The sequence below is a fragment of the Hyla sarda genome, chromosome 6 (assembly GCF_029499605.1).
Source record: "Hyla sarda isolate aHylSar1 chromosome 6, aHylSar1.hap1, whole genome shotgun sequence".
In the NCBI taxonomy this organism is placed as follows: domain Eukaryota; kingdom Metazoa; phylum Chordata; class Amphibia; order Anura; family Hylidae; genus Hyla; species Hyla sarda.
The window spans coordinates 54,502,059-54,646,237 of NC_079194.1; the positions used below are offsets into that span (position 1 = coordinate 54,502,059).

General features: G+C 42.8%; 2 protein-coding genes across 4 annotated transcripts; one reads left to right on the top strand and one right to left on the bottom strand.

Annotated features, from left to right (window-relative positions):
* Positions 1-1,495: 1,495 nt before the first annotated feature.
* IFT56 (intraflagellar transport 56) lies at positions 1,496-59,159 on the bottom strand. Of its 3 annotated transcripts, none has more exons than XM_056523782.1 (18): positions 59,023-59,159; positions 54,735-54,872; positions 52,038-52,130; positions 48,885-48,999; positions 47,455-47,504; positions 46,219-46,364; positions 44,102-44,273; positions 42,549-42,623; positions 42,361-42,463; positions 40,263-40,318; positions 28,784-28,837; positions 21,348-21,411; positions 20,723-20,811; positions 19,366-19,449; positions 19,193-19,262; positions 13,398-13,504; positions 10,175-10,308; positions 1,496-3,275 (listed from the first exon to the last, which is right to left on the bottom strand). In XM_056523782.1, the coding sequence occupies exons 1-18, from the start codon at positions 59,023-59,025 to the stop codon at positions 3,164-3,166; spliced, it is 1,665 nt and encodes a 554-aa protein (XP_056379757.1). In that variant the 5' UTR covers positions 59,026-59,159; the 3' UTR covers positions 1,496-3,163. The 3 variants fall into 3 exon arrangements, with proteins under 3 accessions (XP_056379757.1, XP_056379756.1, XP_056379758.1); XM_056523781.1 differs by lacking the exon at positions 59,023-59,159 and adding an exon at positions 55,436-55,543; XM_056523783.1 differs by lacking the exons at positions 47,455-47,504; positions 52,038-52,130; positions 54,735-54,872; positions 59,023-59,159 and having other exon boundaries at positions 48,885-49,001.
* Positions 59,160-59,421: 262 nt separating this feature from the next.
* SHLD2 (shieldin complex subunit 2) lies at positions 59,422-63,680 on the top strand. The gene has a single exon (XM_056523780.1). The coding sequence runs from the start codon at positions 59,422-59,424 to the stop codon at positions 62,041-62,043; it is 2,622 nt and encodes an 873-aa protein (XP_056379755.1). The 3' UTR covers positions 62,044-63,680.
* The last annotated feature ends 80,499 nt before the right edge of the window (positions 63,681-144,179 follow it).

A 144,179-nucleotide genomic window follows, 5' to 3' on the forward strand; every position in this document is an offset into this window, starting at 1 on the left:
ATAAATACGGTATTTAAATTCAAATGTGAAATCTATCATTTTACAAATATACACACTTATCTGCATCTTACTATCCAAAACATTACATTCACGATTCAGTTTAAAGCTATACATTTTATACCTCCTCAAGTGTAAGCTTTTTCTTGGAAAACCTTAAATTGTCAATTCACACTTTAGTCCACTTAGTCTTTTAGGTCAAGCAGCAATACATTAAAATAGTTTCATTTCCTTTAATCGAAAACTACCCAAAAAAGCACTTCCTTGTATGGGATCACCACGAGACAATCAGGATGAATGGAGGAAGATAATGTGCTCACCTGAATAGTTTGTGCAGAATACAGGCACAACGCTTACAATGGTTTATCATAGAAGAATCAGCTGCTGCAGCTTCCCAGGCCAGGAACATCAGCGTATTGTATATGAATGAGAGGAGGGTGGAAAGGAAGCTAGAACTGTGCTGCTGACAGCACCGCGGTTCTAGCTTCCTTTCCACCCTCCTCTCATTCATATTTAATGGAAAACTGACAGCAGGTTCACCCGCACTAATCCCAATACACAGGGTTAAAAGTACAGGTGAACCAGTTTACAATGAGATATCACTTACCATGGTCTGCTTCTGGATATACCCGTTGTATTAGATGGCATTGCTAAGCTGGAAGTATCCGGCTTCGTGCAATAGAGGTGGGACCAAGCATAACCAGCTTCCCTGTCTCCATCCCCATTGCAGCGATATGTCTGCCCACCTCGTGCTCGCATGGGTAAAATGGTCTCATAAATATTATTGAGGTGGGTATATCAGTGCAGAGGGGGCGGCGGCAGGGAAGCTGGGTATCCCACCTCCATTGCGCAAAGCCGGCCACTTCCAGATTAGCAATGCCGTTTAGTACAACGTAAAAACAGAAGACAGGGCAGCACTCCAATGCCCTCCAATGTAGCTTTATTCAAGCATCTCAGAGGTGACAGGCAGATGCGACAGTGGAGGTACGGGACAGGACCGCAACAGACTGTTTCATGCTTTGCAGCGCTTCCTCAAGCTGGTGGCACACCGGCTTGAGGAAGCGCTGTAAAGCGTGAAACAGTCTGTCGCGGTCCTGTCCCCTGCCTCCACTGTCACCTCTGAGATGCTTGAATAAAGCTAAGTTTGAGGGTGAGTGCTGTCCTGTCTTCTGTTTTTCCATACTACACCGATACTTAGTGGGCACTGCACCTACTATACCAAATCTACATTGGGCGATCCTGTTACGTCCCTCCGCTACATGAGGAGTTACTGCCCTAGTCCTGCTAGTGCCGGGCCACTTTTTCCATTTCTCTGTCTAGTACAACAGTTGGCACAGTTTGCAAGTTTTTTGCCTGCCTTGCTTGCAGAGCTGAAGCACATGCTTTATATATGATTATATATTTAAGCTATGACTGATATGCCATATTTTCAATATTCACATTGTAATATTTATACAAAGTTTTATGTTATCAAAAGAAATAAAATAACATTTTATCATTTATCAAATACATTTTATTATTGTAATTTATGACCTATAATACAAAAATAAAGTTTTACTACTGTACAAACCCCAAACAGTACCCAAAGTGTACAATTGGAAATATAATTACAATTTTAATGTAAAGCATATATCTGCAGCTGAGCATTATTATATAGGTTACATATAAAACACTAAAGGGATTTATACCAGGATTAATGGTTACTCCTTATTCAATAGACTGGAGATGGCTGGCTGATCGATGGAGGTCTGACCGCAGGGAGCCCCACCGATCACATGAATAAAGGCCCCTTGTCCACCAAGTAAATGGATCAGCAGTATGCATGCTTGGCCTTTTTTTTTAAACTTTTTATGGGACTTTAAGACACAGCAGAGTTCAGTGCTCACTCAGGGAACAAGGAGCTTTCATTCTCATGATTGATGGGAGGTTTTCAGTGGTCGGACCCCCACTGGTCAGCTAGTTATCTTTCCCATGGATAGGGGCTAACTTTTAATCTTGCTAGCATTATTAAAGGGGTACTCCGCCCCTAGACATCTTATCCCCTATCCAAAGGATAGGGGATGAGATGTCTGATCGTTGGGGTCCCGCCGCTGGGGACCCCTGCATTTCGGCTGCGGCACCCCAGACATCCAGTGCACGGATGACTGGCAATGCAGGGCAAAGACTTGTGACGTGACGGCCATGCCCGCTCCTGATGTCATGGCCATGCCCCCTCAATGCAAGTCTATGGGAGGACGCCCCCCCTCCCATAGACTTGCATTGAGGGGGCGTAGTTGAGACATCACGAGCGGGGTGTGGCCGTGATGTCAGGAGCCTCTGGTGCTGCACCCAATGCTCTAAACAAACACCAGGTGCAGCAGGGCGATCGCATATCTTTTGGATAGGGGATAAGATGTCTAGGGGCGAAGTACCCCTTTAAGGCAACTTTGAAAATACATTATTTCACATTACTTGCTGTTTTAATGCATGCACATTGTTAGATTTTGTGATTTAAAACTTTTTAAGAAGTGGATCTTTTATAGAAGGTGCATAACAGGTGCTCGATCTGTAAATGACATGTACCGGAGGATGGCTGAGCCTTTCACACAGGGCAATAATCTCTGCGCTCATTGTCTTATGGCTGGAATCACACGTGCAGTTACTGATATAGGTCTTTGAAATGGAGTCAAGAGTGGATCAAAAAGAAAGAAGACTTGTACTTTTTTTGTCTGTTGGATCCACTTCTGGCTTTGGCTCAGAAAAATGCACCAAAATAGCAGGCGCGATTCCAGGAACATGACTAAACTAAGAATTCATGGTGTGGCCTCCATATGTCGGTCTGATCGAGCATCTGTGGTATGTGCTGGAAAAACAAGTCTGATCCATGAAGGCCGCACCACACAACAGAATTTTAAGAATCTGCTGACAGCATTTTGGTGCCAGGTACCACACACCAACTTTAGAGTTTTCTTGTATAGTCCATGCCTCAATGTGTCAGAGCTGTTTGGAAGTACAAATGGGGCCTTCACAAGATTTGGTAAGGTTTTAATGTGAATGGCTAATGGGTATAACACAGTTTTATTCCCTAGTGGGTACTTTGTGTATAAGAGAAATGGTGCCTTCATTATTTAACCTGAGATAACATTTTACCAAAGTCAAGTTTTTGGTATGTGTAAATGGTTCTTGGTCAAACTGGTACACGATTGTCCTTGCCCCATTTCTTCATAATCCGAATGATGTATTCAACTTGTGTATTGCCAGTACTTCTCAGCAAATGAAGCACTTCTCTCAGAGTTTCTCTATATTGGAAAAAAAAATCAACAGGTGTCAACAACACTATGCCAGGAATTTATATTAGTACCTTCATTGATGGTACTGCCCTTCTTACAATATATAAACTCACACACATTCACATCTACTAAAATACTTGCACTGCACAGCTAAAAGGGGATTTTTTACACTTACCGTAAAATCTTTTTCTCAGAGGCTCCATTGGAGGACACAGGAACCATGGGTATATCTTGCTGCCACTAGGAGGCTGACACTTGGCATACAAAAAAGAAGTCGGCCCCTCCCAGCAGGGTATACTCCACCTACTGCCTTAGAGACACTCAGTTTTAGTCCCAAAGCAATAGAAGGAACCGAAACAATACAGAGTCCTGAGGGAGCCCAGTCAAAATAACGAACCAACAGACTGACAGGCGACCACTCTCGGAACACAACTAACAATACAGGGTGGGAGCTGTGTCCCTCAATGGAGCCTCTGAGAAAAAGATTTTACTGTAAGTGTAAAAAATCTCCTTTTCTCATTCAGCTCCATTGGGGGACACAGGAACCGTGGGACATACCAAAGCAGTCCCCGGGGTGGGAACCATGTAACCCAGAATCAAGTGGACAGCAGAGCCACCGCTGCCTGAAAAACCTTACGCCCCAAAGAGGCGTCGGCGGATGCAGAAGTGTGCACGTGGTAAAACTTGATGAGCGTGTGCACCGAAGACCAAGTAGCCGCCTTACACACCTGTAGGGCCGAAGCCCTGTTAAAGACCTCCCAAGAGGCCCCCACAGAGCGAGTGGAGTGAGCCGTAACCCGAAAGGGAGGATCCTTCCCCTTGGAACGATATGCTTCAGAAATGGCGGACCGGATCCACCTGGAGATGAAGGCCTTAGAAGCGGGCAAACCTTTGCGTCGGCCCTCCGGAAGGACAAACAGCGACTCCGACCGCCGGAAAGAAGAGGTGGCCTTGAGGTAAACTCGTGATGCTCGGACCACATCCAGATTGTGGAGAGAACGCTCCTTAGGATGAGACGGAGCAGGGCAGAAGGAAGGAAGAACGATATCTTCATTCAGATGAAAGGACGAAACCACCTTCGGTTGAAAAGAAGGAACCGGCCGAAGTAGCGCCTTGTCTTGATGAAGAATCAGGAAGGGAGGTTGACAAGAAAGAGCTGCCAATTCCGATACCCGACGGATAGAGGTCACCGACCTTCCAAGAAAGGAAACGAAGATAAATATCGCAGCTCGAACGGAACGGATTGCAAGGCACTCATGACCAAATTCAAGTCCCAAGGGGGAGTAGGAGACCTGTAGGGAGGAATCTCGGGAGCTACTCCTTGGAGGAAAGTGTGAACCGATGAGTCGGAAGCTAGAGGCCGCTGAAAAAGAATAGACAGCGTCAACACTTGACCCTTGAGAGAACTAAGAGCCAGGCGCGATTCAAGACCCAACTGCAGAAACGCCAGAAGGTTTGGCAGAGAAAAACGAACCGGACAAAGAGAGCGGGCCTCACACCACCGAACATAAGCCCGCCAAGACCTATGGTAGATCCTCACCGAGGATGGCTTACGCGCCCTGAGCATAGTGCGAATAACCCCAGGTGAGAAACCGCTTTGAGAAAAGCCTTCAATACCGCAGTTTCAACCGCCATGCCGTCAAACGCAGCGGCTGTGAATTGGGGTGGCAAAGAGGACCCTGAGAAAGAAGATCAAGGCGATCTGGCAGCCGAAAGGGAACGTCCGCCACGAGCTGAACCACGTCGGCGTGCCAAGATCGGCGGGGCAAGTCCGGAGCCACTAGGTTGGCCGATACGCCTTCCGCCTTGAGTTTCCTGAGCACTCGGGGAATTGGCGGAAACAGGTACGGAAGAGTGAACCGAGACCAGGGAATGACGAGGGCGTCCGCGGCCAGTGCCAGAGGAACTCTGGACTTTGCCACGAAGCTTGGAACCTGCCTGTTTAAGCGGGACGCAAAGAGGTCCACGTCCGGAACCCCCCAATGACGGCAAATGGACTCGAATACCTCTGGGTGAAGGGACCACTCCCCGGGATCGGGAGAGGAGCGACTGAGAAAGTCCGCTTCCCAGTTTTCCACCCCCGGGATGTGGATCGCTGATATGGAGGGAACCATGCGTTCCGCCCAGGTTAAGATTTTTGACACCTCGGTCATGGCGGCACTGCTGCGAGTGCCCCCTTGGCGGTTGATATACGCCACGGCCGTGGCGTTGTCCGACTGAATGCGAACCGGGCGATCCCGAAGAAGAGACTCCCAGTGCCGGAGACAAAGGAATATCGCCCGGATCTCCAGGATATTGATAGGAAGCCTGGCTTCCCGAGGTGACCATCGGCCCTGGACCGTCCTGTCCAGGAGAACACCCCCCCCAACCGAGGAGGCTCGCATCCGTCGTAAGAACCAGCCAGTGCAACGGTAGAAACGAGCGGCCGCTCTGAAGGAGGGGAGAGTGGAGCCACCAAAGAAGAGACTGGCGAGCCTAGGTGGGCAGACGGATGCGGTGATCCAAGGACAGGGGGGATTCGTCCCACAGGGACAGAACAGTCCACTGAAGCGGACGGAACTGTGCAAACGGAACCGCCGTTATGGTCGCCACCATTATGCCCAGCACTGCCATGCATGTACGAATGGACACTGGATGCGGGCGTCTCAAGTGCCGAACGCCGGACAGCAGGGCACTCCGCTTGTCCGGAGGGAGGAAGATTCGGGCGCTCCCGGTATCGAACCGGAGGCCCAGAAAGACTAGAGACCGGGAGGGAGAAAGGTTGGATTTCTCCTCGTTGATCAGCCACCCGAAGCTGGTCAGTCAGCAGGGTGATGTGGAGACTCTCCTCGTTCTGGATCCGGGACAGGGCCTTGATAAGCAGGTCATCCAGGTAAGGAAGGACAGACACCCCCGGGACCTGAGAATGGCCATGACAGCCGCCAGGACCTTGGTAAAAACCCGGGGGGCTGTGGCCAGACCGAAGGGCAGAGCCACAAATTGAAAGTGACCCTGCGGAACGGCAAAGCGAAGGAAACATTGATAAGGAGGAAAAATCGGAATGTGTAGCTACGCATCCCGAATGTCCACTGTAGACAGGAATTCGCCCTGATCCATGGATGCCACGATCGACCGTAGCGACTCCATATGGAAGTGGCGAAGCCGAAGATGTTGGTTGAGGAGTTTCAGGTCCAAAATCGGACAGACTGAACCCTCCTTCTTAGGCACAACGAAGAGGTTTGAATAGAAACCCCTGAAACGGTCTTGATGTGGAACGGGCACAATGACACCCTGTTGCAGCAGAGTGCGAATGGCAGAATGAAAACCTGCGGCCATAGTAGGTGAACGAGGAGGCCGGGACCGAAAAAAACGATCCCGGGGAAAAGAAGCGAACTCGATACGGTAACCGTCGGAGATGACGTCCCGAACCCAAGAGTCCTGGACTTGTGCCAACCAGACGTTCCGAAAAAATAAGTAAGCGACCGCCCACCCGAGACGGAGTCCCAGGTGGGGGCGCCCCTTCAGGTCGAGGAAGGTTTGCGGGAAATCGGTTGGAACGATTATCCTACTTCCAGGAGGAGCGGAGTTTGAAGGACGGGCCCTGTCTACCCTGCGAGGGGCTCGATTTCTCCTGGTGCACTTGACCCAGGGAACGAAAGGACTGAAAGGAGGTTGACTTACGAAACCCCCCACGAGCTGCAGTGCGGGGAACTTTGTTCTGGGGAAGCAAAGAACTTTTACCGCCCGTAGCCTCTGAAAGGATGTCATCTATCTAGCCATTTCCCAAAAAGGCGCCCGCCAGTAAAGGCCATTGCCGTCAGAGGTTTCTTGGAAGCCGAATCGGCGTTCCAAGCTTTTAGCCGCATGGAACGACGAATGGCGACTAGATTGACAGACGCGACAGATGCACAGCGAGCAGACTCCAACGAAACCTGGCATAAATTTTCCTGACGAGGAATCTCAGCCAGATCATCCGGGGAGGCCCCGGACAACAGCCCTTAACGAAGCTGAGAAGCCCACACCGCTAAAGCCTTCGCGACCCAGGTTGAAGAGAAGGCTGGGAGCAGGGAGGATCTGGCCAAATTCTCGACCCGCTTGTCTGCGGGATCCTTAAAGGAAGCGGCATCTGCCAATGGTAGAGTGGTGGATTTGGATAAACGGGAGACTGGGGGGTCCACAGATGGTGGAACAGTCCATTTAGAGATAAGGTCCTGGGGGAATGGACACAAAGTCTTTAACCGTTTAGTGCCTTGGAAGCGCTTTTCCAGAAATACATCAAACTCCTTATGAGGATGGAAAAACTTTGGAGAACGGGGAATACGGGCAAAGGAAACTTCAGGAGCAGGGTCCGAAGGTCCAGGGTCCTGTAGATGGAAAGTGTCCCTGACTGCAGACACCAAGCCGTCCACCAAGTCAGACATGGAGGACAGCTCTTCAGAATCCGAATGAGGGTCAGAGTCCGCCAATTCACCCGGAGATCGGGAACGATTAGTGGAGGCTCCCGATCTAGGTGACCGGGATCTAGAGTGGCGGTTTGGGGAACAGCCCCTAGGAGAGCGGTCGCGTGAGGAACGCTGCCTAGGAGTGGGGGATCTGGAGCGCGAGCGGCGCCTGTTTTCAGGAGATGAGTCAGGATAAAAAACCCATGGACGTCTGTGGGAGCGTCGACGGTCCGAAGAAGCCAAACTTGCTTTCCGAGAGGGACGTAAGGAAGACTGCCTTAAGGCCGTAGCCACCTCCTTGGAAACCTGTGTCAAGTCTGAGATAGTCTGGGAGAGGGAAGACACCCAAACCGGGGCCGGATTAGGGACCACAGACACCAAAGGAGCATCTTGGGCAGGGGTAGTAGGGCGAGGAAGAGCAGGCAGAACAAGTGGGTACAGCCGAACCCCCCCGAAAATTTAACCCTACACCCTGTACAAGCATATTAAGTGACCAAAGCAGGGGCCGCCTATCTGAGGGAAGGTTCAATGCTGGGGGTAGACATTGCCAAGTACAGCCAACTAGAGACAGAAGAACTGGAACTAGCTCACCCAGGTTCCTGACTGACGTCCCTGCAGCTTCGGAATACAGGACGGTTGGCTGGATCAGCAGAGATGTAGACGATGCAGGCTGAGAAGGAGACCCACAGGAGCAGAGTGCAGCAGCGTCTATGAAGAAGAAGTGCTGGACCCGGAGTGGGGTCACGTGATCTTGAGGGGAGGAGTTACCGCGATCGCTAGCACCGGAGAGGCTGAGACAGCCTGGTGTGCCCGCGCTGCCGCCTGTCAGAGCTGCAGAGATTGGGCGCTCTGAGAGCGCGAAGAAGGGGGGTGGAGCTACACTCGGCCGGGACCAGGCCGAAGCCACGGGCTAAATTAGCGGCCTGGCTCCCGGCCAAACACGTCGTCCCGACAGTGGAGCCGGCAGTCATCACCCTCAGAGGGAACGGCCGCCAGAGAATAATAATAGCAGAGGCCGGCCGCGGGGTGGAGCTACACTCGGCCGGGACCAGGCCAAGCCGCGGGCTAAAGTAGCGGCCTGGCTCCTGGCCGAATATGCCGCCCCGAGGCTGAGGGGGCCGACAGCCATCTCCACTGTGGGAACGGCTGCCGGGGATATATAACCGGACAGCCTAAATGCCGACCGAGGAGGGGCAGCTGCCCCACCATGTGTGGGGATACTGCAGCCCACAGATGTCGCGGTTGCGGTCAGAGCCCCCAAATAGTGACAGGTCCCAGAATGCCCCCACCCCATAACAATAAAGGGCCCCCCAAGTGAATAAAGCATTCCCCCTTAACCCTTGAGGAGCCGTAGGCAGATGTAGAGGGGTGTAGATACTCACCTGCTATGGAGGTATACTTATACACAGTACTTGTATGGGGAGATTCCAATTAAATGGATAATTTTTTTTCACAGATATATTGTCATTTCTAAAGTGCACAAAACCACTAAATAAGATGTGGAGATGGTGACATCAAGAAATAAACATTACTGGATATTTGATTAGATGTCTGTTTGGATTCCTTTGGTTAACCGCTAAGTAAGAGCAGATGTTATATTGTCCCTCACTTACCAAGTATATACATCCACATAAACACATTTTAGCCGCTGGGACCCCCCGTGTTCTCCAGGCCGGCACTGCAGCATTACAGACACAGAAGCCTGGGGCTTCCATGAAGCCACGCCCCCTCCATTCATGTCTATGGGAGGGGGCGTGATGGCTGTGTAAAAGCAGTCATGCCCCCTTCCATAGACTTAAATGGAGGGGGCATGGCATGACGTCACGATCACGGAAGCCCGGAGAGTCCCAGCGGCTGGACCCCCCTTGCGATCAGACGTGCTATCTACTATCCTTTGGAAAAGGGGATACAATGTCTAGGGGTGTAGTACCCCTTTAAAGGGGTACTCCGGTGGAAAACTTTTTTTTTTTTTTATCTACTGGTGCCAGAAAGTTAAAAAGATTTGTAAATTGCTTCTATTAAAAATGTTTAATCCTTCCAGTATTTATTAGCTGCTGAATACTACAGAGGAAATTATTTTCTTTTTGGAACACAGTGCTCTCTGCTGACATCACGACCACAGTGCTCTCTACTGACATCTCTGTCCATTTTAGGAACTGATCAGACCGGCATATGTTTGCTATGGGGATTTTCTCCTACTCTGGACAGTTCTTAAAATGGACAGAGATGTCAGCAGAGAGAACTGTGCTCATGATTCAGCAGAGAGCTCTGTGTTCCAAAAAGAAAGGAATTTCCTCTGTAGTATTAAGCAGCTAATAAGTATTGGAAGGATTAAGATTTTTTAATAGAAGTAATTTACAAATTTGTTTAACTTTTTGGCCCCAGTTGATTTAAAAAAAAAATATATATAATAAAAAAAATTTTAAAAGTTTTCCACCGGAGTACCCCTTTAAGCCATTCATGGAGTTCACCTTATGAGACACTTACTTGGGTTCCCGTCCTGCCAAAATCATCTGAAAAATACCAACACAAGCTCCACGCTTTCCTTCCCAGTATTCAGGATTTGGATCAAGTCTTTCCAAAACATCAAATGCCTTAGCAGCATAATAAAACTGACCCATCTATATAAAAAGAAGATCATGTGTAAAATATAATGGAGTAAACAGTTTAGCCAATGTATACTATACATGAAGACCAAAGTGACAGCTGTTATTAGTTTTGGGATAATGTAGAGTAAGTCAAAGGACATGATATTAAGACATAATAACACACTAGCTTCCATCTTGTATTAAAGGGGTACTTTGGTGGAAAACTTTTTTTTTTATTTTATTTTTTTTAAATCAACTGGTTTAAGAAAGTTTAACAGATTTGTAAATTACTTCTATAAAAAAAAAATCTTAATCCTTCCAGTACTTATTAGCTAAGAAAATTATTTTCTTTTTGGAACGCAGTGCTCTCTGCTGACATCTCTGTCCATTTTAGGAACTGTCCAGAGCAGCATATGTTTGCTATGGGGATTTCCTTTTACCCTGGACAGTTCTTAAAATGGACAGAGATGTCAGCAGAGAGCACTGCGCTCGTGATGTCAGCAGAGAGCTCTGTGTTCCAAGGAGAAAAGCTTTTCCTTTGTAGTATTCAGCAGCTAATAAGTACTGACTGGATGGATTAAGATTTTTTAATAGAAGTCATTTACAAATCTGTAACTTTCTGGCACCAGTTGATTAAAAAAAATTTAAAAATAAAGTTTTCCACCGGAGTACCCATTTAAAAAGACTCAGTTTTAATAGTAAATGTGAAATGATTAAGGGTAAGACATTGCGCATACACAGCATATTTTAGGTTGCAAGAAATCACCTGGGCCACCTCCAAACCTTACTGCACACGCAGGGAACAGGACACAGTGGTGAAGAAGCCATGTGTGTCTGCTCATAGCAAAATGCGCAGCTTATTTCCCTCTGCCTTGCGGCATTTCTAGCAGGATAAAATACGCTGCATATGCGCTATGTGTGATCCTACCCTTAAATGTGATTTTTTTTTTTTTAAAGAAAATGTATATTCTTTCATTTAAGTAAAGGCCAGGAACCAATTGTAAATTATATTTTAAACAATGAATATGTTTAAAATACATGAATATTTATTTTCATATTAAAGGGGTACTCCCCTGGAAAACATTTTTTTAAATCAACTGGTGCCAGAAAGTTAAACAGATTTGTAAAATACTTTCATTTAAAAATCTTAACCCTTCCAGTATTTATTAGCTGCTGTATGCTCCACAGAAAGTTATTTTCTTTTTGCATTTCCTTTGTGTCTGACCGAAGTGCTCTCTGCTGCTCTTCATGTCAGGAAATATCCAGAGTAGGAGCAAATCCCCATAGCAAACCTCTCTTGCTCTGGACAGTTCCTGAGACAGACAGAGGTGTCAGCAGAGAGCTTAAGATTTTTAAATAGAAGTAAATTAAAAATCTGTTTAACTTTCTGCTGGCACCAGTTGATTTAAAAAAGAATATTTTCCAGTGGAGTACCCCTTTAAATTAGTCTCAATCCAATCAATCTAATATTAAAAGTTATAATATATTATATATATATGTATATATATATATATATATATATATATATATATATACACATATATATACACACACACACACATGTATACACACACATGCACACAATGGGGGAGATTTATGAAGCTCAGTCTTTGGTATGGAATTTTGATGTTTTTTTTTTTTTTATTGCTCTCCTTTTTGCATTACATGCAAAAAAATTATCAAAAGGTCACAAGGTGTTAATAAATTTGTCGCCCATATGGCAAAGTTAGGAAAATCCCCTCTGAAGTTCATTTTCAAAGACAGCTCTGAACTGGTGTAGGTTGACAGTGTGTTTTTGCAGTTGTGCATGTGCTACATTTTGTACAACAAAAGTATGGGAAAAAGTGCGAGGATAAATCTCTGTCATTGAGTTTTAGATATATAAATTAGATGTTTGCCCATTTGGTATCATTTAGTGTTGGATTCTCTTTGAGTAATATCCAAGTATGATATCTCATCTAACTTCTGTCATTGGATGTGGTATTGTTAGGCTAGGTTCAGACTACGGAATCTCCGGGCAGAAAATTTCCGCCCGGAGATTCTGAGTACGGCCAGCTCTGACTGAATCAGTTGGCACTAGGACCGCGTGGACACTGCAGTCTCCAATAGACTACAATGTGTTCCGCGCGGATTTCCGCCTGAAGAAAGAGCAACCCCTTTCTTCAGGCGGAAATTTACAAGCGGATTTTCCGTTCACAAATTCCGCTTCACAAATTCCGAAGTGTGAATTTGTGAACGGAAACCCATTCACTATACAGTACATTTTAGCAAGCGGAAATTCTGTAGTCTGAACCTAGCCTTCACATGGCAGAATTTCTGCTTGTGGAATTTTGCCTCAAATTAAAGCCCATAGACTTCTATGGGATTTCGCACTCGCATTCACACTTCTGGATTTCCACTTGTGGAATTCCGCAAGCGGAAGTTCAGAAGTGTAAATGGGAGTGCAAAATCCCATAGAAGTCTATGGGCTTTAATAAGTACCTGTTGCCTTTTCTAAACTAACTCAGGCTATGTTACCTAACTACTCCTAACACCGCTCCCACCCTTAAAAATATTTCAGAGTTTTAAAAAGCTGTGTATCTTACCTTTCTTCTTGCTAACATAGTGCAATCTTCCAGCAGGAGAAAGTGGGTGTTTCCCAGCAGGCCTGACTTTACAGAAGCCTGCTGGGGGACCACTTCTGCCATCACATGGTTGCAGTTCTGAGATGAATAGAAGACCTCATGGTCTGTGCAGCTTTTAGTGGGGCTCTGTGCAGCTTTCAGTGAGGCTCTTTGCAGCTTTTAGTGAGGCTCTGTGCAGCTTTCAGTGAGGCTCTGTTCAGCTGTCAATCAAGCTCAGTGCAGAGAAACACTTCCTGAGTTTGGTCTCCTGCCAGGCCGGGAGGAGACCAAACTCACTGTATTAATTGTGGCAGGGAACAGAACCTAGTGACTGTTTTTTCTATCATATTTTAAACATATTTATGTTGATAATTCTAAAAGCAAGTGAATGGGTAAGTGTCTGCTAATTACACAAGGAACACTATATTAAAAGTTTTATTTGGTAAAAGGTACTCTTTAATATCAACAACTCTCAGACAACTGCTTTAATACAAAAAATACTAAAGAGAGAATACTTACTTTGTAACAATCATTGGCAATAAGCTGCAGGAGGCTAAATGATTCACCAGATGTTTCCATTTTTAAATACAGTTCCCATGCCAGTCTTGGTTTCTTGTTCATAATATCTTAAAAGGAAATAAAAAGACACAAATGTGTTCTAAAAATATTGTTCACCATCCATTCTACACTATTATATTATTAGGCACCAAAGCAGTCAATGGGAATGTCTATGGCTGTCGATTTTCACACGTCTACAACTTAGATGTTATATGTTGCCATGGCCTAAGCTGCTATAGTTTCAGCAGCTTTTTACCTCCACCATGATAAGAATGAAAACAGAATGCAATGCTGAATAAAACTTTACATAGACAGTTACTTAAAGGGGAACTCCGCTGCTCAGAGTTTGGAACAAACTGTTCCGAACGCTAGAGCCGTGAGCTTGTGACGTCATAGCCCCGCCCCTCATGACACCACACCCCACACCCTCAATGAAAGTCTATGGGAGGGGGCGTGACAGCCATCACGCCCCCTCCCATAGACTTGCATTGAGGGGGCGGGGTGTGACGTCATGAGGGGCGGGCTATGACGTCACGAGCTCACGGCTCTAGCGTTCGGAACAGTTTGTTTCAAATGCTGAGCAGCGGAGTAACCCTTTAAATGGAAGGCTATACAGCAAACTGAACATGGATATTTTTATATTGCTGTCTCAGGGGAAAAAGAGATGCAGGACTTCTGAAAACTTGTCACTGGCCTGAACTTGGAGGTATACTCAACACATTTCTGACAATAGAAACCAAAAAAGGAGATTTTTGTACTTACCGTAAAATCTCTTTCTCGAAGGATCCATTGTGGGACACAGGCCATGGGTATATGCTGCTGCCACTAGGAGGCTTGACACTATGGCAACAAGAAAAGTCAGCCCCTCCCAGCAGGGTATACCCGCCTACAGGCAACTGAGCTAACCAGTTTTAGTCCCAGAGCAGTAGGAGAGGACCAACAGGTCAGAAAAAACCCATGAACCGTCCGAGGAAACCACAGAATAAACATTAACTGAACACACCCTCGGACAGGTAACCGAACCAGGAACACCAGAGAAAATAAGGGCAGGTGCTGTGTTCCCCAATGGATCCATCAAGATAGAGATACAGTAAGTACAAAAATCTCCTTTTCTCTATCGGTTCATTGGGGGACACAGACCATGGGACGTAACAAAGCAGTCCCTATGGTGGGCAAAGTAAAAACAGTCAGGCGGAAGGCTGGACCACAGCCACCTGCAACACTTTGCGTCCCAGACTAGCATCAGCAGATGCAAAGGTATGAACCTGGTAGAACTTTGTGAAGGTGTGCAAAGACGACCAAGTGGCCACTCTACAAACCTATGAGGCCGAAGCCTTGTTGCGGAGAGCCCAGGATGCTCCGACAGAACGAGTGGAATGAGCAGAAACCCTAAAGGGTGGGGTCTTCCCCTTGCAGCGGTAGGCTTCTGAAATAGCAGATCGGATCCACCAAGAAATGGTAGCCTTAGAAGCAGGTTGTCCTTAACGGCGACCTTCCGTAAGAACAAAAAAGGAGTCACTCAGCCGAAAAGAAGAAGTGACTGAGAGATAGGTCCGAACAGCCCTCACCACATCCAGTTTGTGGAGCAAACGTTCCTTGGGATGAGATGGAGCCGGACAAAAGGATGATGAAAAGCATGAACAACCAGACGAAAGACAACTTTGTCCTCGTGTATGATCAGGAAGGGAGAATGTCAGGAGAGAGCAGCCAGCTCTGAAACTCTCCTAATAGAGGTAACAGAGATAAGGAACACCACCTTCCAGGAAAGGAGGCGAAGAGGAATGTCCCTGAGGAGTTCGAAGGGAGTACCCTGCAGGGCACAGAGAACTAAGTTCAAGTCCCAAGGTGATGTAGGGACCTGTAAGGAGGGACCACGCGAGTCACTCCCTGAAGAGAAGTCTGGATATGGGGATCGGACGCTAGAGGACACTGAAAAAGAATGGAAAGGGCCGAAACCTGACCCTTAAGGGAACTGAGAGCTAACTGTTGTTCCAGCCCTGACTGCAAAAAGGAAAGGAGTCGAGGGAGAGAGAAAGTAACAGGAGAAAAGGAGTGAGATTCACACCAACGAAAATAAGACCACCAAGTACGGTAGTAAATCTTCGCAGAGGAGGGCTTGCGCGCCCTGAGCATTGTGCGAATCACCTGGGGAGAGAAACCCCGAGCCCTCAAAACCGCGGTCTCAACCGCCACGCTGTCAAATGCAGCGACAGTAAATTGAGATGACAAAGGGGACCTTGAGAGAGAAGGTCCGGATGAAAAGGAAGGTGCAGCGGAACTTCGTCCAGAAGTCGGACCACGTCGGTGTAGCACGCCCTCCTGAGTGAGACCAGAGCCACGAGAATGGCAGGAACGCCCTCTGCTTTGAGTTTCCTCAGGACCATGGGAAGGAGTGGAAGAGGAGGGAAAAGATAAGGTGGGGCAAAGTCCGACCAAGGAATCACCAGGGCATCCACGGCCAGAGCCAAGGGATCCCGGGACTTCGCCACGAAGTGAGGGACCTTCTGGTTGTGGCCTGACGCGAATAGGTCCACGTCTGGAATGCCCCAGAGGTTGCAGATCTCTGCAAACACCTCCGGATGAAGAGACCACTTGCCTGGGTCGGCGGAGGATAGGCAGAGAAAGACGTCTTCAGTCAGCTTTAGTCACCTGCATCATGCCGGGCTGTAACAGTGAGACGAGCAGGGAGGTAGGAGGACACGGACCCATGAGGTACAACCCCAGGCGCTGACCGTTGGCAAGAGGGGGTTGACAGTACATCCACGAGGTCTCTGCCCCCTCAATCGCAAATGGGGAAACAGTGGACGCTATGTTCCTGAGTCCCCACCTGAAAACAGGAAAAGAAAAGGGAAATAAAAATCTAAATGTCCCTAATCTGGAAAATAAAAAATGTTTGACCTGGTCTGCCTCCTATAGACACCAAGCTAAAACTGATTAGCTCAGGTGCCTGTAGGAGGGTATACCCTGCTGGGAGGAGCTAACTTTTCTTGTTGCCATAGTGTCAAGTCTCCTAGTGACAGCAGCATATACCCATGGTCTGTGTCCCCCAATGGAGCCGATAGAGAAACAGATAAATTCAGAGAGCACAGTCAAACAAGTCCATGTGTGTTGACAATAAAGGAGTTCATTAATTCGAACAGGACAGCAGCGGGGTATCCCAATAATTATATTACTGACGGGGTGCAAAGCTTATAGATAGCAAGATGATTCAGAAAATGCAGATATAGAAAATAAAGCTTGCACTCACCGTTCCTGTAGAGAGGTATTATACGGTCATTCCGTTCCGGCAGGGAGACTTCAGTGATGCGAGGTGCTCAGAGCACCTCGCATCACTGAAGTCTCCCTGCCAGAACGAAATCACTGTATAATACCTCTCTACAGAAAAGGTGAGTGCAATCTTTATTTTCTATATCTGGACATTTCTGACAATGGTCTGAGCTCGGTTTTCTCTACATACTTGTACGTGGCCTATATGCCCTATGATTCTCTAAAGCAGACATCTCTCTGTCAACAGCCTTTCCTCCTTGGTTCTTTCCCCCTGTCTACTATCTGAGCTCCTCTGTAACCTCCTCCTGTTGTTATCTATAACACTGAGATCACAGAAACTCTAACATGATAAAATGATCTGATCTTGTCTTATTTGCAGCTCAATGGTAAGAATTTTCTAATGAAGACTATTTTAAAAAGTTCTTTATTTTGTGTTTATTAAATTAACAGTTAAAAGGTGTCCATAGCCTTTATGGTAGACGGTTTTAGGAATAAGCTGTCCAAGTATTGCAAAGAGTGAGAAGCATGGGTGTTCAGAAAAATCTCAGTAACTCAGCATTAGACTTCATTTAACGCTATTAAAGGGGTACTCCACTGCCCCAGTGTTCAGAAAATTTAGTTACGAATTCTGGGTGCGGGGGTCGTGATGTCACGCCGCGCCCCCTCAATGCAAGTCTATGGGGCTTGCACTGAGGGGGCGTGGCATGAGGGCACGAGGGGTGGGGGTCCGTGACGTCACAACCCCCATGCCTGCCCCCAGAGAGAACTAAATGTTTTATAATGGAAGCCCATAGACCAGCCTCTCACACCTCTTTGGCTTTTGTATACTTCCTGGAGTAAAACTGGCAATCCATGAAATACACACAGATGGCTAATAGTAGACCCTGTTGGCTGACCTTATTCTGATTTACAAGAAATATGAAGAAAGGACTCTCTGCTCCCTGCTGGGTACAATTTTGGGTTTGTGTTAAAAGCTGTGTCATAAACTGCAGTGGCAAAAATATCTAATGATTTTCTGTGTGGATTTGTAGCTTACAATCTGCAGTGAAATACAGTAGAAAAAAAAATGTACCTGCTGCCAATTTCTGCTGCGGAAAGTTTGTAGCGAATTTTCCCCACTGAACTTAATGGGCAAGTGAGAGCTCACAATCAAATCTTATTATTGCAGATTTTGCTGCTGAGTCACTGCTGCTGGGCCATAGTCACGCCCCCTCCCATAGACTTGCATTGAGGGAGCAGGGTGTGACATCATGGAGGGGGCAGAGCTATGATGTCACAAGCTCTCGGCGCCGGCTCCAGGGTTCGGAACAGTTTATTCCAAACGCTGAGCAGCAGAGTACTCCTTTAACGGCTTAAAATATTAAAACAACTTACCGTATATACTCGAGTATAAGCCGACCCGAATATAATCCGAGGCCCCTAATTTCACCCCAAAAACCCAGGAAAAGTAATTGACTCGACTATAAGCCTAGGGTGGGAAATACATCATCCCCCCCATGTAATCATCCCCCCTCTGTCATCATCCAGACCCCCGTCATTAACACTCCCGTCATCATCACCCTGTCATTTTCAACCCCGTCATCATCCCCTTCGTCACCCCCACCCCCCTTCATCATCACCGCCTGTCAATACCTTTCAGTGGCCTTCAACCTGCGGACCTCCAGATGTTGCAAAGCTACAACTCCCAGCATGCCCGGACAGCCATCGGCTGTCCGAGCATGCTGGGAGTTGTAGTTTTGAAACATCTGGAGGTCCGCAGGTTGAAGACAACTGCGGCTTTCGTCATCATCCAGACCCCCCCCCCCCTTTTAGTTTTCTACTCACCTCCCCTTGGTGAGAAGGAAGGGTGAGCTGGTCCGGGCCATCTATGCTGCAGGGACGTCAGTGTGCAGCAGACGTACCTGCGCATGAACGTCCCTGTGCGTCATCGTCAAGGCAACGTCACTAGTCCGGGGCCGGGACCGGAGCGGAGAAGAGGGCCTCCCTGCTAAAATGGACAGGCCGGAACGACTAACCCTCCACACCGGACGGTCCCTGCAGCATAGATGGCCCGGACCAGCTCACCCTTCCTTCCCACCGAGGGGAGGTGAGTAGAAAACTAAAGGGGGGTCTGGATGATGATGACGAAGGCCGCAGTGGTCTTCAACCTGCGGACCTCCAGTTGGCTGTCCAGGCATGCTGGGAGTTGTAGTTTTGCAACATCTGGAGGTCCGCAGGTTGAAGACCACTGAGAAGGGATTGACAGGTGGAGAGTTCACTCGAGTATAAGCCGAGTGGGGCGTTTTCAGCACGAAGAATCGTGCTGAAAAACTCTGCTTATACTCGAGTATATACGGTACTATACTCTAGCAATGGCAATGATGTTTTTGTCAACAAGAGACCACTACCAAAATGTGCAAGGTTTGGTGCAGATGTGTATTGCACATTTCCTGCAGAAAATCTGCTTTGTGTAAACTATGGCTTCATGTATAACTGTATAAAGTACTTACAACATCGGGCAAGCCAGCTCTGGTAAACATAATCATTTTTAATCTTTTCACTCTGGATTAGTAAGAATACCTAAAAGGGAAAGAGACAAAAATAATGTGAACAATATACATTTGATTTAACTATGCACTTTAAGCCACTAAATATATATATTTTTTAAATAACAGGAACTCACCTCCTCAGCCTCTTTGTAATTTCCAGCTGAAGCCTTGGCTTGAGCGTAGTTAAAGTTAAAGGTGTCATCATTGTAGAAGTAACTCTAAATTTTGAGATAAAACATAGAAACTTTTTGTTACCATCCAGAAATACAATTTAACCCCTTAAGGACACAGCCCATTTTGGCCTTAAAGGGGTACTCAGCCCCTAGACATCTTATCCCCTATCCAAAGGATAGGGAATAAGATTTCTAATGGCGGGGGTCCCGCTGCTGGGGACCCCCATGATCTCCCTGCTGCACCCGGCATTCGTTTAGAGTGTCAGGTAAAGCGCCGGAGGCTAGTGACATCATGTCCACGGCCGCTCATGACGTCACGTCCATGCCCCTCAATTCAAGTCTATGGGAGGGGGCGTGACACCTTTTAATTTACCATAAAATGTACTGGCGAACCAAATAAATATTACTGACAAGAAAACCACAATTTTGCAACATTTGGAGGGTTTTATTTTTACTTAGTGCACTTTATGGTAAAGTGACATGTTAATACAATAAAATTAAACCCATGTTTACATGCTTTAGTATTATTGTATGACTTAAAAAAAAAATCTAACTGTTTAAACAAAATTAGTTTTAAATCGCTTTTTTCTGACCCATCCAACTCTCAAATTTTTCCATACACAAAACTCATCTTTTGTGCTGTGATCTGTAGTTTTTATCCTTACGACTTTTGTGTAAATGTGACTTTTTGATCACTTTATTTTTTATTTTTCTGGGATGTGATGTGGCCAAAAAGCAGCAATTTAAGACTTTTTTTTTTTTTACGTTCACGCTGTTCACCATAGGGGATCGTTGACATTATATTTTGATAGTTTGGACATTTATGCACATGCAGATACCAAATATGTTTATTAATTATTTATTTTACACTTTTTTTGTGTAAAATGGGGAAAAGGGGCAATAAACATTTTTATTGGGGGAGGGGCCTTCATAGGGGACTATCTATAGCAATCTTTAGATTGCTAATACTGTTCAGTGCTATGCCTAGACATAGCACTGATCAGTATTATTGGCAATCTATTTTTCTGGTCTGCCGGAATGAATTTTAGACATAAATCTGGAAAAATATATCCATTAAATGTATAGGCTGTCAGGTATAATTTCATTTATCTGGTGTGCGGCCAGTTAAATCATTCTTATCATCCGCAAATTACTATGCGTAAACAGGGTGCGGGGTCAATAATAATGAATTTAAATGGCTGCACGATTAATCATGCCATCTGAAGGCTCTGTAAATGAGAGGTGATCACCGAGATGGTCACTTATTACGTGGGCCTGCCGGCCTGTGTAATAGAACCCTAAATGCAACTAAACTGACCTTAATAGAGTTCAGGTAAATCAGAACATCATCAAACTGGCGAAGTAGAAAGAAGCAGGAGGCCATGCACTGTCTTCCTGGTATCGTATCTATTAACGAAATAACAAAATCGTAATAAACATACATTTCAAAGACAGGTTATCAGTTTGTGAATGATTTAAAAAAGATAATTTACATAGTTTACTGTACGGAATCAATACCATTATATTTAAATATTTCATACACTTACGCACATGGCGGTACCAAATATATTAGTTTTTTAACTTTTTTTGGAAAAATGGGGCGATTTACATTTTTATGGGGGAGTGGCTTAGTCACAATTTAAAAAAAAAACTTTTTTTTTTTTTTTACTATTTATTTTACAACAAATCCTAGCATCAACATTGATCAAGTGATTGGCTGCAAAAGTCTAATGGATGTAAGGCACATAACCTGTCAGTAAAGCACTAACAGCTAATAATACATGGCAATATAGAAGAGTATTATTTCTACTATTATGTGATAGGAGGCTAAATTCAAGTGTGGGGAACATATAAATTTCCCACTAGAAAAATGTTTTGTGCATTGCAATTTTACACTTCTATCTTTCTAATCTTGCAAAAACATTAGAGCGTGCAAAACTTACCGCATTCACTAGCTGATCCACCGACAAGCTGGAAGAACTGCTCAGCACTTTTGAGATGTTCTCTCTACAAGAAAAAGAGAAGAGAAAAAAAAAAAGAAGAGATTCTGAGCTTTTGTTGCCACTGAAAATGCTTATGATCCAATAATAACCAGAATATTTAATATGTAGGTCTGAAAAGACAGTGGCCACAAATTTTTATATAAAAATAAAACATTAAAGGGGTACTCCGGAGGAAAACTTTTTTTTATTTTTTATTTATTTTTTTAAATCAACTGGTGCCAAAAATTTAAAGAGATTTGTAAATGACTTCTATTAAAAAATCTTAATCCTTCCAGTACTTAATAGCTGCTAAATACTACAGAGGAAATTATTTTCTTTTTGGAATACAGAGCTCTCTGCTGAATCACGAGCACAGTGCTCTCTGCTGACATCTCTGTCCATTTTAAGAACTGTCCAGAGTAGGAGAAAATCCCCATAGCAAACATATGCTGCTCTGGACAGTTCCTAAAATGGACAAAGATGTCAGCAGAGAGCACTGTGCTTGTGATGTCAGCAGAGAGCTCTGTGTTCCAAAAAGAAAATAATTTCCTCTGTAGTATTCAGCAGCTAATAAGTACTGGAAGGATTAAGATTTTTTTTAATAGAAGTAATTTACAAATCTGTTTAACTTTCTGGTACCAGTTGATTTAAAAAAAAAAAAAAAAGAAAAAGTTTTCCACCGGAGTACCCCTTTAACCAGTGACATAAAGACCCATATACTGTATAGGATCTCGCTTAATAAAATATCCTATTTAGGTTACTGGTGTTACTGTAATACATAAATATGTTCAACTACAAAGTCATTTAGAAAAGCTTTAGATTTCAAGGAGGCAAAAAAGGAGATTTTTTAACACTTACCGTAAAATCTCTTTCTCGAAGGATCCATTGGGGGACACAGACCGTGGGTGTATGCTGCTGTCTCTAAGAGGTGTGACACTATGGTAATAAAAAAAGTCGTCTCCTCCCAGCAGGATATACCCGCCTTCAGGCTCTGAGCTAATCAGTTTAAATTCTAGAGCAATAGGAGGAGGAGACCATCAGGTCAAAGAAAGACCCAAAACTGTCCGAGGACCAGAAGAACAAACATAACTGAACACACCCTCAGACAGAGAACCAAAGGAAAAATCCCAAAAAGGGCGGGAGCTGTGTCCCCCAATGGATCCTTCAAGAAAGAGATTTTACGGTAAGTTTAAAAAAATCTCCTTTTCTCTATCGGCTCCATTGGGGGACACAGACCGTGGGACGTACCAAAGCCGCCCCTTAGGTGGGCAGACAATCAGTCAGGCAGACAGTTGTTCCACTGCCGCCTGCAACACTTTACTACCCAGACTAGCATCAGCCGATGCGAAAGTATGAACTCGGTAAAACCTCGAGAAAGTGTGCAAAGACGACCAGGTAGCCGCCTTGCAAATCTGCGAGGCCGAGGCTCTATTCTGGAGAGCCCTGGATGCCCCAACTGAACGGGTAGAGTGAGCCACAACCCTGAAAGGAGGGATCTTCCTCTTACAGCGATAGGCTTCCGAAATGGCGGACCGAATCCAACGAGAAATGGTGGCCTTGGAAGCAGGTTGTCCCTTGCGACGACAAAAAAGTAAGCACACTGACGAAACAAAGAGGTGATGGAGAGATAAGACCGAATAGCCCGAACTACGTCCAACTTGAGTAGTAAGGGCTCCTTAGGATGAGAAGGAGTAGGGCAAAAGGACGGGAGGACAATGTCCTCATTGAGATGAAAAGGCCGAGACCACCTTAGGCAAAAAGGAAGGGTCTGGCCTGAAAACTACCTTGTCCTGGTGGATCACCAGGAACGGGGAACGGCAGAAAAGAGCTGCCAATTCAGACACCCTCCGGATGGAGGTGATAACAACAAGAAACGCCACTTTCCAAGAAAGTAGACGGAGACACCTCTCTAAGGGGCTCAAAGGGTGCACCCTGGAGGGCACTCAGAACCAAATTCAAGTCCCAAGGGGGAGAGGGTGACCGATAAGGAGGGACAGCGTGCGCCACTCCTTGAAGGAAGGTCCGGATATGAGAATTAGAAACCAGGGGCTGCTGGAAAAGAACAGTAAGGGCCGAAACCCGACCTTAAAGTGAACTGAGACAACCCCAGTTCCAACCCTGACTGCAAAAAGGAGAGAAGACGGGGAACCGAGAAGGTTACCGGGGAGAAGTCCTGAGCTTCACAACAACGAAAATAAGACCGCCAAGTACGGTGGTAAATTCTTGCGGAAAGGGGCTTACGAGCCTTGAGCATGGTGTGAATGACTTGGGAAGAGAACCCGCGGGCCCTCAAAACCGCAGTCTCAACCACCACGCCGTCAAATGCAGCGACTGTAAATTGGGGTGGCAAAGAGGACCCTGAGAGAACAGGTCCGGGCGGAGCCGAAGGCGCAGTGGAGCGTCGTCCAGGAGCCTGACTACGTTGGCATACCAGGACCTTAGAGGCCAATCTGGAGCTACCAGAATGGCAGGGACGTCCTCTGCCTTGAGCATCCTCAGCACCCTGGGAAGGAGCGGAAGATGAGGGAACAGATAGGGAAGGGCAAACCCCGCCCAGGGAATCACTAGGGCGTCCACGGCCAGAGCCTATGGGTCCCGGAACTTGGACACAAACGGAAGGATCTTCCGAATGTGGCGGAACGCGAAGAGATCCACGTCTGGAATGCCCCAGAGGTCGCAGAGCTGCGCGAAGACCTCCGGATGTAGAGACCGCTCACCGGGATCATGAGGACCGACTGAGGAAGTGCGCTTCCCAGTTGAGCACTCCTGGAATGTGAATTGCCGAAATGGCCGGAACCTTGTTCTCCGCCCAGGTGAGAATCTTGGTTACCTCGCCCATGGCTGCCGACCTGCGAGTGCCGCCCTGTCGAACTCTTACCTCTTGTTGCCTCAGAGATAATCTCATCAAGGCGATTGCCAAAAAGATGGCCCCCGTATAGGGAAGCTCCGTGAGAGACCTTTTGGAAGCGGCATCCGCATTCCAAGTTTTAACCCGATAACGACCACGGACGAGTATAGACGTCCAGGTTGGCGAGCGTTCCCGCACCTGGACGTCTATACTCGTCCATTCTTCTCGTGGGTGCTGCCCAGTGCACCCACGAGATTGCGGCAGGGACTCAGCTGTATCACACAGCCGGGACCCTGCTGCACTGCCAGGACCGAAGTAAACTTCGGTCCCGGCAGTTTTAACCCTTACAGCCGCGGTCAGAAGTGACCGCGGGCTGTAAGTGTTATGACAGAGGGAGGGAGCTCCCTCTGTCTCCTCTGCAGCACCCCGCATCGCGATCACGGGGTGCTGCGTGTAATACGCGGCTGGCCGGGGCCTGTCGCACTGCCGGGAGTGAAGTTCACTTCACTCCCGGCAGTTTGACCCTTACAGCCGCGGTCAGAAGTGACCGCGCGCTGTAAGGAGTTCTGACAGAGGGAGGGGGCTCCCTCTGTCTCTCCTGCAGCACCCAGGAGCATCGCGGGGTGCTGCTGCATACCTGGGCAGCCGGGGGTCCTACAAAGATCCCCAGGTCTGCCCTGGGTATTGCCTGCTAATGAAATATGCTGCCTGCTAGTGAAAACTGGCAGGCAGCATATAACTGCAATGCTTTGGAATACTAAGTATTCCAAAGCATTAAAAAGTGTAAAAATAAATAAATAAATAAAATAAAAGTGTAAAAATAAATAAAAATGTAATAAAAGTGTAAAAAAAATATATATATATATTAAAAATACATTTATTAAATGAATCTAATAAAAAAAAAAGCATAATGTGTAGGATCGCATTGGCGGACATCCGCAGCATGTAATATGCTGCGGATGTCCGCCACGTGATCCTACACATTATGCAGCAGTCATGGTGATGAGCTCGCTGCTGCGGCTGGGTAGCTTTGTGAGTCCACTCATAGCGGCGGATTTTCCGCCAGCAGTCATGAGCGGACACACTGAGCTACCCAGCCGCAGCAGTAATGGATATATTCGCCATGAGCGGGTGCTTATTCCCACAACATGGCGGATATATCCATCAGGAGCCTTAACTGTCACAGACAGACGCGTTATACTGCCAGCCAACCAGCCAATAACTTGTAGGGGTGCGGTATATAAATGGGGTCACTTGTGGGGATGGGGGTACTGTTCTGCCCTGAAAGCCAAATGGCGCTCCTCTCCTTCTGAGTCCTACCACGCGGCCAAGGAACGATATATGGCCAAAGCGGGGGTATTTCCGAACATGGGACAAGCAGCTAAATAAAATATAGGGTGCATTTCTTTCAATATCAGAAGTGATGTACATAAAATATGCCCCCTAAATGATGCATTTGTGAAAAATTGCAATTTTCGAATTTTTAACACTGACTTTGTAATAATTCCTGCCAAAAAACTATGGTGTTAAAATACTCACTGTACCCCCTAGCGAATATCTTGAGGGGTCTAGTTTTTAAAAAGGGGTCATTTGGGGGGGGGGGGGGTGTTCCTATGTTCTACTACCTTTTAATTATTGCAAACCTTGCATAGCACATGAAAAAAAAGATGTACTTTTCAAATTTTCTAAATTTCCTAAATTTCAAGTTAAATTGTTAGGGTTCTAACTAATTTAAAATGTTAATTAAAAACTAAAAAATGACGTCAAAATAAAGTAGACATCAGAAAGTATAAGTTTCATAAACTATTTGGTCAGTAAGTATAAATATATGCAACAAATTAGTGTTAAAATACCAAAAAAATCGTAATTTTTTGTAAAAATTTCATGATTTTTTGCATTGTAAAAAAAAAACTACAAATGATATCGGCTTACTTTTACTATGTACATGAAGGACAACTTGTGACAAAAAAACAATGTCAGAATTATCGTGATTGGCAAAACGTTACCAGAGTTATTCTCTAATAAAGACAGACATCCCCGATTTGAAAAAACAGGCCTGGTCTTTCAGGGGCGTACAGGTTTATTTGCATTGGTCCTCAAGGGGTTAAGCCACATAGAGCGGCGGAGAGCCGCTAGGTGACCCACTGCAAAAGCAGAACAACGGGCTGACTGCATGGAAGCTGCGCACAGGAAGTCCCCAGCTTTAGAGCATTGGAAAGCCAGAGCAGATAAATCCTCAGGAGAGGATCCCGCTAAGATATCCTGATGGAGCTTTTGGCACCACTCCGACAAGGCCTTGGACACCCATGTCGAGGCGAAGATGGGAAGAAGAGAAGAGCCAGCTGCTTCAGAAGCTAACTTCGCTAAGGATTCTACCTTCTTGTCCGTGGGATCCTTGAAGGCAGCAGCATCTGCCAGAGGCAGTGTAGTCGCCTTAGAGATCCGAGAGATTGGTGGATCCACTGAGGGAGGGAAAACCACCTTAGCGACAAAGACTTTGTCAAGTGGATAACGTTCTTGAATTGTCTTGATTCCCGGGATCCTCTTGTCTGGATGTTTCCATGCAGATTCTAGAATGTCGATAAAGTCAGCGTGAGAGCTGAACCTTTGAGGTGCTGGCTTAGCACGATGAAAGGATACTTCTGGATTGACATCCGAAGATCCTGGGTCCTCTAAGTGAAAGGTGTCTCTTATGGCTGTCACCAATGAGTTCACCATTGCAATTGAGTCCGAGCGGTCCTCTGAGTCAGATGCCGACTCGGAAGCCTTGTCCACCAGGGGAATGGGAATGATTAGAGGCAGTCCTGGAGGGGGGCGACCCTGACCGGGTACGCGGCTCTGGCGTGGTAGAGCGGAGACTCCGAGAACGTCCTCTGGAGGAACGACGTTTATGCCCAGATGACAGGTGGGGGGGGGCGGTACCCACGAGGGGAACGGTCACGTCTATCTGAAGACTCAATAGAAGAGTCAGACGAGGCACCCCTAGTACGCTTGACGAGCGGGCCCTCTCAGAGGTCCTGCGCAGGGAAGACCCCTTCAAGGCAGACACCACTTCCCGGGAGGCCTCAGCCACCGAAACGGGAGACTTGGGTCAAGTCAGCCATATACTGGGTAAGGGAAGAAACCCAGGCTGGTGGAGCGGCTGAAGCCACCGGAACCGAAAAGGCATCAGGGGGTACCAGGGGGTCTGGGGGAGCAGTGGAGCAGGCAGGGCAAGTGGGCTCAGTAGAGCCAGGCATCTTGGTATTACAGTGCTTACAGAGAAAATAAGTCACTGAAGTCCCAGGCTTCTGTTTAGAGGGAGGAACAGCCCTGGGTACAGACATAATGTGAAAAAAAGACTGTGTCCCCTGTCAGCTGCAGAGAGGAGAGCTCGCTCCGTGCAGCTATAGTGAAGGAACAGGCCAGCCAATAGGAAGAGAGGGGAGTGCCCGAAGCCAGGCACTAACTAACTGATTGGAGGCTGCTTTGCGCCTCTGAGAACTCCCAGCCCTGTGGGCGGAGCTATAGACCGGCCGAGAAGAACTGTCATGGCGCCCGCTCCTTGTCCCGAGCGCACCTGTCGTCGCATATGCGCTCGGGGGAATAGAGCGGACGGGCCTAATGCCGGCAGAGGCTGCCGGAGAAAGTGAAACCAAGCCGGCGCTGAGAGCGCCCGGCCCTCAGAGCGCCCGGCCCGTACCAGCGCCGCGGCTGTCAGCCGCGTATAAGGCACTGTGTGCATAGTGAAAGTAAAGCCGGCGCTGAGAGCGCCCGGCCCGTAACAGCGCCGCGGCTGACAGACGCATATAAGGCGCTGAGGAACCACACACACATGTAAAGTGAAGTGCCCCCCACACACATATAAAGTGAAGTGCCCCATATTTACTGCCCCCTTAGGTGCCACTGCTCCCCCAGAATAAAAATGCAGCCCCTGTATGAGCCAGCTCCATAAGAAAGGTGGGCCAAAAACAGGGGGTCTCCAGAGGTTGCAAGTCAGTACCTATGGAGAAAAGTACTTACCTCAGTCAGAAGAACTTACCTAATGGAGTCTTCAGTGAAGTCTTCAGTCAGCTTTAGTTACCTGCATCACGCCTGGCTGCTATGCGCGTGCGAGGCAAGCAGGAAAATATGGGGACCTGGACCCATGAGGTACCACCCAGGCGCTGACTGTTGGCGAGGGGGGGTGAACAGCGCATATACGCAATGTCTTTGCCCCCTTACTCGCAATGAGGAAACAGGGAACCGGAGTCCCTGAGTCCCCACCTGAAAATAGAAAAGAAAAGGAATAAAAAACTAACACGTCCCTATACTAGGAAAAGAAAAAAACGTAAGACCTGGTCTGGAGCAAAACCAGACCATGTCCACCTCCTTCAGACACTAAGCTTAAACTGGTAAGCTCAGAGCCTGAAGGCGGGTATATCCTGCTGGGAGGAGCCGACTTTTTTTTTATTACCATAGTGTCAAACCTCCTAGAGACAGTAGCATACACCCACGGTCTGTGTCCCCCAATGGAGCAGATAGAGAAAGTGCAATTGGCACAAAAGCAATATTGAAGTACTGAACTCACCGAGCCCAATTCTTGACCTAGTGCTGCATTTACGACACCTCTGAGGATGTATTCCTGAATAATACAAATACATATGGATTATGTAGGATTTGTTTAAATAGTTAATTTCTATATTAGACATTATTGTTAGAATGAAAGCTAAAAATATCAGTAGCCTGTTTTGACACAAGGTCTCCCATAGTTAAAGAACACAAGCAAAATTAAACACTTTCTGAAACAGACAACCATTTACTAACCTTAAAGGGGTACTCCACTGCTCAGCGTTTGGAACAAATTGTTCCGAACGCTGTAGCCGGTGTCGGGAGCTTTTAACGTCACAGCCCAGTCCCTCATGACGTCACGCCCTGCCCCCTCAATGCAAGTCTATGGGAGGGGGCGTGACGCATGTCACGCCCCCGCCCATAGACTTGCATTGAGGGGGAGGGGTGTGATGTCATGAGGGGGCAGGGCTATGATGTCACGAGCTCCCGGCGCCAGCGTTCGGAACAGTTTGTTCCAAACGCTGAGCAGCGGAGTACCCCTTTAAGGTGTTGATGCTGCAAATGCGCTGCCGGCAGTCAAAAAGCCATTGCAGAGCGAGCTCATTGCTGCTGTCGAAGCTCTGTGTATCCGCTTGTGAAGGATTTCCAGCCCGCAGTCAGCTGACACACAGAGCTATGTCAGCAGCAGCGAGCTTGCTCTGTCGTAGCTCAGTTACTGCCGCAGCATCTTGAGAATGGGAAGCAGACTCTCCCTGCTAAATGGAGTGGGGAGGTCGCCATGTGCTTCATGCATTGCTATGAAGATACCAGAGTATAATGCTCAGGCATCTACGGCACCCCCACAGACAATCTATGTAAACTGAAAGACTGCTCCATTCAGCAGCTGGAGGTGCTCCCCATTCTCGAGATCAAAAGGAGATTTCAGGGGTCGTGCTCTCCCCCATCCCCGATCAGTCACTTATGCCCTATCCACAGGACAAGGGATGGAATTCCCCTTTGAGGCTACTTTTCCATAGATATTTCTTTCCTTTTTTTTTTTTTAAACCTGAAAAATCAACGGAAAACTGCCATAGTTTTATTTATTTATTTTTTAAGTGTTTTGTAGTTTTTCTGGTGGTTTTCCATATGTGTGGATACACCATTTTTTACCCTACGGCGGTTTTTCACTGCCTTCAGATGTGGGGAGCCCGGCCCACGGAGTGTAAGGAGGTGAGTAAGTGTTTCCCAACCTGGGTGACTCCAGCTGTTGCAAAACTACAGCTCCCAGCATGCCCGGCAGCCAAAAACACTGAGGTAAGTAGTGATGCATAGCATCCCCTGCTCATTGGGCCGTCCCTTGGGTGCCAAAGTGTGAGTCTCCCTTTTCACTCGATGTATTTGGCTTATTCTGCTTGCTCTGTTCCGCTTAACTGCTTGCTTACCTATTTTCTCTGATTAGTTTTCTTCTTTTTCTTCATTTCTTTATATGAGAGGTTGGAGGGGATGGTTGAGATACTAATTTCTTTACCTATGCTTACTTTTTCTTCCTGCTTGACACAGGCGAATCTACGTTTTCTTTCTGTGCTGCACCTTATTTGAAAATGTATGTGTATTTTATGTTGTTTTCACTTCTGGTACACTGATGATACCATGCTTGTGGGCTTTTTTTTTCTATTGCTTTTTATTATGGAAAAACTTTTTTAATAAACATATATTAAAAATTAAAAAAAATCCCCACAAGGCAATGGACTAATGTGGCACTGCGTTGACTGTTGCAATTAACCCCATTCACGACCACGGACGTAAATGTACGTCCTGGCTTGGCGGGAATTCCCGCACCAGGACGTACATTTACGTCCTGTGTATGACCGTGAGCATCGGAATGGTGCTCGCGTTATACACGGCAGGTTCCGGCTGCTAGCAGCAGCCGGGGATCCACCCGTAATGGCCGACATCCGCGATCGCGCGGATGTCCGCCATTAACCCCTCTGATGCTGTGATCAATACAGATAACAGCATCTGCGGCATTGTGGTACTTGGATTGGATGATCTGATCGCCCGCAGCGCTGCCGCGGGGATCCAATCATCCAGCATGACAGCCCGAGGTCCCCTCACCTGGCTCCGGCCGTCTCCCGGGGTCTTCTGCTCTGGTCTGCGATCGAGCAGACCAGAGCAGAAGATCACCGATAATACTGAGCAGTGCTGTGTCCTATACATAGCACTGCACAGTATTAGCAATCAAAAGATTGCTATAGATAGTCCGCTATGGGGACAAAAAAAGTGTAAAAAAGAAAAGTTGAAAAATTTAAAAGTAAGAAGTTTAAAAAAAGTGAAAAATCCCCTCCCCCAATAAAAATTGTCAGTTTTTCCCATTTTACCCCCAAAAAGCGTAAAATATATTTTTTAATAAACATATTTGGTATCGCCACCTGCGTAAATGTCCGAACTATCAAAATATAATGTTAATGATCCCGTATGGTGAATGGAGTAAACGTAAAAAATAAAAAAAGTCCAAAAACGCTGCTTTTTTTGTCACATTTAAAAAAAAAATATATATATATATATGATCTAAAAGTTTTATATATACAAATGTGGTATCTAAAAAAAGTACAGATGAAGTCGCAAAAAATGAGCCCTCATACCGCCCTATATACGGAAAAAAGAAAAAGTTATAGGTGGTCAAAATAGGGCGATTTTAGATTACTGATTTTGTACAAAAAGTTTTAGATTTTTTTTTTAAGCGGTACAAAAATATAAAAGTATCTAGCCATGGGTATCATTTTAATCGTATTGACCCACAGAATAAAGAACACATGTAATTTTTACCGTAAATTGTACAGTGTGAAAACAAACCACTCCAAAATGTGCAAAATTTTGGTTCGCATTTAAATTTCCTTTCTAAAAAAATTTTTTCTTGGAGTTCGCCGTACCTTTTATGGTAAAAAGGAGATTTTTTAACACTTACCGTAAAATCTCTTTCTCGAAGGATCCATTGGGGGACACAGACTGTGGGTGTATGCTGCTGTCTGTAGGAGGTATGTGACACTATGGCAACAAAAACAGTTGGCTCCTCCCAGCAGGATATACCCGCCTTCAGGCTCTGAGCTAATCAGTTTAAGTTCCAGAGCAATAGGAGGAGATTAACAGGTCAAGAAAAACCCCAAAAGGGTGGGAGCTGTGTCCCCCAATGGATCCTTCGAGAAAGAGATTTTACGGTAAGTGTTAAAAAATCTCCTTTTCTCTATCGGCTCCATTGGGTGACACAGACCGTGGGACGTACCAAAGCCGTCCCTTGGGTGGGCAGATAAGCAGTCAGGCAGACGGCCGTTCCACTGCCGCCTGCAACACTTTACGGCCCAGACTAGCATCAGCCGATGCAAAGGTATGAACTCGGTAGAACCTCGAGAAAGTGTGCAAAGACGACCAGGTAGCCGCCTTGCAAATCTGCGAGGCCGAGGCTCTATTCTGGAGAGCCCAGGATGCCCCAACAGAACGGGTAATGAGCCACAACCCTGAAAGGAGGAATATTCCCCTTACAGCGATAGGCCTCCGAAATGGCAGACCGAATCCACCGAGAAATGGTGGTCTTGGAAGCAGGTTGTCCCTTGCGACAACCTTCCGTAAGGACGAAAAAGGAATCACACTGACGAAACGAAGTAGTGATGGAGAGATAAGACCGAACAGCCCGAACTACATCCAGCTTATGTAGTTAGCGCTCCTTAGGATGAGAAGGAGCAGGACAAAAAGACCGACTGAGGAAGTCCGCTTCCCAGTTGAGCACCCCCAGAATGTGAATCGCCGAAATGGCCGGAACCTTGCTCTCCGCCCAGGTGAGAATCTTGGTCACCTCGGCCATGACTGTCGAGCTGCGAGTGCTGCCCTGTCGATTTATGTACACCACGGCCGTGGCGTTGTCCGACTGAACGCGGGACGGGACTGAAGACGGGACTCCCAATGAAGAAGACAAAGAAGAATCGCCCGTAATTCTAATATGTTTATCGGAAGAAGCGTCTCCTGGGGAGACCAGAGTCCCTGAACCGTCCAATCCCTGAACACGCCGCCCCAGCCCGACAGGCTGGCATCCGTTGTAACAACCTGCCAGTGAAGGGGAAGAAACGACTGCCCTTGGAGAAGAAGGGGGGAGCGGAGCCACCAGAGCAGAGACTGACTTACCGTGCGAGGGAGAACAAACTGACGATCGAGGGACAGAGGAGACCTGTTCCATCGGGAAAGAATCGCCAGTTGAAGGGGGCGGTAATGAAACTGGGCAAAGGGTACGGCCTCCATAGTTGCCACTATCCGACCCAGGACTTCCATACAAGTGCGGATGGAGACTGATACCCGGGACCGAAGGGAGCGGACCCACGACCGGAGCGCCAGACGTTTGTCCGGCGGAAGAAAAATCCGGGCAGAGGCCGTGTCGAATTGAAGTCCCAGGAAGGTTAGAGACTGGGTAGGGCGGAGGACTGACTTGTCCCGGTTGACCAACCACCCGAAGCGAGTCAGAGTGTGGAGAGTGACGTCCAGATTCCGGGGCTCTGGTTGGAGCCTTGATGAGAAGGTCGTCCAGATAGGGTATCACCGAGATTCCCCTCGACCGTAACAGGCCCATCACTGGCGCAAGGATCTTTGTAAAGACCCGAGGAGCCGTGGCTAGACTGAAGGGGAGTGCTACAAATTGAAAGTGCCCCTCCGGAACCGCAAAGCGAAGGTACCGATGATGGCCTGGGAATATTGGCACATGAAGGTAGGCATCCTTGATGTCCACTGATGAAAGGAACTCCCCTTGTTCCAGAGACGCCACCACCAAACGGAGAGATTCCATTCGGAAGTGGCGGATGAGAAGGTGATGGTTGAGACACTTGAGGTCCAAAATTGGACACACAGAACAGTCTTTCTTGGGAACCACAAAAAGATTTGAATACAAACTCCGAAACCGTTCCCCTGTAGGAACGGAACAATAACCCCCTGAAGAAGCAGAGACTGGAGAGCCGCTCGAAATTGCTTCGCCAGGGGAGGAGATCGGGGGCCCGGGAGCAAAAAAAGCGATCCCTCGGAAGGGAGGCGAATTCGATCCGGTAACCGTTGGACACCACATCCCTGATCCAAGAGTCCTGAATGTGAGAGGTCCAAATGTCTCGAAAAAACAAGCGACGACCTCCCACCTGAGAAGAAACCATGGGTGGGGGCCTCACTTCATGCAGAAGTGGGCTTGCGGTTGCCTGATTTGGGCGCAAAGCGGCCGGACCGGTTGGAGTCCGACTTCCAAGATGGGCGTGGCCAGAACGAGGGAGCCTTCCTGTCCCGCGAGGGCGCCTGCCCGGACCCTTTGCTGGAGCTAGAGGTCCGAAAGGAAAAGTGCTTCCTTTGGGAAGTAGGGCGAGCCTTATTTTGAGGTAACAAGGAACTCTTACCTCCCGTTACCTCAGAGATAATTTCATCAAGGCGTTTGCCAAAAAGACGGCCGCCCGTAAAGGGAAGCTCAGTGAGAGACCTTTTGGAAGCGGCATCCGCATTCCAAGCTTTAAGCCACATAGAGCGGTGGAGAGCCGCTAGGTGACCCACAGCAAAAGCAGAACAACGGGCTGCCTGCATGGAAGCTGTGCACAGGAAGTCCCCAGCTTTAGAGCATTGGAGAGCCAGAGCAGATAGATCCTCCGGGGGAGATCCCGCTAAGATATCCTGATGGAGCTTTTGGCACCACTCCGCCAGGCCCTTGGACACCCATGTCGAGGCGAAGATGGGAAGAAGAGAAGAGCCAGCTGCTTCAGTGGCAAAGTTCGCTAAGGATTCTACCTTCTTATCCGTGGGATCCTTGAAGACTGCGGCATCTGCCAGAGGCAGTGTAGTCGACTTAGAGATCCGGGAAATTGGGGGATCCACTGAGGGAGGGGAAATAACCTTAGTGACAAGGTCCTTGTCAAATGGATAACGTTCTTGAATTGTCTTGATTCCCGGAAACCTCTTGTCTGGATGTTTCCATGCGGTTCCCAGAATGTCATCAAAGTCAGCGTGAGAGCTGAACCTTTGAAGTGCCGGCTTAGCATGATGAAAGGATACTCCTGGATTGACATCCGAAGATCCTGGGTCCTCTAAGTGAAAGGTGTCTCTTAGGGCTGTCACCAAAGAGTTCACCTTTGCAATTGAGTCCGGGCGGTCCTCTGAGTCAGATGCCGGCTCGGAAGCCTCGTCCATAAGTTCACCAGGGGAATGAGTAGAGGCAGTCCTGGAGGGGGGGCGACCCTGACCGAGTACGCGGCTCTGGCGTGGCAGAGCGGCGACTCCGAGAACGTCCTCTAGAGGAACGACGTTTGTGCCCAGATGACCGGGGGGAGGGGGGGGGGCGGGACCCACGAGGGGAACGCTCATGTCTATCTGAAGACTCAATGGAAGAGTCAGACGAGGCACCCCTAGGACGCTTGTGAGAGCGTGAAGCATGAGGAGACGAGGAGCGGGCCCTTCCAGAGGTCCTGCGAAGGGAAGACCCCTTCAAGGCGGACACCACTTCCCGGGAGGCCTCAGCCACCGAACGGGAGACTTTGTCAAGTCAGCCATATACTGGGACAGGGAAGAAACCCAGGCTGGTGGAGCGGCTGAACCCACCGGGACCGAAGGGACATCAGGGGGTACCAGGGGGTCTAGGGGAGCAGTGGAGCAGGCAGGGCCAGTGGGCTCAGCAGAGCCAGACATCTTGGTATTACAGTGCTTACAGAGATAGTAAGTCACGGAAGTTCCAGGTTTCTGTTTAGAGGAAGGAACAGCTCTGGATACGGACATAATGTAGAAAGAAAAAAGGAGATAGGAACTTTCTCACCCCAGTCTGTGCCCCTGTCAACTGCAGTGAGGAGAACTCACTCTGAGCAGCTAGAAAGAGAGTGAACAGGCCAGCCAATAGGAAGAGAGGGGCGTGCCTGAAGCAAGGCACTCACTAACTGACCCCTTCTAACTGAAAATCGCAACCATGGTGCTGATTGGAGGCTGCTTCGCGCCTCTGAGAGCTCCTAGCAATGTGGGCGGAGCTAGAGACGGCCTTAAAGAACTGTCATGGCACCCGCTCCTTGACCCGAGCGCACCTGGCGGAAGTTTATGCGCCAGAGGGAAGAGAGCGGGAGGACAAAGCGCAGGCAGAGACTGCGGGTGAAAGAGAAAGTAAGCCAGCGCTGAAGCGCCCGGCTCACGGCAGCACTGCGGCTATCAGCCGCATAAAAGGCGCTGCCGACAAAACGAAAGTAGAACGGCGCTGAGAGCGTCCGGCCCGATACAGCGCCGCGGCTGACAGCCGCATATAAGGCGCTGACATGGTAGCACAAGCACACACGCACACACATATAAGTGAAGTGCACCAAGCACACACACATAAGTGTAGTGCCCCATAAAAAATGCCCCCTCAGGTGCCACTGCTCCCCCAGAATAAAGTACAGCCCTTGCATAGGCTAGCCCATAAAGTGTAGGTGGGCCAAAACAGGGGGTCTCCAGAGGTTGCGAGTTCATACCTATGGAGAAAAAAAGGGGGGGAAAGTACTTACCTCAGTCAGAAGAACTTACCTAAAGGAGTCTTCAGTGAAGACTTCAGTCAGCTTTAGTTACCTGCATCACGCTTGGCTGCTATGCGCGAGCGAGGCGAGCAGGTAACAAGGGGGACCCGGACCCATGAGGTACCACCCAAGCGCTGACCGTTGGGGGTTAAGAGCGCATATACGCAATGTCTGTGCCCCCTCACTCGCAATGGGGAAACGGGGAACCGCAGTCCCTGAGTCCCCACCTGAAAACAGAAAAGAAAAGGAATAAAAAACCAACACGTCCCTAACTAGGAAAACAAAAAAACAGAAGACCTGGTCTCGAGCAAACCAGACCATGTCAACCTCCTGCAAGACACGAAGCTTAAACTGATTAGCTCAGAGCCTGAAGGCGGGTATATCTTGCTGGGAGGAGCCAACTGTTTTTGTTGCCATAGTGTCCCACACCTCCTAGAGACAGCAGCATGCACCCACGGTCTGTGTCCCCCAATGGAGCCGATAGAGAAATGAGAGGTTTCATTACAAAGTACAATTGGTCACGCAAAAAACAAGCCCTTATATGGGTCTGTAGATGGAAATATAAAAGAGTTATGGATTTTAGAAGGAGAGGAGGAAAAAACAAAAACGCAAAAATAAAATTGGCCTGGTCCTTAAAGGGGTAGTCCAGTGGTGAAAAACTTATCCCCTATCCTAAGGATAGGGGATAAGTTTGAGATCGCGGGGGGTCCGATCGCTGGGGCCCCCTGCAATGTCTCTGTACGGGGGCCAGGCTCTCCGGCCAGATAGCGGGTGTCGACCACCGCACGAAGCGGCGGCCGACACGCCCCCTCAATACCTCTGTATGGTAGAGCCGGAGATTGCCAAAGGCAGCGCTTCGGCTCTGCCATAGAGTTGTATTGAGGGGGCGTGTCGGCCGCTGCTTCGTGCGGAGGTCGACACGCCCCCTTCCCGCGGGCTGTCGGGGCTCCGTACAGGAGATCACAGGGGGCCCCAGCGGTCGGACCCCCCGCGATCTCAAACTTATCCCCTATCCTTAGGATAGGGGATAAGTTGTTCACCACTGGACTACTCCTTTAAGGTGAAAATGGGCTTGGCCATTAAGGGGTTAAAGGGGTTGTCCGGAGAGTTTTTATTTTATTTTTTTATATGTGGCCTGGACTGCATTAACCCCTTAAGGACGCAGGACGTAAATGTACGTCCTGGTGCGGTGGTACTTAACGCACCAGGACGTACATTTACGTCCTAAGCATAACCGCGGGCATCGGAGCGATGCCCGTGTCATGCGCGGCTGATCCCGGCTGCTGATCGCAGCCAGGGACCCGCCGGCAATGGCTGACGCCCGCGATCTCTGATTAACCCCTCAGGTGCCGGGATCAATACAGATCCCGGCATCTGCGGCAGTTCGCGATTTAAATGAACGATCGGATCGCCCGCAGCGCTGCTGCGGGGATCCGATCATTCATAACGCCGCACGGAGGTCCCCTCTCCTTCCTCCGTGCGGCTCCCGGCATCTCCTGCTCTGGTCTGTGATCGAGCAGACCAGAGCAGGAGATGACCGATAATACTGATCTGTTCTATGTCCTATACATAGAACAGATCAGTATTAGCAATCATGGTATTGCTATGAATAGTCCCCTATGGGGACTATTCAAGTGTAAAAAAAAATGTAAAAAAATGTAAAAGTAAAAAAAAGTGAAAAATCCCCTCCCCCAATAAAAAAGTAAAACGTCCGTTTTTTCCTATTTTACCCCCAAAAAGCGTAAACATTTTTTTTATAGACATATTTGGTATCGCCGCGTGCGTAAAGTTCCGAACTATTAAAATAAAATGTTAATGATCCCGTACGGTTAACGGCGTGAACGAAAGAAAATAAAAAAAGTCCAAAATTCCTACTTTTTTAATACATTTTATTAAAAAATAAATTATAAAAAATGTATTAAAAGTTTTTTATATGCAAATGTGGTATCAAAAAAAAGTACAGATCATGACGCAAAAAATGAGCCCCCATACCGCCGCTTATACGGAAAAATAAAAAATTTATAGGTCATCAAAATAAAGGGATTATAAACGTACTAATTTGGTTAAAAAGTTTGTGATTTTTTTTAAGCGCAACAATAATATAAAAGTATATAATAATGGGTATCATTTTAATCGTATTGACCCTCAGAATAAAGAACACATGTAATTGTTACCATAAATTGTACGGCGTGAAAACGAAACCTTCCAAAATTAGCAAAATTGCGTTTTTCGTTTTAATTTCCCCACAAAAATAGTGTTTTTTGGTTGCGCCATACATTTTATGATATAATGAGTGATGTCATTACAAAGGACAACTGGTCGCGCAAAAAACAAGTCCTCATACTAGTCTGTGGATGAAAATATAAAAGAGTTATGATTTTTAGAAGGCGAGGAGGAAAAAATGAAAACGTAAAAATTAAATTGTCTGAGTCCTTAAGGCCAAAATGGGCTGAGTCCTTAAGGGGTTAAAAAATAACAAAGTGGTATGCTTTACTGGCCTACTCCCCACTGCTGCTAGTTGACCCCTCAGTTAGCTAGAATTTATGTAAATATAAATGTAAAGATGTATATTTAATATTCCTACCTTGTTTGCGTCGCAGGACCTGCGGTTCATGTGACCGGATTACAGAACTCTATGGTTTTGCTAAAGGACCTTTGGTGATTCTAGTCAGGTGATAACCCACAATCCATTGTAACGGTGAGTGACAGCTGATATGTGAGTGCCTGGTCTAAACTTATGTCCGCTTCACTACTTGTTTCAGTGATGCTCCATGGGGACAGGATATGTCTCTGCAGCGCTGATCCCTATGCTATTAATTCACAGCTACTAAGCATGCATTTCCTCTCCACACAACACTTTACCAGAACTAATAAAGAAGAGGACTGTGCGGAGACCGGGTGTGGAAACCAGCAGCGGTGTGGGAGCGGTCCGAGTAAGAATACTGCTTTGTTATTTTTTATGCAGCCTGGGCCACATATTAAAAAAAAAAACACCTGCCCGTAAACCTGTAAAACCCTTTTAACAATTTAAAGGGATACTCTGGTGGAAAACTTTTTTTTTTTTTTTAAATCAACTGGTGCCAGAAAGTTAAACAGATTTGTAAATTACTTCTATTAAAAAATCTTAATCCTTCCAGTACTTATTAGCTGCTGAATACTAAAGAGGAAATTATTTTCTTTTTGGAACACAGAGCTGTCTGCTGACATCATGACCACAGTGCTCTCTGCTGACATCTCTGTCCATTTTAGGAACTGTCCAGAGCAGCATATGTTTGCTATGGGGATTTTCTCCTACTCTGAACAGTTCCTAAAATGGACAGAGATCTCAGCAGAGAGCTCTGTGTTTCAAAAAGAAAATAATTTCCTCTGTAGTATTCAGCAGCTAATAAGTACTGGAAGGATTAAGATTTATTTGTGGAGAACAAAAAGGACACAGAGCACTCCCTGTGTGGAATCAATGCGGGTTGTGCGGTGAGGGAGTACAGGTGATAGAAACTCGCTCACCTGGTTAGGTTGTGCTGGAGAGGAACAACACTCACAGAGGTACAAGCACAATGAGACTGCAGCGGCTTCCCACGCCGGCTGGCAGACGTGATAATATGCAGAGAGAGAGGAGAAAGGGAAGATGGAAGCTGAGGTCTCGCTGTCATACCCAGGATATAGAGGTAAGTCCCTTTATTTGAAATACATTGCATGTATTTCAAATAAAGTAACTTACCTCTCCGTCCTACTTGATGACAGCGCGACCTCAGCTTCCATCTTCCCTTTCTCCTCTCTCTGCATAAGATTTTTTTATGGAAGTAATTTACAAATCTGTTTAACTTTCTGACACCAGTTTCCACCGGAGTACCCCTTTCACATCCCAACACTGCAAGGAATGTCTTCTCAAGTATGAAATAATGTTTTAGGTATCAGCAGAAACGGGTGCTCAGTCAAGAGACCATTTCAGTCTCTCCAGAACAAGTCCAGCTGATTTATTTATACCTGCGGGGTACTTGGGTCCAGGTCTTTGATTAAGTTGAAAGCTTCTTGAACATCATCTAAAAATTAAGAAAATTACGTCACTAAAGTAATCTACCTGGCTGTATAGATATTGGTGAGAATCTAAGCTGTTAACAAGGGTTTCGGCTGAACTCACATGAGACAGATTTTGATACAGTAATTTTTTCCCCCTCAAATATGTTTATATTAAACAGTTTAACAGAAAGTACAGTGTGTTTAGGCACATGGACCCCAGTGTATAGTGAAATTGCTGCAGTAATTTCTAAGAATGTCTAATTCACCTGAATAGAACGGGTAGAAATTAATCTTCCACCGAATGAAGTGGATGCGCAGTTGCATAAATTTCCACAACTAAATCTGCTGCATGTGAATCCACCCTAGACATCTACCATATTACTGAGATCATGAACCACTGCATTAAAGGGGTAGTCCAGTGGTGAAAAACTTATCCCCTATCCTAAGGATAGGGGATAAGTTTGAGATCGCGGGGGGTCCGACCGCTGGGGCCCCCTGCGATCTCTCTGTACGGGGCCCCGGCTCTCCGCCGAGATAGCGGGTGTCGACCCCCGCACGAGGCGGCGGCCGACACGCCCCCTCAATACATCTCTATGGCAGAGCCGGAGATTGCCGAAGGCAGCGCTTCGGCTCTGCCATAGAGTTGTATTGAGGGGGCGTGTCGGCCGCCGCCTCGTGCGGAGGTCGACACGCCCCCTTCCAGCGGGCTGTCGGGGCTCCGTACAGGAGATCGCAGGGGGCCCCAGCGGTCGGACCCCCCGCGATCTGCAACTTATCCCCTATCCTTATGATAGGGGATAAGTTGCTCACCACTGAATCACCACTGGACTACTCCTTTAAACACCTCATTTGCTAAGAAAAAGGACCACATTTTCTGAAGTTTGTAGCAAGCCATAGTAATTTTTATTACAAATAATCATGCAATTCCACCCAGATCTAATGTCCTTGTGTGCTAACCAGACAGCAAATCCATCTATAAGATGGCTGCCTATAGAGAAGCATGTGAAGATACACATCACTCTGGCCCCTTCACTGTGCCTGCGCGTGTTTGTGTGCAGTGAACTGCTATGAAAGAGTGACATAATGGTAACAAGCTCCTCTATAAACAGCCATATTATGGACAAAGACACAAATATGGGAAGTCAGAAGGAGGAGAGCGGGCTGGAGGTTGGGTGGGGCTGCATGGTTCTACAGAATGGGGCCGCAGTAAAGCCTCAGTTCACCATTAAGGGTACGGTTGCATGGACGTATTTCTTTTCAAACTCGCAGTGGATTTCCCGCAGCAAGTTTGAAAACAGGGAGGGTCTCCCCATGCTACCTGCAGAAAATTTTCATCAGCGGAATCTCTGCTGTTAAAAATCCGCCGCAGACCCTATTGCGAGTTTAAAAAAAGAAATACTTCCCTGTGAACGTACCCTTAGGCTGGATTTCAACTTTTCGGAAAGCTGCCACTGTTTTTTTGAGCCAAAGCCAAAAGTGTATTTAAAATAAATGAGAAATATAAATATTTCTCCTTCCTGATGGATCCATGTCTGACTGTGGCTCAAAAACTGCAGTGCGAGATATCTAAATTAAACTGCCAAGTGGAAACCCTAGCCTTAAATGGGTGCTCAGCTGCCCCAGCGTTCAGAACATTTTGATCTGAACACCTGGAGCGGGCGGCGGGGGTCTTGACATCACGGCCACGCCCCTCGTGATGTCATACCACACCCCCTCCAATAGACTTCCAGTGAGGGGGCGTGACGTCACGAGGGGGCACGGCCACGACAACCTCCGCCGCCCACACCAAGCATTCTAAACGAACACTGTGTGCTGCACAGAGATTGCAAGGGTCCCAGCTGCAGGCACCTCGCGATCAGACACCTTATCCCCTATCCTTTGGATAGGGGATAAGATGTCTAGGGGTGGAGTACCTCTTTAATGAGTCATTACAATCATTACTATGGTTCTCTGCAAACCTCATAAAATGTGGCAAAACCACTTTAGACCTCTTGTATATCTGTGTCAGAAATGGAAAAACATCATAAAATATAAACCATAATATAATGAACTGACACATTGTTACCTTGCCGAAGATAGTAAATGACCAAGTTCAATCGTGCTTCAGGAATAACATCTACCAAAGGTGGAAGTACCTGCAAGGCACCTTCTCCGGCACGGAACACCACCTGAAAAAATACAGTTTGTTGTTTTTTTGGGTTTAAATATAACAACATGACACTTCATTACCATTACAACTAACACACGACCCACCAGGTTGTGTTTGATCAGCTCTTTAGCAAATTCAAAGGAGGATAAAGTACTGTCCATTAGACTTTTTAATTCCGCCTGTAAGAAAAAAATGGAAAGTGAGAATCACCTGTGTAGAAACAACATGGAGTAATATATGACTATTTACAGCTCTTCTACAGATTGGGGGGAATTATCAACAGTGTACGCCAGTTTACTGGAGTATAAAAGTTGCATCCTTTTTGTGAGAGCTCGGTTTTATGCAAAATGTGTGTGACTTTTTACCCTTCTACACTGAGCTTGCCACTTTTTAGAAAGGGAACAGGCTCAGCATGAAGAGAACACAGCCTTCTGTGCCCCAGAAAATTTACTATAATTTACGGCAAAAACTAACAAAAATGTTAGCCAAAATGTATGCCAGCTAAAAGTTGGGACAGCCACAGATACAACAAATGTATAAATACATTTCTCCCATTGTGTTTTTTTAACCAAAATGAGAAACCTCTTACAAAGACTAATTTGTATTAATTAAATACAACAAGCTTTTGCATTTGCTTCTGTGCTTAGCTGCTGTTTTTAGAAAATATACATTGATGGTCTTATGCTGTGATAGGCAATCTATGTGTTATCACAAGTAGTCAACCCCTATTACCCCCCCCCCCCCCCCAATCAGTTAACTGGTGGTACAGTCCTTGGTACTGTAAATTAAACTCTACTGTAAACTGTCATGGTTCAAACCCCCAGAGATCACACACTAGACTGATCAGGCTAGGAATATGTTAGGGATTGACAGTACAGTACTATAGATGGAAATTGGGGAGGAGAAGAAGGATGCTGATGCATTGGCGTGACAAGGTGCTATATGGGCAGAAAGGAAAACAGCAACAGCATCACAGCAAAGAAAAGGCGTGCGTGACAAAAGAAGCCTTGGTCTAAGCAGTGAACTGCTGATGATAATGATGATGACAACAAGCACAATCAAGTGGGGATTAAGTTCAGGAGGCAGCATTGTGTTCATAGTAAAAACACAAGTATTAACACAAGGAACAGCTGCCTAAACCTAAAAGGGGAATATTGAAGCGAGGTGGCCTGACAGGTCCAGTACTCAGGCCAAGGCCCGAGGATGCAGGCTGGAGGGGGGCCCGCTGCCACCAGCCTGCTCTGTCACACACACACGCTGTAGACCACCAAACACTGGAGCTGTTTCTCCTGAATCTGGTCCTCTGCCCCTCATGAATTGCACTAGGGGTATACATGTTCAGTGAGGACACAGCTGTATCCTCCTCTCAGACTGTAGTAGTACACAGTACTGGCATAGCATCTGCCAGTTCTGCCTCTGTTTTATATTGTATAGCAGCTTATAATACCATCATGCAGGAGGCAGGAGAAGCAGAAAGAAAATGGAGAAGCAAGCAAGAAGCTGGTGCAGAGAATGTACTTTAAATTAAGGTACAGCCTATATTACTGCACCCCTCTAGGCAGTTGCCTTTCTGCTCCTACTGCCCCTCCCCCTTTCTAGTAATATGTAGAGTGAAGTTGTATGAAATGAAAGTGACCATATCATTTTGTATCCTTACTTCAGCTGCTTTCCCATTGTAGAGACGGAAATGATTGCACGCTTTCAGATTCAGAGCGATAGTACTGTCAGGAACCTGTTGTAAATATACTGCAAGGACCTCCTGTGATACATCGTAATAATCAAGTTTATAGTAGCAAAGAGCTACATAAACATTCAATGCAAGGAAATCCCTGTAGATGAAACAATTACATATTTAATACACAAAAGCCAAGAAGAATTAATTTCATGTTACAAGGACTATTTACCATGTTCATGCCAAGTTGAAAAGGCTCCGACATAAAATGAAATAGTGGTGACAGCAATAGATACTAAGGAATCTTAGCTACAGATCTATTGGTGTAAAGGGGCATTTCAACATCAGGTAAAAGAAATTAAAAATGCTGCAGTAGCATATACCATTCCTGATTTGTCTGCCCTAGTTCCTAAAGCACCAAAACTCCATTTTGTTTTGGCGGTCTTCCTTCTGTACTTCCTGGTTCTGCTTCCTTGTTGAGCAGTTGCTCAACACTACAATTCCCAGAATGGATTGCTTTGCCTCTTTATTATAATCCTCCCACCCTGCCTACCACCATAGCACTCAAGCCAGTTTCCTGGCCAGAGCTGTTGCAGAACACTTCATTTCACAGCAGATTATTGCACCATCAGTGAGCTTGCAGTACCTTTTTATTTATTCCCTGTCTGCTCTTCTGCCAGTGACATTGCTTACCACAAGGCAACCTGCTGTAAATACATCTCATTCTCCCTAAATGTCTCATAATATATATATAAAAATGGTGCACGCAGAAACCAGACCTGAGTCAGGGGTCCATGTATAAACAGAAGAAGGAATATCCGCAGCACAAAAATGTCTGTGAAAAAATAAAGTGGTTTATTCCATCACCACAGAGGGTCCAAGAACAACGTTTCAGCCAGTTCACCTGCTTGAAGGAGCTTAAAAGATCAGGTGAGCTGGTTGAAATGTTGTTCTTGTACCCTCTGTTGTGATGGAATAAACCACTTTATTTTTTCACAGATATTTTTGTGCTGCGGATATTCCTTCTTCCACATATATATATATATATATATATATATATATATTGTTACGCCGAGCGCTCCGGGTCCCTGCTCCTCCCTGGCGTTCCTCTCTCTGCAGCGCCCCGGTCAGACCCGCTGACCGGGAGCGCTGCACTGACACTGCCGGCGGGGATGCGATTCGCATAGCGGGACGCGCCCGCTCGCGAATCGCATCCCAAGTCACTCACCTGTCCCGGCCCCCATGTCCTGGCGCGCGCGGCTCCGCTCCTTAATCAGCTTAATTAGCTTCCACCTGCTCCCTGGCTATATTACCTCACTTCCCCTGCACTTCCCTGCCGGATCTTGTTGCCTTATGCCAGTGAAAGCGTTTAGTGTTGTCCAAAGCCTGTGTTCCAGATCTTCTGCTATCCACATTGACTACGAACCTTGCCGCCTGCCCCGACCTTCTGCTACGTCTGACCTTGCCTCTGCCTAGTCCTTCTGTCCCACGCCTTCTCAGCAGTCAGCGAGGTTGAGCCGTTGCCGGTGGATACGACCTGGTTGCTACCGCCGCAGCAAGACCATCCTGCTTTCCAGCGGGCTCTGGTGAAAACCAGTAGCAACTTAGAACCGGTCCACCGACACGGTCCACGCCAATCCCTCGCTGACAGCCTGCCGAATCGTGACATACATATATATATATATATATATATATATATATATATATATTGTAATGTAGGCTGTATGGGCTGGTCAGATGTGATGTCATCACTTAGAGAGCAGAACTAGAGCTCAGAGACAAGATCCAGACACCTCCTGAGCCATCAGAGGATGATGCATTGTCTTGGGAAAGAGGGAGGAGCAGGGGAGCTGCCAAGACAATGGAAGGACTACACGACTTCCTATCAGAGGTAAATCATGCAAAAGCATTCTGAAGCCAGTACTATTAGTAATAACACATAATAAAGTTAGTTGTCTTGGAATGATAGTCTTATTTAAAAAAACAAAAAAACTAAACACATTTTGAAATACCCCTTTTACTTTAGAACCAGAAACTATTTGAAAATAATGCATTCCTATGGTTACTGATCGTACGTGTGTGACATATTGCGATCCCGTTACCTGTTTTCTAATAATATTCTCTTGTAGATATCTATTGCTTCCTGATAATGAGATCGCATGTAGTGTATGGAGGCCAGGCTCAGCTGATCCTCTATAATATCCTGCAAGTTTTGGTGAAAGACCATCAGCTTCTTCTCATCGTTGAACTATTGCAAGAGATAAAATCTTTTGTTACAAAATAGAAATGACTGGTTTGTCACTTCTGAAATAGAAATGAAAGGATGTAAACCTTTGTGCTCCCAGAACATAAGGCCGGAGATACACACACAATATAGTATTCTGTGTAAAAAGCTGAATATAAGCAACAATGGGCCTCATTCCAAAACGGTCAATCACAAAATAAACAGGCTTTGATGTCCACAGCTGCCGATCACAAGAATGGGGCTGCTGTGGGCAACAAAACCAGAACTTTTATTTTATTTTCAACATAGATATCAGGGCTTGTTTTTTACAGGCCTTTTTAAATGGGATACATACAATGCTTGGCTTAGATGTACAAAGGGTGTAGCTAAGAAAAAGGAAACTAGACGCCATACACCAATAACCATACTATAGTTCTATAACCTCTTCAGGAACCCTCAAGAACGGTGATCAGGCTTTGTTTGCCTGTTAAAGGGGCTCAATTCGCAAAAACAAAAAGCGTAAAAGAAGGACATATATATTTCAAAAAGTATACTTTATTGACATAAATGCAAAAAAATGACAAACATTTAAAATCATTTAAAAGACACACATATTGTATATGTCTAGTATCCAAAATTGCTGAGAGATTATCGGGGGCTCCACATATATACCAGTGCTGAGGTTAAAAAAAACAATTTATATAATATATAACAGCTACCCACCACTGACAAGAAAAACACAATCTACTGCCAGCATATTACATAAGAGTATTATAGCAGTGAGATCAAGCAGGACTGGAAATATATAACATAATACTTTACCAAGTGGGAGATGAAAATGTAACGTGACAGCCACCCGCCACCTGTTAAAGGGGTACTTCGCTGTTCAGCAATTGGAACAAAATGTTCTGAACGCTAAGAGCCGGGCTGGGAGCTTGTGTCGTCATAGCCCCGCCCCCTCATGACGTCACGCCCCACCCCCACGATGCAAGTCTATGGGAGGGAGCGTGACAGCCGTCACATCCCCTCCCATAGACTTGCATTGAGGGGGCATGGTTCCAAACGCTGAGCAGCGGAGTACCCCGTTAAGACAATTTTTTTTTTAATTGGATACCTTATGAGCCAAGTGGAAAAGCAAGCGATTCTGCAGGTGGCTCTTTGGAGCTGAAAAACAGTAACAATTAAAAAATGAACGAATTACATAAAAGAACAATCATAAGCGTTTGTATTTGTAAACTTCATAAACTGTGAAACAAATTGCAAATGATGTGATGCCCTACACCAAAAGATTTCATGCTACCAAAAAATACACATGCAATTAACTGACACTCACTGGCAACTGATGTATCTGACTTTTGTCATATCTCGGAACTTTAATCCTATAGATGACGCTATCAATAGCGAGTGCAGCATCTATACTAGTGTTTTCCACCCATGGGGGGAGATTTATCAAAACCTGTCCGGAGGAAAAGTTGCTGAGTTGCCCATAGCAACCAATCAGATCGCTTCTTTCACTTTTCATAGACCTTTTTCAGAAATGAAAGCAGTGATCTGATTGGTTGCTATGGGCAACTCAGCAACTTTTCCTCTGGACAGGTTTTGATAAATCTCCCCCATTGATCTAAACCAGGGGTCTCAAACTGGTGGTCCACCAGATGTTACAAAACTTCAACTCCCAGCATTCCCGACAGCCATTAACTGCTGCAAATGGCTGTCTGGGCATGTCCAGGCATGCTGGGACTTGAAGTTTTGCAACATCTGGAGGGCCACCAGTTTGAGACCCCTGATCTAAACTGTAAGGGTACGTTCACATGCGCAGATTTACAGCGTATTTTACGCTGCAAATCCACTGGTGAAGGCCCGCTCTATGCTGGCTTTACATTTGCCTGCTGGTAGCGGCAATACACCACTACCAGCAGGCACACTGCAATGTGTGAGTCGCAGTATACTCTCACATCGCGGGAGCTCTCTGCCTAGCTCAGAGCAGGGAGAGCGGCCACGATATGCGAGTAAGCCGCGTACATCGCTGCACTGTGTCTGCTCGTAGCGGCGTATTGCCGCTACCAGCAGGCACATATAAAGCCAGCATACAGCGGGGCCTTCACCAGTGGATCCGCTGCGAAAATCCCCCCGTGAGAACTTACCCTTAGGCTGTATTCGCACTAAGTTTGCAGCCTGCGGCTGCCAGTTCCTCCTGGGTAATTTCAGAACCCAGGAGCCGAAACCCATTCACTTTACTGAGCCGGACAGTGATTCCGGTCGGCTGATTTTTGCTCCGTATCCGGTTTTGTGACCAGACCTAAAACCGTGGTATGCTACAGTGCGGCACCTGTCAGAGAAGGCTGCATTCGCACTACGTTTGCAGGGAAATTTCAAGACTGGGCGCTCCCGTATCCCAGCCGGACCCGCACAGCTTCTCATTAACTTTAATGAACCGACCGGAGTCAGATAGTGTTGGCTCATTTTTAAAATACAAGGATTCAAAGTAGTTTTTCATTAAAACAAAAAAATGATAATCTTCTGCCTACATCTGGATGGTCGTACCTTTATTGGCAGCCTCCTCAGCTTCTTTATACATTCCCAAAAAAAAGTATGTACAAGCCAGGTTCACCCATACATCAGGATTACATCCTTCCTGTTGACTTACATGCTTGAAAACCTAAAAAAATACAACAGCACATCATCATTATAAGTATTCTGCTCCACAGTCACAAGTAGGTTTAATGGATTTATAGAGGCCGTTTCCAGATTTTTGCAAGTATTGGCAGAACTTAAGCACCTCCCCCAACACTCATTAATAGAGATGAGCGAACAGTAAATTTGATTTGTCACGAACTTCTCAGCTCGCCGGTTGATGACTTTTCCTGCATAAATTAGTTCAGCTTTCAGGTGCTCCCGTGGGCTGGAAAAGGTGGATACAGTCCTAGGAGACTCTTTCCTAGGACTGTATCCACCTTTTCCAGCCCAACGGAGCACCTGAAAGCTGAACTAATTTATGCAGGAAAAGTCAGCAACCGCCGAGCTGAGAAGTTTGTGACGAATCGAATTTACTGTACGTTCGCTCATCTCTACTCATTAACATTAAAATGATAAAAACTTTTTTTTTCAATATAAATATAGAATTTATGTTTAACCTGTTAACATCCACATTACCAATATGTAATGTGCCACTCCGCCCTGCCGGAATATCACAGCCCTAAGCATCTCCCTGATGAGCTGAGCGAAACGCTGCGTTGGAGACCAGGTTTTTGATTCATTTTAATAAACATTTGGAACATTAAGGCATTCCTTATTCGCTTTTTGCACTTATTGCACATTTAATATTGCACTTTAACCCTATGTCTCCTGTACACACTATATTGATTAGATTGCAATAGTGTAGGGACAGGGTCCTGAGGCATTGGGGTCGTCCTCATTAGGACGAATGCCCCAGTTACGTGCAAGACAGTGAGGGGAAGGTGTGAATAGGGACTTATTTTTCACTACACTATAGGGACGAGTAGGGAGCGTAGGGTAAGCATACATCAGTCTTCCCACAGATTGCTGCTCCCTTCTAGGGTCCCGTGCAATAGGTCCCATTTCTGGTACATTATCTAATAATTGTAAATAATCATACGGATTGGCTACAGATGGTTATAAAATTATTATTGTGCAATAGTCAGTATTGGGAAACTACCATAGTGACAACCATTTAAGTGCAATAAAATATTTTGGTGGTGGATATTTACACTATATGTAATTGATTCTCTGTGAATTATAATTTGTTGCCTTGCGGTCACAAGAGAATACATGTGTTTTGTCTTAGGGGTTATAAATTTAATTTTAATATTATACCCAATAAATTGCTATTTTAACTTGTAAGTCATACCCCAGTTTAATATAATTTTTTTTATATAATTTTTTTGCTGTGGGTTCATACTTCACATTGCCACTCCTCCAATCACTGTGAAGACTGGAAGCAGCAATACCAGAAGCTTCCGGGGACTTAGGGAGGAAAGTAAAACATTTTTTGCTAAACAATCCCTTTCAAGTGGAGTTGAGCAGTGCCTGTTAATCTTAGCAACTGGTGGGATCTCAACAACTGGCATCCCTTGCGATCACAAATTGCTATGACATGTCAGACATTATTGTCAAGTCCTTTAGGTACCCTTTAAGTTGACTATAATCATCTACACAGTTTGCTTAAAGGGAACCTGTCAGTAAAAAATGATATCTAATCTATCAGCATCATGTAATAGAGCAGAAGGAGCTGAGCAGATTGATCTATACCTTTGTGCTAAAAGATTCAGTACAGCTTTTAATTTATTCTTAAAAGTCCAAAGAACAGATGGGGTTCTGATGTCATTTACTCAAGTGCAAGAATCTTGTGGTGTTAACAGGAACTCTTCTATAAATACCTACAGCTTCTCCATGCTCTCCAGGAGCAGTTCCCTGTGGGGAGCCCTCAGATCTCCAGCTACCTCTTGATAGGGGTCTTGAAATCTCAGGGTCCTAGTGGGTTGATTTCTGTTTTGTACACGCACCTCATCCAGGACAAAATTGCTCAATAGCCCTTACCAGCTGAACAGCGCTAGCGAGACCATATCCCTGGGATGTCTGATGAACAGTGGGAGGAGGTACAAGCATCGCATACTATGGTTTCTCCAGCGCCCAACAATAAACTGATCCAACTTTATATTATCCACTATAGCTACATTACCCCAGTTAGATTGTTAGCTATGGGTCGTTCTGACTCAGCAGCATGCCATCACTGTCATGCGCCCAGAGCGGACTTCTGGCACCTTATGTGGGACTCCCCTTGATCCCCTTATTTGCCTCTTTTGGTGTCCTGGATGAGGAGGTACGGCCCCACCCTATTCGTGTCCTACTTAGGCAATCTCTTTTTCTGGCTCGCAAGACTGTGGCTCCTCGTCGGATGGATCCCAGACCCCCAACATGCTCTAAATGGAAGAAGCCGGTCAACTCAACTCTCGCGTTTATGCAAATTGTTTATAAGAATAGGAAATGTCTGGATAAATGTTATCGTGTGTGGGGTGATTGGTGCTCTTCTCCTCTTACTCAATGTACACCTACTGAGTTAGGGAGTTTGCACTCCTTAAGTGCCCATATACATGGTATATTTATGCTCTTCTCACTTATTATGTTTAGGTACCTTTTTTGTACTCCCAAGGCAGCTTGGAGACATGATTCATGTCTCGTCATTTTGTTCTATGCTACTGGCGGGTCAGGGCAGACGGAGGTATTGGTTCTCTGTATCTATGTATGTTATGTTTTATTTATTGCTATTGTTGCCCGTCTAATCTGTGTAGCCCTTGCACCCCTGCTGTTAGACTGATCATGGATACACACTGATTTGTACTGCCTCTTAGTATTATCCTGCCTTCATCTCTTCTGTATTGACTGTCTGACCATATAACCGGTGGTTTTTTATTGTTTCAATAAAACAATTACAAATAAAAAAAAAGTCCAATGAACAATGTCACTCCATGATAGGGCCACCCACTGGACTCATAAGTATGGAAAGATTAGAGATTTCTGCCAATAAAGTTATTGTGAAGTTCTTCTGAATTTTTTGATTATATCAATCTGCTCAGCTCCTCCCGCTCTATAACATGATGCTGAGATATTACATAACATTCTCATTGTGACAGGTTCCCTTTAATTAAATGGTGCATTAATGGACAGGACATACATCACCTCTAGAGATTTCTTGTAGTCCCCCAGGTGAAATGAACAGTACCCGATCCACAGATCTGTGTCATCTTCGCTCTCTCCAACATGGCGTTTAAACTAAAAAAAAGTGTACAGAGTCATGTTTAAGAAATGTTTCCAACTCAACAGTGCAGCATCACAAAGTGACCTGTAATATATTACCGTAGTAATCGTTGCTCTTATATACAGAGAATTATAATAAATCAATATTGGCCGATCGCTCATCTCAGAAGCAGGAAGGAAACAGAAGATCAGGGGACTGGACTGAGCCGATTGGGAGCTACAGGGGACCGGGGGCTAGTTAAATATATATATATATATATATATATATATATATATATATATATATATATTTTTTTTTTTTTTTTTTTTTTTTTTTTTTCTTGCTATTTCCCCCCCCCCCCCAAGCAGGTTATTAGGTTTTGCTAAACACTGGATAACCTGTTTAAGTGCAGGGAAGAAATGTCAAAATGTCACAACTAATCTCCTTAAACAAGCTGTAGGCAGCATATTAGGGCTGAAACAATTAATCGATTAATCGGCAACTACGGTAATAGATTATGAAAGTAGTTGTCAACTTTTTTCAAAATCAATTAATCAGTTGATCAGGCAATTTCTACAGTTCACATACATATAGTGAATATCACTATGTATATATGCAACTGTGCTCCTCGGCAGCCTGTTTAGTGAAGAGGGGGCCCAGCACACACCATCTTCTGCTTCCTGCAGCTATCGTGAGTCCCTGGTTGTCAGGCTCTATGCTAAAGGCCAGACTCGCAATAATTGCAGAGAGAAGATGCAGGAAGTGGAAGATTATGTGTGCTGGCCTCCTCTTATTGACAGGCATTTATCAAGCGATTTACATTTTTTTTACTAAAAATGTCGCACAAATGTTGCACCTGCGACTACACAATTTTTCATGCGACATTTTGACTGGAAAGCGAGAAAAGCAAGTTTTCCAAAACTTAACTATGTAGTAATAATTTTAAAATGGACTACGGGTAGTCTGGTATTTATTAACTGCGACAGTCGCAACTGCGCAAAAAAGAGTCGCAACAAGGTTAAAAATTGACTAAATTTACTCCAGCTCAAACATGGAGCAGAAAAAGCTACTACCAAAGTAAAAAAGAAAAAATTGCTTACGTGAAAGAAAATTATCAACAGGATGAAACCAGTTGATAAATAAGTCACACATAAGCAAAAAAACAAGTAAGGAAAAAATTACAAAAAAAAAAAGAATACATAAGCAAACATTGATAAATGTCCCTCATTGTGTGTGCTGCCCCCTCTTCAATAAATAGGCTGCTGGGGGCACGTAGGATGGACAACCAGGGAATGTGCTACCCCTCCTATCTGGCCACAGGTAAGAAACATGGAGAGTGGTAAAGCAAGAAAATTATATTTAAAATAATTATTATACGTATTTAAATATAATAAAAAGCTCCTCCTCTCAGCCTCTACAAAGCTCAGCATCTAGCCGACCCCACAAACTCTTCATACACAATTCTTCCCCTACCTAAAACACACAGAAGACCTCCAGTCCGATCCCCTCCCCTCAGTAACTCCCTCCCTAATCTAACTCACAAATATCTTCTCTGCTATGTTTATTTTTATATGATTAGTCGATTAATTGAAACAATAATCGACCAACTAATTGATTATGAAAATAATCGTTAGTCACAGCCCTACAGCATATACATTAATAGCACTATACACAAGAACTGTATGCTGTGGATAACGCCCTCTGCTGTAGTAAACCTGAAAGTCACCAGCATCAGATAGACAAGACTATTAAAGGGGTATTCCAGGAATCAAAAAACAGGCCTTTTTGCTTTCAAAGACCTCTCTCTGTTTGTCTCCAGGTTGGATGTGGTTCTGCAGCTCAGTTCCATTGAAGTGAATGGAGCAAAGTTGTAATACCACACAAAACCTGGAGACAAGGATGGCGCTGTCTTTGAAAAAAAAAAAAAAAGCCTGTTTTTATATTCCTGGAATACCCCTTTAAAGGGGTACTCTTCTGACCAGCGTTTTAACGCTGCAGGGGTCAGTCACACCCCCTGTGATGTCAAGGCCACGCCCCCTTAATGCAAGTCTATGGGAGGGGGCGTGACGCCCCCTCCCATAGACTTGCAGTGAGGGGGCGTGACCATGATGCCAAGAGGGGTGTGGCTGACCTCCGCAGCATGAAAACAGCGTTAAGAACATTTAGTTTCTAACGTTGGCCAGTTTATTACCCCTTTAAGATGAGCCCAAAAAAATCAGCTAGAGCAAAGTATATAATAAACACTGCAGGAAACATACATCCTCACGGAAGGATCCCTAGGATATAGATAGTAAAGGTATAATGTGTAGGATCCTCCCTACCGCTCCCCCGTCCCGCGCTCGTGGAGAGCCATAGTGAACTGGTTCTTTATGTCCTGTGCTGTTTTGTGATGGTGAAATAAAGTTTTCCTTATTCATCAACCGGAGGGTGAGTGCTGTGTTACCATTTCTCTCTACTGTATAATGTGTAGGATCCTCCCTACTGCTCCCCCATCCCGCGCTCGTGGAGAGCCATAGTGAACTTGTTCATTATGTCCTGTGCTGTTTTGTGATTCGGAAATAAAGTCTTCCTTATTCATCAACCGGAGGTTGAGTGCTGCGTTACCATTTCTCTCTACTGTATAATGTGTAGGATCCTACCTCCAAGAGTGTTATTGCTCCAGTGAAGTCCCGTTGGGCCAGTAACTCGTCCAGTTTAGGAACTTTCTTTCCCTTTTTCTTGCTTTTGTCAGCCGGCTGGAGATCACTGCCTACAGCAGGTTTGGCTCTTGATAGCATCTGAAAACAAAAAATTACTTTAATTGGTACGTCTGCTCAATAATAGAGAAAACATCATAGTAATACAAACTTAGGCCATCCATGTCTACAGAGAGCCAATGAGGATGAAGTTATGTTTACTCCAATCTGTGACATGTATCAGTGACTTATCAAAAACTGTGATCACTGGGGGTCCGGCTGCTGAGACTCCCACAGAAGTGCTCAGCTGAGAACTGTGTCCCTTTATTTCTACTTTGCTTTCCTTGGAAAGCCGAGTGCACAGAGAGCGGGTCCTATGACAAACTATCATGGCACCTGTGCTCTGGAAAACTGAACAGAAACTAAAGGACAAAGCGCTCATCAAAGCACTTGGGTCCCTTTCTTCTAGTGATCAGTGGGGGTCTTAGCAGCAAGTCCATCCAAAGAGCCGATCTAAGCAACTAACATGGTTCGATCATATCGATCTTAAAGGGGTACTCAGGCTCTAAGACATCTCATCCCCTATCCAAAGGATAGGGGATAAGATATCTGGCCCCGAGGGTCCCACCGCTGGGGACCCCCACAATCTCTCATGCAGCACCCACCTGTCTCAGCTGCACAGAGAAACAATAGCTCCGTGTCTGAAAACTCACGACCACAGGGCCGGTGTATCGTGACATAGCAACTCCGCCCCCTTGTGGTGTCACGCTCCCTCAATGCAAGCCTATGGGAGGGGGCGTGACCGCAGTCAAGTCCCTTCCCATAGACTTGCATTGAGGGGGGCGTTGACATCACAAGGGGGCGGAGTCATGACATCACAATACTCCGGCCCCCTGGTCGTGAGTCTTCAGACATGGAGTAATCGTCGCTCTGTGCAGCTGAGACAGGTGGGTGCTGCATGAGAGATTGCGGGGGCTCCCAGTGGCAGGACCCCCACGATCAGACATCTTATCCCCTATCCTTTGGATAAGGGATAAGATGTCTTAGAGCCGGAGTACCCCTTTAATCATACTCATAAGACTGCGATTAAGATCAATATGCTTGAAACATGTCAGTCGTTTAGATCAACTCTATGGATTGAAAAGACGAGATGGCCCAGCGCTTTTCGGTCAGTAAATAACGAGGAGTTTATTTAGCAAGTAACATACAGGTACAGACCAGATGACGCGTTTCGGCTGCTAGTACACATACTAAGGCTGTGTACTAGCAGCCGAAACGCGTTACCTGGTCTGTACCTGTATGTTGCTTGCTAAATAAACTCCTCATTATTTTCCGACCGAAAAGCGCTGGACCATCTCGTCTTTTTTATATAATTTCCATCTGGTCTGCTCTGGTCCGAGACGCTGAGGGCTACAAGGGAGAGCTGGATACTACAGGTTGGAAAGAATAACATTTTGTTGGACCTTTCTCCGTGAGCTGGTAACATCGTTCTTTTCTATTAGAAGAAATATGAGTGGCAGTTTGCAGTGTGAGTTACAGTGCATATTACTATTGAGGAAAAGAAGCGCATTGCACATGTTTTTTTTTTACATGTTAAAATAGGGTCTAAAAACGCTGTGTGAATTGAGACCAAACAAGACCAACTAGAAAAGCCTCATAATGTTACAGCAGAAGACTGGGGAGATTTATAAATCCACACGGCAGATCAAATTCCACATGAAAAATTTACACACTATACACACTATTTACAGATTTATGAAATCCTGTCCAAGCTGATGAGTTGCCCAGAGCAACCAATCAGATCGCTTCTTTCATTTCTCAGAGGCTTTTTCAAAAATGAAAGAAGCGATCTGATTGGTTGCTATGGGCAAATCAGCATCTTTTCCTCTAGACGGGTTTTGATAAATCTCCCCCGTGGGTTTGAGATCTGTATAGCAAATCTGAACAAAATCAGCCAATCTCTGCACATTAACTCTAAGGCCCTGTTTACAGTACGAAATCTCATGGGGAGATTCTAAAGGCCGCCAGCACCGAATGAACAGACAGAAATGTACTCTGTGCGGTAATCAGCCGAAAAAATAAATATTTTCATCTTTTGGCGGAGGAATTTTGTAGTAAGCACTGTGCGGCGGAAACCCCTTCGACAGAAAACAAGATTCTGCTGCACTGGAATTTCTGTGCAGAATTTCACATGGAAATCCCATAGTGTGAACACAGCCTTATGGACCATGCATACTCCCTCTGATCTCAATGGGAACTTGCTGCTCAGTGCAGAATTTCCGAAGCAGATTTGGATTCCACTAAAAAAAATAAACATGTTCATTATTTTGGCAGAATTCCACCAAGAAATGCCCCATGTCAATGGGACTCTGAACTGCAGAGGTAATTTTCTGTTACAAATTCCACATGAAATAAACCCCGATTCTGGGCATCGCAGACTCCAGCTGACGGAATTCAGCAACAAAATTCATCTCTGAATTTCTGTGGTGTGTATGGGCTCTTGGGGTAGGTTCACACAGGGAGTATATGCTTTAGATCAGTGTTTGCCAACCAGGGTGCCTCCAGCTATTGCAAAACTACAACTCCCAGCATGCCCGGACAACCAAAGGCTGTCCGGGCATGCTGGGAGTTGTAGTTTTGAAACAGCTGGAGGCACACCGGATGGGAAACACTGCTTTAGATCTTCAGCAAAAAATTCTCTGCGCTTCCGCACCAAAATCTGCAACTGTGGATTTTAAAGTGTGTTTGTTGCTCTAAAAACCTTTTGACATGTTCATGAGACATGTCAAAAATTTTGATTGGTGGGGGTCTTAGCGTTCACACCCTAACGGATCACTAGAACGGGCTGGGAAAGAAGCGTGCGGCTGATAAGGTCCTATAGACTTACATTCTAAGTCTGTCTCAGTGGCATAGAGCGTCTCAGTCATGTAGATCAGTGTTTTCCAAACAAGGTGCCTCCAGTTGTTGTAAAACTACAACTCCCAGCATGCCTGGACAGCCAAAGGCTGTCCGGGCATGCTGGGAGTTGTAGTTTTGAAACAGCTGGAGGCACACCGGATGGGAAACACTGCTTTAGATCTTCAGCAAAAAATTATCTGCGCTTCCGCACCAAAATCTGCAACTGTGGATTTTAAAGTGTGTTTGTTGCTCTAAAAACCTTTTGACATGTTCATGAGACTTGTCAAAAATTTTGATTGGTGGGGGTCTTAGCGTTCACACCCTAACGGATCACTAGAATGGGCTGGGAAAGAAGTGTGTGGCTGATAAGGTCCTATAGACTTACATTCTAAGTCCGCCTCAGTGGCATAGAGCGTCTCAGTCATGTAGATCAGTGTTTTCCAGACAAGGTGCCTCCAGCTGTTGCAAAACTACAACTCCTCGCATGCCTGGACAGCAAAATTTCACTGTGGATCGGCACTGTTCAAAATAATCTGGTATCGGAGCTTATGTCCGCATCAATTTGCCACATTGACAAATAAGCCATTCCAGCTGTTGCAAAACTACAACTCCCATCGTGCCCAGACAGCCATCTGTTGCTAAACTACAACTCCCATCGTGCCAAGACAGCCATCTGTTGCTAAACTACAACTCCCATCGTGCCAAGACAGCCATCTGTTGCAAAACTACAACTCCCATCATGCCCAGACAGCCATCTGTTGCTAAACTACAACCCCCATCGTGCCAAGACAGCCATCTGTTGCTAAACTACAACTCCCATCATGCCCAGACAGCCATCTGTTGCTAAACTACAACTCCCATTGTGCCAAGACAGCCATCTGTTACTAAACTACAACTCCCATTGTGCCAAGACAGCCATCTGTTGCAAAGCTACAACTCCCATCGTTCCCAGACAGCCAGCTGTTACAAAACTACAACTCCCATCATGCCCAGACAGCCATCTTTTGCAAAACTACAACTCCCATCGTGTAAAGACAGCCATCTGTTGCAAAAGTACAACTCCCATCGTGCCCAGACATCCAAAGGCTGTCTAGGCATGATGGCAGTTGTAGTTTAGCAACAGCTGGCTGCTTGGTCATGAAGGGAGTTGTAGTTTTGGAACAACCAGAAAGCCTCAGGTTGAATACCAATGCTTTATAGTATCCCTATCATAATAGCTGTATTATATGTTATAATACAATACTAACTCAGTTATTATTTTGGACATGGACAATCCCTGACCTTTTAGATCCAGACTACAATAACAATTTGCAACATAATAAGATGCCATACACCAGTTACAGGCATCGCTCACCATTTTCGCAGAAACCGCAAGAAAAACGCAGCGAACAGCCGGGCCGATGATGATCCTCTTAATAGCAGAAACGACTCTGTTACCCTGGCAACAGTCACCGATGCAACGCGCATGCGCCACACACGTTCATTACGCACCATGGACGCACAGGAGGACAGCTGGATTTTCAGTATATTAGCTTCAGATTATAATTTTCCGTCAACTTTTTTAATTCCGGTATCCGAACTAAACAGTGGGAATCTATTTTCCGCATAGTAAAGTCGGCAACGGGCCACTTCCGGTTCTCGTAACTAGTTCCGGTTTGAAAACGAGGCTTGGTACTCAGAAGCCGGAAGTTGTGGAAACAAGCGGAGTCGCGGAGGCGCAGCTTGTGGGAAAGTTATAATTCCTGCTGGAAAGATGTGTGGTAGAGGTGTAATTCACGTTTTCATAGGAGCACCTGCTATAACTACATCTCTGACACGTGAAAAGGACAATACTGGTGCAGAATCCCCTAAAATGTGGAAAGTCACCCCTTTTGCTTATAACATGCAGGATACCCGTATACAAAGCGGTGGAAACCACCAAATATCTGCCGATCATGGGCCAGATGGAGGTTTAGGAGAGAATACAATGCATGGAGGATTAGGATGTGACTGTTATGGTGTTCAGGAAGGGCCTAATGGTGGAACCTACGTGCAGAAAGGTGATTTGGGGGAGAAAATGCACAACATGGACACATGTGACATAGGGATCATCTCAGATTTGGTTTCTAGCACAGAGCTTTGCCATATTACACACAATCTACAGAAACCCTTAGGAGCGGAAAGTGAGGATCACCATGAATATATGGGAAATGCACCACATCTTTATTACGTCAAAAGCGATGCCTGCTGTATAACTGCCGAAACAGAGTTCCTTACCGTTTTGACATCAAGCCAGCTTGCTGTACGAAGTCCAGAAAATTACAGAACAGAAGCTGCCAATGATATTTTAGCTAGTATATCAGAATCTGTAAAACAGGGTGTTTTGGTGGAAAACATTGCTACAAGAACTTCATCTCAGGAAGGTTTTACCTGCTCTTCAGATCTTTTTACGGACACATCCGATGAAGAACTTGATCAAAAGTCATTACGATCCCATCAAAGTGGGAAAGAGCTTGAACAAAAGTCCATTAAATCCCAGAAAAGATGTGAAATGCCCAACCAAAATTTTTGTAATGAGATTGCACAAAAATCCATACAGTCCCCTGAAAGTGGGGAAGGGCTTGACCAGAAGTCTTTACAGTTCCATACTAGATGTGAAGAAATTGAACAAAAGACCATACAGTCCCATAAAAGTAGGGAGGAGCTTGACCAAAAGTCATTACAATCCCATAGAACTGGTGAAGAGATTCATCAGAATTCATCACAATCTCACAAAAGTGAAAAGTTCTTGTTCCATATCCAAGGGGATTCAGCTGAAGAACTAAATAATAATGTGGATTATCTTGGCAGTGCAAGCAGCAAAAGAAAGAAAGCAATAAGTAGCTCCTCACCATCGCCTAGACATGAGCAGCAGTCTAAAAAATCTAGGACTTCTATATCACCAGTAAAGTTCACTATAAAAAGGCATGTCAAACATCCAGAGCCACCACCTGCAAAGTCATTGACTCTTCTGAAGCATTGCTCGGACAAAAAGAAAAAGTACGATATCATGGCAGTTGTTTTGCAACCCTGTCACGTAAAGGAAATTAAGGTCAAAAGTGGGCTGAATAGTGGTTCCACTGTTCCATTAGCAACTATTGTTGTTATAGACCAATCAGAGGTTAAACGTGAGGTGTTAATGTGGAGAGACACTGCTTTTTGGAGTTTAGCCTTACTCCCTGGTGAAATAATTGTGCTGACCAATGTGTCTGTCAGTGAAGATCGGTGGAAGGAAGACATTGTGCTTCAGTCTAGCTTCAGGAGTAAACTGACTAATCTTGGAAGCTGTTCTTCACTCCTCTCGGGAGAAGATTCTAATTTTGCTGATTTTTTGTCTTTAAAGGAGTTATTAGACTATGTACATGAAAAGCATCATTATTTGAGTGAACTTTCTCCACGACAGCCCCAAAGGCTAGACCATATACAGTTCATAAGCCTTGCTGAACTTCAACCAGAATTATTGCTGCACTCATTGTTAAAGGTCAACAGCATTTCTGTTCTTAATGAATCCACATACAATTTTAAGGGACAGCAGCAAAATAAAATCATTTTGATTGTTGAACAAATCAAAGGACATACAAGTACATTAGTACTGTGGGGAACATGTGTCACATGGTGTGATCAGATCTGCCGTAAAAGAGATCACATCTGGATCTTTAAATACCTATTCTGTAAGAAGAACATCATGTCAGGAGATCTGGAATTGCACACCACTCCGTGGTCATCTTGTGAATGCTTGTTTGATGATGACCAACGGGCTATAGATTTTTGTATGAAGTATAATATACCATTAGCAAAGCCAATGAGCCTTCGGATGATGATTGATGATAGACATTCAGGTGAAATCCAAGTTAAAGGAAGTATATTGCAGATAGAAGTTCATATTCCAGGCAAGCGAAAAATATTAATAAACCACAAAACTTTAATTTCAGACATTCTGAAGTCCCTGCTTGATATTGTGTATACAGGTTGCGAAAAATGCAAAAGAGAGCTAACTATGGATGTCAACAAAGTGTATGAGCAATGTTATATGTGCCTACCCTTCAACCAAATAAGAGCTTTCTATAGGCCAGCACAGATGACTATAATGAGTGAAGACTGTAGTGTACGTGTCCAAGTACCACCAGATATTCTCGAGAGTGTCTTTTTGAATATTGCACCTAGTTTATTGCCCAAACCTTTTCCTAGTTCTACAGATGTAACATATGGGACAATTGTGGCAGATCTCTGCTGTTCCCTGGTAGCACAGACTGGAGAATCTTTTGTGTTCACCATAAGAAGCCAGTTTTTGCTTGATGAAAATAGCATACCATTGGAAGAGGACTTTCACCTTTTAGATTTTCATCTTGACCTTTGAGGTGTAAACTGTTCAGATTGCATTACAGTTTTATGTATAAATATGAGTGTTAAATTTCTAAAATCGGAATATTTTTATAAATACAGGTAATATATGCTTTTGGAGTAACAGAGTTCCAGTCTATAATATATAATATATATATACTAGTCAATTCCATTTCTGAATTACACCAAATGTATGGGGAGAGAATGTATTATTTGTGACTTTTTTCACACCATATTTTTCAAGCTTGCACATTCACCTTTAGACTGGAAACACAAATGGCATTTTATAAACAAAAAAAAAATAATTGCCCCCCCCCCCCCCCCCCAAACTAAATACTTACTACATAGTGTTTTTGGTCAAGAAAACACTAATACAAAAATACTAGTATAACACACTATTTTTGGAAAAAATCCACTTAAACTGAATCTTGAAAGTGAAAAATGAGGGGACAGTTTTTTGGTTGCCTTTAACTCGTCCTTGTGCCGTTAATGTGGTATGGGGGCCAGCCTTAATAGCTGACATGCGGCGATCTCCGTGGCCATCTATTAACCCTTTAGATCGCCGCTGTCAAAGCTGACAGCGGCGTCTAAAGAACCCTGTAAACGTTCCCTGGTGGTCCATTGGGGTGGATCGCCCCCCCACATTGTGATCACGGGGGGCAATCCACTTCTGAGGTAGCCGGAGGGCTTACCTCTCCTATGTCGACTGCTGCGCTGTGAAAGATAAAGCTTGTCAGGACCAGGCTTCATCAGTCGAGCGCAGAGCACACAGATCCATGTGGTTCTATGGAACCACATTGATCTGTATGAGGAATCAAATGATTCCTCCTAAAAGTCCCCTAAGGGGACTAAAAGTGTAAAAGAAAAAAAAAAAAGTAAAAAAACACACTAACCCCTTCCTTACTAATTACTAAATCACTTATTTCCCAAATTCCATATAAAAAATATCTAAACATAATAAAAATAAACGTGGTATCGCCGCGTGCGTAAATGTCCAAACTATAAAAAGATAATGTTAATTAAACTGCACAGTCAATGGCGTACATGTAAAAAAATTCCAAAGTCCAAAATTTGTATACCCTAAAAAAAATGTACAAAAAGTCAGATGAAAACAATCATGGTACCAATAAAAACTTCAGATCACGGCGCAAAAAATGAGCCCTCGTTCCACCCCGTGTACAGAAAAATTTAAAAGTTATAGGGGTCAGAAGAGGACAATTTTAAACATACTAATTTTGGTGCGTGTAGTTATAATTTTTTTAAAGTAGTAAAATAAAGAAAACCTATATAAATTGGGTATCATTGTAACCGTATGACCTACAGAATAAATATATGATGTCATTTTTACCGAACAATGCACTGCGAAGAATCGGAAGTCCCCAAAATTGAAAAATGGCCTTTTTTTTTTCAATTTTGCCCCACAAATATTTTTCTGGGTTCGCCATAAATGTTGTGGTGAAATAATTGATGTCATTACAAAGTACAATTGGTGGCGCAAAAAAAATAAGCCTTCATATGAGTCTGTTGGTGCAAAATTGAAAGCGTTAGGATTTTTAGAAGGCGATGAGGAAAAAATCAAAGTGGAAAAAGTTGTACCTGTTCGTAGCTTTATGCCAGTTTCAGTTGTGAAAAATATATCAAACTGTTCCACTATGTATGATGAAATTGTGCATTTTTTTTCTTTTTCTGTTGTGTGGTTTGTATGCCACCTGTGTAGTGGAATTGCGCGAATACCTAAACATCAACTTTGTCAGTTTTATAGTGAAGCCATGCCTGTTGCTGGACGACAAGGTGCACAAGTGTCTATAACACAAAAAAAATGTGTAAATATTTGCACAAAATGAGGCTTCTACAAAAAATTGCAAATTTTTGTCATAATAGCTTTGATAAATCCCCAATGATGTTTCTTAATAACTGACAAGGTAATCATTTTTATTGACTCCCTAATTATTCTGCCCACTGCTCATCTTACTGTCCAGTCCATAAGTAATGCTGTCTCTTAATATTCCATATACCATATTCACAATATAGATGCCTTTTGGAACCCAAAGAGCTAAACTATGTTCCTTTGGAGTATACAGGGATCAGCCAGAAAGTCAAAAGCAAAAGGTGGAATATATAAAGCACTAAGTGACCATCAGGTTCCTAAAGTTGATGTTGATGATTTAAAAGTAGTAAAAATTAGCACCTATCTGTGGTTCAGATACCTTGTGTGACCACACCTGTTCAGCTGCCTATTTAAGCCTTCACTGGCTAGTGCACCTTGCCTGTGAAAGAAATCTGTTTCTGTAGCATCTCTATGAGGGAGATTTATCAAAACCTGTGCAGAGGAAAAGTTGCCCATAGCAACCAATCAGATTGCTTCTTTCATTTTACAGAGGCCTTGTTAAAAATGAAAGAAGCAAGCTGATTGGTTGCTATGGGCAACTGGGCAACTTTTCCTCTGGACAGGTTTTGATAAATCTCCCCCTATGTCTCTCATAGTTTAGGTATACCTGTGATGAAAATTACAGGCCTCTTTCATCTTTTTAAGTGGGAGAACTTGCACAATTGGTGGCTGACTAAATACTTTTGCTCCACTGTATGTAATTCAGTCCTACTCTCAGTTGCTCTGCCAACTGTTCAGATAGTGGGGCCAAAGTTTTATCTTTTTCGGACCCCATAAACAAAAAGTCTTGTTCCAGTACAGTTTCCAGTTACCGCTCTTCCTGGGCCTCTTGTCATATGTACAGTTGTCTGGCAAGGTACAGAGTCAGGTTACGCTCCCTTGGGCAGCGACCCCTACACTAGCCCACATCTCTGACCAAAGCGAAGGAAACAGTCCTGAGAACTGAAGGTTCTGGTGGAGATTTTTTCTTCCTATGTTGCATAGGATCTTGGCTATAACTTCCCTCTTTCTGCTATCGGCATACAGACTTCTGTGGGGGTGCACAGTGCTCCCTGCCAACTCCAAGTGCACAACCCTCTCCACAGGCCACACTTACTGCAGGCTCCTGCGTACACTCCCTTAATCCGGTCCCAGGGCAGACCTCCAGCCTTTCCTAAACAGACCATGTCTATGAGTGCCACTAGCTAGCATGTGCTGATAGCTATGTGCTGCTCCTCTGATCCACTCCTTTGTTTCGCCGCCCTGGGAGCAGTGATAGTAGCCGGCTTAACAATGCAAATGCTGGGGAGAGAAGGTACAATGAGGGCCTGGAACTCCAAGCCCTCCAACAGTCAGCAGTGGTTGCCTCAGCAATGCTACCTCGGAGGAAGTTGAACCAAGCACCTGGGGAGGGAAGGTGCAGAGGAGAAAAGTTAGAAAAGGAGCAGGAAAATCCAAGCCCTCCAGTAGTCAGCAGCGATGCTACAGATGGGCTAAGCACGCAAGGCGTGCAGATGCTGTGGGCAGGCTGTGGGAAAGCTGAGGCAGGAGTGGGCCGGGATGCCAGCATCATGCTGTGCTTCTAGTCCCTTCTTATGGCAGAGATCCAGTCCTTCCTTATGGCAGAGATCTAGCAGCAGGTAAGCTACCTCACGCCGACATCGTTCGACCACAATCAGCTGCTCATCTGGAGTGCAAATCATATGTGCATATCATCTCTAGATCTGAGGTACAAGACTAAATGCTGTCCTGACCCAGAGTCACAGAGAAAGCAGGATCTCTGATCCTGTAGTATGACCAATGCACAGTAGCAAAAAAAAAGGCTTTTTTAAAGGTGCTGAAGTTCCCAAATATATCCAATAAATGATCAGATGTATATAACATTTTTTACTTTATTCCAAAGGCAGAGGAATGACAATTATGTGTTTCAGGGTTCACCTACTCCTTCTTTAGATTGGTATACAGACTCAGACGTATTGCTAAGTATATACGAAGACAGAAATGGCCATATAGAAAAACTGGCATGGTAATCAAGTCATTTATGATCAAATTAAAACATTAGGAAACAATTTATAACATTTAAAAGAAATCGCCACATGGGATATAGAAAATAAACTACTTAAAAACAGAAGTTTTGCAAAAACTAACAGTGAAAAAACAAGGCATGTTCCTGGACCAGAATGAGGCTTAGTGTTGGTAAGTTAATATTCACACAAGCTGCCATGTGCTTGAACATGTAGATGAACGAAGTGGTGCAGTGATGTAGAGTTGTCAATGCTGTGACCACAAGGAGAGGAAAACGTGTCACCAAAGAGACAATCAGGTGACTGTTGTCCATTAACAGGAGAGGGATGTGGTAGTAGTTAAAGACCTGTTGCTTTGGAACTAGTAAACACCTGATTGGAACCATAAAGAATTAAGATGTAGTACTGGCGGTAGGAGGGTAAGACCCAATTTAGAGGATAAACAAAACAGTAGTAGAGTTGCGCTATGCACCAAATTTTATAGCGATACAAGGCTGGATCTACATAAATGCAGAAGTTGATATGCACATTTGTACTGGGAATGGAGTGTACATCAAAACCAGAACAATCATAATGGTGAGATAGAGATAGCATATTAATTAAACATAGATATATAAGATAAGAGAGAAATAAAAAAGCTGAAAAAAATTATCATATAAACACCATGTATGCAAGTAAGTAGTTTTAGGGATAAATGTTGATAAAATAAGTAAAAAAAAAAAGTAAATATGTATCATATATGCAAAATAATAATAGGAATAAAAAGTTAGACATCTGTAATATGTAAACTAAATAATGACCATCAGCAAATAGATAGTGCTATGGATATATATGGAAAATAGATAAACAATTAATTGGGTAAATAATTTAAATAAATATATATGTATAAATATTGTGATGACTCGCTCTTGCAGACAGGTGTGGTTGCAGTATAGAGGCACGGAAACAGGACTTTTCAAATCAAAGTTCAGTGTTTTATTCATACTTGGCACACACAACAAACAGTCTTTAATGCAGAACAAAAGAAAAAGTAACAAAAAGTCCACCTGCGTTCCTTAGGTGTTTGTTCACACCTGAGCCCATGCCATGCGGCATCAAGCAAGTCTATTCCAGGCCTCCAAGCAATCTGCTGACTAGCTTCCGAACTCTCAGGAAAGAACTCCACACTCAGCTCTCTCTGGCAATGTGAGCTGCAACTAGCAAATCTCCCTCAGCTGGTGAGGCAGCCTAGCTTTAAGGCCAACAAAAGACTGCCTGGACTGTGGGGAATGGCCCCTACCCTACACTTGACCATTCCCAGTAAGAGCCGTCCCAGATTGGCCTTTCAGCCATACTACAGCAACAGTGTCAGTATGCAGCACAGACAATGGATAATTATCGGCTCCTACTTCAAGGCCAGGAGCCTTGGTAACACATACCGCCCATCAACCACAAAGCCCTTCACATTCTCACATAATCCCCCCCCCCCCCCCCAATTGTTCAACCCTAAGGGGGTGAATACCTGTGCAACAGTGGACTCGTGATAGGGCATCAGCGTTACCTAGCAACCGACCCGCCTTGTGTTCAACCCTAAACTTAAAATTCTGTAAGGACAAAAACCACCTGGTGACCCTGGCATTTTTGTCCTTAGCCTGGCACATCCACTTAAGGGGGGAATGATCTGTCATGAGAAGAAAATTCCTCCCCAACAGATAATAGCGGAGAGACTCGAGTGCCCACTTAATGACCAGGCACTCTCTCTCCACTATACTATACCTGTTCTCGGCCGGGGTCAGTTTGCGGCTGAGAAAGACATCGGGATGCTCTTCCCCGTCGACTTCCTGGGAGAGTACAGCATCAAGACCTACCTCAGAGGCATCAGTCTGTACCACAAATTCCCTTTTGAAGTCTGGTGTCATCAACACCGGAGACCCACATAGGGCCGACTTCAAAGCAGAAAACACCTGCTCTGCCTGTTCGTTCCAACGTACGATTACAGACTTGCGTCCCTTCAGGAGGTCTGTTAAGGGCGCAGCCACCATAGCAAAATGGGGGATGAACCTCATAGTAACCTACCATTCCTAGAAACCACTTCACCTGTCGGGTAGTGACAGGTCGGGGCCAATTCCGGATGACCTCTATTTTGTCAACCTGGGGTTTGACAACTCCACGCCCAATGACATAGCCCAGCTATTTGGTCTCTTCCAACCTTATGGCACATTTTTGGGGGTTAGCAGTTAACCCAGCCTTTCTAAGGGAGTCTACCACTACTTGTACTTTTGGAAGGTGACTTTCCCAGTCTGTACTGTGAATGATGATATCGTCCAGATAAGCTGAGGCATACCGACGATGTTGCCGTAGTACAATATTCATTAGCCTTTGAAACGTAGCGGGAGCGCCATGTAAACCAAAGGGTAACACCTTGTACTGGAATAAACCTTCTGGTGTGACCAAGGCTGTTTTCTCTTTGGCAGCCTCCGTCAAGGGTACCTGCCAGTACCCTTTTGTGAGGTCCCAAAAAGAAAAATATCGAGCCTGTCCTAGCCTCTCAATAAGCTCTTCAACTCGGGGCATGGGATATGCATCAAACTTGGAAACCTCATTAAGTTTGTGGAAATCGTTACAGAACCGCAATGTACCGTCTGGCTTTGGTATTACGAATATCGGACTGGCCCACTCACTTTTTGACTTCTTGATGACATCCAATTTTAACATCTGTACTTCTTCCGAGATGGCTTGTCGCTGGGATTGAGGTACCCGGTATGGTTTCAACCGTATTTTTACCTGGGGTTCAGTGACAATGTCATGGCGGATGACAGAAGTAAGTTCATGAAGGTCTGAAAACACATCAGTGTTCCTACTGACAAACTCCCTGGCCTCCTGAGTCTGTGCCGAAGAAAGGCTGTCAGCAATTTTCACTGTGGCAACTGCTTCCTTCGTACCAGACTGAGGGACGGGAAACTTCACCCCCAACAAACCTGGCCAGGGTCTGTCGTCCACACTAGTCTCCCTATCTTTCCAAGGTTTCAACAAGTTTACATGGTACACTTGCTCTGGCTTCCTCCTCCCGGGCTGGTGTACCCTGTATGTCACATCCCCTACCTTTTTAATCACTTTGCCACCTAGACAGAAACTTACTGTCGACCGTTGGCACCAGAACCAAAACCCGATCCCCCGGGTTAAAATTCCGAACCCGAGCCTGGCGGTTATAGATGCTGCTCTGGGCTCCCTGAGCTGCCTCCATATGTTCCCTATCCAAAGGCAACACTGTTTCCATCCGTTTCTGCAACTGAGTGACATACTCAACTACACTTTTGTACGGCGGGGACTGTTGTTCCCACGCCTCGTTGGCCATGTCTAACAGACCACGTGGATTTCTGCCGTACAGCAGTTCAAAGGGCGAGAATCCAGTAGAGGCCTGGGGCACTTCTCGCACTGCGAACATGAGATAGGGCAGCAAAAGATCCCAATTCTTTCCATCTCTAGCCACCACCCGCTTCAACATATTTTTTAATGTTTGGTTAACCCTTTTCTTCCAGGCCGTCTGTCTGCGGGTGATACACAGAGGTCTGTAGCTGTTTTACCTGCAGTAACATACTGAGCTCTTTCATAACTTTTTACATAAACGGGGTGTCCTGGTCAGTCAATACCTCTATATACACACGGCCAGTAAAAGCACTGCAAAATTCGGTCCTGCATCTTCTGCTGGCCCAGGGGCCCCCCTAGAACATGTTAATGAGATAACTCTAACACCAGTCTCCGATATGCTTTAGGCACCACCAATTGTTCCACATTCTCACCAAACCTGATTTACCCGGTACAGCATCCACTGGTGGACCACAAAGCGGGGGTACACAGTCTCAGTCCTCGGTTGTGGTGGTTAACCTTCTATAATTAAGACATTTTTCCAGGCCCGAGATAATGTTGGGTCCTGGTGCTGTGCTGTACTGAAATTTTCTCCAGAGACATTGAGGTCTGCCAACTCGGGTCCTGACAGCAGCTCCTCCACATCTACCATTATATTAGTGGACATGACTCCTTCTCTTCCACCATAGTGGTGGTCACCCCAACTGCTGTTGCTTCTAACTCAGGTTCCCAGGGTTCCGGGCTCAACCCCTGTAGGGCCAGTCTATTGGGGACACCCCTGCCCCGCAGGTCTGGGGAGCTCTTATCTGGAGCCACAAAGACACAAACCCTGGAAAGTCTCTCCCAATTATCAGTTCATGTGGTAACTTTATGGCAACTGCAGATTCAGATTGTGGTTGACACAGTCACCGGAGCGGTGGGATACTCTTTTAAGTCACCGTGAATACACAACACTCCAGCCTGTCGTCCAGTGTAGTCTGTGGATGGCACCAGGTTGGACCTCACTAAGGTCACCATACTCCCTGAATCCAAAAAAAGCCTCCACGACACTACCTCCCACCTTCACCTGGCAGAGCGGATCCGAGTCTCCTGCCCTGGGGATACCGGTGGCACACAGTCTCTGGGCATACAGGGATGTCCGGAGTGCATAATTAGTGTCCATTGGTTCCTGCTGCTGGGGACAATTAGCCCTAACATGTCCCGGTTCGTGACAGTCCCAACATAGCAACAGGGTGGGGCTTTTAGGGCTTTCCAGCCGCCTGGGCAAGTGTGGTGACCTGGGTTTAACCGCCCCCTCTGGCAGTTTTATGGTGGCCTCAAACCTTTCTATGAGGTCTACCATTCCCAGTGTATTGCTAGGGGATGCCTGGCCAATCCAGCTCTGGAGAGATTAAGGCAGAGTCCTCCAGAACATATCGGCCAGGAGACGGTCCAGCATGGCAGTGGGACTCGACACCCCCGACTGCAGCCACTTCTGCAGGCTTTGCAATAGGTCATAATATTGCGGCCGGCAGGCTCAGCCGGCTTATATTTCCAATGCCTTACCCGCTGGGCCCGGACCCGCACATTTACTGCCAGTCTTGCCAGGATCTCACCCTTGACGGTGTCATAGTCAGCAGCCTTGTCAAGTCAAAGTACCCCTGCTGGGACCCCGACTTCAGGAACGGAGCGATGACCTCAGCTCACTGGTCCCAGGGTAACTTCTCCCTCACGGCCACTTTTTCAAAGACCGTCAGGTAGGTCTTGGCATCATCCGAGGGGGTCATCTGAGGTATCAGGGCGTCAGGGGTGGTCCGGGTCATCACTGCGGCTTGTAACGCCATTATATGCTGCAACAGTAGCTGGTTAGTCTCCTGCTGATGCTTGTTGGACTCCTGTTGTTGCTTGGTGGACTTCTGCTGGAGCCTGTTGGTCTCCCGCTGTTGCAAGTTGGCCTCCATGAGCGCTTTTAAAACAGCCTCCATTTTGGCAACACTGCGGTCACTGGAACACTGCTTTGCCTTGACTCACTGGAGAAAACACTCCCGCCGTACTTACAGTCACTTGTCAGCAGGATCATTGCCCCTAGCAACAACTCCGAGGGGTTATATTCAGGCTTGGTTCTTTCTAACAGCGTGCTGCAACTCAATCGTTAACCTCACTGTGTTACCCGCATCCTCCAAATGTGATGACTCGCTCTTGCAGACAGGTGCGGTTGCAGTATAGAGGCACGGAAACATGACTTTTTAAATCAAAGTTCAGTGTTTTATTCACACTTGGCACACAGTAAACAGTCTTAAATGCAGGACAAAGGAAAAAGTAACACAAAGTCCACTGGCGTTTCTTAGGTGTTTGGGTCAAAATTGAGACCAATATATGGAGGGAATTGATATGAATTAATCACTTATAGATCACTCACAAGGAGTGACCGACTGAAACCCTTAATTTCCCATATATCCCAAAACTTTATTAAACTCAATTTTAACACCACAAACAACAAAAAGGGTTCAAAATTAAATGCTGACTTCTCCATACACATAATTGTTTAGTACACTATCGATCTACAGACCTCATAATAGTGTTAATAAAGCACCCCCGTGTGTATCTGCAGTATACCACGGTCAGGCAGTTAGGAGAAAGCACTATATGAAAACCTCTAAATCTCAGCCCCCCTTGACATGTTTCGCTACTTGCATACCTTTGTCAAGAGGACACAGGGCTAATGAGATAGAAAACGCCAAGCAAGGGGTTTTAAAACCTCCTTTTGCTGACATCACATAATAGGCATGTACAATGTTCCTATTGGTCCGCATGACATCAGGCTAATCCTCACGATGTCACGGTATACTGACGGGGGATATAACCAATCCCACTCCTTTCTATTCTTCCGGACAAGGAGGGTAAATTGCGAAGAAGTCTCTCATTGGTTAAAATGCGCGGCTTTCATTGGGCAATGCGCATCATATTTTGATGGTATCATGCGCACCTGTGACGTGCTGCGCAATCACCTCTGTGCCGGGGTTTAGATTCTAAAATAGTGCTCAGTTCCAAACATAGGATGGAATTGTGCTGCGCAGTGACCTCTGAGCGAATACTTAACGTTCATTCCGGCATTCCCCTCAGCTGTCATACAGGGCTCCATGGTAAGCTGCGCAGTATCCGTTTCGCACGAACTTAGAATTTTTTCTCCTGTCTCTTCCATTTCTTCTAACCACCGATATACACTCATTCATTTTAATAATTCTATATCCTAATTAATTAGATATCAATTGTAATGTTATGTTCTCGACTCCTAATTTTAGAGGTATCAGATATAATGATGTTGTGGTTCCTCACATAAATGTATAATGCCAGCAAATGAATGGATTGGTATGATAATAAAAGAAAGAAAGGGAAAGGGATTAGAGAGAAGGAAATAGAGAGGACTTCTATAAAGGAGCTTATACTATTAGTAATGGCAGTAATTTGGCTTTTTTGTGGTTGAATTACAAAACGTTAATGGTATTTAGGCAGTATCTCCCATTTAAATAAAAGCTGAAAATGTAAAACCCTCATTTAGACCATGAGGTGCTAAAGTATGAAGTCTATGAATCCATTTGGCTTCCTCCGGAAGCAATTTCCTATCTAAATTTCCTCGCCTAGGTGCTAATTTGAGTTGCGTGATCCCCCAAAATTTGAGGTGTGACCATTTGCCCCCATGTTGTTCCAAAATATGTCTGGCCAAGGGATTATCGGCCCCAGTGCGTATGGTACTTATGTGCTTAGATATTCTCCTTCTTAATTGTTGGATGGTCTTCCCAACGTACAATTTAGCACACCCGCACTGGGCTGCATAAATTACTCCAGTGGATTTGCAATTAATAAATTCCCTTATCGTATATTTACGATTGTCAAAGGGATTGATGAATTCCTTTACCTTAGGCATTAGGCGACAGAATGCACAGTTGCTACATGGAAAGGACCCGACCGTAGTTGATTTAAGCCACATGCTTTCCCATTTCCCGGTGAATAAACTGTGTACAAAATGCTCTTTTATGTTCTTTCCTCGTCTGTAAGTTATGGAAGGATGTGAAGTTATAACCTCCTTAAGGTCTGTATACGCTAAGGATCTCTCTCACTTGTCTATGATTTTGGTCATAAGTTCCAATGCAGCGGACCACCCGTGTTTGTTGTTCCTCAGGTCTTTTAGTTAACAATTGTTGTCTAGGTGTATCTCTAGCCCTTGCAAAGGCTCTATGTAGTACCTTTTTGGGGTAACCTCTATCAATGAACCTTTGATAGAATATTCTGCTCTCTTGTAGGAAGGCCTCATTACTCGAGCAATTCCTCTTTGCCCCCAAATACTGTACTATAGAAATTCCTCTCCTCGGTGAGACAGGATGAAAGCTCCCCCACTGCAAAAAACTGTTTGTAGAGGTAGATTTCCTATGAATTTTAGTCTGGACACAGCCATCCCATCCCAATGAAATCTCTAAATCAAGAAAATTAAGTGCAGTTTGGTGTATCTCAGAAGTGAATAACATACCAATGGTGTTGGTGTGAAGTGTAGTGACGAATTCATGAAATAAAGTGCTGTTGCCATCCCAAAATACCAAAATGTCGATATAACGACCCCAAAATAAAATGTGCTCAGTTAATCTAGATAGGGTGTCAGTGAATACTACAGTGTCTTCCCACGACCCTAAAAATAAATTTGGTGCACACGCTGTGCCCATAGCAGTGCCTTTTTGTTGAAGAAAGAAGTGACCGTCGAATATAAAATAATTGTGCATGAATAAGAATTGTAAGAGTGATAAAACAAATTTATTGTGGTCAGTGAAATGAATACCTCTAGTGCTCAAAAAGTGTTCCACCACTCTTAAACCTAGATCATGTTGTATATTTGTGTAGAGCGCCTCCACATCGAGGCTAGCAATGAAGTTTGAGGGCGTGAAAGAAATTTCTTGAAGTCGGGACACTACATCACTTGTGTCCCTTATAAACGAAGGTAGGGCTGATACAAATGGTGCCAGTATTTGGTCAACATATAAGCTAATCCCTTCCGTCAGGTTTTCATTCCCAGATATAATTGGGCGCCCTGGTATGGGATACTTCATCTTATGTAATTTGGGTAGGTTGGATTGAACATGACCTTAAATTCATCCTCAGTAATAAGGTTCTGTGTTTTAGCTGTCAATAAGATCTCTTTGAGCTCACAGACAAATTGATCAGTGGGATTTCTCCCTAGAGGTACATAAGTACTCCTATCCTTAAGGAGTCTTTGAACCATGCTGACTCTTTATTCATCAATACAATGTTGCCCCCCCCTTATCGTAGGGCTTCACTATAATTCCAGCGTTCTGTTCCAATTCTCGAAGGGCACGACTCTATTGAGTTGATAAGTTGGTAATCCCTCTATTAGGTTGTAATTTGGCTAATTCAGTGGTCACCATCTGAACAAAGGTATGAATATGCTGGAATTGACTGAAATTTGGGGTTGTACGAGACCTTGGTTTGGGGTTGGAAAAGGTTGGTACAGGTCTATCCCTCCCAATCTAATTTTCTATTAGGAGATCATTGAGATCCCTCAGAGCTTGTTCATCTCGTCTCTGTTCAGGACCAATATTGGTTTCATTTTGCTTGTGAATTTTATGTAACGCGAGTTTCCTCGCAAAAAGATTAATATCTTTTATCCAATTGAAAGGATAATATCTTGGGGTAGGTGTATATGACAAGCTCTTCCTCAGTACTGACTCTTGTTCATGAGTCAGGACATGAGACGACAAATATTTGCATCTCATCATCTCTACCTGTCAATGTCTGGGCTGCATCGGATATCCCCACTTCTCTCTGTCGCGTAGTTGTATACCCTCCTTAGGTGTTTGTTTACACCTGAGTCCATGCCATGCGGCATCAAGCAAGTCTTTTCCAGGCCTCCAAGCAGTCTGCTGACCAGCTTCCAAACTATCAGGAAAGAACTCAGCTCTCTCTGGCAGTGTGAGCTGCAACTAGCAAATCCCCCTCAGCTGGTGAGGCAGCCTAGCTTTAAGGCCAACAAAAGACGGCCTGGACTGTGGGGAATGGGCCCCACCCTACACTTGACCATTCCCAGTAAGATCCGTCCCGGATTGGCTTTCCAGCCATACTACGGCAACAGTGTCAGTCTGCATCGCAGCACAGACACTGGATAATTATCGGCTCTTACTTCACCAAGGCCAGAAGCCTTGGTGACACATACCGCCCATCAACCACAAAGCCCTTCACCTTCTCACAATATATATAAATAATAATATAATAAATAATAGCATACCCCAAAGAACTATAAAACTGGGGAGCGTACAAATATGAATATGACAAAGTATGGACTCGCTTAGGAGAGAATAAAGACACAATAGGAACGGAAAAATATTTCCCTTGCATATATGGAGCATGCATGACTTCACCATAAAATTTTCATAACATTTTCTATATACAGTATAGAGATGATGGCTGATAATGGCCTCACTAAACAAACTAACAGGAATATAAGTAGTAAGTAGGGAACAATTTAAGTATGGTTACAATGATTGCTCAATTGATTCATCAGACCTGTTGGTTTGTATTGGGGTCAGTTTCTACTGATAGATTCAATTGGAGTAATGGTGAGATCAATAAGATTACTGCTATAAAAGGCAAAATCGGAAAGCAAACGAAAAAAGGAAACAGAAGATGGGCACTATCTAAGTTCTGTAATTACATTCAACAGATTTTGTTGGGAAGGAGGGATATAAGTCCACTCACCTATGGATATTGTGCAATAATGGCGTTTGAGTATTTAAATTACTCCTGTTTATCCTCCTGGCTGTCGGGCATCTGTAATCGGTCATCAATGATGGCGATATTAGTATATTAAAGAATAACGAGGGTCCTTCAGGATGATGCCTGTGGATGTCATTGCGATGTGAAATTCTTCCTTCAATAATGGATATTCATGCAGTTGAAAAGTTTTCTTTTAAGTGGTAAAAACTGGTTTGACAACTTGTTTCGCGAGACAGCCTTCGTTTCATCTTTACATTACTAATATTGCTGCAACATTTGCATTTTTAATGATTACATGTAAAACTTTCTGCTGTAGTCAGAAAATAAAGACTACTTGGAGCCAGTATATTTCATAGAGATCTTGCCTTATGAAATGTAAGCTTAGTTTTTCAGGGAGGTGGGGGATGGACATAGGGTTGTAATAAAATATAAGTGCCATTTATCATCTATCTCTGTGTGTGATGTTGAGGCAATTCTGTTGGGTTAATTTATTAGCTCTTGCTAGCAAACATTTGATAAGGCTGGGCATCTTTTAGCCTTAAGTCTATCATTTAGAATGTTACTTTGTTTCTAAAAATCTGCTTATTTGATACGATTTTGTCAGACTCACTTTAATTTCCCAAAAGAACATAAGGCAGCAAGTGTTTACTAAAGTGCAGATAACTATTGCTGTTGATCTTTTTGAAATATATTTTAGTTTTCAGTTGGCTATTTTCATGAAAAATGCCATCCAAACATTCTGCATTATTACTAAATGTGGATTGAGTGAACTGGAGGCCCTAGTCATTGAAGTGATCAAAAAGTTGCGAAAGTTCTTTCAGATAAATAACACATCATCTATATATCGTTTGAACTGTACACATTTGGCAAAAGAGATGGTGGGTATATAGATTTTTCTTTAAATAAACAAACAAATAAGTTTGCAAAGTTTTTTCGCATCTGTGATATAGTACAGCAATTATATTTTTGCAGCTTTTTACTGATGGGGGAATAATGCAATGCAATTTTATATATCTATGCTATATAATTTTTGATACCTTATATGGTTTTTGTACATTTATTTTATATGTGTGCACATTAAAAGTTAAGTTTTAAAAGGTTCCCTTTAGTCACTTATTTTGCAAAGCATGTCACCATGGCCATCCCTGAATGTCGCATGTAAATTTGATTCAGAAATTCAAAAGGATTATGTTTAAAGATGAAATTCTGAAATAAATGCTTTTTGTTCTAACAGTGTCTTTTTGTTTTAAATCACTGGTCATGGTCTGTGACCGTGTACAGAGATGCTGTAGCCATTGTGACAAATAAAAAATAGTTCTTCCCATTCGGTATCTAAAATAATTTTAATAAAATCTGTTGTGTTTTTGCAGCACCAAGTCAACATAATGTAATAATTCTGAAAGCAATACATATTTTTCCAAAAATAATTTCAATTTATGTATAGAGTTCAGCAAGTCAAGAGGAGCCAAGTTACTTGCAAATGTGGCATCATAAACCTTGTGTAGATGCTGAAGTTTGCCTACTAGAGAGCTTGAGAGCTCTTCAGAGTATTAAGTGAACAGGTTTTCTGTGGCACCCACCAACTCTGTGTCTAAAAGAGTTGTCAGTTTCAAAATGGGAGCAAACAGGCAACAAACCTTTTTCATTGATTGAAATGTAGAATCATGAGCCACAAAGAAAACATTGATTTTGAATTCTAATTCAGCTTCAAGTTTAATGCATACATCTGGCTGCTGCTTTCTTTGCCTATATAGCCGCCTTGGTGCTTCGGTATCCCCATTTGTTCTGCCACAAGTTTAGCTACAGAATGTAGGTCTGTGCACCTTCCATTAAAATAGATCTGGCTTGGAAAATATTGTTTTTCTCTTCAAACTCTACAAGACTTTTATCCAGAATGTTGCTATTATGATAGCCTTAAAAGATAATGTTTCAGACACATTGCTTTAAAATGAGCCTCACAAGTGTTTGGGATAAAATTACTCTTGCTATGGCTTTAGTGATGCCTGGAAGTCTTAAAGCAACTGGGCGAACAGCTTCAACTCTAGCACTCCATCTGGTGTCACTCAAGGCATGTAGTGAACTTCCAATTTTATCTTTTAATAGTTTCCACCTCTGTGGACTTTCACTAAACTATACATATAATACTGACACATCAAAAAAAACGTCATGGCGGCAGGTACACAAACAAGGTTAAAAGAATGGAAAGCCCAGAGACAAAGTACAACTTTTGGAAACGTTTTTGGTATGTAGGCTCTTAAGCTTTGTTACTTGTACCATTGTCAAATCCTTGACCTCTGCAATCATTAAGATTTATTCTAGGGTCAGCCACTCTCAATAATAGCTTTCCTGCTATATCTTCACCTGTCTTATGCGTGGCACAAAAATCAATAAGTCTTTCTTGAATAACCCAAAACCTCATGAAACCTTTCTTGAATATCCCAAATTTCAATCTCTGCATCTCTATGCACATAATATAGAACAATAACATTTTCTTCTGTATGTGAAATACCTGCTGTGGCATCATATATCAGGGAGAAATAAATTGCATTGTCCCTTCCAGACAGATTGGTATCCAGAGCATGTTTCTCACATATATTCTACATGATATGGGAAAAATGTGCAATTGCGATTATAGACCAAAATATTGTGATTTCGATATGTCATTGCGATATATTAAGGAAATGGTGTTAGAAGTCTCTTTGCTTGGATTTTCAAGGCAAAAGCACACACAGATTACTGATAATGCTGAAATGTGGTTATGCTCAACTCAAGAACTAGAAATGTATAGTGTTTTTCAAATTAAAATAATTTTACTAAATTAAATAACATATTTGCATTAATGCAAAAGTACAAATACAAAACTTTCCGTTGTCTCAGTAGCACAGAACAGATAAAATAAATAGAATAAATAAGAACGTGTTCATTAAAATAAGATTTTCTGAACACCGAACAAACAGGGACATTTTAAAGAACACCATAATCAGCAGTACAAAATTATCTTAAAATGGTTTTCTAAAAGTTATGTGTCCAGGCTGGTAATAAAAGCCTATATACACAGTACCTCCATCACTCCCTGCTCGGCTTTAATATAAAAAGTCCTGTCTGCGGCCACTAGAACTTTGGCTTTTTGATTGCAGATCGTAGCGTCAACAGCTGATGCAGGTCACAGTGTCAATCCGCCAATCTCTGGCCACAGCAGTGTCCCATCCCACCGCAGTCAGTGATTGGCAGAGTGGCATTGGGAGCTAGGTCAGCTGCAGATGCTACAATCTGCAACCAAAAGGAGCCAAGTGCTAGTGGCAACAGATAGGAAATGCTAATATTGGAGCCTGTGGGAGCGATGGAGGTATGTATAAGCTTTTTTGTTTTACTACAAGCCTGGGGACATAACAGAGAGAGAGAGAGAAATACTTTAATGAAGCAGTTTTAGGGTGCATGACCTGAAGCAATTGTACTCTGGGCCTGCAGACTAACTAAATCCACACAAACTGTTATAAATGTCTAATACTTCCCAAATCCTCTTTATAAAAACTTGCAATCACTACTAAGAGGTTCTTTGACAAAACTACCAGCATATCCACCTTGTCTGGTTTCAGACAGGAACGATGATTAGATACAATAATACCACTTCTGCTCTGATGCAGAGCTCGTTGCTTGGATAGACAGATATTTTTTTGCTAATTTGCATAGCCTAGGGAAGTTGATTTTGGGAAACTTCCACCATTTTAAAGATCTTCTCCATGATCTATGTAAATGTTGAGTTCTGCAGCCACTGCTTCTCTAAACTTTCCTATGGGATCACATGTGGTGTTTTCTGACAGTGGTGCTGCGCATGTGGATTCCGTTCTTGGTTTTAGCAGCAGGGGGGTTTTCCACATGACTATTCCCCCGCAATCGCTGCAGTGCTTTGGGGGTACAGTCTGCTGCTGATGAAGTTCCTGAAACAAATTAAAAATGCATGTGTTGGAAATATGTTACATGAAATCCTAACCAGTTAAGCAGAATGGTTTCACTCACCAGCAACTCAGAGATGACTCTCTTTCACAATCTGGGTCTCATTGGCTGACATGTACTGCGTTCTGAACCGGGGTTCCAGAAAAGTTGACATGTTTAACATCTTGGGTGACCTCATATTTCTTATTAAGATAATGTAGAATTTTTGATATTAGTGATTTAAGTCAGTTTCCTCTTTTTCTTCAGTCAACACTGAGTTGTTCAGGAGATGGGGTGCAGGCTTCAGACAGGAAATGCTTACATAACTTTCACATTATAGGGCATCCATGAAGTCTTGGAGTGGACTGAGGGACTTGTTAGCAGATTCCAAGTCCTCCAGGTCCTGCCATGAAGGCAGTAGGTGTCTCACTTTGTGGTCTGTGGAGAGAATCTCGGACAGAGCATTTTGCTGCTTTAGGACTCGTGCTATCATTTTGTTGATTGTGTTGAGCAGTCGGTCACCATAGTACGTTCTGGAGGATTGAGTTCTCTTTGTGTCTCCCTCAAGGCCACTCTCTTCTTCCAGCTATGGGAGAAGTGGCCCACCAACTTCCTGCATATGCCAGTAGCCCTGTTTACATTGGGTATGTGCACTATTCTTCATGGCATTTCCTGTGAATAAGAGCTCGACACCATTTAAAAGTTATGCTCAATTTTATTAAGAAGGACAGGACAGCAGTTAACCACAGAGTTTGGGTGTAGTTGTACCATACATTTAAGAATCGTACAACAGTATTATATATTTTATATATGGAAACAAATTAGATTAAAAATTAACTTACCAATGGCCAGATGAAGTCTTGTCCACTGATTCAGCTCCACCGCTTTGACAATATTCCTTCCGTTGTCTGTTGTGATAGTGACCTGATGCTCTTCACAGAGGTTCCATTCAGCCTATGCCTCCCTCAAGCCCAGGGCTATGTTCTCTCCTGTGGTTGTCAGGAAAATGGGATGTTTGCAGTTAATGGCTTTCCAGTTGAAACTCCTCATTGACAAAGTGCACAGTTAGACTAATATATGGTTCAGTTGTTCCACTTGACCACAAGTCCGTAGTGGTGTAAAAGAACGTTACCCCAACCATTTCCAGCTGAAGTTTCTGAAATCCCACTTTGCTAACTGTATATGGGCATTATGTCTCTTACCAAGCATTGTGTTATGGCATCAGCGATTTCTTTGTCGCTGTAAAGACTTGGCGTATGGAGTGATACTCACAAACACATCTGTAATTGTGCTCTGATTTGTTCGGCGTACTTGCTCTCTGTTTGAGCAGCAGCAGCCGCTTCTTCACTACTATGGGCTTTCACAATCATGATTTGTTGTTATAGCCTGATGTCTGAACTCCCCCTCAGATCCATCTACCGCCTCCCTGCATAGACGGATGCGTCTTTGGATCACTATCTACCTGCAAGTGGAATGGTGAGCGCTCCGTTTTTCTTGTGTGGCCATAGATTGTATGCTGTGTTTCGTTGGGCATGTAGTGCCACCTTCCATTGCCTTTGCTTATACACCTGGATCCGTGATTTGAGGCTTATCTCAGGATACATGGATTGACTACACGGTAGTGCCGACTACTTTCTTCTTTGAGATAAGGTATAAATTTGTTGTGTTGCCACGTGACATAAAAACTTTGACTTTGCAAGTTTTGCGGAGTACCTCTTTTTGTTCAGTATCCATTATCGTAAAGCCAAAATATTGCCATATAACAGAGGTATCATTTATTTTTAGCCACTAGTTCAATTACATTGTCTGTCTCTCTAGCAACTCATATAGCCATTCAAAATTCCTTCAAATATTACACATAATTTAGACATTACATCTCTGATAGACCTGATGAGAGGGAAAGAGCAATTTAAGAATTGGCATTGGTACCTGTTTTCTTGCCAAATGTAGGTGATCAATGTTGACAAATCTGCAGTTGTACTAAGTGCATCTTTTGGCTCATCCTGGTTTATTCTTCTCCTTGTTTTGCCACCTAGAAGAAAAAGTTAAAGCTAGCAAGACTAGAGCTAAGCAACACAATGTAAGAAGAACCTAGCCATTAATAAGTATTGTCATTGAACCTTTTTTCTAGCCCAATGTAAGGGAAGCGCGTTGACAAATCTGCGGTTGTAACGTCTTTTGGCCCATCCATTTTATTCTTCTTGTTTTGCCACTAGAAAAAGTAAAAGCTGTCTAGATCTAAGGATGAGAAGAATCTAGGAGTCCCCAACCCCCCATTAAGCCAGCCAGACCTCCCCCTCCATGATGCCAGCCAGAGTTCCCCCCTCATAATGCCAGGCCAGCCAGTTACCCCCCTCATAATGCCAGGCTAGCCAATTTCCCCCCTCAATATGCCAGGCCAGCCAACTTCCCCCCTCAATATGCCAGACAGTTCCCCCCTCAATGCCAGCCAGTTCCCCCCTCAATGCCAGCCAGTTCTCCCACCATTTCATTTCCAGTCCCCTCCATTTCATGTTCAGTAACTAAACATGAAATGGAGGGGACTGGATATCAAATAAGGAGAAATAAACTACATCACTCCCTCATTTTATGTACCGTGCTGCCCTAGCTTGGTTGTCCTCACAGACTCCGTCACTGTGCAGTCCTTTTTTCTCCCTCCGATGCAGCTGCTTTTTATTAGCTGGGAGGGAGGGGCTTTTTATACTATTTCTTCCCAGTGCTAGGCACTGCTGAGAGGAATCACGTCAGCTGACGTACGCCGCCTTTGCCAATCACATTAGGGGAGCGCAGTCTGGTGGACTGCTGCGCCAATCCTCACCGCTACCGTCAGAGGAGCCCCTGCCGCCATCACCGGAGCCACTGCCTATGTTGCTGTGGGGGAGCAGGTAATATTGCATCATTTTAGCAACGGCCAAATCGACATATCGCAATCGGCAATAATCGTGATTGCTTTGCCGTTGTGATATATCATGCAGGCCTAATATATTTGTAATATCATTTGGGGTTGACCAAGAGCATGAAGTTTTCTTCCACTCTTTCGACTTTTATTCACTTTTTCCAAATGTTCTTGTAGCAGTGGATCAATTCCAATACACCAAAGAAATTCCCATTATGCAAATCTCCAGTTTTTTGAGAGCTGAAATGCCAAATTTCTTGATGACAGAAATAAAGTAACATCCTGAAGTCTTTTTAATAAGGCAGCAATTTTTTTTATTTAACTGTCCAAACTCTTTTACAATCCGGAGTCCAAACTATGGCCAGCAATGGATATTTGAAGCTTCCTCTGACTCCAATAGTGTTTCCTGTAATTAATGGAATTCTCATGTTCTGGCAATTGACAGAACATTACAGAGAACGTTGCTGGTTTTCTGAAAGATTAAATTCCACTTTGCGGTCAGAAGAGAATGCTAAGCAAGTCTCACAGTAAAAAACCTACTTGCTGATGCTCTACCTAAGCCAGGTCCGCACTATTTTCTTATGTCCATTTCACAATTTTGCATAAAGTAATAATTCACTGATCGGTCTTTACAAACCTTGTCCATGCCTTTTATCATTTCCTGTAATAATTGTTCCTGTAATCCTTTCTCTGTCTTTGTTGTTCAACACATTTGACAAAACTGATGGATCTTTCCAATCAGGTTCTTCTTCATTTTCTACTAGGCCAGAAATGTGCTTAGTTTAGGGCTGCAGCTAACGATTATTTCAATAATAGATAAGTTGTTGTTAATTCCATCGATTAATTGGAAAAAACACCAAAATGACAAGAAAATGCTGTCTTGCCAGTTGCAGAGCAGAGGCTTCTGATGGTGTGGATCTACTTGATATTCAATTTAGGATACCTGTCTTCGTTAGACTTCCACCAGCTCAAAGGGTTCCCATCCATGTGGAGAGGCTTCTCCGCAAAATAGGACTGGACTTCATTTATGATGACTGTGTTAAAGGGGTACTCTGCTGCTCAGTGTTCTGAACGCTGAAGCCGGCACCGGGAGCCCATGACATCATAGCCCTGCCCCCTCAATGCAAGTCTATGGGAGGGGGCGTGACAGCCGTCACGCCCCCTCCCATAGACTTGCAATGAGGGGGTGGGGCTATGGCGTCACAAGCTCCCGGCAGCGGCTCTAGCATTCGGAACAGTTTGTTCCAAACGCTGAGCAGTGGAGTACCCCTTTAATATCCTCATACATGTGTTGTCCCTCTGTGTCCTCCTCACTTCTGCCACCAGACTCAAGGAGAGTCCCAAGTATGGAGGATGTTTTTGATGTTGAAGGTCGTGGCTCAGCATCAGCTGTAGAAGTACTGTAGACGCTGAAGTGGTGGTTTGCTGTTGCATCTCCATGATCTCGGTTCTTCTTAGAGCAAGCAGCTCTGTCTGCACTTTTGCCTGCACATTTATCATTTGTTCAGATGTCAGAAACCTCAACATCCTAAATCTTGGGTCCAGCACTGCAGAAATAATGATAGGATTTAGGACCTGTTCTGATAGGATATCACTCCATCTGCTGTGAAGCTGTTTGGTTGTAGGGGTTTTAAAGCTCCTTATGGCCGCAGTTTCAAAGGAAGCACTCAGTGGACCTCAACAACCCCTTGACAAGTGCAGGTATAAAAGATAGAGATACTATTGCCCACTCATGAACACAGTGGCAAACTCAAAAGGCTTAAGCGCATTAGAAAGCTCCTGAAGAAAACTCCACTGATCTGGCTTTAGGTCCCGATAATGTTTGCCCCTTTGGGTAACTGATGGGTGTGATAGGGTTGAAGTAACTGGCCACCTTTGTTCAAGGAGTCTGTCAACCATGTAGTAAGTGCTGTTCCATCTGGTGCTGACATCTTGCACAAGATTATGTTCCGCTGTGCCCATCTGCTTCTGGGGTATGTGCATTGTGCAGAGCATTGCACCCTAGTGTCTGTACTACAGACACTAGGGGGAAATGCTCTGCACATACCCCTATGTGTATAGCAGTGTTTACTAAAAACACACTGTGCTGCTATACACATGGGGGGTATGTGCAGACTGCAGAGCATTGCACCTCTAGTGTCTTTTACATTATAGTAGTGTGCAAAGCCCTGGGTCACTGGCAGCATGAGCAGGGCACATTACACAGCGGGTCAAATAACCTATCGGCCGCAGGTGATTTTACAATGGCGGTCTCCGTGAGGTCCTCCAGGGCAGGCTGAGGCTCCACAAAATGGCAGAGACACGTAGAGGTACGGCAACAGGCAGCGGCGGCGGGGGAAGGAGAAGTCTTCAGCACCCCTGATCGGTGAGCTCAGAGGGTGGGACTGGGGGTCAGGTTCTGGTCAGAGGCTGCAGCGGTGGGGGATTTGCAGGACCCGCAGGCATAGCGCTTGACCAGCTGCTTCCGCCCGCAGCAGTCTCATGACTGGCGGCGCCCGCACAACAAATCAGATGATTATTTGTTAACAGGATATCGAATATCGATTATTATCAAATAAACGTTGCATCCCTAGATAATGCATACAGTGATGTCACAATACAGGGATAATACACAGTCACAGTTCAGGGATACAGGGATAATACACAGTGATGTCACAATACAGGGATAATACACAGTGATGTCACAGTGCAAGGATAAATACGCAGTGATGTCACACTACATGGATAATACAATGATGTCACAGTACAGGGATAATATACAGTGATGTCACAGTACAGGGATAATATACAGTGATGTCACAGTACAGGGATAAGATATAGTGATGTAACAGTACAGAGATAATATACACAGTGATGTAACAGTACAGGGATAACACACAGTGATGTCACAGTACAGGGATAATACACACAGTATATAACCTACAAATAATCCATACCCAATAATCAAATGAAGTATGTCATAAATGTATCCACATAAGTGGTATGAAATATTTAGAAAATTACAACATTTCTTAATTCATATTAACAACAAGAGAACCCCCCATAAGAACATATGATACTCAGACATGATTAAAAAATATATCAGTGGGGGAACACTGAATGAATAGAATTTGATAAATATAAATAGGCTCAATGTCCATGCAAAAAGTAGTACACAAGTAATAGCAGCTGGTCATGAACAGTGGCTAAAAATCAGACGCAGTAGAGACACCTTCTTTCAAGTATTGCGGTTAATATGTATAAATATAATAAATGCAGAAGGTGCACAATAGTATTACAGAGATGATCCCTCCATGACCAGCATACCTCCGTTCACATGATATCCATAATGCAATTATATAGACTGAGAGCGCTGCACATGGGCAGCATAAGAATACAATACACAATGTATACAAACTTACTCCAGTGTTCCCCCACCTCACACTCCAACGTGTTTCGCCCCGCTTCATCTGGGAGTGATGAGGAGGGGGCATCTGGAGCTATTTATGGGGGGGGCAGCAAAATCCTTACCAACGAGATGAGGAAGCGGTGGCGCCAAATGGTATGGCGCTTGAGATGCCATCCCCGAGATCCGTAAGCTTGCCGGAACTCCGTCATCCTCCCGCGAGATCAGCCGCGCTATGCGACGTCACCCGAGGGAGGAGGACTGAGCGCAGGGAAGCTACGGGCCCGGGCATGCGCACTCAAGCGCACGGCGCACCACGCTCCATTACAGAGAAGGGAAAACATGCCCATAGATGCCGGTCAGTTAAAGATATAGTGACATAGCACTATTATGCTCACATAACCAAGTGAGATGTTGCTAAATGCCAAAATACCATAAAGGAACCCTAGAAATTTATAAAATAAAAGTTGCTGGGACACAAAGATATGTGAATAAAGTGCAAAGTGACTCGGTGTGAAACGTGCAAACAATGAAAAAGTGTAAAGTGCAAAAAAAATAAAATCATATCTAAGTGAATGAAGGTACAATGCAAATTCCAAAAAAGGAAAAACAAATATGTAATAAATTGAGGAGGTATAAATGTGATCTAATTGTATTGTAAATATAGTGTGTGATGAATATTAAAGATATGTACAAAAAAATTATAAATTATGAATATACATGCTGCAGTATCAATTATGAATGCTGCAGCACGTAAAATAAATATAAAAATACACCAATTCATTCTATGTGTTAAAAAATATATAACCCAATTCATATACCGTATTTATCGGGGTATACCACGCACCGGCCTTTAACATGCACCCTCATTTTACCAAGGATATTTGGGTAAAAAAAGTTTTTTACCCAAATATCCTTGGTAAAATGAGAGTGAGTGTGTGTGCATATGTATACCCCGATACACTGTTTCTGACCCCGCAGAAGCCCCCAGGAAAGGCAGGGGGAGAGAGTCCATCGCTGCCCGCTTCTCTCCCCCTGCCTTTCCTGGGGTCTAGAGCCCTGCTGCCGCCGCTTCTCTCCCCCTGGCTATCCCCATTGACGGCGCTACTGCCCCATTGCCTCCCCCATCCCCGGTTGTATAATTACCTGTTGCCGGGTCCGCGCTGCTTCTGGCCTCCGGTGCGGCGTCCCCTGCGTCGTTGCTATGCGCTGCGAGACGCAATGACGAGTGGCGTCTTCAACGTGAAAAATGAAATAACGTGTAATAGCAATAAAAACTGGAAACGTGTAGCAGATCTCCTATAGCAAAATCCAAAAATCCCTTCTTCATTCCCAAACACGATCTCCGACTCCCTAGATATAGAAGAGAAAGGGACAATACAATACATACTTATATTCCTTTCTTGCCAGGAGCTTTTGTGTAGTGTAGCAACTTCCAATCTCCATTATGCGCCACTCTGAAATATCGAGGAACAGGTTTTAGTTTGTATATGCCATTCATATCCATCAGATCTACTTTCATGGCAGCTTTGATATGCCTCAGATGTTCTTGGATCCTTACCCTTAGCTGTCTAGTGGTCATCCCCGCATAGTATATCACAGCCGATTTTTACAATTGATATGAAGTACAATCTTAAACTGTTTTTCTCCATTTGAATCTGCGAATGTGTCTGTTCTTATTATGTGATTGCAAATTTAGCAGTCCCCACATGGTACCGATCCCCACTTGAGGCATGCTGATGAAAAGATGTAAGTCGATTGTGGAGATAAATAATGGCTCTTCACCAACATATCTTTCAATGATTTAATGCGTCTTGCCATAACCTGTGGTTTTGAGGGTATGGTTTTACGAAGATCAGGATCTTGCAATAAAATTGGCCAGAACTTTTTCAATGAGCCCATCATGTCCTGCCATCTGCAATGATAATCTGTTATCATTCTGATAACCTGTTGATTCTCTTGTCTGTCCTAGAGTGTAATAGTTGTGACCGTTGTTGTCTCTTTGCTCGCATGTATCCACCAGACACCACTCTTGGTGTATAACCCCTTTGTAAAAAGTGCTGCTGCAAATCTAACGCCTTTTTTTCCACATCGTTTTCTTCATCACAAAGTCTTCTAGCCCTCAGAAATTGGCCATAAGGTATGGCTTTAATTGGGTGATGTGGATGTGAAGATGTTGCATGGAGTAATGAGTTGACACTTGTTTCTTTTCTGTAAATGGTTGTGTGTAGCCTGCCACTGCTGTCTGTAACAATTCTCAGATCTAGAAAATCCATCTGATTTTGACTAATGTTGTGTGTCTGCTTTATGTTCAAAGTGTTCTGATTTAACTTCGATATGAACTCAAGAAGTGAATCTTGCATACCTTGCCAGATGAATAAGATATCGTCTATATAACGCATCTAGGAAGTTAGTTGTCCATGTGCTGTCGTCTCATATGTAAGGATATTTTCTTGTTCCCAGTGACCCAAAAATAAATTGGCGTATGCTGGTGCACATTTGGCCCCCATGGTCACGCCCCTTGTTTGCAGGAAAAAGCGATACTTGAAGAGAAAAAAGTTTTTATGAAGTATAAACTCCAGTAAGGTCAGTAACAAATCCAGCAATTGGGGTTCCAAACCCTCATTTGCAAAAAGTACTTGCTGGCTGCCAGCCCCTGTCTATGGTCAATACAAGTATACAAAGATTCTATGTCGCATGAGACTAGAAATATGTCCTCCTTCCAATCTTTTTAACACCTCACCAGAATCTTTAATATATGATGGCAGGTCACACACACTAGGCTGTAAGTAAAAGTCTAGGAAGCGACAAACTGGTTCAAATAGACTCCCCTGGCCTGACACAATTGGTCTGCCAGGGGGATCCTCCATAATTTTTATGCACTTTGGGTAGTAAGTATAATGTAGCTACCACAGGGCATTCAACTTTAAGACCATCACAGATTTTTTAGGCTGAAACTGAGTCAGTGGATTATGACTTAGTTTCTTGTAACATAGAGGGTCATTAAGCTGTCTGAAAGCTTCCGCTTCATACTTGGCAATTAGCCATATGACAATGTTACCCCCTTTATCAGCAGGCTTAAATACAACCCCTTTAATTTTTTTTCAATTCAGTCAAAGCTTTCCTCTGTGTGCCCGTGAGATTATCATATTGCCTATCTCCAGGTAATTGGTTAATCTCTTCAATCATAGATTTAATTAATACCTCTACTAGTGGGCTTAATGACAGAGGGGGGAAGACAGTAGATTTTTTTGCCGATGTCAGCTGGAAACTTAGCCCCACTGTCAGTTTCTTGCTGTTCCAAAAATAGAGATTCTAATGCTCTGAGCGCTTCTAATTCTTGTTCTTCTGTAAAGAAATGGGATAAAGAAGTGTTAGAGAAGTGTTTTTTCAATAGTAACTTCCTAGCGAAAAGAAACAAATCCTTAATCAAAACAAACTTTTCTGGGTGTGACACTGGGCAAAAAGTTAAACCCTTAGGTAGCACATCTACCTGAGCAGTGGTTAAAGTGAAATCGGATAACTTTATTTCCTTCAGTGTAATGTCCTGAGTCTGATCCGTTTCGGGCTGCTCTTTGCGCTTGAAAGTTCTTCTAGTAGTGCGTCTATTATCCCATCTTTTCCAATGTCCACTTGCAGTGCTGGAGCTGGATACTTGAGATATCCTAGAGGCATCACTGTTAATTGAAGATATTGATTCTGATCTAGTAATCATCTTACTGGTGTTCCAACGGTATACACAATGATTGGTATAGTCAGACATATCTCTCTGAAATGTTGCAACTTTTTTCTGTTGTATATCCTTTTTTTCTGTATTTTGTGTATAACTCTTTGGGTTAATTTTAAATTTTATTTAGGGATACATCTGGAACATATAATATGGGGGATGTTAGCTGTTTATATGCATTATCGGGGGGGATTCCAAGGTTTCAGATTCTAAATCATCAATGTCAATACAGATCCTAGAATCTGTTAGGTCTGGAGGAGCCAGTTCGGTGTCTGGAAAAATTCATAGTCCTGTTGTAAGCTTTGGAGAAGGCTGGGTCAGCCTCTGCTTGAAGATTACTTGAAGGGTTTGGGAAGTTGCAGTTTATCTGAGTCATCCTGTAGCAGCATTTGAGATTTACTTGGGGGGCCAATGTTAGGTAAGTTGGTTGATTGAGCCAGGCGTATTGCCCAAGGGGAGATTGCTGTGCTGGTCGAAATTCTCCAGATTGTAAAAATGCCATTGTATTAGCTGGTTTCAGTTTTCTATGGGTTCGTCGCTCCTTCCTTTTGCCCCTGGCATTTTTCACACGATTGCCTGTGGCTTTTTCGGATTTTGACAGCTGACAACACATGCTTTTTTTTGTTCCTAGTGTGAATATGTGTTTTAACTTTTTTATTGATGGACACAATATTACAGAAAGTGTTTGTGGCATAACTGCGCAGCAACATTGGGATGGTTTGTGTTTCTACATTTGCCATCTGCAGTGGCTTGTGGAAAAAGGGCAGGGCCACAGAGCCTGGAGAGGTCATGCCGGATGAGAAAATGCATTCCATCTCAGTGGTGTTTCCTTGATTGGTCTGCCATGCGCACATGTCCACAACTTGTGGGTAGGACAAAATGGGATTCCAAATCAGTAATGTTGAAGGGGCATTAGGCAAAGGCATAAGAAAAATGTATTTGCATTCCACTAAATTGGTGGGGCTCCTTGGTGGCTCAACTGCTGGAGACCTTAGATTGGTCAGTACCGCAGAAGTGGTATTGAGTAATGGAGAGGCAAATGAGGTACTGTATTTCATCACAGTGGTGATTGAGAAATTACCTTGTAACTCATGTGTTTCTGGCCGACCCTGCCAATTGTATGGAATGGGCGGGGGGCATCCAGCTTGGATAAAGTTCTTGAAGGATTAGCAGTAGACTAAAAAATGGAGGGCATGGCATCCTTTCGCAATGTTTGTCGATCTTCATAAGTGTAGGAGTCATCCGTAAAGTGAAGTGAACAGATTTGTTAATTGTCATTCACTGTTACGTTCAGAACTTTAGTCACTATTTCAACAGAGTTGTTTTTATACTGTCTTGTTTGTTGAAGCCACTGTTATATGCGGTGTGGATCCCTGGGGAAGTTATGTAAAGCAACCTTTGGATCTCTGCATCTCCATGACGTGCTGTAACCTTTCACAATGCAAGACAACATTCTGCAAACATGTTAATAATGACACCAAGTTTGAGGTTGTAACGTTGTGAAGCTAAGGACGAATAATAAACCAACACCATTGAGTGTGCTTACTTATTGTGTGTAGCCCTCCGCTCAAAATGTATGAAGTGAGCATGTATAAGTAAAATGGATCTGCAGGTATGGGGCCATGCCTGATAATGTTCTTCACCAGTATTCTGCCCTAGTTGTTAAATCTTCCTCAGCCTAAAAGTCTATGGTGAAGATAATTGCACAACTTGTGTAGAGGAAGAGTGGTGCAGGTGTCCATGGAATCCAATGAGATTGCTTCTTTCATTATTCACAGGTCTATTCCAAAATGAAAGAAGCAATCTGATTGGTTGTAACAAAAAGTTCATAAAGAAAAAATAGACCAGCTCACCGCCCTGTAGAAGTAGCCACTGGAAGGGTAGTTGGTGGAGGAGCACGGATGCAGGTCAAGCCGTGTAGCCTGTTGCAATAGAATCCAGGAAGGAAAAGGAAATCCAGCTCCTCCGAAAAATATAGAGATATAAATATAAAGACGGTATAAAAACACAAAAAATATATTTCATCCTTTAAAAATCAATGAGATGGTGAGAATTAAAAGCATAGATGAAACGCCGACGCGTTTCGAACCATATGGTTCTTAGTCATGGCACATCAGAAAGCCACATCTAAGCTCCTTATATACTGTGTAAGATAGGAGAGATTCACATGCCTGGAGGTTGGGAACGCCCACTGACAGCAGGTGTTCAGTAATTAGAAAAGAGGAGGACTGAACTGACGTCTATGTGTTAACCCTATACAGATAGGTAAATACTGTTAATTTGAAAGAGACCATCATATACATGTAAAACAAACAATGGATGTATAGCAATAACATAATGTTATATAGACCAAACGTTCACAGATATGATAAAAAGTGTGAATAATAAACAATGGCAAACAGTAAATGTTCATGTATGCCATCAGACCTATATTATAATATAATATGCAGCAGTGGGTATACGACTGGAATACATGTGCGTCATTACATTGATCTAAATGCACTGTGTGCATGGTGTTTAATAACATTGAGTACCCGATATAAGCTAACATCCCCTGCATATCATGTATGAATCATAATGAACAAAGACCCGTAACTAATTTATACAGTGTAGTAGTAACAGATTATCCACCTGTAATGGTTTATGTAATACAATGTATTCAAAAGAACACCTGTATGTCATGTCACATGTTAGATAGTAGAAAAATTCCCAGTATACAAAACATGAGAAAAAAGACAAAAAACTTTGTAGTCTCGATCAGTAGATGTAATTGAGGTCATGACGATAGTTCAGACCTAGCGGAAAGCGTGATTTCAGTCTCAAAATCCAAAAGGCTTCACGCATATGAACCTTGCATTGCCAGTCTCCTCCTCTTAAAGGTTTAAAAACCCTCTCAATGCCCATGACAGATATGCATGAGCTGTCACTTTGGTGCATCTCTGCAATATGTTTGGATAATCCTGACATATTTTTAGTATTTGACATAGATGCATGTACATGTTCATAAATACGGCGTTTTAGCTTCCTAGTGGTGCTGCCTATATATTGCAGATGACATAGTCCTTGAATTTCTTCTAAAACATAATTTTTTTCACTTTAATGAGGACTTCTATCTACAAACAACAGGTTGTCAGATGGGGGCGAGCTTCTCCCCCACATTGGCCAATCTTTATATGGCCTTCTGGGAGGAGACCTGCCTTTTCTCGACCACCAGCTCACTGCTTGACGCGGTGAGCTGGTATGGCCGATACATAGATGATATATTGATTGTGTGGAAACAGACTACGGAGGAAGCCCAAAATTTTTTGAATTCTATTAACTGTAATGATCTAGGGTTGAAATTTACTTTAGAATGGGGAGGATGCTCCATTAATTTCTTGGACATCAGTTTGACAGGTGATCCCACAAGTAATGCCATCCACACCCAACTGTACAGCAAACCTACTTCAGGTAACAACATATTACATTATAAAAGCTGTCACCCAAAACATGTTGTTAATAATCTTCCAGTGGGGGAACTCATTAAAGCGAGGCGCACATCAACCACAGAGGATGCATTCAACAAGACATGTCATGACATCAAACAAAGGTTATCTAAAAGGGGATATCCACATCAAATATTACACCAAATATTACATCAATTGCTAGATCAAAATCCCAGCATGATTACTTGCAAGTAAATAATGCCAATGATATAACATCTAAAAAATCATCTCCTCTAGTTTTCTCAACAGCTTTTAGCACTGAATTTGTGGATCTTAAGAATATCATATTGAAACACCTACCTGTACTATATGAAAATGAAATTTTAGCGAACACCTTGAAGGATGGCATTAATTGTGTGGCAAAAAGGTGCACACTATCTAATAGATTGTGCCCTAGTGATTTTTCCGCTTTAACCCCCCCCAAAAAGCCCTACCTGGTTACAATCAAGGGGCAATTACAAATGTTCTGTGAACCGCTGCAGTCTATGTCCATTGATGAACAAATCTGATGCTTTTATATCATCCAACACACAGCAAAAGTATCGGATAAATTCATTCATAAATTGTAACACCACACACCTGGTATACTCTGCTGTATGTAAACTATGTCATCTGCAATATATAGGCAGCACCACTAGGAAGCTAAAACGCCGTATTTATGAACATGTACATGCATCTATGCCAAATACTAAAAATATGTCAGGATTATCCAAACATATTGCAGAGATGCACCAAGGTGACAGCTCATGCATATCTGTCATGGGCATTGAGAGGGTTTTTAAACCTTTAAGAGGAGCAGACTGGCAATGCAAGGTTCATATGCGTGAAGCCTTTTGGATTTTGAGACTGAAATCACGCTTTCCGCTAGGTCTGAACTATCGTCATGACCTCAATTACATCTACTGATCGAGACTACAAAGTTAGTGTCTTTTTTCTCATGTTTTGTATACTGGGATTTTTTCTATTATCTAACATGTGGCATGACATACAGGTGTTCTTTTGAATACATTGTATTACATAAACCATTACAGGTGGATAATCTGTTACTACTACACTGTAAAAATTAGTTACGGGTCTTTGTTCATTATGATTTTTTAAATACAATTTTATATCAGACAGGAGGCTCGTATCAAAATGCATAATCCTTCTTTATTACGCCCAATAGCAGAAAGAACATGCCCATAACTTCAACAGTGAAAGAAAAAATAATAATAGGATGCAGGTTACCTAGCAACTAACCGCACCCTCTATCCATTCCCACCAATCCCATCCAACTAACTCCATATAAAACCAGCTGTAACTCCATCCTCCTCCTCTTTCTTTCTGCTCAATAGCTGGAGCATTACAGATAAGTACTTCAGTATTTTCTCTTGTGCTTGTGTGGGACAAAGACTAATCTGCGTACGGTTTTTTACCCGATTTTTCCTTCACACCCGAAGTTATGTGTGGTTCGATGTCTGAAGGCGTATGATCTTAGGACGTCGGATATCAGATCCAGATCATTTTCACAGTTGCTTATATCTTTTTGTGCACCCCACCTACCAGTTTCTTCCCCAACATTATCGCGTTGGGTTAGACACTCTATGACATTGGCGGGGGTGGATGTGTCCGTTTTTAATGCACATTCTACCAGAGGAGCCATGGCTACCAAGGTAGTTCAGGCTGGAGGCTCTCCGACATTTTGAAGGCGGCGGATTGGTCTTCGGAGGAGACTTTTCGGACTTTTTACTTCCGACCAGAACATCATGTTTCTCACTCTGTGTTTTAATATGTTGTTGATTGTTGCTTTAAACTTGCATTTTGATACGAGCCTCCTGTCTGATATAAAATTCGAGATTTTCCTAGTATGATGACGGAAAATATAGATTTTATGAAGACAGGAGGCGAGTATCATCCCTCCCTTTATTACCCAACCCTGTTATGGTGTATGTTTTTTCTGTTTTCCAGGTTATTGAAGTCTGCATTTGGAGACATTGGAGTGTTTGATCGGTTCATCGTACGAGAGTTTGTTTCTCCCGTTGGAGCCAGACGGTTGTTCAGAGTCGGTTGGACATGGACGCTTCAAGTTCAGTTGAGATGACTGCGTGGTCAAGAAATAGTTGGCTTTATAGTCGGTTACTCTGGACTGTTCGCATTAAGAAAGAGGAGGAGGATGGAGTTACAGCTGGTTTTATATGGAGTTAGTTGGATGGGATTGGTGGGAATGGATAGAGGGTGCGGTTAGTTGCTAGGTAACCTGCATCCTATTATTATTTTTTCTTTCACTGTTGAAGTTATGGGCATGTTCTTTCTGCTATTGGGCGTTATAAAGAAGGATTATGCATTTTGATACTCGCCTCCTGTCTTCATAAAATCTATATTTTCCATCATCATACTAGGAAAATCTCGAATTATTATAACTTATAATGCAATATGTTATGAAGTCCCACATTGTCATAATTCTTAGACTTACTTTTCTGCTCTTTGAATAGATTGTAATATATACTTCATTCTTCAGCCACAGTTAAAACTTTTTGGCATCATTTCAAAAAGTTTTTGGTCATTGTTCACACAGCAAAAGTGCATTAATATGGCAGCCTGTTTGACTTTCCATTACTCAGTGGGAAACTTTTGCCATTCATTTAATTGCAGCTGCACTGATACAAAGGCATGTGGGTGTGTCTGCCTGCACACAAAGTATCCACCAGTGTTGGGTAGTGTTCACACTAAAATTTGTATAAACATAGATACCTGCCATGTGACTGGGATCCATTGCTGTTCACACTGTCATTACATATATACAATTGCTCAGACATATGGATACATCTTCTCCATAGAAGTTTTACGATAGATATATCTAGTATGTGCTACATGATATGCAAAATTCTTTAATATATAACATTATATTATTATATCATTACTATGTATTTGTTTATTATTTATTCAATGTAGCATTTTCTTTCACTACGTGCAGTTGAATTCAATCTATACAATATGGAGATATTTATGCATATGCTCAGCTCCTCTGCATGATATGCAGGGGATTTTAGTTTATATCGGATACTCAATGTTATTAAACACCATTCACACAGTGCATTTAGATCAATGTAATGACGCACATGTATTCCAGTCATATACCCACTGCTGCATATTATATTATAATATAGGTCTGATGGCATACATGAACATTTACTGTTTGCCATTGTTTATTATTCACACGATGCGATTTTATTATTGCGGTTATATTACCAATGGTTACAGTATAAGATAATACAAAATCCTTCCTTTTTTGCCAGTGGTTCTATTTACATGTTTTTTTATAATATCTGTGAACGTTTGGTCTATATAACATTATGTGATTGCTATACATCCATTGTTTGTTTTACATGTATATGATGGTCTCTTTCAAATTAACAGTATTTACCTATCTGTATAGGGTTAACACATAGACGTCAGTTCAGTCCTCCTCTTTTCTAATTACTGAACACCTGCTGTCAGTGGGCGTTCCCAACCTCCAGGCATGTGAATATCTCATTTCTTACACAGTATATAAGGAGCTTAGATGGGGCTTTCTGATGTGCCATGACTAAGAACCATATGGTTCGAAACGCGTCGGCGTTTCATCTATGCTTTTAATTCTCACCATCTCATTGATTTTTAAAGGATGAAATACATTTTTTGTGTTTTTATACCGTCATTCTATATTTTTCGGGGGAGCTGGATTTCCTTTTCCTTCCTGGATTCAATCTGATTGGTTACCACGGGCACCTGCACCAATGTTCCTCTGCAAAAATCTCCCCCTATGTGCAAGACTTCAGCTAGCCAATGGTTTTGAAAAGTAGCCCAGTTACCCATAGCAGCCAAGCCAATAGCTTCAGTAATTTCCCAGAGGGCTTTTGAGTATTTGAAGTAGTGATTTTATAGTTTTCTAGGGGCAACGGAAACCTGCAGGCCGCAAACTCAAAGGAATGTTTGGTGGGCTACAGTCTTGCGGCCAGTGACAAGGCTTCTGTCCAAAAGTTGGCATCAACATCTGAGAGACATATTGTAGCCAAGACGTTATGGGACATAATGTGTCCCAACATCAGCCAACAAAGCACCACCCACCTACCAGGCACAGCAGGCATGCTTAAAGGGGAATTCCAGTGGAAAACATTTTTTTTAAATCAACTGGTGCCAGAAAGTTAAACAGATTTGTAAATTACTTCTATTAAAATAAATCTTTACCCTTCCAGTACTTATTAGCAGCTGTATGCTACAGAAGAAATTCTTTTCTTTTTGAATTTCTTTTTTGTCTTGTCCACAGTGTTCTCTGTTGACACATGATGCCTGTATCAGGAACTGTCCAGAGCAGGAGAAAATCCCCATAGCAAACCTATGCTGCTCTAGACAGTTCCTGACACTGACAGGTGTCAGCAGAGAGCACTGTGGACAAGAAAAAAAAAGAAATTCAAGAAGAAAAGAATTTCCTCTGTAGCATACAGCTGCTAATAAGTACTGAAAGGATTGAGATTTTTAAATAGAAGTAATTTACAAATCTGTTTAACTTTTTGGCACCAGTTCATCTAAAAAAAAAAAAAGTTTTCCACCTGAGTACCCCTTTAATCCTTTCACTTTGCAAAGTTCCTAACATAGGGCTCCAAACAAACACCACAAGCCAACAAAATTCTCTACTGGATTTCCAACTATACTGTTGGAAACTTTTTTTTGCTAGGGAAAATTATATAGTGCCCCTGCTCAAAATTGTAAAGAAGGCAACACAATTTAGATGTAATTCATCTGAAGGCATTGCAGCTGTCCAAATGCCATGTCTACAAATAGAAAAACCATATGGATGCAAATATATTAGATGTGAGGAAAGCAAAGCAAGATTTAGTCATGCAACATGTTGGGCTGATAATTTAATGCGCAGACAGACGCAAAAATGAAAACCAAGGTGGAGATTTGATCAAACCTGGGCAGAGGGACAGTGGTGTAGTTTCCCATAGCAACCAATCAGATTGTTGTTTTCAATTTTCACAGGACTCTTTAAAAATCCAAATAAACACCATGATTGGTTGATATGGGCAACTGCACAACTGATCCTCTGCACAGGTTTCGACCACCAGCCAAAGCAAAAATATAGAATACAACATCAGAGGAATCAGGGAAATTGCACCAAGACAGGCCACAATTATAAAAGGGAAAAAGAAGGCCAAGACAGGACCCCCCCCCCCCCCCCCCCCCAAAAAAAAAAAAATATACATAAAATACCTTGGAACCCAGCAAAGCCCATGGCAACAGAATAACTAGTCCATGCAAAGAAAGAGACCACACTACATACTGCACTGTAGAATTAGTCATTTTTATTTCAACAACACTCTGAACACACAGGTGAAGAGGTTTACAATTAATTCAGACATAAGACATGCAGGGACTAACATCCCCCCTTTAAAAAGTAAAAAGGTAGTTCACAGGAAAAAATTGTCTTCTCTTTTTCCTAAGGACTCCACAGCAGCGTACAGCAGCGTAACAAACAAGAACATAGGAAACTACAGGGAAACATAAGCTGAAGGGAGGGTGACTTGCAGTGCAATATTTGCAAAAACACTAGCAAAGTGCCGAAATAAATGCTTATGCACATGCTGTATCCAAAGAAATATGCCACCCATCTCACAATACGCTGTTTACGCAAGGCCAAAGCAAAATGCGTAGACAAGCTTCAATTGCGCATGCGCACGAACATACATTCAGCCTCCCAGTCAACGTTACCACACAAGGCACAGATACACTCACGCAGCGCAACAGGGAAGAAAAAAAGACACTGACTGTGCTATGTGCCCTCCTACCATCGCCAAGGACACTAGTGGCAAGTCTGAGTTCACACCTGTCAGACTGCTCATATATCACAATCCTCACTCATGGCACATAGGGTATGCATGTGTCAAAGAAGGTGCGGAGAAGTGTTGCAGCCATGTAGCAAGGCGCATTCTAGCCACACCTTTTTGATACTCTATGCCCTCCTAAAAAAATATATTTTTGTTTAGCGAAATAATGGAACAAACAACATCATGAAAATATGCAAAATATTCATACACCAACTTCTTTTTGGGCTATGCTAGCAATTTCATATGCATAAAACGTATGACAGATGCACTTTAAATAATTTTAATTACCAATAAAGTGTCATAACAGAAACCTATTTAAAAGATTTATTTTTTGTAAACAATAGAAAACTGGTTAATTAAATAAAACCTTAATAACTAAAAAATTTACAACAACCATTTTTTAGAAATATAACAAACTATCATTTGTGTGTAATAATGTGAAACGACATTTCAGCAAGACAATGAGGGGTATTTATCGAAATATTGTACACCTTTTTTTTTGCTGTTTTGTCGGTATTTTTTTATTGTTGTTTTTTGCGACCATCATTTGCGACAAATTGGTTAAAACATTTTTTCTAAAGTGGCGGTGTTAGTCATGGTTTCAGTTGAAATCATGCAGTGATAAGGAATTTATTATTTGCAACATATCATTTTGGCGCAACTTTGGGCCCAAACACCAGCACAAAGGCCAAATTCAAACCAAAATGAAAATGACACAGAAACTAGCTACAATAATACACTGCTCAAAAAAATAAAGGGAACACTAAGATAATACATCCTAGATCTGAATGAATGAACTAATCGTATGAAATACTTTCGTCTTTACATAGTTAAATGTGCTGACAACAAAATCACACAAAAATTATCAATGGAAATCAAATTTATCAACCCATGGAGGACTCAAAATCAAAGTGGAAGACCACAATACAGGCTGATCCGACTTGGATGTAATGTCCAAGTCAAAATGAGGTTCAGTAGTGTGTGTGGCCTCCACATGCCTGTATGACCTGCCTACAATGCCTGGGCATGCTCCTGATGAGGTGGTGGATGGTCTCCTGAGGGAAGTCCTCCCAGACCTGGACTTAAGCATCCGACAACTCCTGGACAGTCTGTGGTGCAACGTGGCGTTGGTTGATGGAGCGAGAAATGATGTCCGAGATGTTCTCAACTGGATTGTCAGATTCATTCCAGTGGCGAATCTTCCAATCTTGGTGTTCTCTGGCAAATGCAAAACGTCCTGCATGGTCTTGGGCTGTAAGCACAACCCCCACCTGTGGATATCGAGTCTGTTTCTGACCATTTGAGTGGACACATGCACATTTGGGGCCTGCTGGAGGTCATTTTTCAGGGCTCTGGCAGTGCTCCTCCTGCTCCTCCTTGCACAAATGCGGAGGTAGCAGTCCTGCTGCTGGGTTGTTGCCCCCCTTATGGCCTCCTCCATGTCTCCTGATCTATTGGCCTGTCTCTCGGTAGCGCCTCTTGCTCTGGACTCTACGCTGACAGACACTGCAAACCTTCTTGCCACAGCTCGCATTGATTTGCTATCCTGGATGAGCTGCGCTACCTGAGCCACTTGTGTGGGTTGTAGACTGCCAGTATTTAATAGTGACCAAAACATCTCTTAGAGCATTTTCATGTGCGTAATGTAGCAGTTAGCCAAAGACATCTAAGTAATAATTTTTTTTTCCTGGTGTTGAAAGCCTTTACTGTCAGATAGCTCCACAATATACAACTTACCCAATAAATTGACAACAATATATATTTCAATTAATGCCCTATTTTATTTTTTTTGCAATTAATTTTGGCCTATAGCCCTCACACATTCCATAATTTATTTTATAAATCTTTATTTTCCATTGTTCATACACATAAAGAAAAAATGAAATCCACATAATATTCTTATAAATTACCATATTCATCCCACTTTACCAAACCACCCTCCCTCCCCTTAGAAACATCCGACACCCGCGGGGATCCGATCATCCAGAGTGGCGCACAGAGGTCCCCTCATCTGCCTCCGTCTGTCTCCCGGCGACTCCTGCTCTGGTCTGAAATCTAGCAGACAGACCAGAGCAGAAGATCGCCAGTAATACTGATCAGTGCTATACCCTATGCATAGCACTGAACAGTATTAGCAATCAAAGGATTACTATAAATAGTCCCCTATGGGGACTATTAAAATGTAAAAATAAAAGTTAAAAAAAATGTGAAAAATTCCCTCCCCAATAAAAATTTTAAATTTATTTTTTCCCATTTTAGCCCTATAAAGTGTAAAAAAAAAATTATAAACATATTTAGCATCGCCACGTGCATAAATGTCTGAACTATTAAAATATAATGTTATTGATCCCATACAATGAACGGTGCAAAAAAGTGCAAAATTGCTGCTTTTGTTGTCACACTTTATTTAAAAAAAAATTAATAAAAGTTTTATATACACAAATGTGGTATCAATAAAAAGTACAGATCACGGTGCAAAAAATGAGCCCTCATACCGCCGCTTATACAGAAAAATGAAAACGTTATAGGTCGTCAAAATTTTAAACATACTAATTTGGTTAAAAAGTTTGCAATTTTTTTTAAGCGCAACAGTAATAGAAAAATATGTAATCATGGGTATGATTGTAATTGTATTGACCTACAGAATAAAGAACACGTGTCATTTTTACCGTAAATTGTACGGCGTGAAGACGAAACCTTCAAAAATTTGCTAAATTGCGGTTTTCGTTTTAATTTCCCCACACAAATAGTATTTTTTTGGTTGCGCCGTACATTTTATGGTAAAATGAGTGATCATTATGAAGGACAACTGGTTGTGCAAAAAACAAGCCTTCATACTAGTCTGTGGATGAAAATATAAAAGTTACGATTTTTAGAAGATGAGGAGGAAAAAACGAAAATGCAAAAATAAAATTGGCCTGGTCCTTAAGTTCAAAATAGGCTTGGTCCTTAAGGGCTTAAAGCATGTATAAAGTTTCCAAAAACGAAGAAAATGAGTAAATACCATGGACCAAAAAATGTCGGAACAGTCAAAAACATAACCTACATTCCACTCTTAGTAAATCAGGACCATTGGGTCATCTCCAAACATATTGCACAAACAAATATATTGGCGGGCATGACCCATTTGTAAAAACCCAAACTTGGCTCACAACATATTTCCAGTCACGATTTTTATTGAAAGAAACATTCTGGATGATTGTAATAAAGGCCACTCAAAACTTCAAGGGAACATAGTCCCAGTGGGTAGGGAAAATCACATTGCTGTAGCCAAAAATGGATGACATAGTCAATAGCAGCAGCCAACAGTTGTTTGAGCATGTCCAGCAATGCTGGGATTTGTAGTTTGTCAACAGGGCTGCAGTTTAGACACGACAGTACTAGGCATAGAATGAGCAAGGAGATTTACTTCTGATGTACGGGCTCCTTAGTAATTTACTTAGTACATAACATTATAACAGTTCTCTTTGCTTAGTGCCGCATTACCTGTTTTTTTTTTTTGGGGGGGGGTATAGTAGTATGAAATTTGATCTGGAAAATGTTTTAAATAAAAATTATTAGACGTGTATTGCTGGACAATCAAGCAGGGACACCTCAGAGTGTTGTTGATTGACATAGTGAGCACCCAAACTCCATTACAGTATTTTGCCAAACAATGTCATATGTCTAATCCTTGAGTCCACCAAATAGCATTTCCGATTCCATACCCTTTTGAACCCTAAGCAAAATTTTGGTTATTAGTGTTGAATTTAGAGAACTCTTTATGTTGTGTCTTCTAACGTATTTATGCTTCCCTTTTAGACATCTGGATAGCATACAGATCATTTACTGCAATGATTTATGGTCATCTGGGTAAGGCCAAGAGGATCCCAATTCCTTCATATGTTGGAAATCGTATACGAGCAAAGGTTCCTGAGCCCATATTGGAATGTATACAGGTTTTAGATGGATGTCATCATACAATACCTTTCGTACCCCGCGTGCTCAACATTTCTAGTTACAAGAAGTGTCACCAAATTCCCGCTTGCAATTATTGGGGAATTGTTGTAGTACCCTGATGGTGCACGACAGCCTTTACACATTAGTCACCTTGTTTGGTCATTTGTTGGCCAGGTTGTTTTTGGGTTCATAAGCTCCTACTTGTTTGACATGTGTCCAGAGCAGCCAGTCAAATGTGCCTAAAGCAGATTGAAATGGCCTTTGCATATTTCTTCATGGATTATGATAGATTGTCTATGTGCAGAATTCAGCTATGCCAAGACACTGTGGGGGAGATTTTTCTAAACCTGTCCGGAGTATCATTTTGCCAGTTGCCCATAGTAACCTATCTGCTCATTTATTTCATTTTGAAGAAGCACATGAAAGAGGCAATCTGATAGGTTGCTATGGGCAACATGGCCAAATATCCTCCGGACAGGTTTTGATAAATCTCCCACCTTGATCCACAAATGTGCAAAATGCACTAAAATGTTTTGGTGTTCAAGGTAATAATTTTTAGTGGCCATTATGACATAGCAATGTATGTTTTGTTTAGGTAGACTAGGTAGGGTTGTCAAATTTGGATTTTCAGCTTCCCACCATTACCCTTTGACAGGGCATAGTGTTTTGTGTTTTACCTGACTGATTTTCACATGTTATTTTTTTTTGCAACATGATCCAAGTTTTCAGACAATTAGTCAATGTCATTTGTTGGTTCCATAGCTCTAGCTTTGCTACAGACTTGTAAACAGATGTTATGTGCATTGCCCTTTTTTTTTTAGCAAAATGATCTCTCTAGTTGTGCATGTGTTTGCAAGTCTTGCAAATAATTTTTCCCTCTGTGAAAATTAACTTGACAAACAAATCTACCAGTGTCCTTCATTATTTCAACAAAAATAGATATGAAATACACACTTAAAGTATTTGTACATGCTTGTACATGCAATTCCTGTGTTTGTTTGGCCACAAGGTAAGACAAAAATTTGCTTGACAAACAAAAATGAAACAAAAAAAAAATGTTTTCAGCACAATAATGTAAACCTAGAGGTATAAGCTTCAGTTAGCTCCTCCTTTGCCATTTTGGTTTTGACGTAATGTTAGGAGGGACATTAGAACGTTTAGACTCCTGCTCTGTGAGCATGGGACTTGCTTGCTTACAACTCCACTCCATTACATCATGCAAGGAGGTTTGTGAGGTAGACTCATACAGTGGCTTCACAACCCAAGATGCTCATCCCTTAGAATATACCACACGATGATGTAAAGTCCCAATTGGTTCCCCTTTATTGGATGCTGTTTTGACAGCTGCTTGTTGCCGAACCACATTTCTGTTATGGTCAAGGGCAGCCAACTCCATCCTGGCTACCATTCAATCTATATAGAAGTGAATACGCTTTGGCCTATATTTTAGACAAAGACTGTGGAATATCTCTAATTCTCCAGTATGGCAAAATGCAGTTAAATGTCTTATATCTTTCAGAAAGAATGGTATTAAAACAATGTTTTTTCGTAGGGTGGTTAATTGGGAATTAGCCATTTGGTTTCGGAAAGTTGGTCATCAGTCAGTGGAGGATGCTGGCATTGCTTGGGCACACCATCTTCAAGCCACTCGTGTACATTCACAATATAATATATGACAGTCCTCCAACTTTCCACTAGCTGGTCTGGATCTTGGTTGCAACTCCGGGCGCACTACCAAAGATGATTTTTGATGGGTTGGACGCAAGATGATTGTATTGCTTTCTCTTTGGCTTTGGATGCAGACAAGATTTTTGACCTCAGTGATTTTGCCACGTGCCACACATCAAATTGGTGATTAATGGCAGAATAATTTTCCCTTAGCAAGTTACGTACAGACATATGGTGATCTGTTGCTATAATGTTTGCACATACATCTTGTTGAAGTAGAAAATCCAGGGTTTTCTGAAACGCTAATTTCTCCAGAGCTGCTGATGAAACGGTGGCAAGTACTTGTTTGATGGTGATGGGACACTACATCTAGGAGTGAGTATGAGCAATATTTCGCACAGAATCCGGGCAAGTTGCATCACCACTCAATATTGCTTGTGCCTGACGTAGACTTTGGAGGACAGACACCTGCTCTATATCACATTCTTTTTGGATTCCAGGAAAAATAAAAAAAATTTGGTAACGAAAGAAAGTGGACTTATGCAGTGTCTTGAGATTCATGATGTCCATAAATGCAATCATTTTCTTGATGCTGTTCCGACTCAACACTGTAGCTGCTGAGATGAGGACATTTCCAGCAGGACAGCTTGAGAGAAATGGTTGGCTTTCCCACAATTTCCATTTGAACTAAATTTGTATTGGTTTTTTGTTTAATTAGTTAATAGACTTTGATATAGCCACAAAGTGAAGCAAGAAAGCGGGGAGAGCACTCAGGAAGCAATATCACCTTCTACGACTTGCAGCAAGTTCCTCGGCAACCTATCTCAATGTCTCCTGCGGGGTGCACATACACAAGCATGAAGCATCAATATGAAAAAAGCAAAGAACACGTAGGTGCACTCAGATAAGCAGAGACGGTCAAGTATGGGAGTCCGGTAAAGGGATGCCAGGTCACGGCATAGGTGTTGGTGTGTGGTGCTCGGAGGCTACGCCGGCAGTTTTGCACGTGAGGGCGTGCTTCTTCCGGCCTTTAGTTTACGTCATCGCACTCGGATGCTTATCACAGGAGAGAACATAGTGTTGCCATAGCAATAGTAAACCATACGGAAGACCAGGTGAGTCAAAAAACCAACCGAATCCAAGTGACAAAGCAAAAGTAGAAAAGAACCGTCACCACCTGTGATCAATAAGAACCTAGAAAAGAGGGAGTGAAATAAAGTAAAATGCTAATAGACAATAAAGGGAAGAAATAAAATATAAGCAAAAATAAAATTCATGCAAGCAAAAAAATAGAACGAGGAAGAGCAGGTATTATAGAAAGCGTACTATGGAGACCGATATAGAGCTAAATCAAGAATGGAGACATGTCCACCCGATCATCGAAGCCCGCAGGACCAGAGATTTAGTCCTCATGATCATGCGGCCTTCTTGCTGTAATAGCAGATAATGTAGATTGCATCCTGTGTCAGGCATGACAACTTTAAGGAGGCCACCAAATTTAAGATTTTGATATAGTTTGTTATGTAAAATTATTATGATAGTTTCATACTAATGAACAAAGTCAATACAAATTAACAGTAATTGTAATGTAGCTCATAACATAAATTAGCGTTCATTAATGTTATAGCGTAACAATATACAATAAAAGTGAAAATAGCAATCTAAATTATATAACTGAAGGCTTTATAGAGCTTCTTAGAGTTTCAGCTAGGATGTTGTTGAGTAATATGTGTCGTTTAAGACTTACCGGATTGTTTCATGTAATTGAAGGATTATGAAGAATTTGTTCGCCTTGGTTGCTTCTTCCTCCTCCCTCATAACAGTGATTACAATAGATATGATACATGTGTAATGGTCAAAATGGTATCAATAATATTGAAAATGATATCAACACAGGAGTGTATGAAAGGTTGTGGGTTTCACTCTTGTCATTCTTGTCACTCTAGTCATTCATTCTTGTCAGTCAGTGTAGTCTTGTCACTCTAGTCACTCTATTCACTCTTGTCACTCTAGTCAGAGTACAATAGTATAAAGGAATCAGACTTTATTCGCAAAGTAATCATCTCAACACTTCCACCAATTTTTTACTTTATTTGCTCTCCCACACTGCCAAGAGAATGTTTCCTTGTAGATCTTCACTGTTGACACCAATTCGATTATTTCAGCAATTGAAGGAACATCTGTCGTTTTCCATTTTTTAACTAAACAAGTTCTGGCAGCTATGAACACTTGACATAATGGTGCTTGGATGTCTTTTTTGAACTTTTTTAAACCTATGTTCAAAACGAAGAGCTCTGGTGTAAGTATATGAGCATTCTGAGAGAGTCATCGTAAGTGAATTTAGATCTTTCCTGAATTTATACAGTTTGGGACAGTTCCATAATATGTGAAAGATCGAGCCATTGCCCCCACAAGTAAGTAAGTATGCAGTTTTGCAGGTGTATAGTACCAGCGTGTTAGAGTCTTATAGTATTGTACTCTGTGGTTAGTACAGGAAGTATAGCGTCTCAGAAGGTCCAAAACAGAAGACCAATCCCTCTCACTTTCTATGAAACTGTGCAAATTTGTCAATGTTTATAAAGTCATATATAGATTTAGTGTGTATAGCGTCAATTTGTAATGAGGAACTACATAGCGTGTCTGCTAAAAATTGTGGCGTTTTTCTCTTAATGTAGTTGTGTGTTTTTAAATGTGAATGTGGAAAACTGTGATCTGCAATACAGCAGAAAGCATCAGTGTGTTCGGGCGCTCTCCTCGAAGTTGCCGGTCAGCCCGGGGTTAGACGTAAATCAGGCCTGGATAGGGGATGATATAAAAAAATTTATTTTATTGCACAATAAAAAAAACGTATGAAAAGGGGGTGGGACTACGCGTTTTGAGGGCATGATCCCCTCTTCGTCAGGTCCAATAGTTGCACAAGGAAAAAACATCGTCATTTATACAAGCAAAAAGACCGCGGAAATTGCAGGTCAAATCTTAAAAGCAGTTTACCTACTAAAATATTCTGATATCCTCATTATATAAAAATCACAATTGAATATTAATAAATATAAATATTCCAAAATATGAATATTAAAAAGGAATATGAGCACTCATGTACGAATTTGTCTATTAACATCTTGTAAAGGTTAATTCTTCCTAACCAACTCCAATGTTGTTTTGAAAGGAAATCTATGTCTGACTGGATATTCTCAATTCATTTTGGGAAGTTCACTCTTGGTATAGTAGAGACGTTGTTAGAAATATTGACCCCCAGAAAGGTTATATAAGAAGGTTTCCTTTTAAAAGGAAATTTGGTTTGAAGAGATTGGCTTATAATCGTGGGAATGTTTATATTGAGTATGTTGGATTTAGTCGTGTTTACTTTGTGGTAAGATATTTTGCTGAATTCTTCTCGTTCGTGTTGAATTGCTGGAATGGAGATTTCTGGGTTAGTAATCAGTAGTAGGATGTCATCTGCGAATAAACATAATTTGAAATTTGAGGGATGAACAAATCCGGTAATGTTATTATTTTGTCTGATACTTGCTGCAAGGAGCTCAATTGCTAAAACAAATTGTAGTGAAGATAGTGGGCATCCCTGTCGTGTCCCATTAGAGATAGGGAATGATTCAGAAAATTGACCGTTTATAGAAATTTTTGCTGTTGGACCATTGTATAGTGAGAAAATTGCAGATAAAAATTTGTCAGGGATTCCAAATGTATTTAGAACTTCTCTTAGGTATCCCCAATGCACTCTGTCAAATGCCTTCTCTGCCTCCAGCGAAAGGAGCAGAGAAGGCGTTTTTGAGATGTTTGCCCAGAATAGAAGGTTAATTACTTTTCGGGTACCATCAAGGGCCTTTCTGCCTAGTGTAAAACCAACTTGGTCTGGGTGTACTAGATCTGGTATGATGTTTTGTAAGCGTGATGCCAGTATCTTTGCAAAAAAATTTAAATCTGTATTCAACAAGGATATAGGGGGTGGAAGTTTGATGGGGTGTCTGGAGTTTTGCCTGGTTTAGGAATTGTAATAACAGTTGCGGAGAGCATATCTTCGTCAGAAATGCATGATTAAAATAATTTTTTTTAATAAAGGTGCTAATATGTCCCCATAAATTTGGTAATCAGGTCCGGGAGATTTTCTCAATTTTAACTCTATCACTTTAAGGACTTCTGCTTCCTGTATGGGTTCAGTCAGTGATTCTGTGGTATCTTCATCAATTGTTGGAAGTTTACATCTGGCCAGGTATTTTTTTTATGTCGTTTAATATTGGTTGATGAGTGGTGTTGTCGTTTTTCAAGTTATATAGTTTAAGGCTATTTCGTCAGCTATTTCCTTCGGATGAAGAATCTTTTACCACTAGGATGATGTATAAGGTGGGTAATTCTATTTTTCTTGCTTAATCCTTTGGCTATTTAGGTTGTGAATTTTGTGGGCTTATTATTAGTGAGTAAAAGTTTGACCTCATCTGCCTGTTGTGTTTATCAAAATCGCTAGCCATTACGTTGTGTAAGATTAAACATTGCTTACGGAGGTTTTGTAGCGTCAATAAAGAACTAGCTTTTCCAAAATTTTTATTTGGTTTACATTTTTCTTGTACGTGTATGCATCTCCAAGCATCATGTAGTTTCCGGTCGCTAAGCCAAGGATTAAGTGCATGTCTACGATTGGTGTTAATGTAGGTAGCATCGAGGATGAGGTCTTTAACCATGTTGAAGTATCCGCATAATATAAGGGTGCCCTTTTTTACCTTGTCCATCTTGCCCATAATTCTGTTCAAGAAATTAACCTGTTTATTATTTGGGGCATAGATATTGACCAACGTTGTAAGTCTATTGTTGAACCAGGCTACTAGTATGATGTAGCGTCCTTTAACATCAGTTTCTATATATTCTAGCTTAAATGTGACAGTATCCTTAACTGCTATTTCAGTACCACATGTTTTCTTTTCTGCACAGCTTTAAAATATGTTAGGGTATGCCTTATTTTTGAAAGATGGGCATCTTGATATGCAAAAATGTGACTCTTGGATGCAAATAATTCTGTGTTAACTTTGTGTGCTTCTTTCCATAGATAAGATCGTTTTTGTGGCGAGTTTTTGAGACCACCTGGAATTGATGCTTAAAAAGGTCAGTGACATGTCTAGCTTTTTCTGATCTGGGAACCGGAATTATCTCGTTTCCAGGTGAGAAAGTAGAGTTAAGCGTCATGTCCCTGTGTGTCTTTGAGGGAGGAGGAATCAGCTCAAAATACAGCAAGTCGTTAGTAGGGGATGTAGCTCTGAAATGAAATAGCCTTCTGCTGTGAAATAAGATGAACTAAAATAAAATACAAATAGTAACATTAATAATAACAATGCAATGTTAATCAAAAGCAGGATAGAATAACTATCAGTGTGGTCAGGCCAGGCAAACTCGGGGGTAGGTTCGCTACCTCTGTTGATATCAGAGGGTTGATATTAAGAGAAGTATGAACAATAACAATGTCAGGCAGCAGGAATGCAGTGGTTAATAGCAGTGAATGACATATATCAGCCGTACAACTATGTAGATTCTGCATTAATGAAAGAGTTTACATCAAGCATGTCAAACTCAAAGGCTAACATCGGCCAAAAAAAAACAAGGTTTAAGTTTATGCAGGCCGCATCCAAAAAAAAAAAACAAGACTTACATTTTCATAGAACAACATTGTTGTTTCATGACTGCTGACCCCCCAACATCCCACAGCTTTATTTATTTTAACCCCTTAAGGACCAAGGACGTACTGGTACGTCCTTGGTCCTGCTCCCCTGATATATCGCGGGGTTACACGGTAACCCCGCATCATATCACGGCGGGCCCAGCATCATAGTGAAGCCGGGACCTGCCGCTAATAGCGTGCAGCGCCGATCGCGGCGCCGCACGCTATTAACCCTTTAGCCGCGCGGCTAAAACCGAAAGTGAAAGCTGCCGGTTAACTCAGTGGGCTGTTCGGGATAGCCGCGGCTAAATCGCGGCATCCCGAACAGCTTACAGGACAGCGGGAGGGCCCCTACCTGCCTCCTCGCTGTCCGATCGCCGAATGACTGCTCAGTGCCTGAGATCCAGGCATGAGCATTCATGCGGCAGAATCGTCGATCACTGGTTTCCTATGAGAAACCAGTGATCAATGATGAAGATCAGTGTGTGCAGTGTTATAGGTCCCTATGGGGCCTATAACACTGCAAAAAAAAAGTGAAAAAAATAAAGTGAATGAATATCATTTAACCCCTCCCCTATTCAAAGTTTGAATCACCCCCCTTTTCCCATAAAAAAAAAAAACACAGTGTAAATAAAAATAAACATATATGGTATCACCGCGTGCGGAAATGTCCGAATTATAAAAATATATAATTAATTAAACCGCTCGGTCAATGGCGTGCGCACAAAAATATTCCAAATTCCAAAATAGTGCATTTTTGGTCACTTTTTATATCATTTAAAAATTAATAAAAAGCGATCAATAAGTCCTATCAATGCAAAAATAGTACCGTTAAAAACTTCAGATCACGGCGCAAAAAATTTGCCCTAATACCGCCCCATACATGGAAAAATAAAAAAGTTATAGGGGTCAGAAGATGACAATTTTAAACGTATTAATTTTCCTGCATGTAGTTATGATTTTTTCCAGAAGTAAGACAAAATCAAACCTATATAAATAGGGTATCAATTTAATCGTATGGACCTACAGAATAAAGATAAGGTGTCATTTTTACCGAAAAATGTACTATGTAGAAACGGAAGCCCCCAAAAGTTACAAAACAGCGTTTTTTTTTTCAATTTTGTCGCACAATGATTTTGTTTTCCGTTTCACCGTAGATTTTTGGGCAAAATGACTGATGTCATTACAAAGTAGAATTGGTGGCGCAAAAAATAAGCCATCATATGGATTTTTAGGTGCAAAATTGAAAGTTATGATTTTTTAAAGGCAAGGAGCAAAAAACGAAAATGCAAAAACGGAAAAACCCCCGGTCCTTAAGGGGTTAAACATCAAATGCCAGCAAACATATCACCCTGACAGCTGTTGGAATGTTTCCCCAACAGGCAGCTCTACCATGAGATAATAAGAATCTGGAGCATCAGCTCTCAGCAGGCTTCGACTCCCCAAGCCTCCTCTGCACCTTCTTCCACTGCACTGTTATAGGATCCCCACACTTCTTCTGAAAGACCCTTTGGTCTCAACCTCATCAAGAACAACAAGAAAATTAATGTTTTCTTCCAGACACTTGGCATCTCTTCTCTGCCACTAGCTTTCCTACTTCTGGGGAAATCTTGATTGCAGTGATCACTTTCAAAGCTGACCCAAGGTGAATGTCTATAATTCTGGTTCTGACAGAATACTTTTTTTGTTTAATAAGTGTAAACAACTGCTCGCACCGATAAGTACTTCCAAACATGGAAATAATTTCATATGCAAGTTCTCCAGTATTTTCAAACCTGGCTGGCAAATATTTGTAAATGAATGAATTTTGCCTTCAAATCTGAATCGCACTGGATCCCAATTACTACCATTTGCATATGATTAGGTACTGATTCAAAACTGAAAATCAAAGAAAACAGACAAAAATTGTCTTCTAAAGATTTAAAATCTGCAAACCTTGTTTCAAATTCAGTTCTAAGACTTAAATTTTTTTCTGCGTATTTTTGATACGATGCAGTTTCACCTGAACTTAATTTGTTCATGTTGCATGTTAGAAAGTGCGTTAAATCTTCGTTTTTCAACTGCTTTTCCCAAAGAACTAGCTTACATTTGAATGTTTTAACTTGGTCACACATGTTCGTAATGATCTGATCTTTTCCTCACAGTTTTAAATTTAAATCATATAAGTGTTTTGTTATATCAACCATGAAGGATAAATCTTGCAACCATACTGGATCAGAAAACAAGCTTGTGTCTTGATTTTTAGTGATCAAAAACTTACATATTTCTTCTTTCAAGTCCCTGAATTGTTTAAGAACCTTGGAGCAAGATAGCCAACGTACCTTGGTATAGTAGGACAAACCGGAATATTCACTTTCTATTTCACTTAAAGGACATCTCCAGTGCCGGGCAAAAAATTTTCTCCCCCGTCAAAATTGGCCCAGCCGTTCTCCCGTTATCAGCACACGAATTACTGAGGAGAAGTGAAAGTAAAACTACATCTCCCATCATGCCTTGTGCTTACTTCCTGTAAGCTGCTGCCCTCCCCCTGTTCTATCCCCCGAGCAAATTATAATATTGTAACGCCCCCATCTCCCTTCCCTTCTGCTTATCTCCCCCTCCCCACTCTGCCTCCTGTCCAGTGATGAAGCAGGCTGCCTCCGTGCTCACGTTAGATCCTAGCTATGTGACAGACAGTCTGCATAGCTAGAATCAGCAGTGTCGTAAAAAAGTAAAAATGGTAAAAAACATAATTGTTTGTCTATAAAACTGTCCCGATAGGGGTCCCTCCATCTTTTTCACAACTACAACTCCAAGCATGCCCAGTTATTTTTTATGCTGTTCGGGCATGCTGTGAATTGCAGTGGTGCCTCCAGCTGTTGCAATACTACAACTCCCAGCATACCAGGTTAGCTTTCTCTTTTACTGGGATTTGGAGTTTTACAACAGCTGAAGGTCCACATGTCGATAGAAAAGTGTTTTACAACCGGTGTGCCTCAAGCTATTGCTATCGCTCTCTCTCCCCTTCTCTCCATCCCCCTCTCTCTCCTTCTCTTACCCCCCCTCTCTCCTTCTCTTACCCCCCCCCCTCTCTCTCTCTCTCTCTCTCTCTCTCTCTTTCTTTATTTCTTTCTTTCTTTTTCTTTCTTTCCTCTCTCTTTCTCTATTTTTATTGAAATTCCCTTATGTGTCTGTGAACTTCCATAATTGCTGATACAAAGAATACACATATGAATTAAAAACTAATAATTGAATACAAAAATGTTTTAGCAACTCACAAATGTATGAACAATAAACATTCTCAAAGATATATCCTATATACATTTTTGAAAAAACAAGTTAATCTGATAAATTTCAAAATTTATAATCGCTGAAATCTTGATTCGTATTGCTCTAGTAAAACAGAGGTATCCAGTCTTGGAACCAGGGCAATATTTGTAGGATTATCTTCCCTCTGAGATACCCAGTCACTCACAGTTGGGTCAACTACTACTTTGAAATATTGTCTAGAACCTCTTTCATAAAATCTTGTGAGGTGGGTTCATAAACAGCCTTGACAATCCAATCTCTCCGCGCCTTAGAGTACACATATTTGTAGCGTTCACTTCCCAACTGTTCACTTGCAGATGTTTCCCTTTTTACTGTTGCTTGAATTCTGCCAACATTTTTGTTTTGGTCCAATGCTGCAAGCTGGGTTCTTGCAATCACAGAGTCAATAAAAAAAATTAATTCTCTTCGGCCTGTACTTGTGGCAGACGCTATGGTATATCTTAAGTTCCCCACTGTGACAGAAATGTGATAGTTGGCGAATGTCCCTCAGTAAAACGGGATTTAAACAAACTTTGCTAAGTACATTATGTGGTGTTAAGCCAGGTTCTAACCATTTATTTTTTTCCACTTGTTCAGCTGTAAGGGGGGGATGTTGACACCCCGAGTAAATAGAGTTGCCCTCCCAAGCATGATCATTGGCCACGTGGCGTGTGACAGATTTCCATCTTTCTACTAGGATGTCCGGGTTTTTATCACACGTACGTGCACACTACCACAGGTGGTTTTCACTGGTTGTATCCAGGAATGGAGTACTTGTGTGTTTCTTTGTTTAGCCCCCACTGCCAGTTTGTTTCCAACTTACTTAGCCATATGCCACTCATCGAACTGATGTATGATGTGTGCAGACTCTTCCCGCATTATTTTCCAGATTGAAATATGTCAGTGGCTAGCATGGCAATTTCAATGTTTTTATCCAACAAACTTTGGATACACTTTTTAAAGGCCAGCTTTTCTAAGCCAACTGATGTGGTGGATGGTTTCAGCTGCTCAACATGGAAAGCACATACTTTTTTTGGTGTCTGCATCCATTAAAGTATATGAGCAGTTCTTTGCAGAAAGCCCTGGGGAGTCATTCTGTCCGTCTCCAGTCAGGTGAAGCGGGGCATTTCCAATCTCACTAAGAATTTGCTCTTGCTCTTTTTTCTAGCTAAGATGTATTCCTGAGAAAATGTATAGCTTTTGATGAGTGAAAAAAGTTGACTGATACGCTCTTCATGTTTAGTATTCTGAATAAACTTTCCATCTTATTTATACTGTTCCCACTATAACAGTACATTTCCTGAAGGATTATTGCTGACTATAGGTTGTGATTTCCACAAGGCACACACATGTCCTTGAGAACATTTCACCGTAAGGTGAAACATGCTCCCCTGAAAATATTGCTTATAATGGGTCAACTGACCTCAACATTTCCTTTTTATCGGACAAGGGATCATACAAATCAATGTTTTAAAACATGATTCAAAGATATTTTTTTTTAAATCTCAGACCACATCTTCGTTGATACAATGCAAGTCTTCAAAATCTTCAGTCAATTTAATTTCATCATCTCTGCTTGAAATTGATTCCTCTGGTTCTTCTTCTATATCAGTAGCGTGAAAGGAAGTGTCTTTCTGGGTCTATAGAAGTTGTAATTGTCGTAGCAGTTTCTTCGTTAGCCAACGCAAGGTCCTCTTCATCAACACAGAATATAGGTGAAATGGGACCCAGATTTGGATCTATTTCTGGCAGAACACTTTCTGTTGGTTGTGGATATGGCTCCAAAGAAAAAGGCAGTAACGTTTCCTCCACAGTAAAATTGATAAAATAATTGTGTTCAGATAGATATTGAGTTTTCTGAACTGTGTTAATTGTTGTCCCTTTAATGCGGGTTGATGTACACATTGCTGATGAATAATCTCTTGGTATATTCATTGGGTCCTCTGCATGTGTACTTGAAGACATAACATTTCCAAAATTACCAGACTCAATTGGAGAGATCTGTGGTGCTTCAATAATATTTTCCTATGGCATAACCAACAGTTCTATCAAATTAGCAGGGTCTGATTGTCCTTTTTGAAGTACTTCTTTGGCCAAAGCTAACTGTATAGCTTGCTCGGAGATTAGCCTCCGACATGGCCGTTTTCTTTTGCTTTGCGAATCACTATTACCAGGATAACAAACTCTTTTTAAAGTTGAGTCCTGTATGTCAGCTGATGGACCATATGAGGATACTTCTGCAGAGGATGAGGCAACTGAATGTGCAGAGGTTTGTCGAATAGTTTCAACACTCGAGGTAAATGAGGACGACCAAGTAGACTGTAATGACGTTGTAGTGAGAGGTAAAACTGTGGATGTCGTAGTTGTTATTAGATTTAAGAAGCTGGTCTCTGAAGTAGAAGTGGAACAAGCAGAGGTAAAGGTTACCACTGTGGTGGTTAAAGTAGAACATGTGCTAACAACTGCTGGTGTTGGCAAGGTGGTAAAAGAAACAGTTGCTGTAGTAGCAGGCAATGTTCCACTTGCTTGTGATGATGTTGATGGTAGACTTGGAAACATAGTCGGTTCTGCATCAGGCCGGAGTTTGGGACGATTCTCATAATATGTGTACGCCTGGTGCTCAAAATGTAGCGAACATATTCTGTAGGTGTCATGAACTACTGCACCATCTGTTCCATATTTTCTGTAAACTGACCACTGTTGTGGAGCCATTTCCTAATGCAACCTTCATTATTAGGAAAAGTATGTGATATAACAGATGGGTTTAGTTTACACCATGTGGTGGGGCATCCCTTTATTACACAGGCTGGCATTCTAATTGTAGAATTTTAGAGGAAAGAACAAAAACATTCGTGACCTCTCCCTTAGTTTTACCTTGTAAAAAAAAATATATTGCATTTTTGGAATTTAAATTGTTAATATTCTCCATCAATTTAGATATGGTTATTGATTTATTTTTCCACTCTGAATGTGCTGTGTGGAGTTACTACAGCTACTGTTAAATACAAATGGGGCATACAGTGAGTGACGCTGTACTCAACGGCTGCAGAAATGTTCCCTCTCACCGCTGATACACTGAGCGCAGCGTTTGTCAATATCCACCAGAAAGTTGAAGAAGAGACTGCCCAGATAACATGACAACAGTATATGCGCAACAGGGGAACGTTGGAAGGTGAGTAAATGATTTTCTGGTTTAAATGACAATGCTAATTATTCAGGGACCAACCTACATGTGTAAACTGAAGAATGTGGGAAACCATATACATGTATACCTACTGGAGGCCAAAACTAATTTTTGGGGGTTTATTCTCATGTGCAAGATATTATTTATCAGCACTACAGGTGCGGAAAAGAGGAGCCTAAAATGTTTGTCTGCCATGTTCAATGGAGAACAGTTGTGTCTGTAAAGAAATCATCAGGAATGTTTAGACTGAATTGAGATGTAAAATCAGGGTGTGTTCCCACCTGGCGTATATACAGCGTATTTTGCGGCAGCAGCGGGAAATACGCAGTGTATTCCTCGCTCACTATACACACAGGGCTCTCCTATGCGTCTAGTGAGTTTTGGAGGCGGGGCCGTGTGACTGTGACAACGGCTCCGCCTACAAAACTCAATGCACACATAGGGCTGCCGTCGGAAAGCCCTGTGTATAGTGAGCAAAGAATACGCAGAGTATTTCCCGCCGCTGCCGCAAATTTGGTGCAGTGTCAAATACGTTGCGTATATGCCAGGTGGGAATGCACCCTCAAAGTTACCAAAATCTATCATGCATAACAATTCAGCATAAAATTATAGCCAATATACTTCGACAGGATTCTGATGTCCCAATCTCACAGCAGATTATCTGATAAAGATTTTCCGCTGCAGAAATTGCATATTATTGAATGGGCTATAAATTCATGACAAATTTTCATGCAGAATTCTGTTCAGAATTTAGTGCATAAATTCTGCTATGTGAACTCAGCTATATGCGTAAATTTTGCTGAATTCATGCATGAATTAGGCATGCTTCCTGCATTATTTATCCTTGTATGGAAAATAATTATTTAGGACATGTTCAAACATCATAATTTCCATGCGGAACTCCACTTGGAATCACTGTGTGGAAATTACGCTGCAGCTCAGACTATTTATATTCAACGGTATTCTGCTACGCCGGGCACTTGGTGGAATTTACGTACCAGATGTTTCTGACACGTAATATCCGTTTACAATGTCAGCATAAAGAAAGAGCGTTTATTCTTGGGGCAGTCCAATTCTGGATTATATAATGCAGAAACTAATCTTGGTGGACAAACAAATATAAAGAAGAATAAAAGTTGATTTGCTAGAACAGACTTAGAGCAGGGGAAGACTTAGAGCAGGGGGCCTCAAACTACAGCCCCCGGGCCACATGTGGCACGCCGAGGACATTTATCCGGCCCGCCGGGTGTTTTTTCCGCCGCTGCCTAAGGACATCCCTGTGTCCCGAAAGATGTTTTCGGGACACAGGGATGCCCCTGTTAACTCTCTGCGGCCCGGCGTTTACTTAAAAAAAAGCAAGGACCGCCGGGAAGTAGCGCACTCAGGGACGTTACTGACGTCCCGTGCGTGCGCCCATAGCAACGGAGTGCAGTGGAACGGAGCAGAGAGCAGGAAGTGCGCTGGCCAGCTTGGTAAGTGTTACTAGCGGCATGTCAGCTTTGGTGCTCCGACCACCGCTCCTCCGGTCCCAGGACCTACTTCTATGGCCGGACCGGAGGAGTGGTGGATGGAGCACTGAAGTGGGGCAGTACACAGGCATACAGCCTCCAGCCATACACTGTATATGGCTGGAGGCTGTATGTCTGTGGGGGGAACATACTGTACCTAATGTGGGGGAACTACTGTATACTGCACCTAATGTGGGGAACTATACTGCACTTATACTGCACCATATGAATTTAGAACAATAGTGTAGCTTCAATTCGTTGCAGTCACATGTTTCCAGATGTAGCAAATTTCCAGATGTAGCATTGGGACCGCTCTGCCAGTGGGTCGCTCCCCCCCCCCCCCCCCCGTGGGCTCTGGTGTCGCGGCGGTGGTGGTCGTCGCCCAGTGCTACGCCATTTTATGCTAGGGACGTTAGGGACCCACTCTGAATAGGTGGCCTTGACGTGGCGAGTGGGCTTGTACTTTTTGATCAAAAATGTATACTAACAACCTGTTAGTTTTTGATATTATGCTGAGAAGCAATCAGATCATTTTACAAGATTGTAGATGTGCACCATGTCTGATTTGTACCCGAATTTACTTTTCATGGTACTTTGCAGGTTCATTCTATGGCATTTATTCTTTACACTTCAGTTGTCTGCACCGTGTTAAACCCCATGTTCGGTCTAAATTGCATTGTAACGCACAGTTCAGACACATCAAGTGCACTTGTTATGCAGTACTTATAGATCCCTTATATACCATAATTTTTAACAGCAATTGTCTATTATACTATGCATGCTCGTGTGGTCGCAACAGTGTTACAGTCTTTTTTGGTAGCAGTGGTGATTATTTAGGTAAAAAATCCTGATCTTGATCCCAGGTACTTTGTCCGATTCAATGCGTTTCTTTGTCAAATCATCAGAAACCTTTTCCAGGCTTGTTTTCCAGGATCTCTTATATTTTGATGTCCGACACTGATGGCGGTCAGCATCAAATGCCCATAGTCGTGCTTAATTTTGTAGGACTTAGCCCCCACCTATTAGAGCTGTCTACTGGGCTCTACCAATCACACATCACCATGTCAGTTCTCTGACGTTTCTACAGTACATATAAGTAATAGACAGAAATGTTTAACTTTTGCATGGGGGATATTTGGGCAGGAATTTTTCAGCACTACAGATGTCCTTTAACATTGCTCAAAACATTACCGACCATAACTAACCGGCCACAAAATCAGATAAGTTCTAATATTGTCCTCATCTCCACTATAGAGCATAAATGCCAATACCATTGTAGGAGAAGACAATTAACTTCGATATTAACTATAGACGTGTATCCGGCGTATCATCAGGTGAAAACCATGAACCTCAATACTGAACTGAAACGTATGTGTTGAATTGATGACCATACAAATACCTGGTCCCTTTAACCGCGAAAACTGTGCCTTTGACTAAAATACATGAATACAACATGTAGGGGTACAGTGAGTATTTACAACCCCATTTGTTTGACAATTGTTTGTTACAGTGGGTCGGAAAAATAAAAAAATCTGAACTTTTACACTAAAACCCTTAATTTTTCATTTTCAAAAGGTGTAAACGGAGATAAAACACCACAAAATTTGTGACCCAATTTGTCCTGAGTCTGAAAATACCCCATATGTGGACACAAAGCTCTGTGTGTGTGCATGCAAAACAGGGCTCAGGAGGAATGGAGCAACTTTGGGATTTTGAAGAGAGGATTCTGCTGGAATTCAAGTTGGGGGCCATGTCGATTTTACCAAGCCCCCATGGTGCCAGAACAGAGGAAACCCCGATATGTGACACCATCTTGGAAACTACACCCCTCAAGGAAGGTGACAAGGGGTACAGCAAGTATTAACACCCCCCAGGTATTTGCAATTTTTTTGTTACAATAGGTCGGGAGAATGAAAAGTCTGAATTTTTACACAAATGCTGGTGTAACCCATAATTTTTCATTTTCACAAAGGGTAAATGGAGTAAACCCCCCCCTCCCCCCAGATTTGTTACACGATTTCTTCTGAACATAGCAGTACTCCATATGTGATCATGAACTGCTGTGTAGCCACACAAGCAGGGCCAAGAAGGGAGGGAGCCCCATTTTTAGTGGTGTTGTATTAGAAGAGCCCTTTGTGGTTTCAGTGCAGTAGAAATGCCCCAGAAGTAAGACATTTTGTTGCTGGAGTTAGTGCAAAGCTGGTGCATAGGGCTATGTGATAGCCTGGGGGATGTAGGGTATGGGGGGTGTAGCTGTGCAGTGATTAAATAGTGCTTGTTAACCCTTGTTATTTGTGATGCCAGGGTGAGGGCTCCTCAGTAATGCTTGTCCTACCGCCACCCTTCCCAAGAGCAATAGGGAGGTATATAATAATAGAAAGTCCACAACCGGAAAGTTTTCTGAAACAGGTATAACTTTTACTGAAGATTTTCTGCTAGCTTCATAAATGGAACAGTCTCTATGCATACAACTGCTTACTTTGGAGATTGACAAAGGTTGGGACTTTAGCAATTTAGAGTCTTTTAGTATTGTGGGCTGTTTCACTGGATTTTGGGGGATTTAGTTGCGGTCCAGTAGTCACGCTAGCTTTAGCGGGGGTAGTTTAGAACTCACGGTTTTAGTTCAGCTGAGGCTGGTAGGTTTTCAGGCCTAGCGTGTCCAATACTTATGTCAATCACCATTACAAAGGCTTGTGGATAACATGTGACCCAAGGACCTCCAAAGGTCCTCCAACATACCATAGAGGATATCAACATGGTCACATGAACCAAGGTCCTGCGACGCTAAACAAGGTAAGTATACTATACATTATTATTAACCCCTTAAGGACCAATGACGTACCAGTACGTCCTGAGTCCTTTCCCTTTCTATAACGCGGGGTCACGACAAGGCCTCACATCATAGCGGGTCGGGCCCGGCCTGGGACCCGTGGCTAATAGCGCGCGGCAGTGATCGCGGTGCCGCGCGCTATTAACCCTTTAGACGCGACGTTCAAAGTTGAACGCTGCGTCTAAAGTAAAAGTGAGACCATGCCGGTTAGCTCAGGAAGCTGTTCGGGATAGCCGCAGCGAAATAGCGGCATCCCGAACAGCTTACAGGACAGCTGGAGGATCCCTACCTGCCTCCTCGCTGTCCGATCGCCGAATGACTGCTCAGTGCCTGAGATCCAGGCATGAGCAGTCAAGCGGCAGAATCATCGATCACTGGTTTCCTATGAGAAACCAGTGATCAATGTAAAAGATCAGTGTGTGCAGTGTTATAGGTCCCTATGGGAGCTATAACACTGCAAAAAAATAAGTAAAAAAAAAAACTGAATAAAGATCATTTAACACCTCCCCTAATAAAAGTTTGAATCACCCCCCTTTTCCCATTTAAAAATGAAAGAACAGTGTAAAGAAAAATAAACATATGTGGTATCGCCGCATGCGGAAATGTTCGAATTATAAAAATATATTGTTAATTAAACCACACGGTCAATGGCGTACGCGCAAAAAAATTCCAAAGTCCAAAATAGTGTATTTTTGGTCACTTTTTATGTCATGAAAAAATGAATAAAAAGTGATCAACAAGTCCGATCAATGCAAAAATGGGACCGCTAAAAACTTCAGATCACGGCACAAAAAATGAGCCCTCATACCGCCCCATACGCGGTAAAAGAAAAAAGTTTTAGGGGTCAGAAGATGACAATTTTAAATGTATTAATTTTCTTTCATGTAATTATGATTTTTTTCAGAAGTACGACAAAATCAAACCGATATAAGTAGGATATCATTTTAATCGTATGGACCTACAGAATAAAGATAAGGAGTCATTTTTACAAAAAAATTTACTGCGTAGAAACAGAAGCCCCCAAAAATTACACAATGGTGGGTTTTTGTCTCACAATGATTTTTTTTTCCGTTTCGCCGTAGATTTTTGGTTAAAATGACTGATGTCACTGCAAAGTAGTATTGGTGGCGCAAAAAATAAGCCATAATATGGATTTTTAGGTGCAAAATTGAAAGGTTTATGATTTTTTAAAGGTAAGGAGGAAAAAACGAAAGTGCAAAAACGGAAAACCCCCTGGTCCTTAAGGAGTTAAATACATACAGGTATTAGCATTAGAGAATTAGACTTGAGGAGAGGCGACTAGGGGCTGTCCCAACTGAGGGACCCTACCTGAGCGTAGTTACTCTGACTTTGGGGACCTCTACACTAGGTACGGTATGTAATATGGTACCGGGACACCACAACAGATTTTGCAAACATGGTACATAAAAGTGAGCAAATGCAGACCAATCTTTATTGCACCATTTATCCTGTGTTCTGAAAAAAATCCTATTTAGGCCATGATCTGCTGCCTCAATGAAAAATAGCAAACATGGATCTTTGCAGGCACATGGACAGCAGTGGATAAAAGTTCATGGAGTCTTCAATACATATAGATGTTTATTTTAAGCACATAAAAGCAACGCGTTTCCTGACCGTAGCGGGCACTTCATCAGGCAAGTGTGCATGTATACAGGTATCAGAGAAAGCACATTGAAATAGACGGTCCATACGTATAATCAAAAGGTCAAATCAATTAAGCTATTCTGTACAGGATTACGGAGTCCAGATGAACACAGTTACATAACAAAAACATCATACAAATGTCTAAACAAACTTATCACAGATAGAGGTATTATAGTCTCTAGTGGATGCAGAGACACAGAAAGTTATAAAATCAAGAAAAAAGGAAAATATCATAGCCGCAGTATCTCCAAGCGCTGGGTAGCGGACGGGTTTAGGTTCCGGCTGCCCAGTACTGGAGTAGTCTGATTTTATGAATGAGCGATGCTACAGATACTGTAGCGAGGCTGAGAGTGGGCGGGGCCAGTGCATGCACTGGCTGAATATGGATTAATGAATGAACGGCGCTATAGATCCTGTGGCGAAGCTAGTGGTAGGTGGAATAGAAAACACACACTGGCTGGATAGAGAGCAGTGATCATGCCCTAATATTAATTAGAGAAATATAGATGGAAAAAACATGTGCTCCGCTAGTTATAGGGGAGCCGGCAGAAAGCTGAGAGTTGAAGGTGAGAAACACTGAGACAAACCCCGATGAATAAAAAGGGTAGTAACCCCTAGCAACCAGGTAATGGTAATTGAAAATCTAAAATCGGGTCTAATGTGGTAAAATCTAATATAGTCTATTGTAATAGACTGGAGGAGCACAGCTCACAAGACTGATGATTGGTACTGTTAAATTCAAAACACATGCATCAACCATAGGCAACAATAATAGACCAAATAAAAACAATAAAGCTGAGAAAAAGATGCTAGCGTGCCATAGATAGTAGACACAGGGATATTGGTACGTATGTATATGTCTCACTCCATATATATTATAAATAACATTTCAGTATTAGAGGGGTGTGTATATATATATATATATATATATATATGTGTTGTTTGATGGTAGAACCATCTCAAAGGCTAAAAATGGGTTAAAGACCTATATAGTGGGATAGATCGGTACAAAGTAAAAAGGAGGGGGGGGGGGAAAGGGCAATAAAAGAATTGATGCACACATATACGGGACAGAGATCATTAGCCCACGAACCTGATGGGGAGAATTCCATAAAACTAGATATATAAAAAGAGTATGCAAATATGGTATTATATATTAATATAAACCTATAGACGTTAAAACCTAAGAGTATAGAATTACCAATAAAATGAATGACTCCATGTTCATAAAAAAAGGGGGGGGGAGGGAAAGATGGTGAATATGAGTTAAATATTTGTTATCATATCAGTATGGTCTCAGAAATTTCATTCAATCCCTGCGGTTGCAACGTGCCACATTTAAAGATCCAAAAAATCTCAAGTCTCTTCAAGAGTTCAAAACGATTGGATTTATGTTTGGGTACATGGTCAATAGGAGTGACCTTAAAAGTTTTTGTAGGCCCATGGGGTACAGTGTTCACGTGTCTTGATAAGCTGTGCAACATAAACCCAGTCTTGACATTAAACCGATGTTTATTTATTCTGTTTCTTAACCTCATGGTGGTACGCCCTACAAATTGGATTCCACATTGGCATTGTATCAGGTAAATTACGTGATCTGATTCACAGGTCAAATGATGTTTAATAGGAAAAATCTCACCAGTAGCATGAGAGGTAAAGTTGGTTTGTTGGTGGGAAATATCTCCACAGCATAGGCATCTCTTCTTTCCACATTTATAACTCCTCGGGTTACTTTGTGTATGTTTTTTAGGCTGATGTCGTTTAAGCTGGCTGGGGGCTAAAAGATTTTTCAGCGACGGGGCCCTGCGGAAAGTAATTCCAGGATTGTTGTTTAAACAATTTTTAAGGAATTGATCTCCCTCTAGAATACACCAATATTTTTTGAGTATGGCCTTAATATTTGATGCCGACCTACTGTAGGTGGTTATAAAATTTAGTTCCCAATCTCTCTTTCTGTTTCTATTTTTTACTTTAGCTCCTAGATCTCTATTTTCTTTTTCATTATCATTAGTAATGCTCTGCTGTCCTTCCCTTGGCTCTTCTTTTTCTTTTTTTGCGGTCAGGCATTCTTCCTGGGTAAGAGTTTTTGTCCTCTGGTATGCGTCAGCGAGGAGTTTCTTCGGGTATTTTTTCTCCAGGAATCGTCTTTGAAGGATACCTGCCTGAGTCCGGAAGTCCTCGTCCCGAGTACAATTTTTCCTTATTCGCTTATACTGTGAATAGGGGACATTTTCAAGCCATTTTTTTGTGGTGTCCACTCCCGAAATCAATATAACTGTTAGTATCGACTTTTTTTTTAAAAGTCGAAGTGATGAATTTGTCAGAGTTATGTGATATAATCAGATCCAGAAATTCTATTGACTCACAGCTGGTTGTCATGGTAAAATTTAGACCCCATTCATTATGATTTAAATGTTCAAAGAACTCTCTTATAGTATCCTGGGGCCCATCCCAAACAAATACCAAGTCATCGATATATCGCCGGTATAATACCGCATACTTCTTGAAAATGGAGTTCCCCCATATATGTCTCGTTTCAAATGCCCCCATAAACAAGTTTGCGTATGATGGGGCCACTTCGGCCCCCATTGCTGTCCCTCTAGTTTGGTGATAAATGTCACCATCATAAGTAAAATAGTTGTTCTCCAAGATGAATTTTAAACCTTTCAAAAGGAAGAGGCGTTGGGATTCGCTGATTTCGGAGTCCCCAATAAAAAATTCTTCAACTGCTCTTAACCCCAAATAATGGGCTATATTCGTATAAAGAGCCGTGACGTCACAAGTTACCATCATGTAGGTCTGTTTCCAGGGTATGGTGGACTGATGCATAATCAATTGGGTGGAATCGCGGAGGTAACTGGGGAGTGTACATACATATTTTTGAAGAAAAAAGTCCAGATAGTGAGAAAGATTACTGGTGAGAGAATTGGTACTGGCAATAATAGGACGACCTGGGGGATTACTGAGGGATTTATGAATTTTAGGGAGAAAATAAAAATATGGTTGATTCAGATGATTCATGGTTAAAAATTGAAATTCTTGTTTGTTGAGGATGTGTGAACTGTATGCCTCTTGATAGAGTACGCTCAATTCATTCTTTATTTTCACAAAGGGGCTCTCCTGAACTCTTTCATAAAAATTAGTGTCAGAGAGAATTCTTAAAGCTTCTTCATGGTATTGACTGTAATTAAGAATCACCAGTCCTTCTCCTTTATCTGCAGGTCTGAATACCAAATCAGAATTTTTCTGAAGGTTTTTTAGTGCTTCTATTTCTTTTTTATTTAAATTAGATATTCTGTTCCCCTCTCGTTGGTCCAATTTACTGAACTCCTTGGATACCATGTCATGAAAAAGGCCGATGTGATGGCCCTGGACATGTGTAGGGTAAAAGGTTGAAGGTGCTTTGACATCTTGATGTATGCTGGTATCGGTTTGATCAATATCTGGTGACTTGTTAGATCCTTCATCTGTGTTTTTTAAATTAAAAAAACGTTTCAAAGTCAATTTTCGAGTGAATTTATGTAGATCTAATAAGTTGAAATTGATCAACTTTATAGGTCGTGCAAAAAGACAGCCCCTTATTAAGTAGAGAGATTTCATATGGATTAAGAGGGTAATCTGATAAATTACAAATCTTGACTGCTTCAGCTTTGTAGTCCACATGTGTTGTTCTTAGTCCACTGTTCTTCCTCTTTTTGCCCCCTCTGCTTCCTCTAGGTCTTTTTTTCTTTTCATACTTTGAGGGAGGAAAATGGGTGCTATCGGGGGGGTCTTTTTGATCGGTGTTCCCCCTAAAAAATCCACGGGGAGTGTGGTAGCTGTCTCCGATACTATACTATCTCTGGTGTGTGTATCGGTGATAGAGCAGGAGGGATTTATCAGAGCAGGTTTTAGAAAAGGCACTAATGTAGAATGGGACTGTGTATTATCAACAATAGCTATATGTTCAGCATTGTTGATATCAGAGATATCTCCCTGATCAATATCATTGTGATCATGAATAGAGAGATCCAGTAGGCCCACAATGGAACATGTGGGACTGTTGGAGCCATTGTTACCAGAAGCTGGTGATCTGGTTGCTAGGGGTGATGGCTAGTCGCGATTCTTCTGAGTGAAGGCTTGATATTTCTTCTTAAAGCTATGGCCAGCCTGTAGTAGCCTTACCATAGGTGTTAAATTTTGTTCGATCAGGCGGGCCGACGACTCCAGTACTGGGCAGCCGGAACCTAAACCCGTCCGCTAGCCAGCGCTTGGAGATTCTGCGGCTATCATATTTTCCTTTTTTCTTGATTTTATAACTTTCTGTGTCTCTGGATCCACTAGAGACTATAATACCTTTATCTGTGATAAGTTTGTTTAGACATTTGTATGATGTTTTTGTTACGTAACTGTGTTCACCTGGACTCCGTAATCCTGTCCTGAATAGCTTAATTGATTTAACCTTTTGATTATACGTAGGGACCGTCTATTTAAATGTGCTTTCTCTGATACCTGTATACATGCACACTTGCCTGATGAAGTGCCCGCTACGGGCAGGAAACGCGTTGCTTTTATGTGCTTAAAATAAACATCTATATGTATTGAAGACTCCATGAACTTTTATCCACTGCTGTCCATGCGCCTGCAAAGATCCATGTTTGCTATTTTTCATTGATGCTATTTGGACCGGTGAACCAGGATAGACCGGAGGATCGTGGCTGCTGACAACCTAACCTGATTAATACGCTGTATGGTGTTGTGCCCTTAGCGCAACACATTGTGGTAAGTGTGACCTTTATTGCACTTATTCACTGTCTATAAACGTATCACACTAAGGGCGCGTGTTCCCTCTTTTTTCCCTTTTGTCTTTGCACGATCTGCTGCCTGACCACATGGTGGGCCCAAAAGGAAAAGTGCACCCTGTGGCTTTTAGGACAGATAGTAATTTTAGATTGAAATACTTATAGGCCCCACTTCACGCCTACCAAAAATCTGAGCTGGCAGAATGACGTAACCCACCAGAAGTAACCACATTTTTGAAACTACATCCGAAGTTTTAGGGAGGAATTGTTCAAATCTATCTTTAGTGTTCAATTTCTTATTTTAAGAAATTGGGCTAAAAAATGGAGGCAACTTATGCGCCTATTAGAGATGTGTCCCTAACTTTGTATTCTTCCATATGACTATGTCTTGCTATCAATACTGCTGCCCAAAAAAATGCAGTAAACATTGAGATCATTGGTACAAAAAACAACTGTATTCTGGTGAAGGGTATTGTATGAAAGTATGGAAGAAAAAATTATCCATGTATCCAAATATATACAAGTTGCAGTTTTAAGCATCTGCATTGGATTAAAGAACAGTTGTAGGGCTATGTAATATAACTTTTTCAAAGAGACTGATTGTACAACGTCTCTTTAGCTTAATTTATACTTATATACGATACAAATAAGCTAATTGACTCTGGCACACCATAACAGATCCCTGCCTGGCAAGGTAGGAACCGAAATGTGCGCAAAACAACCAGTCAGTAGCAGAATATATAAAGGGACAGTTTCCAAAATGTCTCTAGGAACAGTAAAGAATCACTATCCCCCCAAAAATACAGCATTGTTAGACATTTTCTCATTGTTACAAGATAAAAGAGGTCCAGTTAGTAAAATTCATAACAGCAGCATAATAAAGTTCAGAAAGTAATGGTAAGGGACAAGCCATGCAGTAGGGAACCTCCAAAACAAAAAATAAACCCATGTCACCAAACAGTAATATAAGGTTAAGTAAAAGCTTATATAGTCATAGTCATTACAAAAAAAGTATTCTGATGAAAAATATTGAGAAAAAAAACTGCACATAAAGGTATTTATCTAGAGGCATAATGAGAATTTTGTGTTTTGTTTGGGGTTTGAATTTTGTAAATAATTTGATGGGTAATTGCTATCTTCATTGAAACGTAATTACAAGGGGGTTTTGGGGGTGTCAAAAGTAAAAAAAAAAAAAAAAAGAATCATTCTAGGGGACAAATTCATCAACAGACATGGTAAATTTTGAAGCATTCTTGGATGCTTAGACCGGGTTTATGGGGGAACGTTTTGTGTCTTTTCTTATTCCGTGCTTGGAGCACACACTACACCTTTTCTGGGGCCTACTTCTGGATACCGTACGGGGAACAAGTCCAGGAAAATGCTGCTCTGGTACTATCCTACTCTCCGCTCCTGTGGCGCTGCTTCCCTCCCGTTCTTGATCCCCAAATAGAAAAGTCTTAATCACGTTTTCTTGAAATTGCAGGAATGTCCCACCAGTACCTGCATGTCTGTAAAGGACAAAGGCATTGTACATGGCCATTTGTAGGAGGTGCAGCACCATTTTTTTTATACCATGCCCCAGCTTTCAAGTTTGGGTCCTTTCCTTGAGAGACCCTAAAACTGTGGGTATAGTGCTTGGCCCTTTTGCATAATTTATTTAATTTTACACCATACCTGGCCCGTTTGTGTGGCAGGTGCTGCCGAAAGTGCAGTCTGCCCTTGAAATGCACAACAGACTCGCCCACGGCTATCTCTTTTTGGGGTGTGTATACCTCAGAAAATTTTTGATTTAGATAGCTGACAAGAGGCCGATTATATATATACGATTGAAACTGGGATCACTGGGAGGGGGGAAATTGGCATTATTAATATAATGTAAAAATTTTAGGCTAGCTTCAAACAGCCCTCTTCATGACTGTACGGTATAATGGAGTAAGGTAAAGCATGTCCTTACTCCAGTAGGACTGTATTGTTGGTTTTTTAGTTATGCCCATGTTTAGGGCAAAAAAAATGTACATTCCTGGGAATTAGTGGGTATCCACTGATAAGGCTTGTGGGTGGTCTGCAACAAATTGGTCCCCATAACGGTTAGTCTCCTCCTCTATCATTCTAATCAATTCTTCAGTGAAGAAAATTTTAAAAAAATCTGCTTCTTTGAAACCTGTGGTATTTATGTGAATGCCTGTAGTGGCCCCAAAGTCAGGCACCTGGGGTAAAAAATTAAAAGCCAGAGCCCAATCTGAGTAGGTACTAGTACCTGGTTCAGTGGTGACAATGGGGCCTAGCTCAACACTATATCTAGAACGCTGCAAGGCTGTTCCTTATCAGACTCAGTAGAAGAGGAGGAGGAGGCAAAGAAGAGGGCAAAAAGTGCTTGTCCTCAGTGTACAGAACCCCGCTTGTCCTCAGTGTACAGAACCCCGCTTGTCCTCAGTGTACGGAGCCCCGCTTGTCCTCAGTGTACGGAGCCCCGCTTGTCTTCAGTGTACCAAGCCCCGCTTATCCTCAGTATACAGAGCCCTGCTTGTCCTCAGTGTACAGAGCCCTGCTTGTCCTCAGTGTACAGAGCCCTGCTTGTCCTCAGTGTACAGAGCCCTGCTTGTCTTCAGTGTACAGAGCCCTGCTTGTCTTCAGTGTACAGAGCCCTGCTTGTCCTCAGTGTACAGAGCCCTGCTTGGCCATTCACACTTCCTGTATTTGGACTCGTCACAGAGATACACAGACAATAGCTGCAGGGACACCAATACTTGTTTAAATGTAGGAAATGACAAGGTGGATTATGCATATTACTTGATGTTGTTTTTGTTCTCATGGAGAACATCAAGATGCTGTATGTAGTAATGGTGAGGTGTTTAAACTTGTCATACTTAAGTTTGGTTCAGTGGATGAGCAACGTTGAGCACAATTCTTTTTGGACTTCACACAATTCTTGAAACGTGTTATTGAATTTTTGATTTTTAACAATTTATAATCTAAATTATCTAACTTCTCTGCAACACTCTTTAATGAATTTATGGTATGTTGTGTATAGTCCTGCAAAAACATATTTTGAGTAGGGGTTAATCCAAGGTCATTACTTTGATCCTGGCTTGGAGTCTTTGGCGTTGGGGGAGGCAGAAGTGTATCTTCCAATTGAAAGTTTCTGGTGTCATCATTTCCACACCGTGTTCTTGTGGCTGAGTTGTGGATCCATGATCCTCTTGAGCTAATAAAGAGCTATATGTAATGAAAAAGGTCCAAAAAATTCTAACAACAAAACACACATTGAGAAGAAAAGCCAGAAGCACTTTACTTTCTAAAGCCATTTTAGTGAAAATTAAGAAAATCAACAATGGATTTTAAATGTAACAATTTTATGTAAAAAAAAAATAAAATTACCATAGCAAAGAAGTTGATTGAAATTATATTTTTTCCCCCTGTGGCAATAAACAAGCAATCAGCTATGACTATCCACTCAAAAGAAAACATTTAAACATTTGTTTACTTCCCAGAAGCAAATAGTACAGAATAAAAAACATATTAAACACTTTGAACAAAACTCACCTGCTTCTCGAGACAAGGCAAATGTGTACATTCGGCCAAAGGCTTCAATCTGCATAGATTGGTATGTACTTCCCAACTTTCCCTTGACAGCAGAAAGCGACATAAGCAACCTGGGACATCCTCCAGTCTGCCGATGTGCAGAGGAAAAGTCGCCTATAGCAACCAGTCAGATCACTTCTTTCATTTTTAACAAGGCCTCTGAAAAATAAAAGAAGCCATCTGATTGGTTGCTATGGGTAACTCAGCAACTTTTGCTCTGGACAGGTTTTCAAAAATCTCCACCATATGCTTACATGAGAGAGAGAGAGAGAGAGAGAGAGAGAGAGAGAGAGAGAAACAAAGGCACGTCCTCTTAAAAAGTAAAAAATACATAAATAAATAAAAAAACATAATGGATGACCACAAAATAAAACAAACAAAAAAAATGCTAACCAGCGATAACAACATAACATACCTGATCAACTAAAACCTCAACCTCCTGTTCTATAAAATTTTATTTTTTTGCACCAAAATGCCGCTTACGAAGAGAACATAAAATGCCCAGGGAGGTTGATGACTGGGATTGAGTGTCCACACACCCCTTGTCCACCAGTTAACAAATACCTGTTTACAAATTTAAGAAAGAAAGGGTAGATTTGGGAAAACTTGTGCAGAGTAAAATGTTGCCCAGTTGCCCCAGCAAGCTATCATATTGACTTTGTTAAAAGGACCCAGAACAATATAAAAAAGCAACCTGATTGGTTGCTATGGGAAAATGAAACACTTTTCTAAGCCACAGGTCTGGATGAATCTCCCCCTATAATGCACAAATTTAAACAGTAAAAAAAGGTTAGATTTAGAAATTTCTGCCTGGAATTCTGGGGCAGGAGTCTGTGCCTTTTGTAGGGCTGCATTTGCGCCAAAATTACAAACTCGTGTGCGACAATTGATAATTTTAGCGCAACTACATACCGTTGGTCACAAAAACAACAACAGCATTAAATCACACATTAGAACAGCATTATTGATACATACCCCCCAATGATCCCAAACACAGCCAAGAAAACTCTCATTGTTTCAAGATTTGAAGACTGTCTTTGTGGAAGAATGTGCCAAAATCCCCCCAGAGCAACGCAGGACACTAGTTTCTCCATACAGGAGACAGCTTGAAGCTGGTATTACCTACAAAGTATTAAATAGATATCAGTAAGCATGTACAATACATTTCCCCTGTGTTATTTCACATATTACACATTTTGGTTACCAACATCTAGTGAAAATTTTATGTCAGCAGCAGCTTTGGATATTTAGAGAATGAGAACAATAGCGACATCTTCAATACTTATTTCACCAGCTGTAAATGTATGATACATGGCTCATATAAATATGTTATGTAAATTAATTAAATCAGAAGAAAATTAAACTACATATTAACTTTTCTGGCTTTTTTGGTAGCAAATTCTTCAATTGTAGACTCAAGATTGAGTTCATTCAGCAACCCATCTTCAATACACAACAGAGAGAGTGCATTTAAACGCTCCTGACCCATTGAAGATCTATCTGATGGCAGCCCTTTATATTCAGTGAAGTTTGGGGGGCAGGGCTGCGAATCACAGTCAAGACAGCGCACGGCCCCAGCCCTCAAACTACACAGAACAGACAGGGCTGCTGCTGGGTATGCTGATCAGAGAATATACATCGTATTTCCCGCTGCACAGGAACATTTTGGGCAGTGTGAAATACTCTCCATAAGCGCTATGTGGGACCGTACCCTAAAGCCGAAAATGATCTGACCATTAAGCACAAATAGATGCACATATGTGTTTGGAAATGCAACAATTAGATGCTGTGTTATCAGAAACTTGTACATCTGTATTTCTTGACTCTCATGAATGACTTTATTAGAAGGGGAAGACTGGTACATTTTAAAAACAGAGGTAAATTGTACAAATTCTTCCGCAAACATTGGGTTAAGATCTTCAGGATTTGTTGTCACTAGTGTTCTGGCATTAGAGAGTAGAGTATCTGTTGCTAGAGTGTATATTTCTGACAGAAAGCCAAATCTTTCATTAAAGTGGTTATCCAGGAATAGAAAAACAGAGCAACTTTCTTTCAAAAAACAGCTTCATGTCTGTCTCCATTTTGGGTGTGGTTCTGCAGCTCAGTTCCATTGAAGTGAATGAAGCCAAGTTGTAAAACTTCACACAACCTGGAGACAGACTTGGAGCTGTTTTTGAAATAAATTTTCTGTGTTTTCTATTCCTGGATAACCCCTTTAAACTTCTCAGATGGTGTCATATCAGCATCTTCTGCATCACCATAGTCCTATCTCCCATTCCTTTTTAATTTTTCTTCCACATTGTAGCTGGAACTCCTCGCTGCCTGCAAGGTTTTTGCCCTGGTGTTAGAATTCAGAGAATCTAGAATGAATAGACTGAACAAAATGCTTAGAGTTCAGCATGCCTGTTGCTGTATGTAAATCTAATTTCGCATTTCGTAGCACAGACTGGTTTTGGGAAACCTGGATAAAATAACAGACCATATTTCAACCATTAACTGGTTGCCGTCTAAGGAAGAGCCGGCTCATCCTGAGATGGCAAGCGGAGTATGGCGCGCCATACCAGCTGGTCCTCAGCTGATTCCCGCAAGCATTCCCCGCAGCTCAGTCGGGCTGATCAGGACCACCACGGTGTTCCGATCAGCTGTTAGGACACGAGGAGGGTCCCTACCTGCATCCTCTTTGTCCGATCGTCGATTTACTGCTCCGTGCTTGAGATCCAGGCAGGAGCAGTGGAGCGTCGATAACACTGATCAATGCTATGCTATGGCATAGCATTGATCAGTGTCTGCAATCAATGTACTGCATGTTATAGCCTCCTATGGGGGGGCTATAACATTGCAAAAAAAGTGTAAAAAAATGTATAAATGTGATTTAACCCCTTCCCTAATAAGTTTGAATCACCCCCCTTTTCCCATAAAAAAAAAGTAAATAAAAATAAATATAAACATATGTTGCATCACCGCGTGCATAAATGTCCGAACTATAAAAATATATCGTTAATTAAACCGCACGGATAGTGGCATACATGTAAAAAAAATACCAAAGTCCAAAATAGCGTATTTTTGGTAACTTTTTATACCATTAAAAAAAAAGCAATCAAAAACTTTGAACAAAACAGAAATGGTACCGATAAAAACTTCAGATCACGGCGCAAAAAAAGGAGCCCTCATACATCCCTGAAGGCGGAAAAATAAAAAAAGTCATAGGGGTCAGAAGAGAACATTTTTAAACGTGCATGTAGTTATGATTTTTTCCAAAAGTAAAACAAAATTAAACCTATATAAGTAGGGTATCATTTTAATCGTTTGAACCTACAGAATAAAGATAAGGTGTAATTTTTACAGATGGCGTTATAAAATGGCGTTTTATTTTATTTTTTTCAATTTTGTCCCACAAATATTTTGTTTTTGGTTTTGCCATAGATTTTTGGGTAAAATGACTGATGTCATTGCAAAGAAGAATAGGTGCTGCAAAAAACAAGCCATCATATGGGTCTGTAGGTGCAAAATTGAAAGGGTTATGATTTTTAAAAGGTAAGGAGGAAAATACGAAAGTGCAAAAACGGAAAAACGCTGAGTCCTTAAGGGTATGTTTACACTGCAGAATTCTCACGGGATTCCGTGTGCATAGCCGTCAGTGGTGACGGTGCAGTTCCCCGTGGTCCTACCCCCGAAGTATCCTCAGCCACCTGACGGACTCTCCGTGAGCGGAGATTCTGCAGTGTGAACATACCCTAAGGGGTCAAAGAAGGAAGCTGCAAATGGACAGCTGTTCACTGCATTTTGTCCTACAAGGTTTAGTGAATGTGCACAACAAGGAATATACTTAGCCAGTGGATTTCCCCCCCCCCCCCCAAATTAAGGCCTGCATACCAGTATATTTATCTTACCACTCACAATAGATGTGTTATGATCATGTGACTGACTCCTGCAGTCTTTGATAGAAATTTCATTTTTTTCCAGAAATTGAAAAATTGTGTTTACTGGCACTATACCAGTATGTCCATATACTGTACCGTTTGTTGGCAATTACAGAGGTCTTCACAAAGTTTTCACACACCATTGCTGGTATTTTGGTCCATGCAGATCTCCTCTAGAGCAGTGATGTTTTGGGGCTGTCGCTGGGCAACACGGACTTTCAACTCCCTCCAAAGGTTTTGTATGGGGTTGAGATCTGGAGAATGGCTAGGCCACTCCAGGACCTTGAAATGCTTCTTATGAAGCCACTCCTTTGTTGCATGGGCAGTGTGTTTGGGATCATTGTCATGCTGAAAGACCCAGCAACGTTTCATCTTCAATGCCCTTGCGGATGGAAAGAGGTTTTCACTCAAAATCTCACGATACATGGCCCCATTCATTCTTTCCTTTACATGGATAAGTCGTCCTGGTCAGTTAGTAGAAAAACAGCCCCAAAGCATGATGTTTCCACCCCCATGCTTCAAAGTAGGTATGGTGTTCTTTGGATGCAACTCAGCATTCCTTCTTCTCCAAACACGACGAGTTGAGTTTTTACCAAAATGTTCTACTTTGGTTTATCTGACCACATGACATTCTCCCAATCTTCTTCTGGAGCATATAAATGCTCTCTAGCAAACTCTAGAGGGGCCCGGACATATACTGGCTTAAGCAGGGGGACACGCCTGGCACTGCATGATTTGAGTCCCCGGCGCGTAGTGTGTTACTAATGGTAGCCTTTCTTACTTTGTTCCCAGCTCTCTGCAGGTCATTCACTAGGTCCCCCCGTGTGGTTCTGGGATTTTTGCTCACCGTTCTTGTGATCATTTTGACACCACGGGGGGAGATCTTGCGTGGGGCCCCAGATCGAGGGAGATTATTAGTGGTCTTATATGTCTTCAATTTTCTAATAATCGCTCCCACAGTTGATTTCTTCACACCAAGATGCTTGCCTATTGCAGATTCTATCTTCCCAGCCTGGTGCAGGTCTACAATTTTGTTTCTCGTGTCCTTCGACAGCTCTTTGGTCTTGGCCATAGTGGAGTTTGGAGTGTGACTGTTTGAGGTTGTGGACAGGTTGTGTCTTTTATAGTGATAACAAGTTCAAACAGGTGCCATTAATACAGGTAACGAGTGGAGGACAGAGGAGACTCTTAAAGAAGAAGTTACAGGTCTGTGAGAGCCAGAAATCTTGCTTGTTTGTAGGTGAACAAGTACTTATTTTCCACCATAATTTGCAAATAAATTCTTAAAAAATCAGACAATATGATTTTATGGATTTTTTTGTTCTCATTATGTCTCTAATAGTTTGTGTAGTTTGTGAAAATTACAGGCCTCTCTCATCTTTTTAAGTGGAAGAACTTGCACAATTGGTGGCTGACTAAATACTTTTTTGCCCCACTGTATTGGAATTAATTTAGTGAAATGCTCCATTGGACCATTATCAAGTACATAGCGAAATATTATGCTCAGTTGATCAGAATGGGCAATGTCAGGGGTGGAATCAACAAAATTGAATAATATTTGGCCTTTTTAATTTATTTTACGATCTGCTGTAGCACTTGCTGAACAATCACTTCAATAAACTCATGACATATTGTTGGTGACAGGTATGATATTTGACCTCTTCCCATGTTTTCGAATATCCATGGAGCTCTGAGTTTTCCTTCCTTCCCCTCCCTGCTATTGTATCCCTACCTATGGATTAAAGTTATGTATTTTTGCATCTACAATGGGTGAGTACAATTCTACCTCTATATAAATCATGTTTTTGAATATGTTCTGCAGGGAAAAATGGATCATGACGATGAAAGTCATTTTATGACAATAAGGATATGGCAAAGTATGGGATGCCAATACTTTTTCTGATTTTCAAACTGTTTAACGAGCCCTTTGTCTGTGTGTTGGCCAGAAGTTTTTCTTCTGATTAGGTTTTCAAATGCTTTTCCATGGGAAGCACTATTTTTATGCCCGCTTAAATCTCTTGTGGCATGTCGCCAATCTGAATAACCAGTGGAAGCCAAATGTGTTGTTTCATCTTTTGAAAATAGTTTGAAAAGAGCGCAAAAAAAATTAGCAAATTTTTGGAGAATAACATAGCCAGTCACACTTAGCACTTTCTACATTTCAACCATTATTCCAATTTCAAGCTATATTTCAGTTTCAAGCTTATCCATAACAACTCTTAGACCCTTTGCTAAATAGTCTTTTGAAAATTGTTTCCATAGACCGCAAAAATTTTTACCGATTTTTGGGGAATAACACAGCCAGTCACACTTAACACTTTCTCCATTTTAACCATTATTCCAGTTTCAAGCTGATCCATAACAAAGCTTAGGCCCTTTGCTTGTAAACAGATCTCTTCTTTTGTGGATTCATCATTGAGAATATTTGCAAGGACCTCTTGGATAGTACTATAGCCTTTCTGTAAGGCATTAACATCATCATGGTGAGCAGACCAATGGGTATCGGATGACCTTTTCAATGTCGGTATACCACACGGTTTGAAACTGTTAACAGATTTTACCCGTGAGTTGAAGAAGAAAATAAACAATAAAGCTGCTGTACAAAATTAAAGAAGTAAACTGCAACCGGACAGCTGTTTACTACATTTTTCCTACAAAGGTTTAGTGAATGTGCACAATTAGGTATATACTCCGCCAGTGAATTTTTTTCCTGAATTAAGTCCTATATACCAGTATATTTACTACTCATATTAGATGTATTATCATATGACTGACCCCTGCAGTCTTTGATGGAAATTCCATTTTCTACCAGAAATTGAAGAATTGTGTTTGCTAACACCATACCAGCATGTCCATATATTGGGTTGAATTTAGTAAAACGCTCCACTGGACCATCATCAAGTACATAGCGAAATATTATGCTCAGTTGGTCAGAATGGCAATGTCAGGGGTGGAATCAACAGAAATTGAATTTTTGACTAATATTTGACTTTTAAAATGTTTTTTTATAATCTGCTTTAGCACTTGCTGACCAATCAATTAAATAAAGTAATGACATATTGTTGGTGACAAGTAGGATATGTGACCTCTTCCCTTGTTGCCATGTTTTTGAATATGTTCTGCAAGGAATGGATCATATTCAGCTAACAGCTCAAGAAAATCCAAATAATTCCCATTGTGTACTGATCCAATAATTTCATAATTTCCTCGAAATGGAAGACCTTGATATGAAAGTAGTTTTTTAACACTCAAGATATGGCAAAGTATTGCATGCCAATAATTTTTCTGATATTAAACTATTTAACAAGCACTTTGTCTATGTGTTGGCCAGAAGTTTTTCTACTGATTAGGTTTAAAATTTCATTCCCAAGGGAAGCACTATTTTCATGCCTGCTTAAAGGGGTACTCTGCTAGCGTGCTCACATCCAAGAAAATACAACAACAATCTTATCCCCTATCCGGCGTACGCTCCAGAAGAAGCCAGATTGGTGAAACGTTGGGTGAGGGCATTGGAGGTGTTACATTGTGATTACACTTGGTAATTGTTGTTTTCTTGTCTCTTGTTGCTTAGCTGCAATTGCCTTACGGGACATATATATGCAAAGTCCAGAAATCACAGCACCGACAGGTCGAGGATCTTCATGAACTGGTTTCTTTATTCATCCCCAGTTCATGAAGATCCTCGACCTGTCAGTGCTGTGATTTCTGGACTTTGCATATACTCATACTAGGCTGGCTGCCTGGGTGTTTCACATGCACGGAGGTTGGTCCCCGGTGCTGTCTCACGCCAATTTTTATATATATATTTGTGATCGGTGCTACGGATGATTAGCGAGCCTAACCTAACTGAAACAACACAAGCTTACTACTAGCCAGGCAGTAAGATATGTGCCATATACTGCCGTGTATGGGTATACCTTGTGTAAGAATAAGATGGCATACCTTTGATGATTTGAATGTAGAAGTTACTATGATAGTAAAGAAGGGGTTGGGCAGGGCGGGTCACGAAGGAACCCGTGGTGCACTGGTGGATGAGCGCCGAGAGTTCTTGAACCCCGTAGCCCCTCCCACAAATACAGGCTACCAATAGCCTTGCACTTGTGATCGGTGCTACTGATGAATAGCGAGCCTAACCTAACTGAAACAACCCAAGATTACTACTAGCCAGGCAGTAAGATATGTGCCATATACTGCCGCGTACAGGTATACCTTGTGTAAGAATAAGAGGGCAAAAAAACAGATATCAGAAAAAAACATTTATTATACAATTACATAACAAGAGAATGAAATGGTTTCCTCATCTCAGATCGAGGATTGGGAACATAACTCATATACGCGTTAGATTTCCATCTACCTAATTTCCTAATGACGTGTGCAGGAACACCATGTGGGGAGGCAGCGGCTGCTGCACCAATGTGCAGTGAGTGACCAGATATAACCGAAGGATCATGACCTAGAGATTTTATCAGAATACGTAAATGCTTAACGAAGATCGAGGTGGTTAGTGAAGTAATGTCGAATGGCAGTAATGTCACTGTCCTTATTAGTATGAAAGGAAATTAATGCATGAAACACTGTTATCGGGCACCACTTGTGCGAGGTGGCAAAGTATGTCACAATTACCTGTTGACCTGGAAGCAACGTTTTAGTAGAACATAACGTGAGAACATAGTGATCGTTGACCCAACAAAGTTGACTGAGCTTTAGGTAAGCGGATTTACTGGTACTGCAAGTAAACTCGCCTGGCATCAAGAAGCCTTAAAACCCTAAGAATAAGGCAGTCTTTAAAACTAGACTGTTACTATAACCAAATGGAAGACCATCTAGTGCATCGGCCACTTCCCTGAACCACTGACCTGTCAGTGGCTGATGTGAGGGTGGCTTCTTAACCTGCATCTTTGCTACCCCTTTTAATGCTGCCCTAACTGCGTGGACAGAAAACAAAGAGGATCTGTCTGGATGAGACAGGGTGATAAAATGTTGAACCCCTGATAAATAAAGTGTTATTGTGTTATGAGCCAGATGTAGAGTGGAGTGGCAAAACCCTATGAATGCAAGTAGGAATGGAGTACTAAAATGGTCAGCCTGCGGATGAGTCTGACAAAATTTGGAAAATGAACTCCAGGCCGTGTCATAAACTTTCTGGGTATTACGGGACAGTGAACTGTTGATAAGTTGGTTGGCTACCAACTTGTAACCTTCTAATTCATTACTAGATCTTGAAAAGGCAGTATCGGGTAGCCTGATGGATCGGCTCCAGGAACCATCTGAAAAAAGAGTGGAAAGTTAAGTCTTGATAAGGCATCAGCGGCTGTATTATAGATGCCTTCGCTATGTGAACTGGTAAAACGAAACTCAAAGCAAAGAGATAACCAAACCAGCTTTCTGAGTAGCGACATGATAACCGGTGAGGAAGATCTACCTTTCAATAAAATATTGACTGTTGCAAGATTATCAGACACAAACAATACTGTCTTCCTACGCCATTGGCTGTCCCATATGTTGGCAGCAACCATGATAGGGTATAACTCAAATAAGGCTGAATTCCTATCAAATCCAGCCAGACTAACTACCTCTGGGGGCCAGGCACTGGCTACCCAATGGCTGCCCCAGATGGCCGCAAACCCAGAAGAATCTGAGAAAACCATGGGGGATGAATTGTCTACTGCTGGGGTGAAGAAGGATACTCCGTTCCACTCGGACAAAAACCTATCCCACATGGCTAGGTCTGCTAAGGCTAAATGGTCTAGTTTCTCAACATCTTGCTGTCCTGGAACAGAAGACATGATCTCCAGCAATCTAGAAATAAATGTTCTGCCCTGTGGAATGACTCATGGTGAAATTTTACATCCCCAAGACATACTGGAGCTCGACCTTGGTGACCCGAGGGGAATGAACTACATTGTGGCATGCTTATCTAATACAAGAAAGTTTGTCATGTGGGAGTCTAGCTTTCATGGCAACAGTGTCAAGTGTGATGCCTAGAAATGTTAAAGACTTGCACGGTCCCTCTACTTTTTTGTCTAAAACGGGGACTGCTAGTTGTTGAAAAATAGCCAGAGATGTGTTGAGTTCTCTAGGAATCGAGGTGCTAGGTTCAATTAATAAGAAATCATCTAAGTAGTGAATGACGTGAGCACAATCAAACCTATTCTCCAACAGCCAATGTAGTGCCAATGCAAATTTGTTAAAAAGCCAGGGACTACTTCTGAACCCGAATGTTAACGTGACAGCAAAATAATATTTTGAAAGCATCTGAAATATCAATTTTTGACAGCCATGCCCCACTACCCATACTTAAACTCAACTTCAGTGGTAATCAAAGCATCAACCACCTCGGGATTTCTTAAGGCCGATCTTAAATTCTCACATTCATACGTGGTGGAAAGTAATGACACAAAACCTGTATGGAACCCATCTCGGTCTGGATGACCTGCCATGAATGCAGCAGAACTATCCAAGTCCACCACAGATAGTCATGCTTGTTTGGACTTCTGGGTACAAGCTGATCTGGAATGCGCTCGGAAGCAATATGCGCAGACATGCAACAATCTACATTGGCTGTAGTTGCAGATACTATAATTAAAGTTATTACATATCTGGGACTTGCCCAGACATCAAATCGGTCTGCCCAGCTTATCAACCTGATCTAGGCTGCGAACTGGACGTGGATGTACCTGGTAAGTAGTGTTGCTCGCGAATATTCGCAATTCGAATATTATTCGCGAATATCGCATATTCGCGAATTCGCGAATTTCGCGAATATAGCGCTATATATTCGTAATTACGAATATTGGTTTTTTTTTTTTTTTTTTTTTCTTCACAGTACACATCACAGTGATCACCCCTCTCTGCTTCCAGCTTGTGTGGTGTAAAGAAGGCTGTAATACTACTGTGTGAGACTGGCGCGCGAAAATTCACATATGCGAAAATTAGCATATGCTAATTTTCGCATATGCGAATTTCCACATATGCTAATTTTCGCATGTGTGTATTTTCGCATACGCGAAAATAAAACGAGGGTATAACGAATATGCGAATATTCGCGAATATATGACGAATATTCGTCCATATATTCGCGAATATTCGCGAATTCGAATATGGCCTATGCCGCTCAACACTACTGGTAAGGTGTCCTCTGTGTTATTTAAAGAACTGCACCACTCTTTGGTGTGGGCAATGGATTGACAATGAGCACATACCGGGGCTTTCAGTCCCGCAAAATGATTACAAAAAATCTAAGTATACTGGGAGAGAGCTGCAGCTGCTTTGGCCGAGAAAGACTTATGGTAGTCATAGAAGACTGACCCACCATATTTGTGTGCGAACTCGTTTACTTTGTGGAGATACATGTTGAGTTCTTCACGTCTGTCAGGCCTGACAGAACAAATGACGTCTCGGTATATGGCGAATGCCATGCTGAATTCAGCTAAGGTCAGTTTCCTATTTGACCTAGCATCCTTTGCCTTCAAGATAACAGAAACCTCCCCACAAGCAATCGTTTTGTTTTTGGTAACATCATGTGCAGCAATAATTAAAGAGGCGAGGTTGATATCTTTGCCGTCTAGTATATCCTTTTTTTAAATTAGCAGGTATAAAATGGGCAGGAGCAATATTGGGAACAACCATATTGTGACCTACTAGAGAACTCGTACCTTGAGTAACTGCCGCTGGCGGCACAGTAGGTGCTTGTGCTGGTGTTGAGGTGGCAACTGTGACCGGAACATCAACACTTTTATTCTCTAGGGCCTCAATTCTTCATAAAGAACTTACCATGGTGTGAAGCTGCATAATAGAGGTGTTTAACGTATTCATGGAAACATCTCCGCTACTGGAACCTGCTGTATCACTAGGGCCTGCCTGCCCCGAGATCAATAGCCTATATATAACTCTGCTTTGCGAACCATAGCTGGATACGGTATGCCACGCCGTATGAGTTCAGCAACAATCTTAGGAATGGTGATGTTACGAAAGGAGGGGATGCTCTCATGTTCAGAAGATCTTGCTGAATTCTCCAGGATGGATCCTGCATCGTCAATGTCAGAAGCGTGAGACATATCTAGCGACATAAATAAAACACCTATAAATACCTAACAACAACCGGATAAACCACCAGCTCCCTAGCCAGTAATCGTGAAAATTAAATAGCTAACTGTGAACAGCCGCAAGGGTCTGAATGCGAGCAGACCAGGCTGAAGATGTGACTATGGTGAAAATAACCTAATTCAAGAAATGACTAGCTTATTTGTGAAATACGAATCCCAACCATAGATGTGATGGTTAGGGATACAGTAACCCAAAGATATGATGGGTATGGTAAACAAATAACTACCTGAATGAGGTGCCGCAAAAACCAACGGCAAATTATTGCTACGGATGCAACTGATACACAAGTGCCGGTTCCAGCAGACTCAGAAGCAGATCCCTCGTAGAATTACACCTGTGAATATTGTCCCAACTATAAACAACAATGCCCCTGTCTAAACGTACCTGAAACAAAACTGGCCTGCTGTGGGATGCTTATTACTTGTGTCGATTACTGCCGCCAGTGACCAGAGCTGCGATTGGACCAGCTTGCACCCATATTACTTTGACGCCTTTCGGATGTGCTGCTCTACCTTGCATCTACTATATATATATAAATATATACATACATACACCCCCACATAAATATATTTTATCGATCTATATATATGTATACATATTTTTTTTTTTTTATGTAACAAAGTACATGCGGTTTAAATGAAACCATCCTTTGTTTATAATACCCTTTAAAATAATGCATGTATACGCACACAATAACCTGCAAGGTTATGTTTCACCATGTGCCACCTCTTTGCGTGTCACCGTAAAACAGGCTC

What these genes read in the sequence shown, in the direction of transcription:
- SHLD2 (XM_056523780.1), top strand. Translation starts at nt 59,422, where the DNA reads ATGTGTGGTAGAGGTGTAATTCACGTTTTCATAGGAGCACCTGCTATA.
- IFT56 (XM_056523781.1), bottom strand. Translation starts at nt 55,510, where the DNA reads ATGTCACGATACACCGGCCCTGTGGTCGTGAGTTTTCAGACACGGAGC. An exon ending in TTTTCCACTTGGCTCATAAG is followed by an intron (nt 46,365 to 47,454) that starts GTATCCAATTAA and finishes CTCTTGCAATAG; the next exon opens with TTCAACGATGAGAAGAAGCT. An exon ending in TAGGTCAAGAATTGGGCTCG is followed by an intron (nt 21,412 to 28,783) that starts GTGAGTTCAGTA and finishes TTTTTCTTGTAG; the next exon opens with AGAGAACATCTCAAAAGTGC.